This window comes from Equus asinus, chromosome 1 (genome assembly GCF_041296235.1).
Source record: "Equus asinus isolate D_3611 breed Donkey chromosome 1, EquAss-T2T_v2, whole genome shotgun sequence".
NCBI classification, from domain to species: Eukaryota; Metazoa; Chordata; class Mammalia; order Perissodactyla; family Equidae; genus Equus; species Equus asinus.
The window spans coordinates 156,202,834-156,347,012 of record NC_091790.1 but is presented as its reverse complement, the minus strand read 5'-3'; the positions used below and the strand labels follow the sequence as shown (position 1 = coordinate 156,347,012).

At 40.6% G+C, this 144,179-nt stretch overlaps 1 protein-coding gene across 3 annotated transcripts; it reads left to right on the top strand.

The window, feature by feature from the left end:
* The first annotated feature begins 62,051 nt into the window (after positions 1-62,051).
* Positions 62,052-130,921, top strand: NPVF (neuropeptide VF precursor). Of its 3 annotated transcripts, XM_070510563.1 has the most exons (7): positions 62,052-62,469; positions 63,148-63,219; positions 65,398-65,506; positions 68,105-68,162; positions 127,136-127,191; positions 128,711-129,111; positions 130,640-130,921. In XM_070510563.1, exons 4-7 carry the CDS (start codon positions 68,114-68,116, stop codon positions 130,689-130,691), a joined length of 558 nt encoding a protein of 185 aa, XP_070366664.1. In that variant the 5' UTR covers positions 62,052-62,469; positions 63,148-63,219; positions 65,398-65,506; positions 68,105-68,113; the 3' UTR covers positions 130,692-130,921. The 3 variants fall into 3 exon arrangements, with proteins under 3 accessions (XP_070366664.1, XP_070366673.1, XP_014694483.1); XM_070510572.1 differs by lacking the exons at positions 63,148-63,219; positions 68,105-68,162 and having other exon boundaries at positions 130,640-130,919; XM_014838997.3 differs by lacking the exons at positions 62,052-62,469; positions 63,148-63,219; positions 65,398-65,506; positions 68,105-68,162 and having other exon boundaries at positions 123,034-127,191; positions 130,640-130,917.
* The last annotated feature ends 13,258 nt before the right edge of the window (positions 130,922-144,179 follow it).

The following is a 144,179-nucleotide window of genomic DNA, read 5'->3' as shown; positions in this document are numbered from 1 at the left end:
TTTAGTTTTACACAGAGTTGGTTGTTTGGTTGGTTTTTGGTTGTTCCAGAAGAGCTGTGAACACATTGTAGACAGTGGTGTCCAGTGGGACACAATTTGGGAAAAGTTGATCTAGTCCAAATCTTTTATTTTAGAGGTGAGGTCATTGAGACCCAGATTTGTTGTCCTTCTAGTGTCAGAAAACCCAAGTTCCAGATCTTCAGTGCTCTTCCTCCCCTCCCATGATCTCCTTGTGCCTGGATGTGGATCCATCAGAATCTTCTCCCTTGCTTTGTTACTTTTCTGTTGTATTCTTCTCTTTATGTGTGTGCATGCATGCACGCTACAAAACAGAAGAACATCCTCTTGAGAAATGCTGGCGCTCCCATCCTTAAGTGGACAATGATTCATGCATTCATTCCACAGAACTAGAAACAACCACATGTGAAGGGTGTGTAATAGCAGTACAATCCGAGGACAGAAGGCCTGATTCCACTCAGGAGCTGGGTTGTGATCATTCACTCATTCATTATTCATTTATTACACAAAGGTTTCCCGAATGCCTGCTGTGCCAGAAACTGTGCTGGGTGTTGTGGATAAAAAGATTAGTAAGACATGATCCCTGCCTTCAAACTGCTTACATTCTAGTGTGGAAAACAGGCCTGCAGCAGATAAATATAAAGAAGTGGTGAAGCTGCTATGAGAGAAGCTAATTTCTACCTGAGACATAGGAAATCAGCGAAGGGCGTTCCAGGCAATATTTTGAACACCTCCTAAAAGTCCCGTATTGACTTTGTTTCTGAAAGTACTTGGAGATCTTGTCTTAAAAGCTGGAAGTGTCTCAAGTTTCAATTGTTCAGATTAATCAGAACAGCAGCACAGATAACACAAAACAGAGACTACGAAAATGCCAGTTCTCTGCCTTAGCACGTTTCATGTGAATATGCACCACCTCCCCATGCCCCACAAGAGCAGCTTGCCTGGCTAATTGTGTTTTCTTAAAGCAAATGCTAACACTGGTTTATATCCCTTGAGCGCACACACCAGCTGGATAGTAGCAGGAAGCCAGTTCAGCATTAAAAATTGACCGCAGGTAATTTAGAGGGCAGACAAGCCACAGGCAGATAACAGAGTGGAATATATCGTTATTTATAACCAGTGAGGAATAGTGCTGGCCCACCCTGTAGCGCCATCTCCCGACTCTGTTGAGCTTGTAGTCTTGTCGTAGCTCTTAATAGACCCTTTATATGAATATATCAGCAGGAGCATAAACAAGGTCACGTGAAATTTAGAGGACGTTAATGAGACTTATGTAAATTCAGACAGCCAGGAATGCAGTTGTTAGATCATTTTCAAGTGAATAAAACCTGAAATTTGCTTTTCACTTTGCAAATCATCTCACCAGCAACTGCCCACTGTAAGCACTCTCCACAGCCCATAAAGCAATGGGCCTATATAAAGGATGTTTCACGGAATAACTGAATCAAATTAAACGGCTGTTTACTTTTGCTGTAGAAGCTCTGACAAATAAAATGGAAGATGCTGTTGCCATTTTCATCGACTAAAACAAATCTTTACTGGGTAGAAAAAGAGGAGAAAGAAACTAAAATGTCAGTTGCTGACACTGTCATTCCCTGCCACTCAGTAAATAAACGTAACGTCTATTAGTTGTCATGGAAACATTCCGCCTGATTCCGAGCATCAAAGCTCAACAAGAAAGAAACCCTGATATTTGCGGCTGGGCATAAACAACCCTTTCGGCTTTTCTCATGAGCTCACCAGCACAAGAGCTAACATTTTCCCTGTTTGTTTTCTTTCTTAGGCCTGAATGCATTTGCTTTGGAAAAAGAGACATGAATCTTAGAAACCTATCAAGAATATTTGAATACTGCTACCTCGCCAATCTCGGCTTTCCCAACTCCTCCCCCACCTCTCTTTTAACCTTTGCCTGAGAAGAATTTAAATGGCATATTTAGTCGCTACATATTGTGCTTCCTGTACCCGACGCTGCATAAAAGGGATTGATTTAAATCATTTACAGTAACCGTGTGGGGGAGGAGAGTCCAGTTTTCTGCACCAAATGTTCCTGGCTCCATAATAAGCAGCCACAAATACAAACAACAAATGAGGGTGCTTGTATTTGTCTCTTTTGGGTAAAGAATTATTCTTTAGCAAAGACTTATTGCATACTTTTAGCATTCAACAAGAAAGCAGCTCAGATATGTGAGCAGAGATAAAGGATGCTTAACTCTCATCTCCCAGGTAACCAGTCTCAGAAATGTTGGCTAAAACAGAGAATGTTCCTATTATAATTTTTTTTATCATGGAATTTATAACACCTCACAAAGCAGGAATGGACTAAGTGTAAAGGTTGCAGCTGAGAGTCGCTACAGCTTTAGGGGCAAGCATTGTTAATAATAATCAGCCGAAGAGCAGAACACAGCTCACCCTTCAGAGCTTCTCTCAAACATTTAGCATTTCCAAAGCTCAAGAGCCTTTGACAAGCTAGGCATAAATCAGAGGGGATTTAAATTCCTGATTTTCTGGCATTCTTCAAGCTATAAATCCTCCACATTCCTAAAACCACATTGTCCCATAACCAGAGCTGAGAGCCAGAGTGGGATCCAGCTGCAGCTCGTGTCAAAATGGACTAAGGGGCTCCTGCTTCCCTCCAGGCCTTCAAACAGCTCTGTCTGATTTTTTTTAAAGCCTCTGAAGCGAGGCCAAGAGGGGATTACATTTATCCCAACACTCTACCAGGCTTTCTCATCTTTGGATATAGCGATCTCTGGATTTTCTAGAAGAACCTATTAATCCATGTCTACATATGCAAAACGGTTTGGATAGTCAGAGGTAAGGAAACAATTGAAAAGGGGAAACCAAATGGTCTATAAATGGATGAAGTTGATTCATAGTTTCTCAAAGTGGGCTGAAGCACCATTTGCATCAGAAATTCAGGATCACCTGTGATGCTGAGATTCCGATTCTCCAGCCCAACTGAGACACACTGAATCAGAGCTCCCAGGGGAGATGACTTAATCAACTTAGCAAATGTCGCCAGCTGATGCTTTTTGTTTGGAAAACCATGCACTAAACCTTAATCTCAAAAAAAAAAAAAAAAAAAGGAGCCCAGGGATCGGCATTTTTAATCACGGGGCAAGGCACAAGCCTGGACCCATGAATGTTTGCTATATTAAATTGAATGTATCTATCATCTGTTATATTTGTTTCTCCAGAGAAAAAGTCATTGCCCACACTCTCATTTTCCATTTATTTTTTATTGTTTTTCAAATAGACTCTTCCCTCACATTGCCATGTCTTCTCTCCCTTCCAGGGAGCCAGGTTAGAAGGCTCTGTCTCTTCAGACCTTTGCAGAAGGGGCCTCCCCTCATCCTGGAGGCAGTGATATCCCAGCAGAGCAGAGGGGTGGGACTCAGAAGACCTCTGTGACCTTGACTAAGTTCTTCTACCTCTCTCGGCACAAGTTTCCTTATAATTTGAGTTTCTCAAACTTCAATCATACTGCCATGTGGTAAGCTTTCTAGATTCCCTAACATTGGCTAGTGAGGAAGTAGAAGAGGAAAAGAGAAAGGCTGTAAAATATTCTTGGCCAGTTAACATTCTTTCCCAGCAGTTGGGGAAAGCCTTCTAACTCTAGTACTTTTTATTTTATAGAGCCATTTCTCCCAAAAGCTCACAGTTTCCTGCTCTATAAAACATGATAACATCTTTACTATGAATCCTAAAGTGGGCTCGCTGGGGTCAGTGTGATTCCAGAAGAGCCTGTAGTCTGAGCAAGGTGAGAAGGAGAGTCAGTCTGGAGTGTAGGAAGGGTAGCTTAACTGTTGAAGGACTGACTTTTATGTACTTCTTTTCTCTTGAATAACTTGCCCAAACATATGTGTGTAGTTTCTTGCCTTTTTGCCCACTTTGCAGACACTGTAGACAGGAGGGAGTCAAAAGCCTTAATATCCCATTTTCTTTTCACTCTCTAGTTCCAAATCCCATACAGAATAGAAATAGGAGAAGAAATAGAGAGACCTGGGAGAAAGTTTGCACCACTGGAGCAAAGGAAAGGAATAAAACAGTTGGCACAGATAACGTGGGGGTGGGGAGGGATGTCGATATTGAAGCCAACTCATGTGGGATCCATTTCACAGCCCCCCCAACTCCTCTTGCCTGCCTGCCACCATCAGTTGCCTCTACCATGGAGGCCTCCAAGGATTCCTAGGGACTCCTCTCTCGCCTGCCAAGGTATGGGGATACTCCCATTTCCTCTCAGTGCGGGGAAGGCAGTGTTTGATTTTTCTAAAAGAAGTTTTCCTAGAAAACTAAGAACAAAACTAATTTTCCATAAACACATAGCAGCATGAAAGATCCATAATCTGAGGATCCGCTCAGCTACCTTTAACTCATTTCCAACCAAGTTTGATTTCCCTGGCACAGATCCTGGAGAACCAGCCCCAGAATCGTCTCCTCACCCTCTCCTGGCTGAACTGGGTACTAAACAAACATGCTCCATCTCTTAGCCGGAAGTCGAGTTGGGTTTGCCCCCCTTCTAGGCCTGGTAGGAATCCTAACGCTTTCCTGAACATCATTCCCCGTGCCTTCCCGGAGGGAGACGTTGGGGGAAGGGGGCTTTGGAGACAAGGGGTCAGGGTCAGGTTCCCAGCTGTCGTAACAGTCTGTGTGACCTCACACAAGTTACTTACAATCTCTGGGTCTCAATTTCCTCTGTTAAAATGAGGTAACAGTGCTGACTTCATGAACTGCTGACAAGATAAGAAATGCACACACCTAGGACAGGCTTTTCCTCTTAACCACAGGGCACAAGTCAGCAAACCCACCTATCCTCCTGGTTCCTCAGCAGGTACTCCATTCTCTCCCCTCTGGGGGTCCTGCCCTGATCCATGGCTTTAGCATGAAGAATGCATTCAGGATGGATGGAAGAGAGAACAGAGCAGAGTCAGGGTGTTAGCTAAGAGGCAATAAGTCAAAATGAGGAAATGGGGACCCAAACTGGAGGATGGCATTGAAAACGCAGGATGAATGTGGAAAATCCGATGAAGGCAGGATCTAATAGGATGATGAGCAGGAAAAGGGAGGATCAGTCATGGCGGAGGGAAGAGCACCACATTTGGAACAGAAGCCCTGTATTCAACGTTTCTATTCTGCTGCTTACTAATTTTATAAACTCTGGGAAGCCATTTTACCTTTGAGACTCATTTTTGTCCCTTGTAAAACAAGGCTGGAAATACCTACAAACTAAATTAGAAAGCATATAAAATGCCGAAACATGATGGAACGGATCGTTATTCAATAACGGTCACTTTGATACTTATTATGACCTTGAAGTCACCTATTTTTCTTGTGCCTCAGTTTCTTCATTTTTAAAGGGTGGACCTAAGTGGACCCTTCCAGCTCCAACATGTTTTGTATCTATCAGGAAGTGATGAGTTTGATTGGTACACGTTGAGCACAGGCTGGTATTCCTGTGGAAAGTTTCCTGGCCAAGTTGATACCACAGATCAAGACCTCTAGAGAAGTAGTTCTCAAAGGGACATTCTAGCCCCTAGGGGGCATTGTGGAAATTGGCAGGCATTTATGATGCGAAGGCACTACTGACATTAGAGGACAGGAACAGAGTTGTCATGATGTGGGCAATGTATGCAGAACAAACACAACAATGAATTGTCCTGTGTCACTTTCACATGGGCCCCCAGATAGCCAAGTGGAACATCAATTCTCAAAGTTTGGTCCAGGGACCCCTGGAGGTCCCTGAGACCCTTTCAGGGATAATCAAGATCAAAATCATTTTCACAGTAATACCATCATATTTTTTGCCTTTTTTACTGAGTTGTCATTTGCAATGATGAAACAAAAAGAAATGGTGGGTAAAAATGTTGGTGCTTTGCAGGAATCAAGGCAGCAGCACCAAACTGTACTCTACTAGTGGTCATTGTATTCTTCACGACCAAGCTCTCACAGTTAAACAAGCAGAAACAGCAAACCCTCCATTTTCACTTAAGAATGTCCTTGATGAAGCAATAAAATTTACTAACCGTTAAATCTCCACCCTTGATTACACACCTTTTTAATATTCTCTCTGACAAAACGCTACATATCAAAATACAATTTTGTTTGAGCTGCAAGCTGAACTAGCTGCATTTTTCACAGAACACCATTTTTACTCGAAAAAATAACAAGCAAACTATAATTATTCCAATGGGTATCTTGCAGACCATTTTCTCAAAAGTGAACACTTTTTTTCATTTCCAAGAAAACAATTAAAAAGTACATATTGCCAATGATTAAATTTAAGCATTCAAGCAAGAATTAGAATTTTGGAAAATTTGCATCTACTGCCATGAGCTTGACTGCTTCCCAATACGTAAAGACCTTTCTGATGAGATTGGTGGCAATATTAATGAATGTGATTTATTGATTTTGTATGATGAAATAAGTCAACATTTAGAAGATCTGTATAACTCAATGAGCCAATTCTTTACAAATGACCAATGAATGATGTTACAAAATCATGCGTGGTAAAAGATCCATTCAAAGTGCAGGCTAGACCAATGGATTTCAATGTAACAGAATATAAAATATTCATGGATATGATTTCAGACTCCACATTGCAACTAGCCTTTGAAAACCTATCACGTGTTGAGTTTTGTATCTTATCAAAGAACCATATCTACAATTACCTGAAAAGCCTATTATAACGCTCCTGCCTTTTAGAGCTGCGTGTCTGTGTGAGGCTGGATTTTCTTCCAACACCTCAAGCAAAATACCATATTGCAACAGACTGAATACGGAAGCAGATGTGGGAATCTAGCTGTCTTTGACTAAGCCAGACAATACAGAGATTTACAAAACTGTCAAACAATGCCGCTCTTCTTGCCAAATTATCTTTTGTTTTGGAAGATCTAGTTATTTTTAATAAAAAATGTTATTTATGTTAATGTAATGAGATTGTTTTAAATTTTACTTCAAATTTTAATGAGATGATTAATTTAAATAGATAAATATTCCTAAGTTTTCTCAGTTTTAATTTCTAATACAGCAAATATCAACAGATAAAATCCACATGAAGAAGGCTCTTGGGGTTCTCAATAATTTTTAAGAGCATAAAGGGGTTCTGGGAACAAAAAGCTCAATTATGAAAACCTAGGACCTAACTCTATTTTATACACAAATGCAAAGTACTTTTGTATCCCCTAATATATACCGACTTCCTGGATGCAACCACCACATCAGTCAATAGTAGATCGTAGGTGGCTTGGTTTAAAATTTGTCCAAGAACTGTTGATGATTTCATAAAGTCACACCACCAATGGCAACACTAGTCATGATATTGGAGTTGCTGATATAGTCCACCTGTATTTCCTGGCTTTGTAGCTGTGTTATTCCTATGACATTTTGGGTAATGTGCAAACATCCGACACTGCATTTTGTCTTCTGGAGTAATTTTGCCCAAGGATTTGCATACTGAGATACATATCTTATCATTAATTTTCTTTATTTTTTATAATACAGTGAAGGCACTTTCTTTTTAAATTATGTCTACAGTTAATTTATATTATTTATGAATTTCATGATAATAAAAAGGGCATTACAAAACATTTGCTATGAAAGAGTCATTGGGTCTGATATGGTTGAGAATCACTGCTCTAGGAGGTAGAGGTTGATGTGAGAGATTTGAGAGTTATCTACACAGAGGTGATAGCTGAAGCCCAGGGGGAGTCAGCTTATGAGATGTCTAGTTCAGAGTGCACTGCCTTTAAAAGTGATGGGGGATAACCATGGGGTAGAGGACATCCCAAAAGAGTGCTGCCCTTGGAAGTTTCTCCAAAGTTCCCCAGCAAATGCTACCTCCTTGCCAATCTCAGACTCTAATTTCCTAATTGCCCACCAACTCTGGTTCATATGCTTTTCCTCCTTAGACTTGTCTTGTCTACTTGCTTGAATCAGTAGATATCACAGCCCACCTCCAAAACCCATTCTACTAGCCACATGTTCTTGGACACCTGACTTCAGCCCACCCTGGTTTGGAGCTCTGTTACTACCAGACTTAAACTCCAGAAAACCATGTTGATATCTGACCACAGAAGGACAGAGATCAAAGGAGACAAGTATAAAAAGAGTAAATGTGAAAAATGAACTTCCTTGATAAGACAAGAGGTTAAGTTCTTGCTACCCAGGGCCTCCCAGTCTCAGCTAAGTCTTTGTTCTCCCCCTCCTCTGAATTCTGAAATTCACATTTTTATAAAATGGCAAAATGTCTCACTCTCTTAGCTCATGATTAAAATCCAGTTGTTTATTTATAGGGCCATTTGTTGCTGAAATCTCTTTTTTAAAAAAAATAATAATTGCTTCTTCAGATGGTTTTCTTCTATTTGCCAGAAGATGTCATTTTGGGATGAGGCCATTCAAACTTGCTCAAATCTGAACGATAACTCAACTAAAATGAGGTCAATGTAAATGACTATCCACAACGGAGGAAAAACCTGTTAAATTAAATCCAGAGTAAGTACCAACATATCATGTAGTGAGAGTTACATGTGTCAAATGAAGGAGTGTTATGAGGATTAATGAGTCCGTTATTAAAAAACGCTTTGAGATTCTTGGATGAATGGCATTGTTGAAAGTGGGGGCAGGGCTGACATTTACAGATTGTAGTTATATCAAGGGCTTGTAACAGACTCTGGGGAAATATAGAGAAAGCAATGGAAGAACTTAAAACATATTTTTTTTATTGATTGTTGTATTTTATACTACATTTAGCAGCCAAATACTCAATTCAGCAAAACATGTAGGCAGATGCCAGTGTCTACTTTGCAAAGTTCTACAAGGAGTAATGTAAACTTATCTTAGGGTTTCAACATGGTGTTGTAGTCTATGAAAGAAACACAGGGGCAATAGCAAGAACCAATTCAGAACAAATTTATTCTTACTCTCCACAATGGTTTGTGTGATGCAGATGTCAAAGATGGAGAACGTCAAGGAATTTTCTGTTGGGTGAAGTACAGATCTGGCCAGAGGCAGTGATCTGATTCTGGGCTATTTCCCTACAATGCTTGATGTTGTGACAGATAGTGGAAAATGCAGCCAATGGCCTGGTGGTTTCTAAATGCCTGCAGGTCTCAAAGAGGCTTCCAGATGACTGCATTTTTCTTTTCTTTTTCACCTGGAAGTTTGCACATTGTAAGATATGCAACTGAGATCACCCTGTCCTTTGAGATCTGTATGAAATTGTCGTGTCTCCTATCACCTCTCTTGCAGGTGCACCTGTCACCTATCACCCTCCATAGCTCTTTGTGACTTCCTAGAGGCTGTCTTCATGGTCTCTTTTGACCATGAGCTCCTGTTGCAGCTGGGTCCTCCCTCACCGTCTCCTGCTGCTGAATGGCACTCCTGTCTTCAGCGATCCAGCCATGGAGCCCAGGCCTTCTCCTGGACTGCCCCAAAGCCTTCTGACATAAAGCATTTGATGTATAGCAGCAGATTTTACTGAAGTCTTGGGGCAGCAAATAGCATTTAATTCACGGAAACTAAAATACAGTAATAGATATTCCTGGTCTCAAGACTCTCCCAATCACCCCGGCACCAAGAATTGCTCATTGGCCACTTTTCTCTTTAAGTTTCAGTCTCCTGCAATGCCGCTTACTTCAGGATTCCTCTGTTCCCTTTTCTGCCTCCCTTCTCCTCTACTCTTTCCTACTTCCAAATTCCTATTCATTTTCCATGCAGAGCAGTTTAGTTATTTCTTCGCAACCTCCTTCCAATCCATGCCCTCAGAGCATCATCTTCCATCCCTGATGCAGGTTTTCAAGGTATTTTCCTGACTAAAAACATTCATTCAGGAAAGGAAGGAAAATAATTTTTTTCTCAAGGAGGAACTCTGTTGCCTTCCATGTAGAAGCATAGGGCAACTGCTTAGGGCCTGGAGGGAGCCCCAGTGACGCTGAGGAATCATGTCAGCTGCCCTCCCCGCCACTTCCTGGTGAGGACCATCCCCTTCCACCAACCACTGCCTGTTTGTCATCCACGGTATCCAGCAAAAGTGACACTATCCAAGCTGAACTCCACCTACATTATACTGTATGAACCCCTCCTTAATATTGCCAAACACAAATTTTAAATATTTCAACAGTACAAGAGCTATCTCCTGGCAAGAAATTTCAATCCAATACAAAATACCACTATGCCTGCTCTGAGAGGAAGGAAGAGATCCCTAGCAAAGAGGACAAAAGAATTGTTTGTTTGTTCATTTGGGTTTTTTTGAGTCAGAATTTTTTACGATTCAATTGAATTTATTATTTTAAATAGATAACATATGTACAAGGTATAAAACTCAAAAGGTACAAAAGGGTATAGAGGGAAAAGTAACTTTTCTTCCCTCTCTTGTCCCATAGTTGCCAGCCCTCGTTCCCAGAGGCAACCACAGGTAATGGTTTCTTCTGGATCCTTCCAGAGATTTTTCTATGCATTTACAAACATAGGTATTTGTTTATTTTTTCCTTAGACAGCTTGTACCCATCTATATTTATTCTTCTGCACTTTGGTTTTGTTTTTTTCATTTGACACTTGAAGATCATTTCTCATCAGTAGACACAGAGATTCCTCATTATTTATATTGGTTCCATCATTCTACATTGTAAATATAAGCCATAATGTATTCAACCATTGATGGACATTTAGATCGTTTTCAGTATCTTCCTTGTATGAATCCTTCAGTGAATTCCCTTATGAAGATGCTATTTTAAGTATGTATAGTATATCTATAGGATAAATATTTTGGAATAAGACTCTTAGGCTAAATGGTATGTGCATTTTAATTTGATTAGATATTGCCCTCCACAGAGATTCACTAATTTACCCTCCCAGCAATGCACTTTAGAGACAGATAAGAGTTAAAATGGCATATGAAAGGACAAGCAGAATTCTAGTAAGGAGAAATGGCTTATTCCTAGTCAGTAAGCACCTTGAGGATAGCAACTGTGTTGTTCATTATCCCATCATCCAGGCCCTAGCACAAAGCCTCGCATGTGTGAACATGTAGATACTTGTTTATAAGTGAATTTAGAGGTTGGGAGGTAGAAACTAAACCTAAGCTGTCCGAGGGATAGTGATTAGATCAAACGACCTAGGCTGTTATGTACAACAGTAGAGAAGTGGCCAAAAAAACCTGAAAATGTAAATTGCTTCTCTTCTATCATCACCTAAGAAATAATTTGTGCTCTAGCTACTGTTACAGTCAGAATGAATAAAGAAAATGTGGTGAAATCTACCTTGGATATGATAGTCTTCCTTGGGAAAATATTGATCACATCATCCTAGAAAGAACATTAACTTGCACTATTTTTTGAAGCACTGGTCATTAGTTTTGTCAAAATGTAACCATTGGATCAGGATGTTGTAAGTCCAGACTAATGGTCTTGGCTGCCCTGACAGTCAGGCCAATTGCTGGAGTGGCCTTATTGGCCATCCATCCATCTCGATCATCTTATTGGGAGAAATGATCAGATGAGCTTTTCTGTGGCCAGCTCATCTTCAATGTGCAGAGCCAACCCAAGACCATGAAGTGAATGGAATTCATGAATTCAGATATTGACTTAACAATCCAGAAAAACAGGTAAATTGATGATATAAATATTGTACACACACACACACAGAGGAGGGTATAGATGTGCTTCATTAAATGCTACCCAGGCACTGTCCCTATATTATTGCTAGACTTCACAACTCTAAGTTTAAGTGTTATTGTCCCATTTTACAGACAAGTAAACTGAAGTCTAGGTAGGTGAGTTGACTCTCCTGTTATTATCCAGCTAATAAAGTAAAGAAGTAGGAATTCCAACCTGAGCGAATGAGGCTCTAAACTCACATTTCGACTGTACCGTGAGATTCAAATTGCAAGCATGAACTAATGTCATGGGTCATTCACCATTCATGCCATTATCACACACTTCTTTTTTCCGGCTCTTTCACTAAGTCAGTGAGATGTCCAGGTTCATGACGTGCAGTTAAATCTCAGTCTCATTCACAAGCAAGCCAACTCCTCTAAGTAACCAGTGTTCCATCCTTTCCACAAACAATGGATTAGGCTTCAGCTCTAGTAATGGCACATTTGTAGTGCATGACTTGCTTTCCAGAACACCTGATCATCCTGGGCATTGGAGATCCTTCAGCATTTAGACTCTACATTTATCACAGTGTGTTGACTGCAACACTTTTTTTTTTTTGGTACCTGGCTCATTAGAGAGACCACTAGTCATTTTAAAACCAAATTGAGTTTAAATACATTTCCTTGATGCATCTGTTTTGTTAAATGTATCCCATGAAACCGACATTAAAAGCCAATGCCATTAAGAGGGCATAAGGTAAGCTCATTTAGTTCACCAAATTGTATAACACAATGAATTAATATGGTAATACGCCTTTGGAGACGAGCAGCAGATAATAGAGGTGAACAGAAGAGCTCGAGCCTGGTTTTGGAAAAGCAAAAGCAATTCATCATTATGCTGTAACAATACAGGAGAACATTTCTCATTCCTCACTCGCCTGCCCCCATTCTGCAAACATTTTGGTTGTACTTTTTCAGCACCAACTTTGACCAGTATGACTTTGCTCACTCAGCCTGCTGCATTTTGGCTACCCAAAGAATTCCCTTATTTGTGTTTTGAAGCAGTGGTAAGTAAGTGGAGATTTCAGTTAGAAGTGAGAGTTGGTGCTCTCCCTGTGAGAAGCTGTGTAAGCCATGCCCTTGACACCCTGCAGAACAACTGGCAAAACACTCTTCACATAGACAGAAGGCAAAGGCAGGGAGCAGAGAAGAGCAGATAGAACAGAAATACCATCAACGATTCCAGTTGTCCTTCCCTTGGAATTAAGCATTAGAAATAAGGCCCCACGTAAATCGACAGTCATTTCCTGAACTCATTCCTTCTCTCAGTGGCTTGGATTTCTGTTTCTATCCTGCCAGAAAGAACCCAATTATAGCTTATTGTGCCTGGTCAGCAAGAATGTATCCCCTCACTGCTTAAAAAATAAATTATCCAAAGAATGTTTTCCTTCAACTATAAAATTAGATATGCTCATTATAGAAAATTTCAGAAAATACAGAAAAGCATAAAGGAGAAAATGCAAAATCATTTATAATCTCAACACTCAGACATACTATTAATATTGTAGTGTATTTATATCTATTTCACATACCATTAAACAGTCTTCAAAAGCAGGATTGTAGTTACTATATAAAATGACTTTAAAACTTCCAAGGTTGAGGGGGCCAGCCCCGTGGCCGAGCAGTTAAATTCGTGCTCTCCACTTTGGTGGCCCAGGGTTTCGCTGGTTTGGATCCCGGGCGTGGACATGGCACCGCTCATCAGGGTTTGTTGAGGTGGCGTCCCACATACCACAACTAGAAGGACCCACAACTAAAATATACAACTACGTACTGGGGGGATTTGGGGAGAAAAAGCAGGAAAAAAAACTTCCAAGGTTGAACATTTAGGTTTCCAATTTTTTTATCAATTACAAACAAAGCAATTACACTTTTACATAAACCTTTCACCCCAGCTTCACTGTCTGTTAGGAGGACATCTTCACAGAGTAGAATTCCTGGGCCTGAGGTGTGAATAATTTCAGATCTCTTACGTCAAATCCACCAAGCACTTGTCAATCCTCACCTTTCTTGACCTCTCGGCCACTTTCAGCACTGTTGACCACCACTCCTTTCCTGAAATCCTTTCTCCTTTGCTCTGTCACACCAAGTCTTCCCAACTCCCTCCTACCTCTCTGTTTCCATAGTTCCTGTCTGGGTCCCCTCCTCTGTCTAACCGTCAGTATTGAATTTCCTTAGGTTTCCATCCTGTGCCCTCTTCTCTGCATCTACACTCTTCCTCTAAGTGATCTCATCTACTTTCAGGGTTTCACCTACAGTTTCCATCTCTAAAATCCCCAATTTTTAAATCTATCCCAGCCCCCTTTTCAAGTTCTAGGATGTATGTCCTAGACTCTTTGACTTCTTCCACTTCATTGGCTCACAGGCATTTCAAACCCGTGATCTTACTACACCAATCCTACACTCCTTGTTCCCTGTCTTAGAAGAAGGATGAATAACAGGACAGTGTGCATCATTTTCCTGGTCCTGATTTTAATGGAATGCCTCCTGGGTAGCACATTTAGCAGGATATTTCCTGTTGGTCTGAGAAAGAAATTGTGATCATGTGAGACTATACAAACAAAGACCTTTCCCACCTGGTATCTGGACCCACCATGTGTCTGCAATGCGTTAATCCTGCCATGCAGCCTGACTCTGTGCCTTTGTCTTACCAACGATCTTTGCTTTGGGTGCTAAAATTACCCAACTCATAATGAACACTATAAAGTTGACAAAGATCAAAACTGCACAGTAAAATAGACCCAAAATTTTCAATAAATGTTTGCATCTTGTTAAAGACACAAAGAACTAATAAATTGAAGACAAAACGAGTCTATAGAAATATTAAAATCAAAATCAACAAATGGTTAAAGTGCACAAGGCAAGAATAGTGTGGATTTAAATTGATGGAAGATAAATCTCCTCCTCCGAATTAGAATCTGCAAGATTTGATCCATAAAATTAGAATTGAAAAAAGTAATGGCCACAAAAGAAAACTCAAAGAGGCAGCAATTATTATCTAAGATTTGATATGGGCCAAAGGAGGGGAAAAATTCCAACTAAACAATGAATCAAAGCTTTGTTTGAGCTTAATGAAAATAATTCCAGGAAAATTAAAATGGAAATGGGAAAAAATGGGGTCAGTTTAACTGTGCTATACAAAATTAAGGAATTAGATGTTATCAGTGGAGTCTTCATGAGAACAAGGATAAATGATTTCCTCTGAAGAGGTTTCGTGTATTGAGTATGACAGCCTCTCTTCCTCTTCCTCTCCATACTTTACACAAAATAAGGCAACGAGAGCTCACTCCACATCCTCAGACTCACAGCAAAGTCAGGTAGCATGGTGTCCCCATATACGAGATTCCATTTAGAGCTCCGGGGACCGAGGGCAGAGCTGACCTGAACATCATTCATGCCCTTTACAGGGCTCTCTCACACTCTTTCCCTAGTATCACGCCTAAGCCTACTGTGAAGAAGATCTCAAAATCAAAGACTTTAAAGCATCAAGGGAACTTGGAAAACATCTGCTTCAGTTGTTCCCAACCTGGGGCCACAACATACTTGAAACTAAATGCAGACTGAGTAAATAATAGACATTCTCCCCTCATTTTAAAATGCTACTAAATTAATTCTAGGTTCTAAAATCCCAAAAGTTATCATGTGGGAGTGTGTGACATCCTCTTAAGATTAAATGAGATCCTTAAATCCAGAACTGATCCAATCTAATCCCTTGATTTTGCAGATGAAGAACAGATAAGTGACTGTTTTCAGGGTCACTTACTGAATTAAGAACAGTGCTGGATCTAAACAGTTGTACTCTTGCTAGCACACCAACAGCTCTTTCTATTAGATTCCTTTCTAAGGAAGGTCAAACTCAAACACGGCTTTATGCCTTCAAATTTGCTTCTTTCAAAGGTATTGTTTTGTGTGTGTGTGGTAGCTAACTCTGAATTTCCTAGAAAAGCTGGAAAAATAGATCATGCTGATCTTCAGAGAATACTTATAAGACAATCACTCCTAATTTAAATTTTATCATTGACACGGGAAAAACATCTTTTTTTTTCCTACGCCACCTTAGGACAATGACAACAAAGTCTTGATGATTATGACCTACTGTTCTCTCTTCCTGGGATATAGTCCCCCTAGTAGAGACTGGATTTCCCAGCCTCCTTTGCAGCCAGGTGTGTCTATGGGAGTAATGTAACTAAATAACCACCAGTAGAATGTGAACAGAAGTGATGCGTGCAATATCTGCCTCACTTGCTTAGAAGAAAATATCTTGCCTTGGATTTTTTTTCTGTCTTCTCTCCTACCATTATCTGGAATGTGAACATGTCTATGACCCAGCTTTGATTTAGTAGACAATGTTAATGCCTCCATTTGGCAAAATATGGTGGAGCAAAAATAGGGCAGGCACTGAGGTCTCTGAGCATCTGCATGGAGCACGACTGCCCATCAGCCCAGATCAGGAAAGCTTTGGCCCACGTCACCTACTGTACTCTGGGGACTCTTGGTTATTGTCATTCTGTCTTTACTATAACTCACACAGTGAGGCAGCATTTTTTGCCCCTTGGGGGAACTGAGAGAGAAAACTAAGGTCATCAGCTTGCCACATTGGCCAAGATATATTTAACTCTAGGTTAGTCTGTACAATGTCTGACTGAGGGGGAAAAATGCCAACTCTGTGTTTTGGGATCAAAAGGGTGGGTCTGGTTCATGTCGTAAAAGTAAGCCATAGATGTCTGACCCATATTTTAGAGCTCTCTATCACCTAACAAATATTTTTTTAAAAATCTCCTCCTGTTTTCATAATTCTTAGTGAAAGAATTATGTGAACAGGCAGTGAAAAAAACATGAGAACTATGCTGTGCATTTCATTGAAAAAATATTTATACTTCTGGAATTTTGATAGCAGGACAATAATTTAAATCATATTTGACATTATTAAAATATTTCACGTGATCTTTTTAACCACTCTTGCCATTCTCCCCTTTAACTAAGGGAGCTTTGTAATGGTCCCTCTAGCTAAAAAGGGGAGAAAGGGAATAAAGTCCTTTCCCCTTTTGCCACATCCTTGAGCTCCCAACCTGACACTGTATCTGAATTCACATCCAGATGCATATTGGGTGTCTGGGTCCTCCTGAGAAATAGAATGTTCCCTGGGGACACCCTCTTCTTAGGGACACAAGAGCCCGAAAACAATGCTATCGATGCTCCTGCCAGCCACCTAATTGATGTGAGCCTGGGAAGTTCTATGGAGCCCACATGCAGAGAGAAGAGACGTTCACTTCTCCGTTCCTCTCCTTCCCATCCTGCAAAGCAAGACCTGGCCACTTCTGTCCTGGAAAGTACCACTCCCTTCCTCCTGGGTGATGCGGGGTCGGTGAGCCGAGGAGTCGAAAGAAAGATTTCTTAGACTCTCAAGATCTGGCAGTAATGCTCTTTTATTTAGAGAATAGTGTGGAATAGCATGGGGACAGGACCCATGGGCAGTCAGAGCTCCTGCTGCTGCTGCATGGGGACAGGACCCATGGGCAGTCAGAGCTCCTGCTGCTGCCGCTTCTGCTGCCCCCGCTGGCATGGGGACAGGGCCCATGGGCAGGCAGAGCAGCTGCTGCTGCCCCCGCTGGCATGGGGACAGGACCCATGGGCAGGCAGAGCTGGTGCGTGGGGACAGGACCCACGGGCGGTCAGAGCTCCTGCTGCTGCCCTGAGTTGAGGGTTAGGGCTAATTTTATAAGGCATGGGTACGTGACTTATTTTTACTGGAGAAAAGAAAAGATGATGTAAAAAGTCATTAAATGATTTCAGTGCAGATGGGGTCTGGTTATTGTGCGGTCATATAACTTTAGATACGAATCTGGCCATATAGATCGGCATGTAGGTGAGGATGCCCTGGGCTTCTCTCCCTGGGGCAGCCCTAATTCATACCATAAAAAAAGTCCACTGGGTCGTATAGTTTGGCATGTAGGCCAGGTCACCTTGGGCTTCTCTAGCTGGGGCAGCCTTAATCCACATCACTGGGCATCTCCAGGGACAATGGATTAAATGAAGCCTCCTATTTTTTTATGGTTTAAAAATCTCATATTTCCATTATTTCTAATTGGAAATGTTTTCTCTCTGATGGGAAAACAAAGTTCTTTTTCTCCAGTCAGCTCTGGTTCTCTGTCTAGGGTAGTAATCTCTCCTTCTCAGTCTATTCATAACTCCCATTGTTCCCCAAAGAACTGAAGGTGGTTGACTACTCTCTTTAACCTAGAATGCATTTTTGTCCTTGCCTCACCATTCAATTCAGGTAATGTTTTGTTTTCAAATTAGTGATTTTAGATCTAAAACTACAGTTTGTCAGTTTCAAAAAAAAAAAAAAAAAACTTTGTGACAATGAATGTAACCCCATTCCCCCCTCCACTCCACACCCCCCTCCCTCCCCAGCAACATGTGAAGAAGAGACTGAATCAGATTTGGCCCACTGGATCTATCCAAGTTCAGAAAATATTAAGAGATTGCCCTCCCAAATCACAGGGAAAGGATTTCTTAGCTCTTTCTCAGCTTTTCTACTCTGATCCAGGGATGCTCAGAGACTTTCCAATCACTGTCCAAAGGAACTAAAAGTTCTGCACAGAATATAACCTTCTCCTGCCACTACTCTAGCTCAGTACCCACCAATAATCCCCATTTCAGTATTTTGAAGATTAGACAATATCGAAAAAAATGTTTTAAATTGCTGTGGTATGCTAAGTACTAAATACTTAATAACTTAAAATATATTTCTTGTTAACAATCTGTTCATATTAATTTAAAGGTTGACTTAACCTAGCATATCTTCCAAGAAACAGCAATTAAGGATACCATTATTTTATCGCTTTGAAATAATAAGGAGGGTTGTGGAAAAACTTGTTCCTCATTCAATTCTGTCTTAAAACCATTCCTTATCTAGAGACAACATCTTTGACTGACTCTAACCAGTACAATTATTCTCCAAAAATTTAATTTTTGGCTTTTACATAATACAGGCAGCTAACACAATCTAAATCTCTTACCATATTATAGACTGACACAATAGGTCTTGGATAGATGAGTAGAATTAGAACTTTTGGAGGGACAGTGGGCTGATGGTGTCAAAAGTCATGTAAATACAGAGTTCCAGTTAATTTATTTTTAAGCTCATCCTCTCCATCTAATCCAGACTCCAACTTAGATCATAGAAATCTCTTCCTTCCTTTTCTGGCAGAAGCAAAAGTCAACACAGCTTCTCTCCCAGTTATAAAATACACAGAGAGACCAATATATTTTTGAAGACCATATTCAGTGATAGTCAAGTTTAGAGCTAATGCTTTATTGCAACCATTGATTATAAATAGTGCAATAATTCAAGCATTCACCTTCCTCCCATTGTTTGACCCCAAAATGTTAAGTATAAATATGTGATGCTCCTCCTGGACAAATGAGATTTCAGGAAGCAGAATTGCTTTACGATCAAACTAAAGCCTATTTAATAAGAAGCCTTTAATAAAGCTGTGGTTTAAAGCCAGTCAAAAGCAATGACATATGATAAATGTTCTACTTCAAACATGCACGTTATAATCAAATCATAAGGATAATTCAACCCAATGCTCACTTTGTTCCTGTGTTCACCATTTATATGTTGAAACTCCATATTGTGACTCAGAGCTGAGAAAGAATAGACACGTTAAAAAAAGAAAAACTGCAGACAGGAAAGAAACTCTGAAAAGTAGAATTTACTTACCCTTTGTTAAGAGACATTTACATTTGTAAAGGAAATCTCCATCTGTAAATGTGTCTCCCTCTCTGCACCAGGAAGAGGAGGGGATGACATTATCTCTAGAAACTCTTAATGGGGAAGGCAAGGACTTAAATCTGCATAATAATCTTACTCTTGTTTACTGTACTTGTATGGGAACCTCTTGTAACTGACTCCTGCCACCACCAACATCCTGCTTTGTCTTTAGTTGAAGATGATATTTCAGGTGGTGGCTTCAGCCATTTTGGCAAGTTGCCCAGGTTGCCTGAGCCTCTCCCATGTATATGTGTTATAAAGCTTTGTTTAATTTTCTCCTGTTATTCTGTCTTATGTGAATTTAATTCATTCTGCGGCCAGAAGAACCCAGAGCGGGTAGAGGAAATGTGTTTCTCCCCTACAGTTTGGCAACTTGGACGGGATAAAATTTCACAGGCTGTCATGAGGATCACTGCTGCCCCAGGGAGAGAAGCCCAAGGTGACCTGCTCTACATACCGATCTATATCATCCTCCTGGAAGCATAGGACATCCTGACTTAATCCAATCTGATTCTTATCTAAAGTTATAGGACCACCCAATAACCAGACCCCACCTGCACTGATACCACTTTAATGACATTTTTTTACATAATCTTTCCTTTGTCTTGTAAAGAGATAACTCAAATACATATGCCTTAAATTTAGCCCTACCATTGACCCATGTTTGCAGCCCTTCACTGCCCATGGGTCCTGTCCCCATGCTATTCCATACTATTCTCTGAATAAAAGAGCACTACTGCCAGACCTTGAGAGTCCAAGAAATCTTTCTTTCAACTCCTCAACTCACTGAGCCCGCATCATTTCGGCCCTGAGATAACATCTGTTGTCAATCTTCCTCTATTTGCTTGAGGAATATTGTCACTGAGCTAACATCTGTGCCAACTTTCCTCTATTTCAGGTGGGATGTTGCCACAGCGTGGCTTGACCAGCAGCACTAGGTCCACGCCTGGGATCTGAACCTGCAAACCCCAGGCCAGCAAAGCAGAGTGAGCAAACCTAACCACTATGTCACTGGGCCAGCCCCTGAACCTTCCATTTTAAATGGTTAAAAGATCTTTATTTCTAAAGCCAACCGTGAGTACTTGTCAAGCTTTAAGTTGGTCTTAAAGAGAAATATTTGCTAAGTCACTGTCGTAGCACAAATGAAGTTGGGACCCATCTCAATGATTTGAGATCATTTAAATGATCACTTAAACAATTAAACCTCAAGGCCAGAGGTTGGACTAGGTAGTATTTCCAAATTCCTGACAGACATTAATCAGAATTCAGGATACAAAATTCTAATCTCTGGAAATTCTCTGAAATTCCCCAAACCATACAATTTTTTTAAAATGCTTTTGATATTCCTCATACTCTTTACTCATTATCACGGATATCTAGAAAACTGTTTAATGAACAATAAATATTAACTTTAGCAGTATTTACAGAGAACTGTAGCCTATAGAAAATATTCAAACATTGGAAAACACCAGGAAACAGCATTTGGTATAATTTAAATAACATCTGGATCTCCTAGCAAAGTTATTAGCACTACACAGAATCAAAGTCTAAATTGCCAATTTAGGATCTTATTTTGCTTCCAAAACTCATTATTTCTTGGACCACTACTCATAGGGTTTGTATAAAGTAAACTACGAGTATAAATTTATTAATGTTTATTTTATTGGCAAGAATGAGTCACCATCAGCAGCAGACTGGCCCATGAACACATCCTAACAATGGCCTCAGCTGCAAGCAAGGCTAGTGATTAGACTGTGACACTTTTCTCCTCTGTGCTCCTTAGCAGGTTCCTGGAAATGTCAACCTTACCCTCAGAATCCACATGTTAATGTTCCCTGCTTTTGCTTTCAATTTGATGTCCGTGGATTCCTTCTGATCAGTAGTTGCTTTATGTTGATCAGTAAGCTTCAATTCTCACAGCAGAATTAGACTTTTTTCCTCTTGCCCAATTTCTCAACAGGTTTCTCTGGGGATATAGAAAAACATAATTTTCTTGAAAAACATTAGGATGCAGTTCCCACATGGGCACACTAGGTTTGACAGGAGAAACAGATCAGTGAAATAACACAATTTCATAGTAGCATTTTGCTGTATTTTCAAAGTACCCTACAAAAATACTAGGAGCATGGAAAATAGCTCTTCAGCCTCCTTTTCTCTTAAAATCTCACCCCCCAATCTCTTCCCCTCAGCCCCCTCAGCACCATATAGTCACCATCTCCCATCTCTAAAAACAAATCCCTTAGGAACTTAGTTTGGATTTACCTCATCTCTGGTCACAAAACTGATTTTGGCAAGACTGGGCCTAGAACAGGGTGTTCAAACCACATTCCATGGACCCCTCCGGGCTCAGAGAACACCTGAGCAGTGCCTGGTGGTGGGGCTCATGCAACCCCTTATCTCTGCTTCCAACCACAGCGGTTCCACATCTATCAGTTTAACTAGCTATTCTAAGAAGAATTTTTTGTTTGTTTAAAGTAACTGTCCTGCTACCAAAAAAGAAACAGAAAAGGGTTGACGACTGCTCACTCAGAAAGCCCTGCAAGGCCTTGGTGAGCCTTAGTGGTGCAGAGGGGACTGAGGTCAGTTTGCGGCCAGGGCCTAAAAGTCCAGTGCTGGATGGGAGCACAGGAAAGGAATGTCTGGGGCACCGGAAGCCAGCTGGGGCAATCTTCCCTCTGCTAAGAGCTGGGTGATAAACAGGGAATGACTCAGTCTTCAGAAGCCCAACCACCGACTGAACCAGAACTTCTGGGTCTTTCTAGCCATGCATAACCCATCTGAATCAGTCCAGCAGACCAAGAACAAAGCCAAAGACAGAAAGGCCTGCAAACTCTCAATGGTTTTGTATTTCTAAGTCTTCTCCCCCAAAAGTGAGTTTCATGTGATGTTGCAAACACTTCCATGGAGACTGCAAACTGGGTAGGACTCCTCTTCTTCTTCATCCTCCTCCTCCTCTCTCCTCTTTCTTCTCCTTCTTCTTCCTTCTGCTGTTGCTGAAAGTTATTCTGCTTCTGCTTTTTTTCCCCAAAGGCCCGAATCATTTCACTTTCTGTTCACAACTTTTGATTTCTCCCCGTTTTATTATAGGGCAAACTTCCTTAACTGTCATCCAGGATGTAGTCTACTTGGCCAAACAGCTTAGACCCTCTCCCTTGCTCCTCGGTCCCATGCCCTCAAAGCTCCAGGCCTCCTACCCTAGTCACTGAACACACATTGCACTTTCTCTCCCCATGCCTTTGCTCACACTGAGCCCTCAGCATGGGCATCCATCCACGCAACATCTCTACCTGTTGAGATCCAACTTGCTGTCAAGACTTTGCTCATATCCTCAAAGTCATTGTCAGTTCCCCTGAAAGTGGAACGAACCATCACAACACTTAACACTCTGCCTTATGTATAATACATCCTCAGTATAAGGAAGGAATTAAACTGAACCCCCCATACCAAAACACACATAATGCTCTTTACGTAGCAGGTTTGGAAAATAGGTTATTGACTAGCTAACCAAATAGGAGAATATGAGGGAGACATCCCAGACTATTATGTTGTCTTCAGTCTTAATTTCATGGCATGCATTTTCTCATACAAAATGAAAAGAAACTAAAAGATCCTTGATTTTTATTCAAGTGGAAAATTTTCCAGATTTTTTCCGTAATTTTACACATGCTCATTTTATAAATTTTTAAAATATTATGCTCAGCATTATCAGAACAAATCTCAGCAAAAACCTCATAGATCCCCAGGATAGGAAATACACAGGGTGTGTTAGCAATAAGAACGCATGGTGGGGAACACTAAGTGTATCACTCAGAACTCCATACTCTCATTATTTATCTTAGCATCCTGCCTCGGTGACTTAGAGCGCTGGATCTTCATGGCAGCAAATGAATGGACGATTGACTCACAGGGAATAGATCAGACAGTGGAAACATATGCACTGAATAGTTTCAAAACAAAACTGTCTTGTTATGGGGCCAGCCCAGTGGCGTAGTGGTTAAGTTCGCACACTCCACTCTGGCAGCCGGGGGTTCACATGTTCAGATCCTGGTCACGGACCTACACACCACTCATCAAGCCATGCTGCAGCAGCATCCCATATACAAAGTAGAGGAATATTGGCATAGATATTAGCTCAGGGATCATCTTCCTCAAGCAAAAAGAGGAAGATTGGCAAGAGATTTTAGCTCAGGGCCAATCTTCCTCACACACGAAAAACAAAAACAAAAAACCTGTCTTGTTAAGTAAACTGCAACTTTGATGGTAAAGAGGGATACAATGGACCAGTGTCCATAGCTACCTCAATTTCCTCTTCTGTAAAATGAGAATAATAACTCCTTGTAGAGCTGTCATGAAAATTAGATGACATATTTTGTAAATTCTGTGAGAACAGGGATTATGTCTTGTTTACAATCCTTGCCCCAGTGCCTAGGAAAGTGCCTGAGTCGTTGTAGGCACTCACCTTATTTCTGGGGATTCAGAAAAAGGTATCAGTGTTTGAGAAGGAATTCCCACCTGGATACAACAGGTTTGACAGGACAGGTCAGTGAAAGAATGCAGAATTTCATAACAGCTTTTGGCTGTATATTCTTTTCTTTTCTTTTTTTTTTAAAGATTGGCACCTGGGCTAACAACTATTGTCAATCTTTTTTTTTTTTTTTCCTGCGTTTTATCTCCCCAAACCCCCCTGTACATAGTTGTATATCTTAGTTGCACGTCCTTCTAGTTGTGGGATGTGGGACGCTGCCTCAACATGGCCTGACGAGTGGTGCCTTGTCCGTCCGTGCCCAGGATCCGAACCCTGGGCCGCCGCAGTGGAGCACGCGAACTTAACCACTCAGCCACAGAGCTGGCCCTTGGCTGCATTTTCAAACGGGACCCAGCAAAAGTCCTAGGAACACTGGAAATGGATGAATAAGTGAATAAATAAATAAACTTATTAATTAATAAAACCTTCAGCATAATGCTTGGTATCTATTAGGAGTTAAATAAATCGGAGCTTCAAAAGCAGACTTTATAAAGAGACTAACTCAGTCCGTCAGCAGAGCGCGTGCTGTGAAGCACGGGCTTCGCTTTCAGGCCAGGTCAGACTGATGTATTTATCGTCTTGTGTGAGGGAGGGGAAAGGATTTGACCCTTAAAGTTCCGTGGTCTTGTCTGCAGCATACCTCATGATGAGCTTTCACCAAACTTAGCCGCTGTATTTGAAGAGTTCCAAGGACTTTTCCTTGAACCCGTCGAGAACTGGCACATTCTGAAGAGTTTGGGGGCTGTTTACACTTAATTCAAAGTCCTGTATTCTGACTCTTTGTTGCCCTGCGATAACCTCCTCTAGGGCTGCTCACTCTGCCCCATAGGACCTTCCCCCTTCTGAGGGTTAACAAGAAGACAAGGGGTGAAGTGGGAATCAGGAACTGCCCTTTCTTCTGGACAATCATGGGTTCTCTGTTCTGTTACCAATATTTACTGAGCACCTACTAAGTGACAGCCCTGAGAATTCAATGGTAAACAAGACATACTTGCTGCCTCGGGCAAGGAAGTGATACTGGTGCTGCGGTAGGACTTGGAGGCAGCTAAGGCCCGGCAAGGAGAGGGCAGCTCTGTGTGCTGCTCCCAGACTAGTCCCGGGGCATGGATTCTGTGGTCAATCCTTGGCACTGGCTGAGGAGTACGGGGCGCTCATCTGCCCCCACCTACCTCCTTGTGGGACTGACATCTGAACTATCACCCTTTCACCAGAAAAGAGTACCAAGAAACTCTGAGGCCAGCAAGTCTGCTCTCCCTCTAACACATGTGACACTAAAGTCCACAGAGACAAAGTGACTTATTCAACATGATGGAGCTGAGTCAAGGCAAGTCCAAACCCAGACTTAAGGCCTCGTGTCTTCCGTTCAGTGTTAACTAAACTGCGTGGGGGTCTCCCCTTTGAATTAAAACAGTCTCCAGAAGGGAAGGGACTTGGGGAGGAACCACAGCCCTTCATCCCAGCAGTGCTGGCACACCAGTTCCAGTGATTCCACGCAACAAGCCAGTTATCAGGAACATCTTTCTGTTCTCACGTGCTATGGTCCCTACAAGCTGCTCCCAACAGCCTTCTGTCGCAGCCATCTGACTAGGCTGATCTAACTGGGAGCCTGGCTTTGGAAACATGGCAGCTAACACGTGGACAGTGCTGGCTGTGTGCCAGGTACTGATCCAAGTGCCTTTACATGTATGAACCCATTTAATGCTCACAGCAACCTATGAAGCGGTTAGCTACTATTATTATTCCCATTTTGCAGCTAAGGAAACTGAGGCATAGAGTGATTCGGTAACATGCTCAAGGCCACAGAGCGTGTGTGTGACAGAGCTAGGATGCAGACTCAGGCAATGAGGCTCCAGAGTTCATGCCCTGAACTACTACACTGTACTTTGTTGGTGTTGTTAGTGTTGTTGAGTTGATTTCAACTCCTAGTGACCCTGTGTATAGCAGAGCAGAACCCTGCCCAGTCTTTTGGCACCATCCTCTCACCTTCTGGTGCTGTATCAGACAATGCTCCACTGCCATTCATAGGGTTTTCATGGCCAATTTCTTTGGAAGCGGATGGCCAGGTCCTTCTTCCTAGTCCGTCTTAGTCTGGAAGCTCCACTGAAACTTGTCCACCATGGGTGACTCTGCTGGTATTTGAAACACCCGTGGCATAGCTTTCAACATCACAGCAACACTCAGCCTGCCACAGTATGACAACTGAAAGATGGGTGGGACAGATGGGTAGCGTGATTCTCTGACAGGAAACAAACCCAGGCTGCTGTGGCAAGGGCGTCGAATCTTCACCAGTAGACCGCCAGAGTTGGCTACACTATATTTACTCCTGTCTATTATCTACTGCTGCGTAAAAACCACTCCAAACTTAGTGGCTTAAACCAATACAGATTGATTTTGCTTACCATTGTGTGGGTGAGAAATTTGAGCAGGAAACAGTAGAGACAGCTCATCTCTGTGCCAGTATCTGGGGCTTCATCTGGGATGGCTCAAATGACATCACAGCGGTTATATGCTTGAGGCCTCCATTCTCCTTCACATGGTCTCTCCATGAGGCGTGGGTTTCCCCACGGCATGGTGGTCTCACAGTTCCAAGGGGGGGCATTCCAGTGCATGAGTGCTCATCAAGCTTCTACTTGCATCAGACTTGCTAATTGGCAAAAGTCAGTGACAGGGGCCAACCCCAGAGTCAGTGTGGAAGAGGAGTACATAAAGGGGTGGACACTAGGAGGCACAGTTCATCTGGGGCCACCAGTGGGACATCTTACTACGGTAGACAAGTAGGACATAAAAGTCGGGTGAGAGCAGCAGATCTTGGGGCAGAGTTTCTGCTTCCTCATTTTCCTGTACTTCCTTTTACAAGCAGCAGCATGCTCCCTCCAGGAAGAAGGAGCTTAAAGCCAGTGCATATTACATTACAGAGTGTGGGAACAAGGCTTTCTAGCCTTAGAGACAGTTGTCATTTTTGTACACAAAGGAGAGCATCAATTGATTCACAGCTGAATTTATTTTCACCTCATTTAAGGAGGCTTGAGTTTGATAAACCACAGGATGCTAAATCGGTTAGTGGAAGGTTTTCTTGAAAATAATAAATTTCCAGGGGACTTCAAGATATACTACATCACTTGTAACTGTTACAGTTAATAAGATAAAGTAGGAAAAAAAATCCCTGTACTCACTCAATAAAGCCTAAATGGAGAACTTATGTGTAAAGAGAAAATGGCAGATGCCAAGAAGTGTAACCATAAATAGATAAATTAATACCGAGTTGTTAAGACATCATTTTTAAAAAATGAGCAGGTTAATAAATTTATGAAATACTAATAGAGGATCTTGAAAAAACTACCGAAATCTCCTTTCTTTGCTCAGAAAACAATAGAACCACCTAGAAATTTCAGTCCTGTGAATCCTACTTCTAGTCCCACATGATACAGATGAATTATTTGTTTCTCTACTGCTTTATTTCCTCAGTTTTAAGTTTCATTGATTGAGGAGAAAAAATCCCAATTTTTTATTTTAAAAGCAGTTTTTGGCCCAATTTCTCACCTAAAACCAATCAAAGTCAATCATACCATAGCAGACAATTTAATTATATGTTCAGTTCTTCTCACACAGGTACATTTTTATCACTGCTAGAAGCATGATTTTGGCGTATGAACTACTAATATGTATATCTGTCTATATGTGTATTTTGACTGTGGACTTGCATTTATTCTATTCTGAAGTGTAACTAAGGGTGCATGAGGTAATGTGAGGTGAAGATGTTAACCAGCACACAGAATGCTCTGTTCGGTTTAGGATTCACTTGCCCCAGAACAATAACACAGAGATTAAAGGACACACCCTTTAAAATATGGAGCAGTTGAGTTCAATTATGTTTACTCTCAGCCAGTTAATTAAAAAGAATTCGCTTGGTGATGTCATTATGTCACACTTGGGACTAAATACATAAGAGAGATCAGACAAAACGTGGCAGCCAGCATTTCCAGGGCTGAAGAGTGATGTGATGGTATTTTCCAGAAAGCTTTCCCAGATCAGTGTGGAGAAACTCTTGAGTCATTTTCAACCACTAAGTCTTCTGATATGAGAGCCCATTGCCAGCAAGTTCACAGAAGATCATAATTTACCGAGAGTTCTCTTCAAAGGCTGAGTGATTTGTTGTGACTTAAAGACTCTCAAAATACAATTTTTGTAAGATCCTTGGACTCTGTACTTCCAGAAACGGAGACGCGTCTAAGTTCACACTGCCAACTTTGTAAAGTTCAAAGAACAGAGACCAAATCTACACGCAGAATTCTTACGGATTAGAGAACCCATGTGTTCCCACATGAACCTAGGCACAGCATTTAGAGAAGACCCGAATCCACTGGAGGGAGAATTTTAATGCATACCTACTAGGAAATGTGATAAGCCTTACTCTACCAGACTAATCCGCACTTTACAAAGTTCTTCCGGGTACATGATCTCATCTAATCCACACATCTGTGCTTGGAAGTGGGTATTAGAGTCTCCATTTTGAGGTGAAGAACACAGGATGGGAGAATTTCAAGTGACTTACCCAAGGTCACACCCTCATGAGTGGCAGCGCTGCCACTTGATCCCAAGTCGCCCCATGCTAGAGGGCGCTCTTTACACCAGATAGAACCTCTCCCTACCACCTCCTCTGTCTCCCTTTGGTTCCTAAAAATATTCTCAAAAGATTATCCCCATTGCTGAAAAACTCAACTCACATATTTTTCGGATAAGTATTTGTGAAATCTCCTGAATTGAGAATTTTGTAATGCAGTACCTCCCTGAGGGTGTTCTACAGAAATGCTGAGACAAGTTGAATTACAGTGACTACTCCAGCCTCTTAGAGCGACACGTTTCAGAGTCCCTGACCTCTCAGGGTCAAGGTTTTCTCCTCAATACAGAAGATCTCAACCAGAAGATCTCTCGGTCCACTCTGAGCCTAAGATTCTATGTGATAGCTGTAATCCCTAAATCTTCTTTGAGTTATGGTAACTAGAACCCACCTCCTCTATCTCAGCCAGAAATAACTGCCATCAAGATGTTTTCCTTCTTGGGAGAAGCTATTCAGAGGAGGGCTTCACAAAAGGGAAGAGAGCCAACATTTATAACTGCCCACTCTTCTAGTTGCCTGATATGTGACATCTCATTCAGTCCAACCCTCACAACCATCCCATTATACTCACACTAGAGAGGAGGAAAAGCAGGTGCAGAGAAACTGACAACTCTGCACACGTCACAAAAGCTATTATTGGCAGGGATAGAATTCAAATTATTTGCTTTCAAAGCCATTGTTCTCTTTCCATAGAGCTATTTTGGCAATGAAAAAGCTAAATTTCAGGAATACAGACGAAATGAAACATTAGGCCCTAAATAATAGGAAAAGGTAGCATGGAAAGGTGAACTTCTCAGGTAATGGGTAATCACAGAACTGAAAAGTAGAAATTTTATGGTGCCATGTTCCCAAAGTCTGTCTAATGGAGATACTGTGGGGGATGGGGGGAAGCTTTGATCTTGGAGGCAAGAGACCAGGACTTTGGTCCTGGTTCTTTTGATGTTCAGGGAAATACATTTTTAAATACCTTGCTTTAAATAAGTAGTAGTTCTGCCCACAGGCAGGAAAATAACAGCAATAATAGCAGCTAACGTTCTTGGGGTGCTTACATTGTGCCAGGCACTGTTTGGAGTACTATACCTGGGGTTGCCTCATTTTCATCCTTACGATAACCCTAAAAGATGAATATACATGGATGAGAAAACCAAAGCACATAAAAATGATGTGGTCTCCCCAAGGCTGCATGGGAAGTGGTAGAGCTGGGATATAAAATCAAGGAAGCTGACTCCAGTTCCCAAGTGCCTAGCCGTCATGTGTAGAGTACAACTCATGTATATATGTGGCTGGACAAGCTCTTAGAAATGCAAATCCAAAAAGCAAATTAGAGGAGAAAGACAACAACAGACATGCCACTAAGGGAAAGGCCTACACAGTGTCATAACTGTATTATCCAACTTTCTTCAAGATTGGCTCTGCCAGAGGTTACACTTGAGTATCTGAACATTTTGTTGAGAACATTTGGTATGATCACATAAAACTGCATTTAACAGAAACCCAACAACAGTGGCTTAACTGAATCAAGGTCTATTTTTCTCACGTAACAAGCAGTCCATGGCTGCATGGTTGTCACATTGACTTGGGACCTGTCCAATAGGCTCCTCTTGCCTTGCCAGGCTGCTACCCTTAAGAATATTGCTTTCATCCTCTTTCTTGAAAGATGGATGCTTCAGTTCCCTGTGCCATCTGACATGTAGCAACTAGCCACATTTGACTATTTAAATTAAGTCAAAAATTCAGGCCTTCAGTCACACTAGCTACATTTCAGGTGCTCAATAGTCACATAGGGTGAGTGGTCACTATATTGACTGGTGGAGATACAGCACATTTCCATCATCACAGGAAGTTTTATTACATACCACTGCTCGAGAAACAGGAGGAAGATGGGGAAGGAGAGAAAAAAGCTGAATGCCAACTGAGACTGTTCCCTTTCGACGAGAAAAAAATAGCTTTCATGGAATCCTTACCAGGTAGAATTTTGCTTGCACTTCACTGGAAAGAATTTGGAATTACATCACTTGATCACTGATAGATGCAAAGGAGTTTTGTTAAGTGGGCCCATGGCTGCCCTGAACTAAAATGGGAGCCACGGGTAAGGAAGAGGAAAGAATAAATAACTAGCTACGTAAGTAGCTGTCTTTGCCAGCCTCAACATCACATGTGAGTTGTGCTTTAAAATAGGCCAGGTTTACCAAAACAGAATGGAAAAACTGGGCAATAAACATCTGTCATTGCACAGATGTGGGGCCCTGGGCATGCGAAGGCAGTAAGTCAGCGATTACTGCCACTTGGTAGTTCCTTTCAGGAATGAGCAGACATTGAAGCAGGAAAAAGATGGAGAAAGAAGGTACTAGTGCCTAGGCTCATCCAAAAAGAGCCCTGGCTCTTGAACCATTAGGCCTTCACCAGCTGGAGCTCCAGAAAGACAGACTTCAGTGGGCAAAGGGTGTGGTCACACTGTAGGGGACAGGTGGCCTGCAGTCTGCCTCACAGACTTAACTAATGGCCAAGTGGGCAATGACCAACTTCTCTGAAGTTGCCACATGGCCTGATACTGCCTCCAAAGTGCACCTCCTTATGGACTTTCTTGAGGAAATGGGCATTTCAGCTGGGCTCTGGCTGTACGTGGCATGGGAGGTTTTGCCTAATGGATCCAACAGTAGGCAGAAGGCAGCAGATAGCTTTCGGGCCCCCAGCTGGCTAAGTCCTAAACTTCTACAGTAACAAATTCAAGTTTTAGTGGCATGAAAACAGGAGGTAACAACATGTGGCAGCCTCTACAGGCACAAGGGAGTATCTTGAGATGATAGTGAACAAGAGACAGGGTCTGTGGTTGGGAGACTGTAGATAAACTTTGCTTCAAAATTTTGTTTCTGGCCAGTCCTACAGGAAAATGAAAAATAAGTGTATATGAATATGTAAAGACAAAGACAATAAGCTTACATCTTTCCCCTACTGTCACCACCCTTTTGCCTGACTCTAGTTTTTGACAAATGCTTGTTTTTGCTGTTGATAGAACAAAGGATGACTTAGTTTAGATGCATCAGGAGACAAGCAGAATGATTTGTTTGCCCCTAAATAATTTTTCATGAGGAAAAGCAATGATGACACTTAGTTATTCATCCCTAACAGATGCAAACCCATCCCCAAAAAGACATCTGGAGGCTGAAACACCAAATTGATATTTGGCATCAATGATCATGTTGATGGCTATTTCTAAATGAAGAGATGGCAAAGAAAAGTATGGAAAAGCATTTGTAAAACAAAATCTATTGCTATCTAGGGCTTTTAGTAAATAAATAGCCAGCCATAAAAGCATGATTCAGAGTGGGATAAAAATGGGATGAAGGGTTTCTGTCTCATATGCGCTGCAAACCGCTGAAACTTGGAGAACGTGAAACCCTTAGCTATCCCTGAAGGGACAGAAGCGCCATTGCTAATGCTTAGACCCATGGCCAAGACTATATTTGCTAATAATAAGCAAATATACAGATTGATTCATTTATCCAGATGTATTAGTTTCCTGGGGCTGCCATAACAAATACCACATACTGAGTTGCTTAAACAACAGAAATGTATTGTCTCACAGTAGTGGAGGCTAGAAGTCCAAAATCAAAGTGTTGGCAGAGTTGGTTCCTTCTGAAGGCTGTGAGGGAGAATCTGTTCCATGCATCTCTCCTGGCGTCCAGTGGTTTGCCAGAAATCTGTGGTGTTCCTTGGCTTGTGGTAGCATAACTCCAATCTTCACATGACATCGTGCCTGTGTCTCAGTCTCTGTGTCCAAATTTCCTCTTTCCATAAAGACACAATCATATTGGATAAAGGGCCACCCTCATGACCTCATCTTGATCAACCGCAAAGACCTATTTCCAAATAAGGTCACATTCACAGGTGCTGGTGGTTAGGACTTCAACCTCTTTTGGTGGAGGGGGGGTGTGTTCGGGGGGGGGGAATACAATTCAATCCATAACACCAGGTAGCCCTGGCCAAAGAATTACCTCCCTTTTCCACTTTGTAGGTGGGGCAATGTAAAAGTAAACTTGATGGTATCACTTTTGTTCCTTGGGGAATTACTGACATAGAAAAATCAGCCCCTCTCATTTCCTGGATGTTTGTAAGCTACAATCATTTTCTTGATAAATTCAAAACATATTGTTCCAATCTAGGACCCCGTGTTAGAAATTTCCAACAGTTTTCCCTACCTCCTCACCTTCAACCCACGCCGGACAGTCAAGGCCTTGAATGTGGAACCCACTCCTGAAAGTGCACTGTTTCAAAAGTTTAATGTCCTCCTTAATCTCATTCAAAATTGGAAAGTTTGGATATTCAACTCAATTCAATCAAGCTTTACCAAGAAATTCTCTGTGTCAGGCGTTGTGCTGGCGATTTAAATACAAACTCCACGATTTTGCTTGCCCTCTGAGAACTGCTGAAAGGAGGGTCTCGAATGGCTGGTCCTTCCTGACATCATTCTCAGCTCTCATGAGGGGAAAGAGTGGAGGGCAAGGTGGGGGGCTCTGCTTTTAAGCAAGTTGTTGCCTTTTTAGGAACACAATAAAAGAAATTAGGTGATTTTATTTTGAGGGCCCAGAAATTCCATAAGCCCAACACCAACTCTATGCTAATATTCTTTTCCTCTCCTGTGACTTAAGGTCTGTTCCCAAGGGTTCTGGAACACAGAATGGAACTGCCTTCCCTTTACCTCATCCCCTTCATTTCCCACCCTCCCTTTCCTTCCCCCAAAATAAGTGAATAAATGAAAGAAAAATACTCAACATCACTTCCTATAAAAAAGCCAAGAGATCATGAGTCAAGTGAGTATGTTAGGGGCGGTTTTGATTTTTTTTCATTATAACCTCCCAGGAAACAGCACTTACAGACTCTACTGAACACTGTTAAGTCACCCATCATTATTCTCTTTTCAAAGCTAAATAATCTCAATGTCTTTAACCTTTTCTCCTATTTTATAATCTTCTGATTATTTGTGTTGCTCTCCTGGACCCTGTCTGTGTTCTTTTAAATTTTAGAGTCAAAAACCGGATGCCGTAATCCAATAAGCACTGAACCTATGGGAAGGACACTGCAAAGAGCAAACACATTGTTGTAGCCTAAGACATGTGTGGGCGGGGGCATGGAGGGGGGAGTGACCCGTGGAATAAACACAGCACAGGACTGCAAAATGCTTGAAAAATGAAACATGCGCTATAAATGCCAAATCGCACTGGCGTTAATTGGACAGACATCCCCCCAGAAACGGTGGCATGTGATATAAGGTGCAGGAAATGTTGAGGCTGACAATTTCTCTGTTAGGAACGGCCTTGTGTCAGCAGGGTTTGGGCAGCTTACCAGGAGGATGTCGGCAGCATGACAGGTTAGCTCACAGGCCTCTACTTACAACATAATCGCATTTACTCTGTGACAGCGATTTGGCCATGTGGTTCACGGGGAGATTTGTCGGTCTCATTCGAGAGTTCTCCAACAAGCCACTTGGAAATGAGTGGCAGTGAGGACGTGTCAGCACGGATGCGGTCCTGCTGCAAACTCCTTTGGCCCTGAGATACTATCACAGCCTTAAATTATGTTCACTTTGGCAAAAGTTCTGTACAGCTTTCTATGAGCTCCTGACTAGGAAGCTCACTGCTTCCAGGCTCACCTTGCCTTGCACACCCGGAGCCTCGAGGAGCCCTTTCTCCCTTTACAGCCAAGGGGATAAGGCAGGTGTGCCCCTCACTACTTATTGTCTTCACTGATCCAGGCTTATTTCCTTCCTCATCTATTTCCCAAGGTAGCTAGTCTTACTCTAATTTCCTCCCATCCTCAATACAAAAGACTTCATGGTAAGAAGGTCATCTTCCAGTCTACCTTTCATTTATGTCAGTCTTAATTTATTCTTCATATTTATCCCCCTCCCCACTCTTTATCCCCTACATTTTCCATCCATTTTACACACACGCACACACACAGACCTCTCCTCCTCATATAACCATTTAGTTCCCAATTTCGGTCCAAGATAAACAAAATCTACCTTGTTTCTACCTCTTATCGCAATACGTTCAAATCTCATCCCTTGAGCACCCAGGATTTTTTTCTCATTGTAACCTAAACCAGGGAATAGATCATCCAAGCGCATGCACACTCCTCTCTTCAGGCTTCAAATTCACAGGCTTCCAGGAATGGAGGGGAGATGGAATTTTGGATAATAATAGAAAATTTCATGGAAATCCTCAAGCATTACAGGGAGGATGTACTAAAACGAATCAAGTAGAGCAACAAGCACAGGATTTACTGGGAGAACAAAGGTTATGGGAGAGCCTGCACTTATTTTTCATGATACAAACAATTCTATTGACTCTGTAAGTTTTCATTCCAAGACCTTCCTGTATCATTCGGTATTTGATGAAGATGAAATGTAACAGGGTCACATGTCATGTCATTTATGATAAGTTAGCATTATGGTTGGTTGGGAAATAAGACCAGGCATATGAGACACACAGACTTGCTTGCTGTAAATTCCCAGCACCTGTTTATAATGCACCTTTACTGAGAAAACAGCTCCAATAACATTATATAGCATGGTTCATGAATGCTATTAACCATCTCTATTGCATGTTACAAATTTAAAAGGTTTTTAACTTTACAGACAATCCATAGGTTTATGAATTGAAAGCCAGTGAAATAAATCATCCTTGGTAATGAAAAGGGGAAAAAAGAGCATGATATAATTTCTATTTGTCAAGGTATAATGATGTCACCATCCATTTATCCACTGCACTTAAAGGTTGAAGCTATTCAACAAATCTCTCCTCAGCCAAATACATCTGGTGCCTTAATGGAGGCCACGGCACAGGCTTCTGATTAGTTCACATATCACTCACCAATTAGAATAGAAGGTAAAACTTGTTTTTTCCTGTCCTAAGCAATCCATTAGAACAATAACCTTTAATGTAATGAATAATAGTGGGGCCTTAAAACAAAAAAATAACCATGTTATCACTTGCAGATTATCTCTCTGTATAGTTTGGAGATTAAACAGATTTGCTTCTGGAGGTGATTTTTTTTATCCCAATCACTGTTTTGATTTATTGGGTTTTTGAAGCCAACAATTCAGTTAGTCATTAAAAAGGCAACATATGGGGTAAGGGGCTGCTGGTCAAATTTTACCTTAAAGACAACTGTCCTTACTTACAGAGCTGCCATGAATAGCTGGGGAGGTTGTTCACTGCTCAAGGGGGCCAAGCTTAGGGCCAGTATGGGTTGAAGCACAACCTTCAATCCAGTCAACAATCCTCATGCCCTGGCATTGGCTGCATTTGCCAGGAGAATGGAGCATCCGGCATCATACAGACCAGCAGCAGCCTTTGCACTTTCAGGGTAACAGATATAGGGTAATCTTAGGAAAAGATGACTTAATTATGCCTTTATGGCTGCGTGCATTCTGGAGAGCACCAGGCAGCACCAATTCCTCACCCAGAACTCAATGCTGTGAACTGAACATGCCAAAGAGCTCAGTGATCAGGTGCTCCCTCCTTTGAATTCTGTTAGATGGAAGAGAACATCACCTCTCAGCACTCTCCTAGGAGAGCCATCTGTTCCAGTCAGAAAAATCTTCTGAGAAGTCGTTGGAGTAAAAGTGGAGTCTAAGAACATGAAGCTTCAGAGAAAGACGACATTACTCCAGACATTAGAAGGGAAAAGTAGTGGGCAGGGCTGTAAGAGGGAGAAGGAGAGGTTCTAAAAGGAAGAGGGGAAAGTTTAGAAAAGAGAGAAAGAAGCAGCTCGGCCAGTGGTTCCTATTGTGCAAGGTCACCCCCTCCTGTAGGCACCTCCCAATCTTTAGTGAAGTCTAGAAAAATCTCAAGATACTTGGTACAATCACATTTCTTGTAAAAAATAAAATAAAAAGCGTCAAGTGATTCAATTCTGTGTCTAGGGTAAAATAGACACCTCAAGTGAGGCTGCAGGTGCCAGTGGTGCACCTTTGAAATCTTCCAGCTCTGAAGACAATCTTTCTCAGAACAGGTGGAGTTCCTCCATCCCAACATTCACATTACACTCTTTCACTGGGTAATAAAGAAAGACATTCATAACATAAAAATAAGTGCCAAGTGTTTATACGTACACCATCTCATTTAATCTTCAGAGCAATTCTAGGTGGCAGAGGGCATTATCCATCCCATTCTGCAGCTGAAGAAACTAAGGCTTAGCCACAATTACGTAATCTGCCTGGAGTGGCACAGCCCAGGAGGAGTGAAGCTGGAATTGGTATGCAGCACTTCTGAATCCAGAGGCTCAATCCTCTTTTTTTTAATAGTGGTAAAAATCCACATAACATAAAACTCACCATTTCAACCATTTTAAAGTGAACAGTTCAGTAGCATTTAGTACCTTCATAATATTGTGACGCCATTACCACTATCTAGATCCGGAAAATTTTTATCTCCCCAAAAAGAAACCCTGTTTCCTCAAGCAGCCACTCCCCACTCTCTCTTCCCTGCCAGCCCCTGACAACCACTCATCTGCTTCTGTCTCTCTGGCTTTGCAGAGGCCCTATTCTCATCCATCGGGATCTGTTGTACCCAGCCTCTGGTGAAATGTGGAAGAGGCCTTAGAGTGTTCACAGCAGCCCTGAACCAAATCACAAGGATTAAGAGCCAAAGCTAGACCACAAAGGCAATGTGATAGGTTGAAATAGTAAGAGGCATTCCAGGTAACTTTGCTTGTAAAGCTACATTTTTAGTGCCTGGGTCTCCAAGCAAGATGCAGGTTAATTTAAAGAGAGGAGGGAAGTAGAACCTTGAAAGCTTAAGTTATAGGAAAGGATGAAAAGATTCCAGTGGATCCAGCTTGGCAAACTATGGTAAATTAAGCGAATGTAAACACATATAGAAAAACTTTTGAGGAGAGAGTCCCTCTAGGTCATGGGAAATTATTCATGAAAGTGAGTGCTTTTAACAAACATGATTTTTTAAAAAAATTTTCAAAACAGTTATTTTGTTCTCCATACTGTTTGGCTGTTTTAAAAACCAGAATTTACTGCACTTCTGGCTGCGGGAGGTACAGACTATGTGCTCATACCGGGGGAGCAGGGAGTAAAGGTACCAGGCACTCAGTGGTCAACCAGCTAAACAGAACAAGATGAGAAGGAGCTAGAGCGGGGGTTTTGACACTTCATAATTTGCAAACCTCTTAGAATTTTCAAAACAAACAAACAAATTTTCTTTCTTTATTCCCCAGGTCCACGGATGACGTTTGGGGTGGTCAGGCCCACTTGGACCACTGTTCAAGGTCCTCTAAGAGTGACTGTATGCGAGTTTGCGTGCAGTTGAAACATAAACAGCCATCTTATCCCTGGCCTCAGTAAAAACTCTCCCAAGTTTTTTTGACTCCCGAAGAAGTTGGTCCCCCATTTATTTCCCCAGGTTCCACCCTCCATTCAAGTCAAACTACGGTGTTAGAACACAGGTTTTCAACTTCTCTAGGAGAATACAAGTCTCTCATTCCCACATCACAGACAAATTCCTGGGTCTAACTTTTCTTTGATACTTTTGTCTGTGGCTACCTGCACCCACCTGCTGGAAATCAGCCTAAGCAAGCTGCTTTCATGGAGGGGTCAGAGAAAGGATTACTGTGCCTGGAGGTGTGTGGGAAGTTGCAGGGGAAGAAGCGAAGAGGCAGCTCTTCCCTGTGGTGCTTCAGGACTCAGTTCCTGCCTCTGCATGGGCAGGAGAGTAGACTGGATGTCCTTCCTCTGGTCCACTCCTAGCACATAAGCCGCTTGCTGGCCCTTAGTCGGCTTCCTAGCAGGGAAGACCTGAACCCCCATTGGCAAGCCCTCCTTCCCCGTCATTCTGTGAAGCGCACTTAGTGACCTGAGCCTTTCTCCTGGTGAGCTTGGTTTGGCTTTTCCCCTTTGCTCCACCAGCTCTCATACCTACTTGCTTCAAGGTGCAGCTCATATCCCTCTCTTCCATGAGTCCACCTGCAGCTTAATCTAGGCCCCAGGAATTTTTCCCTTTTCTGTATTTTTATAGCACATTTACAGCCTGTGCCACAAAATCTAGTATTTGAATCTTATTGGGAGCTGTGGTTCTCAACCCTTAATTTTTGTTCGTATTCCTGTGGGTTACTGTGGCTCATCATGGGGAACTGCTTTTGCGATCAGAAGATCCAGGTTCAGATCCTGCCTCTGACCATTACTGTATGACCTCGGGTGAATGCTATAACCTCTCTTAGAAAAATGGGGATAACAACATTTGCCACATTCATTTACAGTTATAAGCATCCAATAAGATCATGCATGTGAAAGTATATTATACAGTCCACGTGAACAATGTATTGTTTAAACTCTAGTTATTTCAAGCGTCCAGGTCTTGTGTCTTCCAATTGAGTTGTAACTTCCTTACCAATCATCATTGTCATCAATTAATTAAACTTTAAAAATAAAACAATGATATCTCCTTCTAACTACTTTTTAAGCCAAATGATTTCCTTTCTCCTCTTACTGTAAAAATTTAAATACTAATTTGAGCATGCCAGATAATTAAATGTAGACAATTCTTTTTACATTTGTGCATCCTGTTAACCTTGCGCTAAGAACCAACTTCTGTCTTATCTACAATACTATATGCAGAATAAAAAGTACCCAAGATGGAATTCATGAATTTAGACAGGCATTGAGATGAGTATATCCATTATGGGGTTAAAGCGGGCTCAAACCTGCAAAACAACTAAGAGTGAAAAGAATATTACAAAAAAGATATTCATACTGCTGAAGAGAATAAACCTTCTGAGCTTTCTGGATGTGCCTTTTTACATACAATTTATATGCTAATTATAAATTATTTGAAATTTATATTATTATTAGATAATTATTTATAGAATTATTAGATAAAGCAGGTTCCCTAAGGACTTAGTGTTTGGTACAATTTGTCCTTGAAAAAAACAGAGTGAAATATCCTAAAAGCCCAAGTCTTTGCAATGGCCTGGGGAGCCTGTCCAGTCTGCCCCGCAACGTGACCTACAATTTTCTTCTTTGTTCTATCAGCTCCAGCCACCTTAGCTTCCTTGCTGTTCCTTGACTAGACCCACCTGGGACCTTGGCACCGCTGTTCCCTCTGCTTGGAGTGCTCTGTTCCAGGACACTCACACGGCTGACTGCTTCCCTTCTTCATGTCTTTGTCCAGACATTCCCTTTTCAAACTGGCTACTCTGGACCACGCCAGTCAAATTTGCAGCCCTCCATTTTATCTGCGGTTACTCTGCTCTATTTTTTTTCCATAGCACTTAACTTTTAACATCACAGATAACAGACTTCCTTATTGAATGTACTGCTTCCCTCTCTCCCTGGTAGAATGTAAGCTCCATGAGGCAGGGATATTTGTCTGTCCCATTTACTACTGTACCCCCAGCACCTAAAACAGTGCCTAGTAGATAGACACTCATTAAATTGTTTTAAATGAAAGAATGCCAGAGTTACTTGGTGTGTGTAATGTGGGACTTGACTTCAGAGATCTATCTGGAAAGAGACTTTTCAGGGAGACTGCAGAGATCTCCTGGCAAGAAAATGGAAAATAGTAGGACAGAAAAACAGTGGAACTGAGAAAATGAAGAACAGGAATGAGGAAGAGGAAACAGAAGCAGACGAGGCAAGAGGGAAGAACTGTAAGTCTGCTTTCGCTCATGGAACCAAAAAAGACTGTTTCCACACAATATACAGTTTGGTTTTACAGGAATTTGTTTGTTTGTTTGTTTTTGTTTTGCTCTCTTTTAGGTCCATCAGCAAAGAAGTGAGAGTAGATCTGAAAAGATGTAGAGACTTCTGAGTGGCCTGTGGATTCCTGGAGGTCAGGGTAATGTGAGCACAAGCCAAAAAGTGTCCTGGGGAAAGCAACGAGAGAGCCGGGGAGGAAGAAATTCCCTCGTCACCCCCATGCCAGAGGAGGTTACCCCCACCCCAAACAGAGACGGATGGGAGGGAGGAGGAATCGGCCAGCTCTTTAGCTGAGCCACAGCATTCACAGTAAATGTCTTTCAGCTGATTAAGTTTTTCACCATGAACTGGATCCCACAGGGCTTGCAAAGGGGATATGTGTCTGGTAGAAGGAGAAAAGCTGGAGAAAGGGGATACTGGGTTTAATCTAACTGACATTGCCTTTTATAATTCATTCTAAACAGAATTGGATATTCATCAAAGTCTTTATCTGGACACTCCTGGCCTTTATGAGTAGGCCCAGAAGTGATGCTTTTTAACAATCTATAATTCAGAGACCCCATGCCCCGGTGAGTCCAACTTAGTGATATTTGACCTTTAATTTGATACTTTGATCTAAAATGTAAGCATGACTTTGGAGAAAAATGAAGAAATTATGTTCCCTCACTCCAGTTTGTACAGGATTCCTTCTTGGTCACTAAGACATATGTTAACGTCTTATTTTTCTCCAGAACCCTAACCTATTTCTCAAAGTGTCCTAATAAATTTCCCAGATTCAGGAAGGAAGGAAGAAAAAGGAGGAAATATCACTTATTTTCTTCCCCTGAAATACCATCTTCCCTTTGTCAGTTTCCCTCGTGGGTATGAATCCACCTCTAGCTACCTGGCCTCAGCCACAACTCAGAGGAGATGCTTCATAAAGAATAACACACCTAATGGAATCGGGAAGGAAGAGTATCTATCAGCTGTATTTCTCAAATGAGAATTTAGCAAGATTCACAGACTCAGTTTCTACTAGTTACTCAACAACTGCCCTCAGGTCAAGAACAATCCCAAATTTTGGGGATGTGAGGGTGATATTTTCTTTTATAAAACACATCAAGAGACATGTTGACTTCTCATTTCTTGCTATTCCCCACTCTCATCCACTCGCAACAAGGTAAGCTTAATCCTGTTACACATTCTGGAAGCAGGTTTTCAAAAAGGAATTGGGTTACTATTGATTGCCAGCTGATGAAATTCTCATTGTACACAATGGGTCTGTAAACTGCTTCTTATACCACTGCTCTGGATGACATCCTGGGTACCTATGTTCTTTGAAGAGATGGCCACACATCATAATATAGTGGTTGAGGTTTTTATCTTTTCCTATTAGACAGGAGTTATTTCAACAAGCTCTCCTTTGAAAAAGAACATGACAAACTAAATGACAGTCTGTCCTATAGTGTTGTGAGCCCCTAGTCACAATGACTATAGTTTCCTTAAGCACAGACCTCCCTATAGATTAGAACATATATCTTAAGCGCCAATGTTAAAGTTAATGCAAAAGTTCAGAGGTGCAAAATAATTTAAATGTGCCCAAGTAGTAGCAATAACATCTCTAAAATCTCAGCAGTGAATTATGGATATGTGGAATATTAAAAATGCAAAGCTAACTCAATTTGCATTTGCAATGCCCCCTAGCTGTTACCAGGGAGGAGGAAATTGCTTTCTGCTGAATTCAAGGGCACACTACTTAGTGCTGTATTTAAGTCAAGGAGGAAAATCACTCATTTTTATTCTACCACTTAACTTGTGCTTATGTAATCTGTCTGGCACTGGAGTCAGTTGTCTGATATTATTTTCAATCACAGAAAGAGAATATATAATTCAATCATTACACCTTTATTTTCACTTGCTTGGCGATCTCCCGGAACCTTATTACCACCAGTAAATGCCAGCCTGTCATCAATCAGTGCTCAGCTCGGGGACTGTCTCTGACAGACAGTACCAGCCACAAGAATTATTATTTTTATTTTTGAGAAGGGGTATGAGGTGAGGACAAGGTTACCTTTTCCCTATCCGGTGGGCAGAGAATGCATTTCTTCGCTAGGAGCTCCCCCACCTCACTCTATCATTTGCCGTCCACCCCTGGGCCATCTCTCTCCCCAGTAGGTAAATCCTCAAAGGTAGGGTAGACATGCAGATGGGTAGCTAATATATCACAGAGCAAGAACCTGCTTTCAACTTTGTGTCTTCTCCTACCTTGTTCATCCTCCTTTCCAACTAGTCCTTCCTCCCACCGCTCCTTTTCATTTTCCCTGCACACTCAGCTTAGTCTGGTCCATTCTTCTTTGCGATGCCACTGGCTAAACACAACAGGCATTCCCTACACTGCCCATTTGGCCAAGCTTCCAGCAAAAGGACTCACATAGAGCAGCTGTCCAGGCAGAAGAGGCAACAGTTGATGTTTCTTGAGATGGAAGCCCAATAAGAAAAACTGTGTGAAGGGCTGGGGTTTGTTAAAGGGGGATCACATTCCTGTGATTCACAAATAAGATGGGGGTCCTTGGTCACAGTGAAAATGAGAGACAAAATAGTTTCGTGGCCATGAATCCCAGCTTAGAGAATACTACTCCCTGTTGGTCCATTTCTCACTGATCTTTGTGATTGTGTTTGCTGGTCATGTTGGTTATAAGTTGCTTGCTTTCCTTCTCTCCATGTTTTCTCATATTTATCATCTCATCAGGAGTCATTGCTTTCTTTTTGACTTATCCTGGGCAGATGTGATATGATAGACTGCAATGTATCTTAAACCCCAGTTTTATAAGAACTGTGTAAGCCACCCACCTAGGAATACTGGTTCATTAGGTCTTGGGAGGGGGGTCTAAGGATCTGCATTTTTAATAAGAACCCACTCCCCATCAAGTGGTTCTGTGGGTAGTTCTAGACTACTCTTCCTAAAATGGCCTTTTGAAAGCCACACAAAGAGGAAATACTATGGTATAGTCTAGTCTGAATGGTCTCCCCAATCCCTTTCCTCTTCTCTCTCCCTCTCCCTCTCTCTCACTCGCACGCGCGCACACACACACACACACACACGTTTTGGTCCGTGTCATGGAAGGGTCAAGGTTGTCTCTTTGTTTCTGCCTTATGAAATCAAGAATCTTTTTGGCAGATTGACATAATAGGCTAAAAACATTACCTTTACTTCCACAAAGAGGCAGAAATTACTCCCCAACATCAATGATGAAGCACAGGGGATCCCTAGAGAGTGACATATGAGAAAAAGAATTGGAGATTGAGACCGGCTTTCTAAAACCAATTCCCCTATTTTTCTAGCAAATGAAGCATCTTTGGATTTGGTGGTTTGGGATTTGGTAATTCTATAGAGGGCACTCAGAAAAGTGAATAATTGTAATTTGGGGGGTATTCAAAAGCCATGGAATTTCCTTATGTATTTATAATGCATGTGAGCTGAAAACAGGTGAGACAGACTAATTAGGAGCATCTTAGACAACAGAAAGCCCATTCGATCCTTGGAATTTCAAGCCCAGTCTCTGGTCAGACAATATTTTAAAAATTCAGGCTATTGTTTTGAAAAATACATCAGATATAAATGAGAGCAGACAAATGAGAGATTTATAATCCCCACAGTACACAGTTCATAAATTGGCTGCCCTTTTATCTCTGCAGCAGGAGAAATGGGGAAATTGTGAAAACCCCAGAAGAAATAGGCAGGATGTCTAAGTTAAAAATGCAAGGGGAAAAGGACTCCCTATTAAAACAAAATACTGCCCCCTTTGCCCCACACATATCATAACTTACCTATTTTATTCCATGCTAGCTGGAATGATTTATTATTTAGTCTGAATTTAGAACTGGAAGGAAGGACAACTAGAAAGCAGCTCCCCACAGTGTATTTCATGAATTTCACTTTCCTCTTGAAATTCACACATTGTAATTCCTACTTTATCACCGTTCTGTCCCAGATATAAGCAGTTTCCATTATAATTATGTGAAACAAGTATGGACAAGACTCCTTATCATTGATTTTAGCACAATTGAAACCAAATAACACATGTCCCTCTCTTGCCACAAATTTATGAAATAATTAGGAACTGAGTGAGTTCAAAACTACAGACCCCTCTGAGCACACTTTCTCAGTTTCTTCTAGGTCTAACGTGCTATTGGCCAGGTATGATGAACAATCTGATTCTTCAGGTGAGGATTTATCCTCTCCTTACAGGAAGGACTTTGTCCCCATGGGTCTAACAACATACAAACACTGTAACAATACAATGTCATAGCATCCATACAACAGGAATTATATACACATAGTAACAGGATGGTCATTTCATCTTGAAGGAAAAGAAAAGGTTTAGATCCATAATATATGATTGAGATGATAAATCAGAATATTGCTAAAGATAGGGCAGCATAACATGGGAGCTGGCCCAAGGGGAAATTGTTACAACATAGATAACACTGGGTTAAAGCCACAGAAAAATGAAAAGGAAAAAACCAAACTGTTCAAACATTAAACATTTGTTTAAATATTAAAGTAAAGTTAGCCTGACAGCAAAATCGATATTAAATCAGGCCTGGAAACTGTTTTACGACCTCAAACCCTGGGCTTCTTAACTGCCAGTGTCATAAATGATGTCACTTTTCAGCATGATCGTGGCTGCCAGCAGACAGGTCAGAAATGCCAGCTTTAATTTTAAAATGTTCGTTTGTGATGTAATTTAGAGTTTACTCCCAGGGACAAATGTCGCTCTCTGGGCACGAGCCCCTCAAAGTGCTGTTCTGAGCAAAATGTGTTCCCTCTTGATTTCCTTCCGCTGTTAACAGCATGGTTTCCAGAGGAGCCTGCAAGTTCTCTTGGGTTTGTACAAAGTATTTGAGGACAATAATAAATGCGTTGAGATTCTTTTCCAGTCAGTGAAGGCAGAGATTTTGAGGAAACTCTTCTGGGGTGAAAGGAGAGGAAGCTGTGGAAAGCTGTACCTGATGCAGAACATTCTACGAGCAGGCTGGGATTTGAGGCCAGCAATGTGGACAAAGTGGGGTTTCAGCAGAGGGACAGCCTCAAGCTACCAACTGCACAATTTGACTTGCTAGATGTGTGGGAAAAAGATTTCCTTTATTCCCAGACTCAGCCCTATATTCTCAGCCCCCCCCCAGAAACTGTCCTTCCTCACCAAAGACCTCCTCCACTGGCCTGTCACAAAACCAGAAATGTCTACATTGACTTCTTTAGTTTGAAACCCTAAAGGACCTGCTAAAATGCAAAGATGCTCTGGGAAGAGAAAGACTAGGCTTTACCACATCCACCTTGTAGAATTTGTTGGCTTCCCTCGAGGCAGGATTGTCCGCAGTGGGGGTAGCTGCGTCTCCAGTAAGTGGGGTGCACCTGGTTTACACTCGTCAGAGATGGATTTCAGCAGAACATTGCACAGAATTCTTTACTTATGGTAGTCCAGTCACACCTGAGAGATGTGTATTTTAATTAAGCAGTCACCGTTAAGGTCAGGATAGAAGGAAATAAAGGAAAGCTAAAGTTGAGAGAGAGAAAGAGAGAGAGAGTGTGTGTGTTTAGAGGAGTGGTGATGATGAGAGACTCTGTTAGTTTGCTAGGGCTACCATAACAAAGTAACCAAACACCGGTGGCTTAAACAACAAAAATGTGTTGTCTCACAGTTCTGGAGGATGGAAGCCCAAGATCAAGGTGTCGGCAGGGCCGTGCTCCCTCTGAAGGGTCTGGGGAAGAATCTGTTCCGGGCCTCTCTCCTCGTTTCTTGGAGTTCCTTGGCTTGAGGCAGCATATTTCCAATCTTCACGTGGTGTTCTCTCTGTATCTCTGTGTCCAAATTTCCCCTTTTCATAAGGATGCGAGTCAAATTAGATTAGGGGCCCACACTATTCCTGTATGACCTCATCTTAACCAATTACATCTGTAACAATCCTATCTCCAAAAAAGGTTACATTTTGAGGTAGTAGGGGTTAGGACTTCCACATGTGAACTGGGGGAATGGGGGGCAGGTTACAATTCAACTCATAACAGAGAACAAAGAACCACACAAAATACGGCCAATCACAGCACTCATCCAGCACCTGCCCAGAATGGGAATTGAGTCAGTATGGGAGTCCAGGACTTCAGAACAAGCACAAAGAAGAATGCACACTAAAGCTGTCCTTATCTACAACAGTTGCAATTACGGAAGTTCAAAGTTGTTATACTCATGGAAATGTTCCAGATTTCCACAAAAACATAGAGCTGCTGCCATATAATTTTTCTTTAGTCACAAAAGCCACTGGAGTCCAAAAATTCTAGAACTGAAATTTCATTTTGCAGTTTTCATCTGTTTGATTTTCTACATGGCTCAGAATAGGACCCTCCCTCTGCTCCCCGCCCCTCCTCCCAGTAGATTTCTCTACACCTTCGGTCCTCTATAAACATATGGACACAATCCTTCCTGTAAAAGAGATGTGCTCCTATAAATGTTGGTTGTAATAAACTCCTCTGTTTTTTGTCTGCCCCAGTTCTGTCAAATTTGTGTTCACAAAGGGGGATAGACACGGAAATTATCCAAGAAAGACACAGTTTCTAATTAGAACAGCACTAACAAAACACAGCCTTGGTTTTGCAGGTGGAAAGCAATGTCTTCAATTCATGTTCTATCTAGCCATTCCCCTGGAGAGGATGTGCTATTTTGATTCTCTTATCTCTAATATGAAGGTCTGATGTTTTGCTTTGGAGATAGGGGTGGGGGAAGTAGGGGTAGCCTCCAAAGGCTTGTAAAATGACCAAAACTTGGGGTTTGTTTTTAAGTACATGCTCCCCAACAGCTTCTAATACAACAAAGGCTGTTACGTAAACAAAGGGTGATTTTTGCTTTCAGGCTCACAAAAGCAAGAATGCTTATAGCCAGTTCCAAGAGTAGCTAGTAATGGTGACTTTTTATGTCACATCACAAGCAAACTCTTCCATGTGACTCCTACAAAGGATGTAGTGTCTGCTTTGTGGAAATGTTTCCTCAAGTGGTTGAGCATGTGACTGAACTGCTTTTGTCAACACTTAATAGATGCTACTTTTATTTACAAGGAGGTTGAAGCAAATAAGAAAATTTATTTAATCCGGAGTTCTAATATATCAGGCTTTGCCTTTGAGGAGATCCACAGTGTTCTTTCCAGCCTCCCAATGCAGGTGTATAAATTTACCTTGCTACCTTACCTGACTTTGGTATAATAACAGAAAACGTCCATTTATTCATTGGGTTGTTTTTAGTTGTAAGTAACTGAAAACCCAACCAAACTTGTTTAAAGAACAAAGAAAGTACATTGCCCTGGGTAACTGACAAGTCCAGAGAGGTAGGGTGGCTTCGGGTGTGTTTTCCTTAGGTGTGGCCCTAATAAATTAAAGCACTCCAGGTGTGCCTGAGGCACCCTTAAGACAGAAACATCACCCTAGAGTGTGTGAGCACGGGAGCAGTTTGGAGATGCAACTATTGCCTAGACACTTGTTAAAGATCCTCCTCTTCCTTTTTAGCTGGAGCAGCAGCAGATTTCCTTAAAGTAGCAGCTGGTTCCAATGAACCAACAGAGAGCAACTGCAGCAAGTTTCTGTTGCCTTTCCAAAACCGTGGTGAATCATTGCATCATTCAAGAACATTGATCTTTAGCAATGTAGATTTCCAGTTTTCAAAAAACTTTAAAGATAAAATTTGACATAAAAGAGTAGCACTCATCATGATAACAGTGAACTTGCTTAAATTGTGTTGCACTTCAGCTTACCCTTGGACCCTCCGAAGGATTTCACCCAATCCCCATTCATCCAGAAGAGACTTGAGCCCTTCACAAGGTCCCAGATCACTGCTGTGCCCCATCTTACCTGCCCAGCAGACTGAACACAGCCCTGCTGACAACAGTGAATAATCAGATTCATCTCAGCTGTGAAAGAGAAGAGTCCATGTTCACCTAAGAAGCCATGGTGGTCTCGTCTGTCATCCCATCCATGAGGATGCTAGTTTCCAATTTCACACATCAAAGGTATCAGGTGGTTGAGGCTGGAGGCTAAGTGGAAAAGGCTTCCAGGTAAGAAGACAGAACCTACAGTAGATGGCTCTACTTTGGAAGGGCTTTGAGGAAAATGGCCAGTGTCTCAAGAAGTCTGACCTCTCGATCTCCTTGACCCCCTAAGAAGGAGAGAAGACATGGAACACTCTTCCTCCTTTTGGCTGAGGGATGGAGCCTGGAGTCTTTGCTGGACAGAAGGGATATCTCCCTGCAGGCCACCTTATGGCCCAGGTCCCCCTGGCTGAACCCGAAGAATTCCAAGTGGGTATAAAATTCCCCTTTGCCCAGAAGTACCAGGTTTGCAGTGCACCCTCATTAAAGTGTGCTCCTGCAGCCAGACTGTCAGTTTCAAAAGAAAACTCCTTTTAATTTTAACTAGAGCCCTGGGCATCAGAAACAGTAGAGAAAGGGGATTCATTTATGGGTTTCTATGGTGGATTGTGGGTTTTATTTGCTCCTTTACACCACTTTCCAGTCTGTCATTTTGGTAAGGTTAACCCCAGTGTAAAATGTTCCCGTAATTATGCTCGGAAACACTCCCAGCCTGCCGCATGCCAATAAATGCCTGGAATAACTGTCAGGCTAAATGAATCCCATTTGGACAAAATGATTATTGAAAGTTATTTTAGTTCCCTATTAAGCAGTTGCAGAACAGAGCTGTAATCAAAATGTTTATTTCAATTAGAATTATTATAGTCAATAAAAGGCTCAAGTAGAAAGTAAACTACACTTTATCAAATAAAGTAAAGGCCACAGTTAGTTAAACTTCTTATTTCACATGGCATCTATCCTAGAGTCTGACAAGAGGTACAATTATCAGCCTTTCCATAGTATATTAACAGCTTTCATAGCCCAGCTTCTATCTAGCTGATCCAGAGTTGCTTGCTCTGAGTGGACAAAAACCCCAATTCTTTCTTTATGGTTACCATGGCCAGCAAGTGGGCATGAGTCGCTCTGTTTCCATAGCTACAGAGTGGGGGTGCACCACCTCACACTGAATTGCTGAGAAAAGGCCATGGGGGTTACAATGCCAACAGCAGTATTTATTCATTGCGCTACTTCCCATGACTAACTGTGCACAAGCATTCCCTTACTATAGTAGCGATTTCTTTTCCTGTGGATCCCAAAAGGCAGCCAGGAAATAAAATATTTTTGCTTATTAGGCCAACATAGTCATCCTCACCAGAAAACAGCTTTTTGGTTGGTGGGTTTTTTTCTTTTTTGTTTTTTTGGCAGAGGGGGGATAGCTAACAAAAAGAGCCTATTTCTATCCACCCGTTTATTGTCTGCCCTTGAGATGAAATCTTGGGTACACACAAGCAAATTACTTTTTTTCCCTTAAATCACAACGGTTCGAGTTGTAACCCTCTGTGCCTAAAAGTATTGTGTTGTTCTTATAAACTCCAATGCCCAGGCCATACCCAAAACCAATTAAGCCAGAATCTCTGGGGTGGGACCCAGGTGTTAGGGGTTTATAAAGTTTCTCAGGTCATTTCAATGTGCAGTTAATGGTGCAAACTCTACTACAGGGCAGTGGTTCTCAAAGTGTGGTCCCTGAAGCAGCAGCATCAGCACCACCTGGGAACTTGTTAGAAATGCAAATTTTTAGGCCCTGTCTGATAGTTGCTTAATCAGAAACTGATGTGGGGCCAGACAATCTGTGTTTTATCAAACCTCCAGGTGAGTCTGATGCGAGCTCAAGTTTGAGAACCACGACTAGAGCAGATCTTCTCTAAAGAGAAACACAGAGCAGAGATGTTTATCACTAACTCATATGTTAACAGAAGCCAGCATTAACTCCTAATAGAACAGGAGCAAGATTAATAAACCAACAATGTCCACTGATTGTCCAACCAAATGTTAAGACAAAGGATGTCAGAGAAGAGGTGCTAACAGAAACTTTGAATTTCTATCTAGACAAGGGAGAAGGGTCTCTAAGAACCATCATCATAAAAGCCAGGGCTGGTTGAAAACTGAGGAAATAATGAATTCATAATCTACATTCAGAAAGCTAAAGAAAGCTAAAATGATGAGAATAATAGGTAGAACTGGCTCAAATGCAAAACCTTGAGTTGGGCAAACATCTGCCTCACCTCTCCTCTCCTATCCACTGCAGTTCTTCTGACTCCTGTTATTTCTAGCTTCCCAACGTCTCCATGATTCCCAGAGCCCCTCAGAACAAAGGAATTACTTTATGCTAAAATCTAAATGACTGACAATAATTTTGTGTTCTTATATTTCCTTGGGTTATTTGGATTTCAAACAAAGTTCCTAAGACATCGTTGCTTAACTTGGAGACTTACACAGCACTCCTTGCATGCCAGTTCCTATTTTAAGCCTTTCACATATATGAATTCATTCAATGCTCATAACAATACTATCTCAGAGGTGAGGAAACTGAGACACAGAGATGTTAAGTAGTTCTCCCAAGGTCATGACTTTGCACCCAGGCAGTCTGGATCTAAAGTGTGTGCTCTTAACTATAATGCTAAACATCCTCTCAGAAAGAGTGGGCTCTCCCAGAAATAAACCCACACATCTATGGACAGCTAATTTTTGACAAAGGAGCCAAGAACATACAATGGAGACAGGAAAGTCTCTTCAATAAATGGTGTTGGGAAAACTTGACAGCCACATGCAAAAGAATGAAAGTAGACCACTATCTTACACCATACACAAAAATCAACTCAAAATAGATTAACGACTTGAGTGTAAGACCTGAAACCATAAAACTCCTAGAAGAAAACACAGGCGGTACACTCTTTGACATTGGTCTTAGCAGTATCTTTTTGGATATGTCTCAGGCAAGGGAAAAAAAAGAAAAAGTAAACACATGGGACTACATCAAATTAAAAAGCTTCTGCAGGGGCTGCCTGGTGGCGCAGCGGTTAAGTTCGCACGTTCAGCGTCAGCCGCCAGGGGTTTGCCGGTTTGGATCCCGGATGCAGACATGGCACTGCTTGGTACACCATGCTGTGGTAGGCGCCCCACATATAAAGTAGAGGAAGATGGGCATGGATGTTAGCTCAGGGCCAGCCTTCCTCAGCAAAAAGAGGAGGATTGGCAGCAGTTAGCTCAGAGCTAATCTTCCTCTAAAAAAAAAAAGAAAAGCTGCACAGGAAAGGAAACCATCAACAAAATGAAAAGATAACCTACCAACTGGGAGAAGATATTTGCAAATCATATATCTGATAAGGGGTTAATATCCAAAATATATAAAGAACTCATACATCTCAATAACAACAAAAAACCAATTAAAAAATGGGCAGAGGATGTGAACAGACATTATTCCAAAAAAAGATATAAAGATAGCCAACAGGCACGTGAAAAGATGTTCAACATAACTAATTATTAAGCAAATGCAAATCAAAATTACAATGAGATATCACCTCACACTGGTCAGAATGGCTATTATTAAAAAAACAAGAAATAACAAGCATTGGAGAGGATGTAGAGAAAAAGCAACCCTCATACACCACTGGTGGGAATATAAACTGGTGCAGCCACTATGGAAAACAGTATGGAGATTCCTCAAAAAATTAAAAACAGAACTACCATATGATCCAGCTATTCCACTTCTGGATGTTTATCCAAAGAGCATGAAAACACTAATTTGAAAAGATATGTGCACCCCTATGTTCATTGCAGTATTATTCACACTAGTGAAGACTTGAAAACAACCTAAGTGCCCACTGACAGATGAATGGATAAAGAAGATATGGTGTGTGTCTATGTATATGTATATACACACACATAGTGGAATACTGCTCAGCCATAAATACATATGAAATCTTGCCATTTGTGACAACAAGGGTGGACCTTGAGGGTATTATGCTAAGTGAAATAAGACAGATGGAGAAAGACAAATACTGTATGATTTCACTCACATGTGGAAGATAAAACAGCAACAACAACAAACATGTAGATACAGAGAATAGGTTGGTGGTTACCAAAGGGGAAGGGGGCTGTGGGGATGGAGAGAGAAAGGTTATGAATGGCAACTAAACTTTGGGTGGTGAACATGATCTAGTGTATACAGAAGTCGAAGTATAACTATGTACACCTGAAAAAGAAAAAGGAAAAAGTGACCTCTCAGACATGGAGCTCCTAGGCTAGAAAGATTTGGGGAAGGAGCTCTCTGAGAGCTATTCACTCCACATCTTGTAGATAACTGTCAATTTCATCTACATATTGGGTCAGTTTTGGTCGTGCATTTTCCACTTTGGTGTATTATTCCCTCTTGGAAAATGTGTAGTGTCAACCTTGTCTTCATAAACTCATCCTGTTCCTGCTACTGCCCTGATTATTTGACCAATCTAGACGAAAATCCAGAATTAATTATTTTGGAAGGATTTGCTTTTCTTATAAAAATTATGATCCACGACTAAAGTTTCTAAGACTTATTTCTGCAAACTTAGAAGCGTCCCAGAAGGAGCAGATTGCATCAGTTTCTCCGAGAGGTCCAACCCCAGGACCAAACTCCTTTTGAAGAGAGCTGCCTCGGCCCGAGGGGAGGAGGGATCAGAATAAGGTTTACATTTTTTTTTTCTCCTACATTTTATTCCCCTTAAGTCTTTGTCAGAGGCTTTTTCTATATGAAATAAAGTCTTGAATTTGACGGAGGCATCACTGGCTTAGGGCAGTCTGTTAAAAAGAGACTACGCATTTCAGTTTCCTCCCCCGTCTACCATGGAGTACAGTGGCTCAGTGTTAACCTATAAAGTGCTTAATAAGTATTGCACATCTGAATCTTCTTGGCAAAAGCCTTCTGGAGCTGGCTGGGGAAAGGTTGGGGTGGCAGCTCTGAGTAATCTTCAATTTTTATCCCTTGACACTTTAATTAAGATAATTTAACAGACTGTTAAGCACAATATGCAGAATTTCCCACTAGGAGCCAATGAGGAAAGAGTCTCGAGGAACAGGGAAATATGTGTGAGGATGGAGACCCAGGCACCATAGAGTGGGAAGAAGTCGTGGTTATTATTCAGCCCAATGACTGTGACTTTCCCAAGGTCACACAGTTAATTAGTGGACTCCCTGGATAACACACTGCATGAGAAGCTGTGAGATGTTAAATGGGACTACCCAGGCATAACAGATTGTGAGCACTTTTCTAGAAAAGCTCAGTGTCTGGGCTTCTCAAAAATTCAGTCAGCTTAAGAGAAGCCTGGTGTCAGGAAAGGCTGAAGCAAATACCAGTGATGTGACTCAAGATCCTGTGGGTTTCAGAGGGTGGAAGGGTTGCCAAATGCAGTCTAGGATCCTCCTCCTCATCTTATCTCCTAGTGATATTCTGTGGTCCATGCAGTGACGGCCTGCGTCACGGGTACCCTGGAGACGTGTTAGGGCTCCCCATGCCTCTACTTCAGGCAGTTCAGAAAAGTGCCTCTGACTCAAGCCTGTGCAATCAGAAGTAACACTCATGCCATTAATCATTTTAATCAAGAGTCCCTGTCAGCTCTGACAGTCAAAGGTTCTATTCTTTGACTAGACTTTTTTCCAAAACCCTAAAGAACTTATTTTTTAATTTCACCTTTTGAAAATAAGAGTTTTCAGTCTGATAGATAATATGCTTTTCACCCTACAAGTGGGTGGCATTTACCCTGTTCTCCAGAAATTATACCCATTGGTACTTCACATATGCTTAGCATTTATCAGGATTCATTCTGATTATTTATTTCCAGCTTGACTGGCTAAATGCATACATATACAAAAATCACAAAATATGATGGATTGAAACCCACTTGTACTAGACTGAGAACTTCATTATGCAAACTCGCAAATTCCAGGTACCACTAACCCCTCCTCTCATTAAAAAGTCAAGAAAAAAGAGATGGGGCAGTTTTTGGGTGAGACTAAGGTAGGTACAGGCCAGGAATGAGGTGAGCCAGGGGAGGATGTTGGAGGAGGGCATGCTGGGGAAGTAAGGGTCATGTGCTCTGGCTTATTTTAGGGGCAAATGATCCACTGTTTAAAAAACTTTGTGATTCTATGATGCCTGGGAAGAAATTAAATGCGGGGAAGGAAGAAATGCATGTGTGTGCAAAGGCATGGAATTGCAAAAGGGCCTGCGGGTCACTGAGAAGTTCAATTAAATGCAGTCGATGGTTGGAGGTGGATTGGGAAGAAGCGATTAGAATGTGAGGGGAAAAGGAGTAAAGTCAGTTGAGATGAAGCTTTTCCTGACTTCACAGGCACAGAAACTCATCTTCTTGTGAGCTCTCCAGGCTATATTCTCTGAACCTTAAAGATGAAAGACACATAAGAAGTCACTGATACTTAATTGTACGACAGATTCCCTACTGTTGCTAAACTTTGTATTTTGTTTATGTTTCTCTGTGTCTGTATTTCAACTATCTAAGAACATCATCAACAATTTCAAGGGAGGAACTTTCCTTAGATAGTTGTTACTGCAATAGGAACAGGAGCAGTGACTTAATTATTAACAACAACAGTTTTTAAAGGATTTCTACTTTCCAAGAGCATCCTATGTATTATATCTAATCCTCAAAAAAATCCCATGAGGCACATATTATTATTTCCATTTTAAAGATGGGTAAACTAAGGCAGGAGAGGTTAAGCAACTTGCCCAAAGTCCAGAGCTCTAAATAGAGGAACCAGGATTTGAAACCAGGTTGTCTGATTCTGGAGTTTGTGTTTTTAAACCACAATACTCTACCTAGCAGGTGCTTAAGAAACCTTTATTTTATTTTATTTTTATTGTGGTAACATCGATTTATAACATTATATAAATTTCAGGTGTACATCATTATATTTCGATTTCTGTGTAGATTACATCATGTTCACCACTCAAAGACTAATTATAATCGATCACCACACACATGTGCCTAACCACCCCTTTTGCCTCCCCCTCCCTCCTTGCCCTCAGGTAACCACCAATCCAATAACTCTTTCTATGTGTTTGTTTTTGTTTTTATCTTCTACTTATAAGAGAGATCATACAGTATTCAACTTTCTCCCTCTGAGTTATTTCACTTAGCATAATACCCTCAAGGTCCATCCAGGTTGTCACAAATGGATGGATTTCATCATTTCTTATGTCTGAGTAGTATTCCATTATGTATATATATACATCTTCTTTATCCATTTATCCCTTGCTGGGCACCTAGGTTGCTTCCAAGTCTTGGCTATTGTGAATAATGCTGCAATGAACATAGGGGTGCATGTATCTTTATGCATTTGTGTTTTCATGGAAGAAGTCTTTATTGAATGAATAGGATGAGTGGATATCAGATGAGTTGTTTTAAAAAATGTAAGTCTATTAATTGGAATACTATTAATACATTCCTAAGTTCTTCAGCAACTAAGAGATTTCCTTTATCAAGTCACTGACGTGTTCCATGTTCAAAGAAACTTAAAGATCCTACCAGTATTTCTCATCAGAGATCTATGAAGAAGAAACTCGGTTTCATGAGTTCACTAAGTACCAACTCTGTTCAGGCCACTGGGCTCTTTTCTCTAATACTTATGAAAGCTCTCTGAATGTTTAAGTTTTCCTCTTCCAGGGACTGAGGCAATCTGATATTACTCTACATCTCAGAAGCATTTCAATCATGAGAACAAGAAATTAATCCTTGTGAGATCAAGAGGAGAAGGGCTTGGAAATGCTACATGGCTGACAGTTGATGGTAATGAAGGATCAGTCAACTTCAGAGAACAGCCTGGGTGGGGCCTCCATTTCTGGCCGTCACCCAGTAAACCACTAGGAGCCAGGAAACTCTGAGGGTGGGACCCAGATAAGATTTCCATCAAAGCCCTACAGTGATGGGTGGTAGGGAGTCTCTTGAGCTAAAAGATTGTCCACTGCTATTTCACAGCCAAAGGCGGGCACTTGGGAATTTAAACCTATTACTCCTTATTCTTGGCTGGAAAAAAGAATGAACAAAATATGAAGTGCTGACAGTTCTTTTTTTAGACAAGTGCCAGAGCAAAATAGAAGTCAGGAGAAGAATCAAAAGAACGCAAGCAATGTGACATTGCTGCATCATGTAGGCCTGCGAGGAGAGAAGGCGGCTTCTCCCCCAAGGAGGGAAAAGCCCTTGCTCCTAACCATGGTCTGCCCAGATGCGATGCCTTACCATGCAATCCCCTTTCTGCAGAGCAGCTGTGCAGGAAATCACCATCCTTTCCCATGATTCTCATGTGTTTTGACTGATGCTTGTGGAATAGTTTAAACTCAGTAAGTCTTTCAAGGGTTGGCCAAACAAATCTTGGACAGAAATGTCAGGCTTCAATAAACTATCATGTCCAATGTCTCAATTGCAGCTCAGTGTTTAGGCTGGAAGGAAGCAGATGAATAAAGCAAACCCTCCATTTGTACTTACACATATTCATGTTTGATCACCATGAAAATGACCCACTACTGACAGATCACCAATCAGTATAGGTTGCAACACAAACTCATAGAAGGTACAACTACAAAGCAATGAGATTTTAAAAGGCAATAATGGACATGCTATAGTTTTTCACGTGAATGAAAAACATCGTCCTTCAAGATCACCATGGTCACTCACTCTAACAATATTACCAGTCAGCAAAGCACAGGGATAGTTTGTGAAGCACACAAGAAAGTATTTAATGCAATACTGGAAACTCAAACCCTGCTCTGTCACTAACCAGCTGTGTGACCTTGGAAAATTTACTTAACCTCCCTGATCTTCCATGTCTTCATCGGTAAAATGTGGATATTAATTCCTTTGCTGCCTGAGTGAAATATGCTTCTATGCAAAAAAAAATTAATATCTTTGACATCTAATATCTTTGACATCCAGAAAGTACTCAATAAATGGTGGCTATAAAAATTATCATCATCATTAATGATGATAATAATGAAGCAAGATCAGCCATTTAAAAGCCATGGAATCATAAGCAAGTGACTTAACTTCTCTGATTCTCAGTTTGCTCATTTAAAAATTAGGTATATAATACTTTGCGAGGTTATTAGAGAGATAAATATGAACATATGGAAAGCATCTAGTATAGTCCTAGGTACACACCGGGTCCTCAGTAGATACAACTTCTTTTTAGTGACACTATATAGCAATATGTGGTTATTTAATCTGCAAATGAGAGAAAATCCAGAATAAATATCAAATCCAGTTTCACCCAGAAACTACTTATCTCTCTATTTAAAACCCTATTATAATCTACTATATAGGTATATATTACTACATAACCCCATTATAAATTTATTCAAAACATAAAATAAAAATTAAATCCTAGCATAGATTAAATTTGTAATTGGAAACACCACAGATATTAAAAACACATTCTTGCGTGTTATATTTTACGATGCAAGTTAAATAAAATGCCTGCAAGCAGTAAGTTATTAGAACATAGAAGCTGCTGAAATAAGTTATAGTCATGAGAGTCTATAAAACTATATAATCAAATTATATCAATTTCTTCCTCTTTTATTTCTGCAATGAGGCTATAAAAGATGCCCCACTCCACACCTCCAAAAGTAAATGCAGAATCCAGGTTTTCTGCTAGAAAGCAGAGAAGATCAGGAATTCTAGAATAAATAAATGTTTGTCTTGATTAATTAAGAATCTAAATAAAATATAGTCCTTTTGTGGGGTTGTGACAAAGATCAAAAGATATTTGGATGTCTTCTTCAAAAGCTTTTGACACCAAGCTGATGTGAATTTTCAAAAAATCTTTACAGTCCTCCACACTCTGTCATGTTCTAATTCTAAGTTCAGTCTGTTGATACTTCAAAGAAAGCCTAGAGGCAGCTATAGTAGTTATGAGAATGGATAAAGATTGGGAATAAAGTACCCAATTGAACCTATTCATCAGTGATCGTTTAAATTATACTTCTTAAACGTTCTTCTATTTTGTGTATTTAGGTATGCATAAATGCCATAAACTGTTTTAATATAGAATGAAATTTTTTTGTTTTTTTTTTTAGGAAATCTTTGAGAATGCTAGTTTCTCAGTTAACTAAGTTAACTCTTCATCACTAAGCCTGCCTGTTTAGATAATTTGGCAGCTAACCCAAATTATGGAGAGCTCACGGGAGGAAATAGCCACTTGAATGTTGAGCTTGTAAATTCAAACAGAAACTGATCGTCCTTAACATAGGGGATTAAGTATCAGCATCACATGCAGGGTTCTTTCAAACTACACACAAACACACACACACACAACCCCACCCATCAGAGATTCTGGCCACCTATCTATATATTGTGTGGTTTTCTCTTGGAAGGGAAGTGTATAGGTTGGGAGGAAAAAACACACACACAGGTGATCCTGATACATTCCCTCTTCCCACCGCTGAGACCTACTGCTAAAAATTGATGGCACATGTCGAAATTGTTTTTCCAAAGAATCAACGTATTTGCTATTATTGTAACAGACTCATTCCAGGAAAGGCTGTAGAGATGCAATTGAAATGATGATCATTGACTTAGTCAACTGAACACTCTGTCACTCTCTTAGCAGAAAAAGCTCAAAACAAGTATTTCGTGTTTTTAGCCAGAGGCATCTGTAAAACATGTGTTTGACCAAAAGTTGGTCATTTGAAGAAACACATGAGCAAGTTAAAAGTATAATTTATAGCATGCTTCTCACTACGCGTGGATCTGCTCTCTGGTTTTCCTACCCTATCCCCAAGTTTATAGCCCCAAGGATACCAGAGACAGTTTTAAGATGATGTTAAGTCCAAAAGCAACAGAAAAGTTTTGAATTTCTTTTATATCAACTATTTCAATATTTTTTCTAAAGTATCAGGGTCAACTAGTGATTTTCACGCATAAAACTTTTCTTTAAGTCTTGATGTACAATCTGCCAGCAAACTCCTTGATTTTCTTTATTACATTGTCTCACAGCTGTCTGCTCATTTCTGTCTTGATGAATTTTTTCTTGGGTGTCTAGATGCCTGGTTTGGGAAAATGGTGCTGCTCACTTTGAGGTGTTGGCTTTTTGTAATAAAGAATTTTAATGAAATGTAATAAGAAACTACATAGCTTAGAAAAAAATGATGCTGAGAACTAGAAAGGCAGGAAAGAAATACCAGTAGTGTGTAAGTCTTACTGGAAACTTGTTTTATTTCTATTTTTAGAAAATTGATTTGCCCAAAGAATGGCTACGGTCCACTCCAGATGCATCCATGGTTAAGACAGAGGTAAAGTCAGTCCATTGAGTTTCCTACAGGAGTTCCCTCTGGTATACCTTCTTGTGCACTCTCTTTTGAGTTCACGCTTTCTCTCTAGTATATTAGTAAGAGTGAAGACTTTACAAGAAGAAAAATAGATCCCCTTTGGAAGACTACTGCACTGAGGACTATTCTCCTCTTATTAGCCTGGTGTCCTAAAGAAAAGCTGTTGCTCAACATTTCAACAACAGCTTTGGCCACTGGCTTAAGAAGAATTAAAGTAGCAGTATCTAAAAACAGCTGGTTGGAGAGAGATGTTTCTAGCCACGGTTAATGCCCAGCCAGTCACTCCTTTAAGCTCTTAATTTACATGAGTTTTCAGTGTGCTGTCCTACCTATTGTTAGCAAAATTACTTTAACAAGGTTTGTAGGAATAATTTTCATTTACTGGTAAGTCTCAATTGTCTCCTGGCTAAAAACCGTCAGCCAAACTTATAATTTTGTATTCTGAGGTAGAGAGTCAGATAGATAACAAAGGCAACCATTAAGCACAGAATGTCATACTTCAAAGACGTCTCAGGCATTCAAAACAACCTCTTCATGTCCATGAATTTTCAAAACGTTAAAGAGTTTCTCAAACACTCAACAGTAGTTATATGAAGTACAAAATGTGCTTTGCACATGTACTTTGAATTTTTAAACGAACCATTTGCTGTCTGTAGCAAAGGTGTTAACGTTTTGCTGGAACTTTAGGCAAGGAAAATTGATCAGCCTGGAGTTATAAACACAAACATTCTCAGAGCTCAGATGGTCCCATCACCGAAATGTTTCCACTGGAATAGGACAACATCTAAAAACCAGTTTGGGGACAAATAATGAATTGACTTTGAAGATTTTTTTTACAATGCTTTACATTTGCAAAGCCTGTTGCAGAGTTTTCATATTTAGAACATTAACTCATCTTTACAATGAACCTTTTAGCGTGGACAGATACTCAGGGCCATGAGTCCAACATGCAAAGCATTTGACTCAGTTCTGCCCTTCTTGACCACACAACACAGAGGCATGCGCTGCAGACTCCCGAATGGGTGAAAACCTCTCCTTCCACTCCCTCCTGACTCTCTGAGGTGGTCGTACCTGTCACTCCATCCTTCCTGGAGATACAATGGTAAGTGAAAACAGTAAAAAGGCTTCCAAATAAATGAGCCCATTCACAAAGGAAAGTAAAGGAAGGTGTCATGCACAATGTTTTTACTTTTTTTGGTGTTAATTACATTTATTGTAGTCTCTCCTTATTATAAAATAATTATAGGCTCTTTGTGGAAAATGTGAGGAAAGTATTTTTTTCTTAACCTCATGCACTTAAAAAAAAGTACCTTTAGGTGCATTTTTTTACTCCACCCATCATGCAAAGGTTTAGGAACTTGCCAAAAATGAAGTCCCTGGGGACTCCCATGCAAAATGTTGATTGACATAAATATGAAACTTCTTTTGTCCTCGTCCTTATACTTTCTCTGAACTACAAATGCTAGCAGAAATAGGTATCTTAAATCCTTCAAGTAGGATGTCCAGCAAATGCTAGGTAAGAAACAAAAAAAGAAAAGAAAAAGATTCCATGTCCTCCAGCAATAGCTGCCATGACCCCTGCTCATGGAAAGTTCTAATGGCTTATGATTGTCAGGGATGGCTAGAAATCGGTGCCATTGATTCTTATGGGAAGATGGACTTAGTTAGGCATGAGGTTGATATTGGTATTGTCCCTTTGTCCCTCTCCTGCTTTAGCAAATGTCAGCATGAGGGAAGCTAGGAGCAGGAGAGGGAAGCACAGTTATATTATCTGATATCCTAACTGTCAAAGGATAGATCTTTCATCTTAAAACAAAATCTAAAATCTTTGTGACAATTTAAGCATGAAATGAAGACTCCCCTCATAAACCAGCTTCCCTTCTTTGACATTTCTATTATCACTAATTTTCAATAATGTACAGTAGATATTCCTTAGCAATAATAAAACTACCCATGTTACAAGTTTAGTTTTATGTAACACTCCATATGGTAGATTCATAATAAATTTCTACTGGGAATACAATCATAAACCACTATTTTCTGCTATAAAAAACCATTAAAGCACAGACATGCACAAACAAGGTAATCTGCAATAAATTTGAAAATGTTAAAATACTACAAATGTAAATGTATGCAGCCCCATTGCAATGCATGTAATTTCCATAGCTTTATTAGAAATCTTGCCTTTGCGGTGGTTTGGCGATAGGTTATAAATATAGTAGGAATGAGTCAGCATGCAAATTCCTTCTGTGAAAAAACAATTTGAAAGGTTTTATAGCCCAGAGCTGTTTATTATTTTGTAAGAATAGTAATGCAAGTTTGTGTTTGGAACCTGCTGAGAGGAGAATTCTCAAAACATCCTGTTTATAAAATAGCAAGGGGAAAAAAAATCTCAGCAAATTAAAAAAGAAAAAAACAACATTTGATTTATGTAAGGTCATGGAAATAGTATTTCCCAAATAAAGCGTTTAACTGATGGACTTTTCTCTGCACACATTAGGGTCATACAGGAGATGATCAATATATCCCACTGAGAAAAGGAGAGCAGTGTGAGCCTGGCAAATTTCAATCCTAGAGGTAGATAAGTAAATATCTCTGGAGATGAGAGGAGATAAGGTTACAAAGGTGAAGAATGAGAAGAGGACTAAGGACAGAATCTTCAGGAACAGCTACAACAGGAGATGGCACAAGGAAGAAGTGTTGGCAAAACTGGAGACCCCTGGGGTACAAAGAACCTGAGGCCAGAATCTAGGCTGTGAAGGAGAGACAGCTGTAAGAAAGAAAGTCTCAAATACAGAAGAAAACTCAGAAAGGATGAGGATCAAGAACAGATAGCTGGGTCTGGGAGTCAAAACTGCACCGTAACCTTCAGAAGACTAGCTTCAGGACCTGGCGGGAAGCAGACGGAAGCCTGCAAGGACATGAAGAGTGAGTAGATGGTGATGATGTGGAAATTAGAGACAGACAATTTTTTACAAAGTAGGGGAGAGACTTGTTAGCTTGAGCACAGATAGATCAAGGAAAGGTCCCATGGAATAGAAAAGGGCTGGGAAGGTTTAGAGCTAGAGAAGGAGTCAAAACCAAAGATGCAGGAGACAAAAATTATTCCTAGTCGGATGAAGTTCAGGCAGGACATCGAGGCAGTGTGTTCAAGGACATGGGTGGAGGGATTCGATTAGACAAGAAGTGCAGCGTTTTGGCAGAAAGAAAGGGCAGGATTGTTAAAGATAAACAGAAAATCTGCAGACAGTATAAGGAAAGAAGTCAGTGGAGCTGAGGTCCAAAGACCTTCAACGGCTTCAGAAAACCAAGAAGCAAACTCAGCTTCTGACTTTCTTAAATGTATGAGCTCATTTTAAAAATATATCATCGTTTCTTTGCGAGCATATAGAGGGTCTGTGTGTATGCTGTGAGGGAGCCAAAGACTATAAAAGATCCCAAACTATCTGAACACATATGCATGCACTCTGGCATGCACGTGAACATTGATACACACACACACGCAGCAGAAATGCAAGCCCATTCCAAAACTAGGTATCATTTTTATTACATTGCTCCCAATACCAACCTAAGACTTTTGCCCAATTTCTCCTTTCCTCCTCAAAGGCTCTTTCTGTGAAAGTCCTGCCATCTCAAGCAGAATGGAGCTGAGCACCCACCACACTGTCCAGAATGCATGTAAGTGCATAAGTGGGAGTGCCTGTCCGCATAATCAGGGCACATCAGCACAGGCCCAAGAGTGACCTTTTTAGCTAAAATGAATTATGGAAGGGCAGAAATTTGAAAAGACAATGTTAAAAAAGGAGAGGAGGAACAAGTTTATTTCCCAAAATGAAAAAACTGGTGCTCCTGCTTGTCTGACTATGGGAAGAAAGGAGATTGTGAATTTGGCCAGGATATAGGACGATACTATTTCAGGATTCTAACCCAAAAAATTGAGGAAGTCATTCTTTTATATTAAGAGGAAATTGAAGAGGATTGTAAGGGAATATAAGAGAATACCAACAGCTCTTTTAAAAGGAAGAAAAAATTTAATAAGGAGGAAATAAAGTAGTTTCGTGGGTGGGCAAAGAAAATTATGTAGGGAAGGGAAAATCAAAAATGTGAGTGAAAAGGTAACCAGAACTCACAGAGCTATTTTGAGAGTGAAAACCAAGTGAAAAATGTCAAGTTTAAGATTATTCTTATTTGACATTTTTATACAGCAGCAACTTATAAAAACATCAAACACTGACATAATCCTTCCTCTAGCATTTTAACACATCATTATATTGTTAACAACGTCAAATGGCTGTAGCCATTCATGTGACTTTTTAATAGATTACTTTTATCATAAAAATGTCATTTTTAGGATAATCTGCATTCTCACATTTTTATGTTCAGCCGTGGTCTTAAAATGTCAAGTATAGAAGATATCTGTGTCTGCAATTCTTGGAGTCTTACTACAGATCTTGAGAATATCAGTATAAAGTCAGCCTTAATCTGATATGGCTGCTGTGTTCAATTCATTTTTTCTACAATTTTTCTCCTTTTAAAAATAATTGCAATGTACATGTATTAAATAAAGATGAGATTGTGTGTTAAAGCCCTAATAAGCAGGAAATTTGTAATGAAGGCTTCCTTGAGCCTCATGAAAGGCATGTTAGAACATGCTGAATCACCCAGAGTCACGTTCCCAGAGGCATGATTACATACGCCATATTTGGCCTGCCTGCTCAGTTAGCAATGACGGTAACAATGTATCATTTCACTTCTGGGGGGTAACATGTGCCAAATATCCAACTAGGTCTCTTTGACCATTCCTCTTAAATATGAGGAAAACAAAGCAATTAAATAATATATCAAAGATCAGGCAAGTCAGCCACAGAAGGGGAATTAGAACTCAACTGAGTCAATAGTCTAGTACAGGGATTGGCAAAATTTTTCTGTAAAGGGCCAAATACTCAATATGTTAGGCTAGCATGCCACATGGTCTCTGTCTCAATTCTGATACTGTAGTGCAAAAGCCAACAGAGACACCATATAAACAAATGGGTGTAACTGTGTACCAATAAAACTTTATTTACAAAAACAGGAACTGGGCCAGATTTGGCCTGCCAGCCATAGTTTACCAAACCCTGATCTCACCCAATCTGTCAAAGATTGCAGCTCAACCCTCAGCAAACACTAATTTCGTCTAGACTGAACAATAATATCTAACTCTAGTGAGATCTTACTGGATTCCAAGCACCATGCTAGGCATTTTACACAAATTATCTCATTTTTAACCTATTTAGTAAGTGCTGTTATTATCTTCATTTTGCAGATGAGGAAATCCAAGCTCAAAGAGCTATGTGAATTACAGGTCACTCGGCTTAAATTAAAGGAGACAGAACTTGAAAGTAGGCTGCTGAATCAAAGCTTATGATCTTAGCCGCTGCCTAATGTTCAATGCATGTAACTTAGGAGTGCTAAGAAAACATGAAGCTGTGAAAAACATGGACATTTTCCTGAAAGAGGATTGTAGGGTGATCTGTACTCTTTAAACTTACAGAACTAGAGAGGGAACACTCCTAGTGGCTAGACATCCTGAGTTGGTCTCATTCTGATCTATTTAACTTTAAGACCCACTGCAAACCCACTGTCACCACACTGGAAAATGAGAGCTACAAACTGAATTCCCCAGCCAGCCGATGCCCAGGCCATTAGATGCTCTCAGCTGTCCCTGGGAAAAGGCCCTGGTCTAGGGCAGCAAGAGGAGACGTGGTAGATGAGTTTAAACTATAGGCAAAACTAGTAAAGAATCTACCCTATTATGACCCCCTGCAGAAAGCTTTACACACTGGATTTCTCAGGTCATTCTCTGCCATTCCACAGCCCCACTGAGAAGGAAAGAAAAACAACTCTCAAAGGGAACCGAGATATGATTCTTCCAGCATCTGTTGTTGCATGACACATTCCCAACTCACAATATCCTCCAAAGTAGGTAAGTATTATTTTATCCTCATCTCACAGATGAAGTAAGAGGGGCCATTAAGACTCAGTGAATGGTTAATGTCACATAATAAGGAAAGACTCCACCCCAAGTCTTCTGAGTCAGCCTCATGGCCTCTTTCCTCTCAATCAGGCTGTTTTCTAACCTTCCAAAGTGACCCACAGAGTGATAGTTTGAAAAAGAAAGCCACATCAAAAGTTGAACAGCATTATACAAACATGGATTTTTTTCGTTCAACTGAAGACACTGGAAAAGACAATCCGAGTAACCCAAATTTTAAATGATCTCCCCCATTATGGTGAATTTCAGGCAGATTATTTATAATTACAAATAAAGGAGGTGGGATCTTTGCTAAAATTTAGCCACAGAGGCCCAAAACTTACAAGATCTGCTCTCAGTCCCTTCCACCAAGAAGTATCTCCTCAGGGAGCCTTGGCTGCCTGTGGTCACCTCACGTCCTAGCCCATTCTTGATTTGTGGGTCAGAAGAGGGGGGAGGAGCATCTAGGCTCAGGCTCTCCCACATTCTTTCCCATCATCTCACAACGGTTGCTCTTTGCCTACCTGCCCCAGCACCTCCTCTCACTCCCAAACACAAAGGAAGAATGCAAAATATCAAAGCAAGGTCTAAATTTGTCGATTAGATTTGAATATTCTTTCAAACATTGAGACAAACCTCTAGACTAAACAAAAGCTGTGTATGAATGACTGAGAATAAAGATTGACCCCATTTATAAGAGAGAAAGTTAAAACTCTTTATCATTTCTCCTTAAAGCAGATGTGGATGCTGTTTAACAACACACACACACACACACACTACTTTTCTAGTTTCCTTGTTGAAGAAGAAAATGTCTAATTTACATGTAGAGCCCACAAATTATAGCCATACCAGACAAGGAAGCAGATGAAGATTATGATTGATATTCCAAAATTTCCGTCCTGATTTCCCCATCCTCAGAATTAGCCACTCTATAAATCAAACCGACATACGACCATCTGATGTTGAAACCAATAGGTCACATCTGTGAAAAGCATCAGAAACATAAAGAGCTGGATTCTTCTGTTTTCTCTAAGAAGACACCACCCCCTCCACTATCCTCACCACCATTTCCACCATTATACCCTAAAATATCCTGTCTCTTCTAAGAAAATATCATTTTCCATGTGTATTGGTATAAACAATGGCCATTTTTTCTCTTCATTTGCTTGTGTAGAACACTAGGAATTGGCACTATTTTCCACAGTAATGTTGAATGAAACCTTGGCTGTTTCTAGGTAAATAACTGTTGTCAAGACATGCATGTATATATTGTCGACTAGTAATCTAATAGAGATAGAAGTCTCTCATTTCTTAGGAGCTTTTCTGTTTCTGCTGATCCGGGTTAATACATCTCAGAGTTGAAGACACAGACTAATAATTTAGGAGCTGTAAGTTTTGCTTCCTACTCTTACCGACATTACCTGTGACTCCTATGACTCCTGACCTTGGGTCTTCTCTCTCCAAGAAGCTCCAAGCACAAGTACTCATGCTGTATGTACAGGTATGTACTCATACCTGCATGAGGGCAACACTGGTGACCCACCATCCCTGGGACATGTGTTCTGAGCTCTTTTCCAGGTGTGGTGAGGGATTTATAATTATAAAATGTTTAGAGCTGAAAGAACCTCATAGACCATCTCAACCAAATTCCTCGTTTACAGCTAAGGAAGAGTGTAAGAGACCTCTTCAAGGTCATACACCTAGTGGACAAGCCTCCTCGGTCTCCTGATGCCCAGTCCCATTCTTTCCCTCCTCCTTGTTCCATTTTAACCTGAGTCATTTGTACACTCGCAAGTTCTCTTCGGTGACCCTCGCACACCCTTGCCGAGTGGCTGATGAGGTCGGGGGCAGCCCCAGGCTACCGAAACAAATGTTAGTCTTCCTGAAGCTACCCCGTCCCTACAGGGTTGATCTATGGCTTCCTTCAAACTGCACCCAAATCAGGAGGCTGTGAGCCATCACCAACCTCAGGGCCACGGTGGCTGTTACACTGTCATCACATGGCTAGAGTTTCACGTGTTATGGGAGAATTTAATAAGGTACCCGTTAAATGGAATTAGGATTAGGAATCAAAAATATTAGGGAGCCTTTAAGACCATGCTGTTGTTTTATATATTTGGGAATCTCAGACTCATAGAATTGATGGAATTTGCCCAAGTTACCCTTCACCTCAGGTCTGGCTGTCTCCACCAGTACAGGCTGCCTCCTACACACTGGAGGGCTTTTGCCCATGAAGCTCGATCTCTGCAACATGGAACCAGTGCCTAGAGTTCAATGCTGTACACATAGCCCTTCAAACATCGACTGGCTAATTATTTAAGGTCGGAAATTCAGTCACTTTAGTTGGCCCTACATCACTGGTACGTTATTAACCATGAGGTTTCACTCTGCACGCTGTGTGGGTCAGCTAAATCAAACAAAAAATTCCTTCCATCTGACTTGGATAGGCATTCTCACTCAATACCCCTTCAGAGACTAGCTTTTGGTTTCTTTCTCCAGGTGGGCCAAATTTTAACTTCATCTTTTTCTCTGTTCTTACATTTTCTGAAGACTCTGCAAATGGCGCCTACTCTGTGGGCAGTGAGGACACCCAGTCCGCAATCACCAGGTTTGTTATCCTAAGTGAGTCCGTCAGAGAGGGTGTTCTCTCCACAACCTCCGCATCCCAGCCCAACTCTTCACAGATGCCTGTAGGATAGACTGAGCCTTCTGCTCAACAGCCCAGGGGCATGGGGATTCCTGTCCTCTCGGTTAACAGCTGAAAACACAAGAACTGTTTGTGTGGGAAGGTCTGAGGGAAGACATCCTCCGTGCCAGCTTCTCTCTTTATCGTGGGCAAGGAGCAAAGAGTCTGTGCTCATGCTCAAGCCCAAATCCAAGGAACCATACCCGCCCCCCAACACAGCCCGCAAACCAGGCTGGCATGTGTAAATTCTTCCTCCTCTGAAGGGATGAAGGGATTTACCTGTGTGCCCCTTGCACATCCAGGAAAATCTTCTCTCTGCAAGCTCCTCAAATGCCCTATGTTCGTTGGTAATCTTACTGCCTTACCAGAGGTTTCCACTGTTGACTCCACTTGACCTCAGTCCTCTATCTGAAAGAACCATCCTTTTTGAGCTACATATATGAGCTGCCCAGCCAGATCACCCCCATCAAAATGGCGATCCACGGAATAACATGTTGCATCCAGATTGCTCTCATGATCTGTTGGTTCTACTTGTTAGCTGGCTATCTTAACTTAAAAAAAGAAATAGAAAAAAACCCTAAAAATATATGGTGAAGTAGGAAATGGCATCCTCCCGTTTGAGAAAAAGTTGGCAGAGTGGGTCGGCAGTCTGGCCTGCAGTGGCAACGCTATCAGGTTGTAACTAACAAACAGCAATAATAAATAGGATGAGGGTGAGGCTGCATTTAATGGGTGCTTATTACACGCCAGGCTACATTCTTTATGCTTTACACATACAATCTCATTTAATAATGTTTCCAGTGGAAGCAGATTGGTCGCACTTCTTTCTCTTTCTAAGTCTTGATCTTCAGATCTGTTACACCGAGATAATAGTTACATCACAGGGTCACTGTGAAAATTAAATGAGGTAATGGAAACAAATGCAATTATAAACTCTAAAGTGCTTTACAAATGCTCCTTATTATTATGGAGGTTCCATTTCCTCCAAGAGCATTCAAATATAAAGTCCTCAAGCCACAGCTGAGTTCTGACCAAGCATAGATGTCCCCTGGCAGTCAATCTTGCACTTTCAAACACAAAGCAAGAGACCCAAGTACAAACTTCGAGAAACCAGCTTCATCCTTCCAAAAATTTGACAGAAGGTTTGAAACTAAGTGAATGCCAGCATACAAGTTGGAAAGTCCATCTCTCCTTCCCCCTCCCAATAAGGCAGTTAAAAAATCTGCCTGGGTTTTGACACACACACACGCCCCATGTGGCCATGAAAGCAGAAGGGGCTGCCGACATTCAAGTGACCCTTGCTCTCTGGAAACTTTGCTGGACTGAAGAGGCCCCTGGAAGCCCGCTCCCTCAGACAAGGAAGGGCGTCTTAAAGGGGCTTCAGGACCCCTGTGTCTTTCTCTGGGCTGCGTGCTCCAGGATTCTGCTAGGAACATATAGTTTGTTTTTTAAAATGCTTTTAATGGTTTTCCTTTTTGCGAGTTAGAGTTTTAAGGGTTTTCCCAGTATTTATTTTAAAAAATAATGCCCTGTCCCTTCAGGAACTGAATTGCACTTTCACATTTTCCACTTTCTTCTCCCAGCACTCACTTCCCGGAAAAGGGCCAAACGGAAGGGCGAAGTTCTGCCCAAGGATGCCCTCGGAGGCGCTGCGTCGCCTTCTCACAGGGAGGGAGGCTTCTCACGTCTCCTACACTTTTGCAACCTGGGAGACGACAGCCTTCTGATTTAAATTGCCTTTTAGGTAGATTTACTCACTTTAAGACAGCAAGCTGTATGTTCTACTCTGTTGGATTTTCAAGGGGCCCTGTCACCACAGCCTTAAAACAGTGGGCACTGTCAGCTGTGATGGAAAACAAGGTGCCAGTCCTACTGGCCAGTGAAGAAAATACCGCAAGCAGGCTCCATAACCACCATGTTACTGACAGAGAGGAGGCAGACCTTAGAGGTTAAAAAAAAAAATGGTCTCTGGGTTTGAATTCCAGTTTCACTATTTATTAGCTGTGTGACCTCAGGTCAGTTACTTAACCTCTCTGAGCCTGAGTTTCCTAACATGTAAAATGACAGTAATGGTAGTACCTACTTTATAAAATGATCATGCAGAAAAAAATAGTGAATGTAAAACTTATTTAGAACACTCAGTAAATATTAGTGCTGCTATACCCTTGGTATTAGTTTCCTGTGGCTGCTGTAACAAATTACCACAGACTGGGTGGCTTAAAGCAACTGAAACGTATTCTCTCCCAGTTCTGGAGGCCAGAAGTCTGAAATCAAGACGTCAGCAGGGCTGGTTCCTTCTGGAGGCCCTGAGGGAAGATCTGTTCCCTGCCCCTCTTCCAGCTTCTGACGGCTGCTGGCAAGTCTTGGTGTTCCTCATTTGTAGCTGCCTCCCTCCAGGCTCTGCCTGGGTCTTCACACGACCTTCTCCCCTCTGTGTCTTCTTCCCGCCTTTTCTTATAAGGACCGTTGTCAATGGTTCTGGGGTCTAATCCAATATGATCTCATCTCGAGATCCTTAATTACACTTGCCAAGACCCTTCTTCCAAATAAGGTCATATCCACAGGTTCCAGGTGGACGTTCCTTCTGCGCAGACCACCACTCAACCCACTACACCCTCTCTCGAACTAAAAAAGTCAGTTTAGGTCACACAAGCCTCTAACTTTTTCTTCCTGTGTGAAACAGAACACGGGTCTGTTTTTCCCCACAGATTTCTTCACTGCTCCTGTTCCACAGCCCCTCTGATCAAGTTCTTCAAAGTTATAATACCTGTTTTCTCCCCGTCATGTGGGTCACCAGTCTGCAGATAGAACACATGAGTGTAAATGATGGGAGGTGCACAGATGGAAGAAAGGAAAGATGGCCTAGCCCAACCCCTCGTGCCGTTGACGAGGTAACAGAGATCTGAGAAGCGCTCTGCCTTGTCCTGGTAGTGCCGGTAACACGATGGCAGAGGCGTCATAGAGTCAGGCACCGGGCCAAGGGCCTCGCCTTTCTTCCCTGTCACCTCTCACCACGTCACCTCCCACCAGGCCCCACAGTTGTAAGGTCACCTCCAGCATTCTATAAGCCACGTAAGGGAAGCCAACATGCCTCACACCCTACTCTGTGCCCCTGGTTAATTCTGAAGGTCACACCCATTTTAATCCATGGCATTAAGATGTAAATAGCCAAAGTTAGACCTGCCAGGATGCCAATCAACCTTTGAGTTGCTTTTCTACAATTTGGGGTACAGGAGAAACTTTGGAAAATGCTTGCCATCCTACAAAGGGCAATAAAATCTTCTAACTTCACTTGAATCTTTGATCATACAAATAATTTCATATTCTGAAGATTTGCCTGATATATCAATTGTTTGGAACTCAAATACTCCATTCTCCAGGATTGATATTAACCATAATGAATAATCGCCCAGGCTAAAGTCTACAAAATAATACAATGTAATTACAACAAAAAAAGAAATCAATATTAATATTAATAGTATAAGTAATTAAACAAAGAAAACTTAAATTGAATTGGAAAGTTAATTCTTTTATTAATTTGCCCAGAATTTCAGCTCAAGGAAAAATAGGTTTAATAAAAGGAAAATGAGGACATAGAAGAGAGCTTTAGAAAAGCTGATGGGGGCTTCTAGGTATGTTCAAGGGTATTAAAGGGCAATCATATTTAATTCCATTTGAATTTATGGATTTTTTTTCCAAATGGGGAAATATTTTATAGCTCTTTACAATTTTCAAACTGCTTTCAGCCCAAAGTTTCATTAGCAAGAGCAACCAGATGAGTGGAGATTTTATCAGGCACCTACACCAGATGAATTCCAGCAACTGATAAATTAGCAACTGGGAAGAAGTTATTACTGGTCTCTCTCAAACCCTCACTACTCAGAGCATGGTCAGGAGCATCAGCGTCACCTGGAGCTTGTTAGAAATGCAGCATCTCCTCCGACCCCAGACCTATAGGAGTCAGAATCTGCATTTTTAACCAGATCCCAGGGGATTCCTACGCACATCAGCGTCTAAGAAGCAACGCTTCTGCCAGTGAGCAACAGTGTCTTTATGAAGTAAAATAGTGTTAACCAAGGAACAATGCTCATAAAGAATATGCATTTGATTTTTAGTTCCAGAATTGTGAGTCGAGCTAAGATCCTCCTTCCCTTTACAAAACAGGGATGCTGGATAAACTACAATTATTTAAAAAAAAAAAAAAAAAAGCCAGACCCAAAAGACAGAAAGGGAAATTTCCAGTTACAAAAAACCCACAAAGGAACTCATAGCACATGAGCAAATGCAGCAGAATCCTGGGGGATAGCACACTTGGTTGCAGGCCCTAACAGGAGGGACTAGAGTCATAAAATCCCCATGAAAATCCGAGATGAGGCCTTGGACCCATAGGAAGTGTGATGCTAGAACTTAGACTCCTACATAAGCTCTGTCCCCTTTGTGTAAGGGGAATGGGAAAACTTCCCAAAAGGGCCAGGGAAGAAGCAAAGAAGTGTCAGGTCTGGTGGGCCCCCAGGCCCCAGTCTGTGCCACATGTAGATAGGGAGTCCGAATGAATACTATCCACATGGTGCTGGAATCTCAAACTGACAAATTACGGTGAAAATTCATCCTGGACAAGTGAAATCCTTGGGATCCCCCAGCCCTGACAAATATGAAACCTCTCTGTAAATATAGTCCCACAAACCAGGGCACATAGGACTCACACAGACGAAAAATAATCCGAGCTGAGAATGAGTCCACAAGCAAAAATTAAAACCACATGAGAAAAGGATTCATTAGAAGACGGCATTGTCAGGGACCCCAAATGGTGGATTAGCACACCTGAGAACATGAGAAAATAGAACCATTCCAAAGAGACTATAGTTTTATTTAAGCCTCAAAGCAATGTGCTAAATAAGAAATTGAGCCTCAAAGCAGGTAAGAAAATCAAGGCTAACAGGTAATTTACAGACGAGGAAACTGAAGTTCAGAGAGTCTAAGTGCTAATAAGGATTGAGGGCTTAAATCCAGTCCCAGTGCTTTTTCTACCACATCACATTTCTTTTCCTAATAAATGTATGACTAACTCATAATTGCTAGTTGGATCAATTCTTTGATTCATGTAAAACAGAAGAGAGAGAAGTGATTTTCCTAGGTTGGGAAGGGAGAACTCTCATTCAGTTAATTTGATCTTAAGCAATGCTTACACAAAAAAGGAAGGAAGTGGGTAAGGATCTTTATGTACGCAAGACTTCTTATTGGGGAAAAAAGGAGGTGACAATGTAAGAATTCTGAGGCAGATGGACAAATGGGAGGTAATAGGTACATATCCATGTGAATTTCCAGAATGTTCAAAAGACAAGGATTGACACCTTGGCAGTTGTCTTTCTTTTTTCAAGGCAAGATGTCAGGTAATCTCTGGAACATGAGCCAAGATGAGCTTTTGCTTTCACTCCTGGAGCATCATCACAGTGTCCCTGAAAGGCTTCTTGAAGTGGCAGCTCTAACCCCCAAACCCTCACGCAGGGTGCAGAGGGATCGGCGCACAGCTCAGGCTTTGCAGCAAAGCCATAATTTCTCATCTCTTACCCCTTCACTAAATTACAATTAAATTCCATCATTCAAGACGGCCTGATCTTGAGCCAGATGCATATATCACAAGAAGGCATTAAAATCTGACCTTTATATCCCCAATAAGAAATGTCATGAGTCCATCACAGAATCATAACTCCCTCTCGAATTACAGCTAAGAAAAGTCTGAACTTCCAAGAGGATCTCTTTGATTACAGGCAAATCTGAGGCCTTCTCTAGTAACCTCTTAAAATTCTGAATTCTAAAGGAAGAAATAAGATGACTTTTGTGTTTCAGAGCAAAATTAGTAGTGAGTGAGTAAATAGCAGGGTGTGAAAAAATGCTAACATACAAAAAACGAAAGAGGAGCACACTGGTACATCTCTTCAAAGTCAGTTTTATTATTGGAAACTTGAAAATCAGTAACATTTCAGCAGAGGCCCTAAAACCCAAAACAATTATCTATTGGCTCTTTTGCTGGCTGAGATTTACATCTGGCGGTTTCATCAGCATAGTACCACAGAGGCTCTGCAAAGAGTACTGTGGGGCTTGGTGACTTCAGAGCTCGCTCTTGGAATATTTATCATTTTAGTTCAGTAAATAGCTAGTCCTTTGCCAGTGGGGAGATAAGCCAGCAGCCTTATCAGTGTTGGTACTTTCAAAAGGTTTCCATTCCACAGCACACCATGGAGCATCCATCTTTCCTCTGATGACTACCCGTGCCTGTGAGAGTGGAAAGTAGGTATTTAAATAGGAAAGGAAAAACTTAGCTGAATAATAATAAGAGGAGAGACGGGGACAGGGAACAACCAGAGACAGAGATTCAATAGCAATGGCAGCTCAGCTTTGCCATGGTTGGGGACGGTGACAGATGGCTATAAGGAGATTCTAATTGAAAAGCGAAGACTGAAGCCATACATAGGCACCTCCACCTCCTTCCACACAAAAGCATATTTGGTGTTGAAGGGAAAGTGATGACAAATCAGGATGGCTTTCCCAACATCCATTCATGTCTTCATTTAGTAAATATTTATTGAGCTCCCACTGTGTGTGTATATATATGTCAAAGACGTATCATGAGTGTAAGGAGGAGGAAAAGAGATGATAAAGTATACATTAGGTAGAAAACACAGTTAAAAATAAAATACCACTAATTCAAAAGAAGAAGAGGAAAACATGCTAATGTGGGACCAAGTAGCTTCATGAAGAAAATAATATTTGAGCTGGGCCTTAAAGAATAGGTAAGATTTGGACATACAGATACACTACTGGGAAGGACAGTATTCTCTCCACCACAAACAAGAGACCAAGTGAATCACTGGGCTGGATGCGCTTCTCAACCTTCTCTGCGTCTGCGAATCACTGGGGAGAATTTTTAAACTATTGATGCTGGCACCCCACCCCCAGATATTTTGATTTAATTAACCTAGAGTGAGACCCAGGCATGAACAGTTTTGCTTTTTTGAACGCTCCCCAGGTGATTGTAGTGTGCAGCCAGGGTTGAGAATCCTGAGCTAGAACAGAGCACGCATGGAGACTGGTATTTGCCTCTGGAAGTTTGTACCACAACTTCATAAGCATCCCAGCTCCCAGTGTGCATCACTCATGAACTGACACAATTTCCTACAGATAAGATATAGGAAGGGAGACCAAAATAAAGTATTGACTTTGACATAGTCATAGTCCTTTGGGAGCTTCCATTTAGCAGATGAAGAGGTGATAACAGGAAATTCGTGGGCACTATTTGGTGCTCTGGTGGACTCCCTCCAGAACTGCTCTCATCTGGAGGAACCGGAGACATGGAATCATGAGTGTGCATAATGCTACTTTGGGATTTGGATTTGAGAACAAAGCCAGGAACACCTGATGGCCTCATCACTTGTGATGGCCTCCGTGACAATTTAATAAAGAAAGCACAGGCTTTTCTCAATGAGAAGGCACCTTTCAAAGTTTAAACTTTAGAAGGTATGATGTTGCAAGCTTAGGTGGGCCAAGTGTTAGCACTGGGCAACAGGAAGTTCTTTAAATGTAAGGCTTGAGATCATGTCTGAAAGAGGGAAAATGGATTCGCATAGCTTTAGAGAGGACTCCTACTATAAATAAGTAGAGTAACTTGTGTTCTACTTATCTATTGCTGTAAACAAACCACTCAAAAATGCAGTGGCTTAAAACAATTTATTGTTCTCTCTCATCCTTTTGTGAGTTGCCTGGCTCAGCTGGCTGGTTCTCCCTTGGGTCTCTTACACAGATGTGGTCTGATAGTGGCTGGAATCATCTGAAGGCTCAACTGGACTGGGCATCCAAGATGGCACACTGACATGGCTGGTTAACACTAGCCACTAGCTGGCAGCTCAGCTAGGACTGTTTACTGGAATGCCTACATCTAGCCTCTCTATGAGACTTCAGTTTCTCACAGTATGGCGGCTGAGTTCCAAGAGACAGGAAGTCTGGGTCCAGAAAGTGGCAAATATCACTTCCGCCATATTCTGTTGATCAAAGCAGTCACAGAGCCTGCCCAGATTCGAGGAGAGGGCATATAGACCCCAGGTCTCGAGTGAAGAATGTAAAAACTTTATAACCAGCTTTAATCTTCCACAACTTGTGTATAGATTAGCCCTTCTTATTCTCAACACCATATATCTGAGCTTTAAATAGATATTTTTTCACAGTTCTTTGATAGCAACTCCCACAGCAAATAAAAAAGAGCAACACTATATACAATACGAATATAAAAGAGCAATATGTACTCTTCTGCACTGTAAGCTCATCACCTACATGTCTGAGTTGTTTTTTTCCAGCAGTCAGGATGAGTTTGCGCTAAACATCTCTTCTCTCTACCTAGTCCCCTTGATGACCAAAAGCACACGTCTGCAAAGACAGTGAGAAGGACAATCAGTGGACCAGGGCACAGATCAGGGCCACACACAAGGGTCAAATGCATAGCCTGGGCCTTAAAGCCACTCTAAAATTTTTCCACACGTTGTGACTGTTGGAATTCTGCCAATGTCAGCCCCACAGTCCGTAATGATCCAGTGCCCAAGAGCTTCTGCATCGCTAAATGTTTGCGGGGCTCAGAAATCAATATTTAATCACACTTAGCTAGAGCACAATATTCTGTACACTCAGCAGTGTACATTTTTGGTTGCTGGGTATATAAAAGGTAACATGGAAAGCAGAACATTTCGTTGGAATGAGCTACATTAAAAATATTACCACTGTGGTCCAAATCACTGTTAATAACATTTGAGTGCTCATTTTGCGAGGGTCCTGCTCCACCAGGAGTTTTAAGACGATACAAAGGAAATAGAAGACACTTTTTTTGACCTCAGAACAATGTTACTCTTTTTTTTCTCAGCCCTTCTCTAGGAACATAACAGCTAGATTGCTTCCCAAAATCTCTGTCCGTTTTAAAATCCTGTTCAGAGTAATGGGAATATCAGCTACCCCTGCTTTCCCGGTTGCCTGGTAAGCAGTTGCAAGTCTTTTTTCAGTGAGGAGCATGTTGAGAAACTAACCTGGCCTTTTTGTAAGCTGTTACAGGGCCCCAGGGGTGGCCAAGTCCCTACTGTCCTTTCTCTGTCCCTAAGAGACATAATTCACACAAATACAGCAGTGACATCCTTTCCCTTTTTCACAGGCTGACTTTCATATCACCTAAAAGCAGATTTGTGTAACACTTCCTAGATGTGTGCTTCTTAAACATTAATGAGCATTTAAACCTCTCCCTGCGATCTCGTTGCAATGCAGCTTCCAATTCAGCGGGTTTCACACGGGGTCTGAGATTCTGCATTTCTAACAAGCTCCCAGGTGGCGCTGATGCTGCTGGTCCTCAGACAACACTTTGAGTAGCAAGGATAGAGGTGACTACGGAGAGAGCTTTACCTGTTTCAGGCAGTGTTCAAGGGAAGAAGGATGAAACAAATGTCCCCTCTCTTTTCCTCTCTCTCCCCCTCGCTCAAGCACTAGAGAATATATGCCACTCAAGCTTCAAGAGAAGACTTGGGGAGCTCAAAATTCTCCAGGTTGGATATGCAAACCAGCTCCAACTGTGACCTCAGGTTTAAAACGTCAGTCCAGTTTGTAGCCAACAGCAAATAGAAAACACTGAAAACTGAGTTTGAAAACTTTGAATCTGTCCTCATAGTCATGAATATCAGAGAATCACTTCAAATTAGTTGTCTTTTTTGACACCAAAAAAAGGGGGTACATATTCACCTTCCTTATAGGTCCTGCAAAATTGTGTCTTGACTGGGAGTATTAAGAAAGAAAGTTGAGAACTAAACTTTTTTCTAAATTAGCTACTTATTAGGAGCAACAGGGTTTGGATTTTATAATTTAGTTTGGTTTGAATTATCTAGATATTTGCCCTAACTCCTCAAGTCATGGTAACAACTTATGTTGTTGTTGCTTTGGTTTTTTCCCCAAGTCTTTTATATTCCTTACCCACATATCATTTTCAGTCATCCTGTCCCTTGAGGTCTATAAAATTGGCTCAACCTTCTGTCCCTTTCTCTCTGGAACGCCTGCTCAAGACCTCTTTATGTTCCTGGGGAACTTATGTTCTATGGTCATTTCTATTTCAAGTATTCTGCCTCTACTGAATTTTTGTTCTCTGTTTTGCACTTTTTAGCTGTTTTTTCTTCCTCCTAGATTGTCCCCAACCCAGCCTCCTCCCACCTTCATTTCAAGCAAGATGTATACAAAGCTTTTGTGTTTTGAAAAACTTTTACTGAAGGTCATAAGTGGAGGATTATATTGCTGCACTGCAAACAGACAAATTTAAAGTACATATTACACATCACTATTCTTGAAAATTCTATCAGGCACCCTCTTCCAGTATATCTCTGGACCTCTTGCTTTTTTTTTTTTTTTTGGAGGAAGATTAGCCCTGAGCTAACTACTGCCAATCCTCCTATTTTCGCTGAGGATGACTGGCCCTGAGCTAACATCCATGCCCATCTTCCTCTACTTCATACGTGGGACACCTACTACAGCATGGCTTTTGCCAAGCAGTGCCATGTCCGTACCTGGGATCAGAACTGGCGAACCACAGGCCGCCGAGAATCGGAACGTGCGAACTTAACCACTGCACCACCAGGCCGGCCCCACCTTTTGCCTTCTTGCTAATTATTTCCTTTTCCCCTTTCCTGCTATTTCTCCCTCTACACCACTTCTCTTCCTGATTGCCCCTAAACTGTCCAATTTTATGTTCATATCCAGCTTATGCAGAGCAATTTGGCTCTCTACATTCTCTATTCCCAAACTATGCCAAACTCACTTTTGTATTTCCAAAACCCATCAAAGTGCTCTCCAATAGGAAAGAACCATTAGCAGGTTGCCACATTTTCTTTAAGGGGCTCCACTTCTCTAGAAGCACATGGAATTTAAAGCAGCACTTTTTTCTCATTAATAAATATGATCTCTCTTGGCCTAGTGACTCTGAGGAAGGAAAAGCAAGCAGTAGTATGGCCATTTTAGCCAAGGAAACTAAAACCCAGAAAAATCATGTAATGTATGCATAGTCCCCTAGTTAGAGGCAGAACCAGGACTGAGACCCACGCTTCTTGATATCTGATATATTCTCTCTACTGAGTCATTTTTCTGCCGGATGAGACCAAATACATTTTACAGAGTCAAAGAAGCTCTTAATTTTCTGATGCCCAAATTGAATAAATCCAAATTTTGTTACTTAACAGAAGCTATGTGATAATTTCTTAAAAGGCTTTTTGTTTGCAGTGATAATTGGCAACTCCACGTGCAATTGCTTCTACACAGAGGCCACAAATCAACATTTTCTCCCGCAAATTTTTAGGGGTGACTCCAGGAATGTGGAAGACAGTCCATGAGGCAGGGAACAAGAAAAATGACTTTATTTTTGATGCCTACTGCTTTTCATAATCTTAAAGTCACCATTAACAAATGCCTTGAAGAGTACTGCAAATTAATAAATAGAAGCTTTAGGCACCACCACAGCAAATATGAAAGCATGAAATCGTACTTTAGAATTATTTATTCATCTTCTCAAATTCAAACCTTCTGCACCGGTTAAAAACCACAAAGATCTGAGAATCCTGAGATTACAGGACAGTCTGAGACTGGTTAGCAAGGTGATTTAGGCAACATGCTAACGAGGTAAGTCCAGTCTTCAGGTGCTAATTTGTTTATTCTCCTTCTACAGCTGAACTAACCCAAAATTTACAGAGCAGGTCCTACAGTTGAACCAAAAAGGAGGGGAGTCTATGTAAGAAAGTGAGAGTGGTTAGTTCAAAGCCTCCACTGCTCTCAGTAAACCTACCCCAAATACACACCGTTCAGTCACATGTACTGACGTGGAGATAGTGGACACACACATGCACACACTCAATTTTGGAAATTACATCTTGAAACTTTGCCTTTTTTCTCTAACTAAATGCATACTGAGAAAGAGAAGAGCAGCCCCTGACACCCAAGGAGCTGACTTAGTACTATTAGCTGGGCCTTGACATTCTCTAGTTGAAAGTAAACAATTTCACAGAAAATCAATATCAGATAAGGCCTTTCTGTGACCATGATGGAACAAGACAAAAAAACACGGCCATTCGGCAATCACATCTAAACACAAAGCATGAACATCGTCCAAACCACAAAATACCAAAAGCCCAGCTAATATAAGTGACTGCTACTTCTTTCCCAGTTATAGCTTTAGCTTTGCTGCTGTCCCTATAGATAAGATTTCCTAAGATACCCAATCATAGAATTGTCCCAGATATCACCCAATACAGAATGAACCCCTGCCTCCTTGGATCCTCCCCAAATTACCCAACCAAACTCAAGTCCTATAACAAGTCATTTGTAACACCCGCTTACTGCGACATGCCATGGTCCCCATGGTGTGCATTCTCCTTCTCTGGGATGAGTAAGAAACACACTTATTCAAATACAGGTGTGTTCCTGGGGGTCTTTGACTAGAGGGCACTGACAGGAAGTATAATTAGATTTAGAGTGAAAGTTAGAAAAGTAGGACTATGAATGTCTTGCCTTTGGCAGAATGTGGTACAAATAATGGTGTGGCTCAGTTGGAAAAGTGGTCGTGTGGCCATATTCTCCCAGGCCATCATTTTGTGACTACATGGAAACTTGGCTACTACCACTGACACAATCTATATGAGTCCATGTAAATATCAGCTGTGCCATTGGAACTCCCTCCACTCCTTAAAAAGTCAATGTTCTCTCCAGTCCAAATTGGATTTCTTCATATAATCCTCACACCTCGCATGCTATGATGTATCTTTATACTCAAAGACTTCTACATTTTTCATTCTGAATACAAGATAACAACCAGACTCTTGTTTGAAGATTCCAGGCAGACAAGAGCACCACCTGTTCTTGATTTTTTTCCAACCAATTAAGCATCTAAATTGTTTCTCATCTAAATTGAATTTGCCTTTATTATTTTTTTCCTACCCTTTTTGTTTTCCACAGCCATCAACCAGATCTAGTAAGCAATTGTTGAATGTGCTAAGGAAACAAAAGTGTGGTTGTAAGGAAGTGGAGATGAGAGCGGATAGGATGGAGTGGTGAAGAAGGAGAACTGTGACCTGGTAGTGGACCTGGGACTCACCTGTGTAAGGTCATCTTGGACAGGTCACTTCACCTTCCTGGACTTCAGTTTCCTCCTCCATAAAATGAGATTAAGATGAGGCCTCTAAATTTTTACAAGATAAAATTGTCACCATCCCCTCCTTATCTACCTTCACTTCCTCCCAACTCAGAAGAAGAGGAGTGCCTTCTTCACTCTAAGACTCTCCCTTCCTGAGTTGAGTCCTGAGCTCGCCCTTCCTGGCTTCCATCAAGATGCTGTTCTTTCTCTTGACTCTTTAATCCCTTTTTTTTCCCCATTAACTTCTTCCCTTTTTCTACCAAAAGCCTTACCCCCAATCCACTCCCAAAAACCATTAACCATTGACTTCTATGGTTTCTTTCTCCACCGTTCAATTAGTAGATTTCCCACTGATTCCATACTCCTTTCTTTGCAACCATCCCAATTTTCAAGTAATTTGGAAAACAGGTATGAGAGATCTGATGGCTCAATGCAGACTCAAGAAAAAATTTTGTTTTTAAAGGGCTATGTATTGGAAATGAATTCTTACAACAGCATTACAAGTTACAGTAATCAATAGATAGCGATATTTAATAACTTGTTTGAAATAGACTATATTTCTATTTTTCCATGAAATTAATCAGAAGCTTTCATGGAAACCTTTATAGAGCACATGATTGCATGAATATAATTTTTTTATTTAATTGGCATTTAAGCAAATGGGTTGAATTTTTTTCCACAAACAAGCAATTTATTTTCCTTGGCTTATGGTTTTATTAATTTACAGTTGACTTTGTTAGACTAGAAAAATAGATGAGAAGCCAATTTTCCTCTTAAAAAGGCTAGACTGAACTTGAAGACCTGTGCCGGTGAAAGGTAACAGAAAACCAGCTTTTGCAGCTCTCTTTGAGATAGGAAGTGCAGAGTTTTGACTGTCTTTGCCCCAAAATAGCAGGTGGGGAAACTCTAGGTTTGTCTCCTCTGCTCTCTCACTAACCAAGCCCTGAGCCCGCTCTCCTGACAAGCCTCAGGACTTAGGAATAGGCATTAACAGGACTGGCCAAAGGCGTACCAGTTTTCAAGGTGCTTTTAGTAAATTGTCTGACTTTAGCCTCACCATCCTGGGAAATCAGAAGGAGCAGATGAGCAATCCCCATTTTTCTTGCCATAGTCTCCTTGTATCCTATAAAAGATAACTTTCTCACCTTCATTCATGCATTCCGAAAGCATTTATTGTGCACTTACTGTATGCCAGCAACCAAAAGGCTGAGTTAAGGGGCTGTCATAGTTCATTTTCTTTGGGGAAATGTAGGCATCAATCCTCTGAGTGGAAGGGAGATGAGTGCTGGGAATGTCTCTGACTTTGTTCAACACCAGCTCCGTTACAACACCAACTTCCTATGGGGAAAAATGGAACAGTCATCCCCATCTTTCTAACTATGACTAGAGGAAGAGGGGCATGAGGAGTTTTCTTTAGTGTTCTCCATGCAGACCTTTCGACAGGATCCTCCAAGCAAACATAAAAGCATTCTCCCTTAATAATAGCTGTCGTCTGCATTATGCTTCTCCCTTTGCAAAGTGTTTCATTGATGTTATCCTATTTATCCTCCTTTGGTCACATCCTGTAACCAAGTGTCTCTTGCAATTCTTATTAAAAGAAAATTCAAAAAACTCTGAAGGAGCATTGTTGTAGGTTGTTGTGTCCTTCTAAAATTCATATGTTCAAGTCCTGACTGCCAGTGTCTCAGAATATGATCTTGTTTGGAAATAAGGCCATTGCATACGTAATTAGGTAAGATCAGGTCATACTGGAGTAGGGTGGGCCCTGATCCAATATGGCAGGTGTCCTTATGAAAAGGGGGAATTTGGACACAGACACACAAGCAGGGAGAACACCATGTGAACATGAAGGCAGGGATCAGGGTGATGCTTCTATAAGCCAGAGAACACCAAAGATGACCAGCAAACTCCCAGAAGCTAGGAGAGAGGCATAGGACAGATCTCCCCTCACAGCCCTCAGAACAAACCAATCCTGCCAACAACTTGATATCAGATTTCTAGCCTGCAAAGCTGTGAGACAATGAGTTTCTGTTGTTTAAGCCACGAAGTTTGTGGTACTTGTTACATCACCCCTAGCAAACCAACACAAACGGCTTCACCAAAATCTCTGAGGGGCATTGAGCACAAGTGGCATTGGCGCCACTCCAACAGAGAGGACACAAAGAAGAGTCAATGTCCCTCCAACTGTGCCACAAACCATATGAAGCTCTGGCGATTCACAGGCTTCCCTTCATCAGCAGTGGTGCTCAGGGTCGTAACCGAAGGAAACCACAGAACTGGCTGACACAATGGGATGCTTGGGGGACCCAGCAGAACCCTAGAAGGAGGACATCAGAGTAGAAGGAAAGAGGAAAAGCTGAGGCTGCCACTTGTCTGAAAAGGCACGTGAGAACCCTGTACCCCGTGGGAATCTCATGAATATGTTGGGGGCCATAACTCAGCAGGAGGCACGGTCCCCCAACAACAAGAACAGCAAAAGTCACTGAAATAACCAGTTTAATCCGAACAACATTTTCATTAAGTAAATGACCCATGACTTTGAGTTCTGTACTGGGATTGCTCTGTTCATCTTGGGAAAAGCAGCAAGCTCTCACTTCCCCTATCACTACGGTGGAGTTGTTAACCAGAATCATTGTGTTTGGAGAACACAGCAGTTTGGCAGGACTGCAGAGAGGATGGAAGGAAATGGGTGCAGAAAACATTAACAACTTCCGTCAGCTATGCTGAGCACCAGTCAAGTACAGCTTATACAACTATTTCAAGATGAAAAACGAGAAATAAAATAAGTGAAGGAAGAAAGAAAAACATAAAACAAAATTATGTTGCAAAAATGTTGAATCAGTTATTTCCAATTTTCTATGTGCTATAGATAAAATGGATGTTAATTACAAGATAGAGCCTTGCTTAATAATGCAAGATTTTCTTCTTTTTACTGAGTCTGTTAGAGCAGGGCCATGCAAACAGATAACAAGAATGTGCAAAGAGAAGCACTGGGTTGAATAATTAACTTATCAATGAAAATAAACAATAAGTATATAATTTAGGCCCCCCAAAATCAGTTTGAGATCAGAATCTCATGGAGATCTGAAGAATATTAGCTATAACAGACACAAGGAGAATGGAGATCCTGATGGTTTAAAAGAAGATAGTGTCTACAAATAATATTAAAAATATAACATTTCAAGGTGTGTACTAATTATATTGTTTTTAAAGCATATTTAAAATTATACAATTATACTTATATAGTTAATATAATTAACTTAGAAATAAGTATCACAGATGTTTTCACAACTCAGAATTGAAAACTGTTAATAATTGTAAATTCTAGGTGGTAGAAATATCTGAGTTAGTTATGTTATTCTTTGACCTTTTCTGTTTTTAAATTCTTTTAAAAAAAGGAACAACCTATCTGACATTTACTAGCATTATGAATTTGGGCAAATGTTTTACTGTCTCTGAATTGTTTCTTCATCCACAAAGCGAGATTCGTGAGAACACAAGGTTATTTACGAGGATTTGAGGTGATGGGTATAAAGAGGTGATGGTAGACAGTAGGCATCCCCAAAATGGTGACTATTCTTATCCCAGAGTCTCCTCTCTAAGGTTCCCCATATGTGATCATCCAGTCCAGCCATGAGCACTTTGAGCTCTGACAAGGAAGCCCCACCTCCCAGGCCAGGCTGTTATGTTTTGAATTCCTCTTTGTTAGAAAGTCCACTAAATAGTCACCCTGTAACTGTCACCCATGGTCCTAGTTGGGGTTACAAAGTCCTTCTTCTCAGCACTCTTTCAGCATTTTAATTCAGCTAAGAACCTTCACTCCCCTCCATCTCCTCCCATCTTAAAGCTTCTCTTTTCCAGGTTAAAATATCTCAATCTCTCTATCATCCCACATGAGACCAATTCTGAGTTCTTGCACCACGGTAGTGAGTTTCCTACAAGCCTGTTTCCACTGACCTTCATCTCTTTTTAAATTGCAATGCCTGGAGTTGAGATTGGAGCTGGACTCTTCTCCCTATTCCATATCCTCGTTCTAGATCACAGATGGGCAAACATTTTCTGTAAAGGGCCAGATAGTAAATATCTTCAGCTTTACCAGCAGTACAGTCTCCACACAATTACTCAGCTCTGCCATTGTAGCACAAAAGCAGCTATAGACAGTATGTCAAAGAATGGACATGGCTATGCATCAGTAAAACGTGTTTTTACAAAAAGAGACGGCAGCTCATATTTGACAACAGGTCATAGTTTGCTGACCTCTGTTTTAGATGATATTCCCCTATTAAAGAAAGACTCCCATTGGCCTTTTTCAATGGCTTCACCACATTGTTGTATCTTTTGTCAAACTTGCCATTGAGCTATGTCTTGAACAATATGGCATCAATTTGAGTGCCTTCTGGGTGCAAAGAAGGATATAGATACAAGAACAGAGTTTAGCCAACCTCCCTCTTGGTAGATGCAGCAGAGAGGAACATGCTGGAACACTGCAGAACAGACCCTTACTGCCAGTTCCTAGAGATCCAGCAGCTACCAGCCTACCACATATCCATCCAGGTGCCACCATAACAGAGCTTAGCACTGAGAGAAGTTGATGTCCCTCCTGATAGAAGCTTTCTACAGATATGCAGTAGATTTGGCGATCCATAGTGGAGAACTTTGCCTTCATCTATGGTACATGTCATCTTGATAGATTTAGCACCCCTTTCCAACCAGCGGAGTACTTTTTGGATAATCATTTTATTATGTAATGTGTAGAGCACATCTCTTCTTTCCTTTGTTTATAAACTATTTTCTCCTTTATTCATACAGTGTTTACATAATTAAGGTGTTTACATGGTAGCAATTAATTAGCTGCTAATGAGGCACAAAAAGTCATGCTTTTTGTAGAAGTTCATAATTCAATCCAATATTTTTTGTTTACTCAGACTCAGGAATGCCCTTAATTAAGATTTCCTATAATTTCCTGTCTTGATGGTTCAGTACCTAGTGTCACCAACCTATTATTGGCATAGGAGTGAAAAGAACACCGGATTTTTAGTCTAAATGCAAATATTGGTCCTATTTCCATTACTTTTTATTTGAGCGCTTAAACAGGTTCTCTTCACCTCTCCTTCCTCATGCGTAAAATAGAGAAAATAATACTTTCCATGACTACTTCATAAGGTTAGTTTAATTGTCAAACATGAACATGGATTTGAAGGTTATTTTCTCTATATATGTAATGTGTTTATTATATAGAAAGATAGTCACAACAGTTAGTAGAAAAAGTAGGTAACAGACCAGTATTACCTTATCATCTTAATTTTTCTGGAGGAACCACACCAAAATGTTAATGGTGGTCACTTCCCTGTGGTAGAATTATGAGTGATATTTATTTTGCTCTTTTTTGCTTATATGTAGTTTCTACATTTTCTACAATAAGCAAGTACTACTTGTATAATAATAAAAGGTCAAATTTCAAAGTAATTGCTTATTGAACTATAAAATAATACATTAATCCTAGAACATTTGGAAAATACAGAAGAGTATAAAAAAAGATCACACATGCTAACATGCGCTTACTGGCGTGTTACTAGAACTCATAAGAGGAGTTGCAATAAGCTCTCTCTAAGGTTGAGTTTCCACATTTCATGGTTCTTGGTACTCAGAGAGAGATTCTAAAAAGCAGCTGAATAACTGTATGCATCAGGCAACATTTTTGGTATGTAAATCTCCATGGCAATTTCAATAAGGAATTAAAATTGCCATGGCCCCTGTAATTAGAGGTGAATCATAGAGAGCTATTTTGGTTGGCACTGCTAAAACATATGTTGTGATGCTGTTAAAAAGAGCAGCAAAGAAAGAGCTTGTTTGTTTGGGGGACCTCAATTTTAAATAATTGGAGATAATAAATTTTCTCTGACAGAATATATTGAAAAGCCAGAATAAATAAGATTTTTGATTCGTTTAAAGGGAAGTAAGTTAAGGGCGAACTTTGGAAAAGTCAGATCTTACATTCCGCACTGGAATTCTTTCAAATGCCTTTCAAGTCTAAAGCACAAAGTCTAGCTATTCCATTAGAGTGACTCTGAATCAGCTCCTAAACTTTAAATATGGGGAATAACCCTAAGGCTAATGTAGAATAATAGGAGCTTAGATATAGTACAAACAAATTTCTTCTTCCTCTCATATTACCACCAAATGGGAAACAGAATGATATTTGTGACTGGCTTTTTATACAGCAAATGCATTTTACATTCTCCCTAAACCTAAAGCCACATGTAAAAAGCCCCTGGATAGAACTGCCTTGTGACCATAAAGGCAGATAGTATCTCAGCAATTTTTTTTTCATTCTTTTCAGAAGGCTTTCTGCAGTGGCGAAAACTATCAACTAAAAATAAACCCAGATGGAGAAAATATTTACAAATTACATATCCAATGACAAACTTGTATCTAAGATGTGTAAAGAACCCTTACAACTCAATAATAAAAAGACAACCCAATTTTTAAATGGGCAAAGATCTGAATAAACGTTTCTCTGAAGAAGATATACACATGGCTAGTAAGCACATGAAAAGACGCTCAGTATCATTGGCCATCAGGGAAATGCAAAGCAAAACCACAATGAGATACCACTTTACATACCCTAGGATGGCTATAATCAAAAACGTGGAAAGTAACGTGTTGGCAAGAATATGAAGAAATTAGAACCTGCGTACACTACTGGGTGGAATGTAAAATGGTGCAGTCACTTTGGAAAACAGTCTGGCAGTTTCTTAAAAGGTTAAACATAGAGTTACCATATGACCCAGCAATTCCACTCCTAGGTATATATCTAAGAGAAATGCAAAACATAGGTCCACACAAAAATTTGTACACAGTTCATAGCAGCATTACTAATAACAGCCAAAAACTGTAAGGAACCCAAATGTCCATCAAGTGATGAACAGATAAATAAGATGTATAACCATACAATGGAATATTACTCAGCCATAAAAAAGAAATGAAGTACTGATACATGCTACAAAATGGATGAACTTTGGACACGTTACGCTAAGTGAAAGATGCCAGTCACAAAAGACCACATATTGGATGATTCCATTTATATAAAATGTCCAGAATAAGCTAATCTATAGAGACAGAAAGTAGATTAGTGGTTGCCTAGGGCTGGGGGAGAGGGTGACTGAGGGAAAATAGAGGTAACTGCTGAAGTTACAGGTTTCTTCTTGGAGTGAAAATGTTCTAAAAATGATTGTGATAATGGGTGCACAACTCTGTGAAATACTAAAAATCATTGACTTGTACACTTTAGATGGGTGAATTATATGGTATATGATTATATCTCAATATAGCTAGTACAAAATGACAGGTAGATAGATAGACAGACCCAGGGCAGAGCTATTGAAAGACAGCTTCCAGAGCTGGTTAGGTCTCAGAATGGTGCTAGTGATGATGGTTAAGCCACTCCTAGGTAATGGCGTCTTTCTCCTCTTCTAACTTCACAAATCACTCAATCAATGCAAAGTAACTTGTTCAAAACTTCTTCCACAGCTCGACTCCTTGTGCCTTCACTAAAGTTGGTTCTTTTATTTTATATACATATATATAAAATACATATGTATATATGTAACCATTATAACAAACATCTATTGATTCTTTGTTTGAGATACTGTGCAGAAATTGTCTAACTTCTTTTAACTACCTTTATCCCTGCTTTCTATATTCAAAAGTTTCACCCCACTTACCAACTACGGGATCTTTAGGACCCATTTACTGAGGAGTTGTGGGATTTAAGACAACCCCATCCCTGTCCCCATGGGAATACAGACGCCCTTGTAAGAAAGAAAAATGTCATTTGGATCTAAAATTAAGTATTTTGCCTATTCAGACGCGGTGCTGTAAATCCCACGTCTATGTTAATAAGGAAACCACATTTATAATTTAGGAATCTCAACAGAGACTAAGGTTAAGCTCTCAAGTAAGATTAACAAACATTTTCTTCTATCATATATGGCAGATTTTCTCTGTTATATCTCCCTGTAAAGAGATTTGGATTCCACCTCTGACAAATTATTTTACTATAGAACTTACTTTTCCCCATCTGAAACGTGAATCTCTATTTCCACAGCAAGATTTGCGTATACTGCTGCAAACAGTGATGCTTAGGAATTGCTATTTAGTACTCATTTAAGATGTTAAGAACTTAGTGGTTTATTAAATTATTGTTATTTTTCATTTCCCACCTTTTCTTTTCAATACTATAAAAACAACAACGCATCTCCTGGTTTTTGAGATGGTTATTTTAAAACTGTCAACTTCCTGCTGAAGCATTTTGCTACAAGCTTGAATCAAGGGAGCTTCTGACATTTCTAAACCTAAAACAAGACATGGAGCTTTATCTTTTCTCCTACTTAATAGCTTTTAGCTCCTCTTCACTGCAGATTCTCATGCCCACGAACACATCCTATGTTCTTCCCTCTATTGCTAGATGTTGGAGGGAGATGTCTGTGCTGTAAAGAAGATATTTCCTAAGAGTCCCTGGTCTTAGCCACCCTTCCCCAAAGGACTCCCTAACTCTGGAGAGCAAACACACTGGGGTGGCCTGGGGCATAAGGAGCACCCTTTTCCCATAATCTTGTCAGCCTCAGACTAAAGCAGTGTATGAGGCCCAAACTTGCATCTTGGATCTCTCCACACTCCAGGCAGCCACAAGGAAGAAAAGACAATGGTGTGAGCTCACGGTGCTTATTTCTTTAAACTGCATGGACAAAGGAGACAGAGGAAGAAAAGATGGACAGTGGTCTTCAGAATAAACCCTGGTCAACTAGCCACTTTGGCCACTTGGGTGAAAGAGAGAGAAGAGAGTAAGTCATATCCATGAACTGACATCTTTTCTCAAATTGACTTCACCATGAATAAATGTGGGCTAATCAATATTCTGGAATCTGACCAAGGAGATTAGCATATCTTCTACATGGGTAAAGGAAGAAACATGGGGCATAAGGGAGCTTCCCCTCTCCTAGAGTTCTATGACTTAGAATACTTAACTTCTGAAATCTTAAAATCCAACAAATCACCAACCTCCTTTGACCTCTCCATTTTCAATTCAAACTTTCTTTGCCAGCACTCCTGCCCCCTTGTCTCTCATCTGATCTGCTCTGGAACCCCCAACCTTTGTCTTCTTTACTCCCCAAACAGGCAGCAGGGCCATGCTGTGGGAGACCACACTGTACAGACTGGCAACTCAGAGACACGCTGCACCCAATTCTTTTACATCTTACAGATTACACTCTCTTCTATTCCACACAGATGTTTTTCCAAATCTCCAGTACTCTTCTGATGCTTCTTCTTTCCTTTCCACTCCACCCTCCTTCCCCTAGCAGATGTGCTTGACTCCCTCTATACAGAGAAAATATGCTTGTGAAGGCAGGAAGTTGATGAAGTTCTTGTATCTGAACCAATCCTATTTCCTTCCCTCCAGTCTCATAGAAAAAGATGTTTCTTTTCTTCAAACCATTAAGCAATATCCATGTTGTCTCCAAGTAGGATCTACTTGTGTCTCAGTGATATTGCTAGAAATAGAAGTCCTTATCTCAGTGTATCTTTACTTGCATTTCTCTTACTATGAGGGAGATTGAGCATCTTGTAAATATTTGTGTACATTGGATCTTCTTTACCTGTTTTTTATGTCTCTCATTTTTTCTCACTCTTTTAAACATTTTCTTTTTATCCAGTTTTGCCTTCATTTTTATGATTATTTTAGTTTTTTTCTTACATTCCTTTCTTGAGCTCTTCCAGTTTACATTTTATCTTCTCCTACATTTCACCATCTTTTCCCTGGGCTCTTGCATCTCTGTTTGAAGCTCTCGTTTCATGAAAACAATTGTTTCATTGATTATTATTAAAGATTTTATTTTTCCTTTTTCTCCCCAAAGCACCCCCGGTACACAGCTGTATATTTTTAGTTGTGGGTCCTTCTAGTTGTGGCATGTGGAACGCCACCTCAACGTGGCCTGATGAGCGGTGCCATGTCTGCGCCCAGATCCGAACCAGCGAAACCCCGGGCCGCTGAAGCAGAGAGCGCGAACTTAACCACTTGGCCACGGGGCCGGCAGCTCAATGATTATTTTTAATTCATGCAATATATTCAGTCAAATATTCATCTACTCCAAGGCAACATTTTTCTCCTGAGTGTTCTTTGTCCAATATATTTTCCTGTTCCTTCTTCCTTTTCCCTATAGTCCATATTTATATGGATTCTCACTTTCTGATTCTTCATTGTTGAAAAGGATGAGTTTTTCCAGACCAGCAATTTGCAGATATATGTTGGGAAGGGACCAGTGCCATGTTCCAATCTGGCTGGAATTCTCTCATTATCCAGGGTTTTGTGAGTGGTGATGATTGGCAGCACTGGCTCTTTCTCACTATAGCAACTTTCTCTTCTCCCCTGATGCCATGGAGATGGTCCATTTCCTCTAAACAGCCTTTCTGCACGACTTCTCATTTGGCTCTGCTTCCTCTGATTCTTAGAAGCAGACAGAGTCCAGGAACACCCCTGCCCCCTAGATATACATCCTGCTCTGAAGGTTTGAGTGTTGAACCTCAGGGAGCTCCCATTTTCCCTTTGCTGGCTGTTTGAGATCTGCAATCTCTATCCCCTCCCTCCTCATTCTCCTAACTTCTCCCCTTCTCTATTTCCATTGGTTTAGGAATTTACAGTTCTTCAGTTTCGTTAAAATTGGAATTTGGGAGTTTGTGCTTAGTTTTGTTCCTGGATGATTTCTAGAAAGAGCTAGAGGAAATGCCAAATTTATGTTGTAATATTCACAACCGCAATCTATCTTTTTATACTTTCTCTGAAACTTTGCTTCATGTGCATTTTCAAGCTTGTCTATTTTGTCCTCAAATTTAGTGGGACAAAATAAAAAGCCTTCCTCATACTTTATGCCCCTTGTCTACCACTACATCTCTCTCTTCTCATTCACCAAATATTTGCTAAGTGCCTGCTATGAGTAGGGCACTGCATTCAGTACTAGGACTATCATACTGACCAAGATCACTGTTGCCCCTGCTCCCTCTGAGCTTACCATCTAGGAAAGAGAACTGAGAATTAAATCAATACAAATACTCTATATTCGATAACCCTACTTTCCCACTTTCTATTCACTTTTCAGCTCGCTGCGATCAAGCTTCTACCCCTCAATGCTGCTGAGATTTTATTCAGGCAAAGTCATCAGAGAAATTTTCATAGACAAATCCAGTGATGCTCTATCAGTCTTCATCTCACCTTTCTTCTCCTCAGCACAGTTTATCATTCCTTTCTTATTAAAATGTACTCTACCCTGAATTTCTGTGATGTTCCCACTCTCCTCATTTGCCCTTGGCCTCTCTGTCCACTGACAGTTCCTGCTGCTTCTCAGTGAAAGCTGGTGTTCTCCAGGGCTCTGTTCTTGGTCTTCTTCCCTTGTCATTCTGTGTGTCCTCCCTAAATGATCTCATGCCCCATCCCCCCTACCCCCCAACAGTTTAACTCTTTCTGTTACAAGCAACTCTCAAATCTATATCCTTAGCCAAGACTTCTCTCTTGAGCTCCAGGTTCATATATCAGCCACCTACCGAACATCTACACCTGGACACCAACTGGTTAGATCTAAAACTGATTTGATACTTTAGTCTCCGAAACTATATTCCCCAGACCGGTTTAGTGGCTTTACCACATACTACACCACCCAACACTTAAGCCAGGCATTTATCCTAAATCTTTGCCACTTTCTGACACCTTTTAGTGTATTTTAAATCTGCTCCCTTGCCTCAAGCACACCTTTACTGCCCTAGTTGAAACCCTCACCATCCCAGGCCCGAACTACTGCCATAGCCTCTTAGCTGGCCTTCCTACCTCATTCTCCCCCTGTCTGGGCAATACTGCCCCTGATCCCAGAGTGAGCTTCCTAAAATGCAAATCTAATCATGATAGACTCCTACATAGAATACCTTAATTTTTTCCCCATCCCTGGCTAAAATATAAACTCCTTACCACAATTTTAAAAAGCTTTCATGATCTGGCCTCTGCCTACCACCCCAAGCTTCTATCCTGCTGCTTCCCTCTCTTCCCCGCCTCTACCCTATGCTCTGCTATACCTATTACTCTTTCTCAAACCCACCATGCTAGTTCAAGCCCTATGTCATCCAACATGATTCTTCCTAGAACAGTCTTACTCCATATTGCCACCTAATGAATTCTTGCTCATTCTACAAGATTCAACTCAAGGGCTGCCTCCCACTGGAGACTTGCCTACCCTCCAGTCCATTCCACAATGTTATCTCCTCTTATCCCCTGTTTGATGTCCTAGAGTCATCTAAGAACATCTGTCCTGTGTGCTTGAATTCTGTGTTTAGTCATTGGGACTTTGACTTGGCTAGAGCAGAGCTCCTTGAGGGCAGGAGCATGGTCTTATTAATTTTTACACCTCTAGTGCCTTTCCAAGAGCCTGGCAATTAAATGTTTGTGAATTAATGAAGGACTGAGTGAATGAATGAAGTATGGTGAGATCATAATGTATGGAACAATATACACTAGTCAGTGAGGAAAGGCATTTTACCGCCATGGTTGTGTTGAAAGACGGGAAATACAGTCCTTCTCCCTGGCTATAAAGTATTTTACATCAGATCCTTTCTGAAGCATTAAAAGTTAAGTCAATTTCCAGGAAAATATGACTGCCAATATAAAATATGTTCTGAGGGGAATATTTCCCCTCCTAATACTTTCCATGCACATGAAAGGAAAAAGTGCACTTGTGCATGTGTTCCATATTGTCATCCAGAAGCTCATGCCCTTACATTTCTCCAGGCCTTTATTTGCAGGTTAGTCAGTGAGTATGTTGGCCAGGGATCAGTCCATGCATGAAGTTAGCAGGTTCTTTGCAGCATAACGAGTCACCTCCCTGTCAGTACCTGGTCAGGCCCAGCTGTGAAACAGAGAAGGCCAGAAGGGGCCAAGAGGAACCAGGCTAATTTGGCCAGACATGAGCAACAGTGTTCCATCCAGGCAAGCGGTCACCACTGGAGCAAGAACAGAGAACCATGTCCACTCTAGAGGACAGATATTAGATTCTGGGAGTGCCCGTGATGAAGCCAAGGGGGTATTAGGCCACCACTTAAGGAATCTACAAGTGTTAAGAAATATTGATAAGATGAGCATCACGTGCTGTGATGAAAGCCATGTGTGAGGGCAGAGGCAAGAGACCAAAGGCCGTCAACAGAGGTCAAGATACAGGTTCAAACGGGACCCAAGAGAGCAAAGAAGAGAAAGCAGCATCACAGTTTCCTTAGAGACAAAACCCACACTATAAGGCCATGGCAATACAGTATTGGTCCTGGAGCAGTGGCATGCTTGGTGTGTATGGATAAGGACTGTGTCCTGGGCATTTTTTGGTTTGGGGTGCCCAGAATTACTTCCCCATATGCTTCTGGTAATAGAATCCATCTTTCCTGCGGAAAGCTCGTTCTTTCTGGTTTGGGTGAAGCTAACCTCATCCACCCCTGGCTCCAGGGTGGGCATGTGACCCAGACCTGACTTCACGTCCCCTCCTCAGGCTGTTGGGGTCTCTAAGGTGGTTGATTGTAAGTCTCAGGCATCTGGCAGCCATGTTGCTTACTGGACTGAAGAATGAGCAGACAGAAACGAATACAAGTGAGAGACACAGAGAAGGACAGGGACTCAGTAACAACTGATTCCTGGACACTTCTTCAACATTTGATTTTTGAAGCAAAAGCTAACCCTCAAATTCCGTTTTAAAAAAGTCTGAATTGGGTGTCTGTCACCTGCCATTGAAGAAGTCTTCCCTGTTAGAGGCCAATGTGCACCACACCCAGAGCAGACAGGCTTGGCAGATGCTCGCAGCTGGGTTTGCAGTGTGGGCAGAACACCAGATCTTCTGAGAAATTCTCACAATTCTCTATGTGACCACCAAATTTTATCTTGAGAATTTTTTTTCAAAAGAGAAAATAAGCATATATTTTTGGTCACTGCTCTTACCTTTCCTACTCTTTTTTTGTTTCTCATGCTTTTCACGCCCACACTCAACTTTCTGGAAGAGGTGGGGGAAGGAGTTGTTCGTATAACAACCCTAGAGCACTTGAAGCCACCTATCCAGAGGATGTTAGGAGTCATGCCCTGGATACCTGGGTCCTCCTGTGCAGTGGAGCGGAAGGATGCCTAGACCAGAGTTACCTGTCGTCTGAGAAGTCAGCATAGGCCCTTGGGGTTTAGTTTCACCCAAAACTAAAGTGGAGATGGAGCTCTACTTCCTCCTGCTCCCTGCGGGATCCCATAATGATCCTGTATAATTAGCCTGAAGACATTCCCTGCTGTTTGTTTGTCACGAAAACAAGTGGAAAGCACTAGAAAGAAGAGTAGTTATTTAGAGGTAAATAGCTAGGGAAGGTTGGAAATGTTTGATCTCATATATAGATATGGCCTTTGTGTTCCCCAAGTAATTACTTTTGGTTTACTTTTTTCTAAAAGTGCATTGAGATTGAAGGTTAGTAAGAATGAACAATAAAATTAGGTACTAAAAACGAACGAGGCTCTCAGGGGATGGAGCTGAATAAGAGAAAGCCAAAGTCTTAGCACTACATTTAGTGGCAAAAAGACAGACCTCACGAGTTTGTCAGCCCTCTGTATCTATCAGACCTTCTCTAATAACACCAATTAACTGAGAGAGAATCTTCAAAGTTCGAGTCAAAGCCTTTGATTTCCAGATAAGAGACCACATCAGCTTTCAGAGAAAATTCCAGATGTCCCTATATTTCTTCATTATAAAACCTTCTCCCCAGCTTGTATTCCAGAAAATTTTGAATTACGTTGCTGCAAGGTACAAATTAATAGCGCTGACAAAGACTGTGTCAGAGATTTCATTTACAAACACTATTAAACCAAGAAGGTGGTGGCCAAATTGGAGAGGATGTTTGACCCTCTCCCAATTTTCCACTGCTGCAACGACAGAGACCAAGAGTAAATCATTCTTTATAGTCAAGTCTCCTGTTTTTTAAGAACAAGAAATCATTTTAGAAGACGTTTCATTTTTTTTTTCTTGCAAAGTCTTAATAACATCGGCACGCAGGTTGCGAAATAGAGGGAGACCGGAAACCACATTCGGAAATAATCATCTCCCAGTCACTGTAATGGATTATAAATGTTAAAGGGGCCGTCGACTAAATTACTGTGATGGTGTTGCATAAAAAGTTATGTAAATCTTAAATGGAGGTAATGCTCTTCTCATTATACTGGGGAGGAGGAGATGGTGGGACCCAAGACCTTGCTACAAAACAGTAGTTTGGCTTCATTTCTTTTTGTGCCACCAAATCTAATAGACAATTTGAATAAAACCACCGCCTCACATACTCACATAAACTGAGTTTTATTGCTAACTGGGGCATATTGAAAAGCAAGAGACTAACGGAGCCAAACTTCCCACAATTGTTCAACCAATTTGCTATCCCTTTATTTTTTTTATTTTTTTTCCGAGGCGCAAAGTTGCATTTTCCTCAGCCCTTTCTCAACTGGTAGAAAGTGCTTATTATTCCTCTTAAAGTTGCAAATGGAATTCTTTATCTCAGAGGCCCAATCACCATTTCAAAAAGATTTCTATTTTTAAGAGATTCTGTTTTTAATTGGCTACTTAGGAAGTCTATTTTAGAAAACGTACAAACTCACTGGAGTTAACTTGATCTATATGATTCAAAAAAGGGTAAATTCTGCCAGAAGGAAAACAGCATGGACATTGGAACACTGATTTGGGATAATAATACTTAACAACGTGGGGGCACAGGAAGTAGTTCCCCTTTAATATCTCAGCTCAGACTTCCCTCTGCTATCAGTAGGCTGGTTGCATTACATTCAGAAGCAATCAGATGCACATGACAATTGCTTTTTAAGCACCACAGAACTAGCTGCAGTAATTTGGTTGTTTACAACCGTTCTCTAAATAAAACTACTCCTTTAATACAAAAGCTCAGAGTTTATGAATTGTTGTTATTATTATTGGAAACTGACATACACATGCCCATGCACTTGGGAATATCACCTTGCATTGAAAATATAGCAGAAGCAAAGATTGCAGAGGAGCTGGAAGAAATTGAGTGCTTTCCAACCTTTTGAAATGCCTCGAACAATAATGCACATATAACGTATAGGCAGTAACCCTGCAGGAAAGAGATAGACATACAGAAAAGAGGTCCCTGCATGAAAGCTTGGGGGATTGTACACTTGAAATAGTAAGGTGAGATGTCAAAGCATTTTGTTATTTTTAGTATCTGTTTGACTGTAATTCTATGCTCCACATTATGTGAAAATCTAAGTTTGAGCAAAGTCAGCTTTTTTCCTTCTTTAATTCGCCCAGGCATTGTGCCCAGAGATAGGGCTCTAGCTAGTGAAGGACCCGAAGGGCCACAGGAAGTGAATGGTGATGAGGTCGTTGCTGCACCATCCTCTCTGCACCAGGAGGCTGACTTTTACCGTGTGGCCTTCCCAAGCTGTTGCTCTTTCTTGTAAGTAGAGCCTGCCCCCATGTGGTGAAAGTGAGATGCTGCTCTCACTTCCTAGGAAGCCTTCCTCTCCTTCTAGGTCAGCCGGAGGGTATTTGTAACAACAGCCTTTCCACCACAATCCTATCTTGGAGTTGCTTTTGACTGCTTCTCTCCCCTCTGTCCTCCTTCTCCTCTGATTCTTTGTCTCCTGTCTTCTGTCTTCTTTCTTTTTCTTACCCTCTACTTCGTCCTTCTCCCTTGCCTTCCAGAGCCTTCCACAGTATTATTTATCAGCCCAGCCATAAGGGCTGAAACTGATGCAGACCCTCTATCTGGGGAGAGGATCTGGACTCTGACTTAAGGGATTCAGACAATACAGTTTTGATAAATAAACAATAATCACCTTAAAGGGTAATGCTATGACATCAAGGGAGCCTAGCAGATCCTCAACAGGAAATCAGGAAATGTGGGTTTCACTGGCCTTGGCCCTGTCCCTGGAATAAGATACAGATGTAATATGTTTATATGGAAATTAGGGAATCTGGACAGAAGTACAGCTTCATAGAGAACCAGAAGGCAGGAAGACAAAGTGGGTTCCTCTGCCCTCTGCAAAGAATAGCAGAGGAGCATCCACCCATCATGTCCACCAGCTTCTCAGCAAGCTACGCCAAACACACACACTCTAATCAAAAACAATGCTCATTATGCAAATACAGACTCAAGATAAAGCTCCTCATTTCCTTCATAGCCCTTTTCCAACCAGCCTGCTATGCCTAGGGCCATCCTGAGCCACCAAACCATCCTTGATAGCATTTTCATCATATCACCTCCCTATACAGAAATCTTCAAAGGTGTATTTCTTCAAATATACCTTCGAAGGTATGAATCTTCAAAAGTATATTGCCTTCCAAGTCTAAATAGCTGTGCATTCAGGATCTCTCTCTGTCTCTCTCTCTCTCACGCACACGCGCGCGCACACACACACAAATAGTCTCAACCCACTCAAGTTGTCCACTCTAGCCATGTTTCTCTCCTGTATGTCATCCACCATCCATGTTTTTCTTGCCTTCGTGCTTTTGCATTTGCTGCTTCTCCACCCAGAATGGTCTGACTCGAGGCCCACAGCCTTTTGTGGAGCTTACGTCAGTCTGGAAGTTCCTTTTTATTTTGCAAAACTGAAACTGCATTAACACACAGAGCAAGGCATGTCACCCAGGGAGACGTAAGTTGAGGGAACTTTCATATCCATAAGAAAGCCTCATATTGAGATATAATACATATATTTTAATACAACTGTAATTTACGGAGCTATTAATCTTCCAAGGCAGGAGGTAGGGAGGGTGAAGTGTTCATAAACTAACAAGGAAGAATTCAAGTGGCTTATGCTATTGTCAGAATCCTGAGATGGAATTATGGCCCCATAACTCAAAGTTTGCTGGCTCTTTCCATTTTCTAATGGATGTATTGGAGGCTTGCGTTTCTGCTCACTTCCCCTGTTTACTCTCTAGCTTCCACTCCCTTCCAGTCACACCAAGAAGCCCCCTCAGAAGCAGAAAGTGTGTTCTACCTCAGAAGCAGAAAGTGTGACAAGTTATTTAAGCTGTATCTTTGTTGAAGAAATGCAGAAGGCAGTCCCCATAACTCTCCTAATCCAAGGACTCAGCACAGGACTGTGGTGGGAAAACCTCTCTTTCATAGCAGTAGACAAACGCCATAAAGTACCCATCCATTTCCTCCAGATCTGGCCGGCGTTGCTCATTCCCAGGAGCAATAATACATGGTGCACAAAATACCCACCAAGAAGGGAAGACCTAAATACCACTCAAGTCCTGCACCACATGCCCTTGGATGAAAATCTAGAAGACCGTTTCTCTAAGTGTAATCCGTCAGTCACCTGCATCACAATCACCTGGCATGATCATTTGAAAATACAGGTTCTATACATTCAGAATCTTGGCGCTAGAGCCTTGGAATATGGATGTATGCGAAGCAATTGAAACCATTCTTATCCATGCTAACATCTGAGAACCTTTCTTCCAAGTATTCACTCTGTTTTCCTTCATTGTGCTAAATGCAGTATTCCAGACAGGGCCTGCCACAGAATAACTCAATGTGTAAAAACCCTTGCTTTGTGGACCCACCTCTGCCCCTGTACCCACTGCCCCAAATCACAGCCCTCTCCAAGCCTCAGCCCCGAAGACGCATCAGTGCACTCCTACTGTCCCTGGGCCTCCCTTGAAGTTCCAACCTGGACTTATCTTACCCATGTGAGCACTGTGTGAGCATCTAGACCTTTCCCTCCAACCTAGTGTCCAACAAAATGTATCTCACCTGTGCCTGATTTTCACAGGATTTTGCTATTCATTAGATGACAGCTAACCAATTTAATCTGATGACTAATCCATGGTAAAGGGTTAATGGGTAGGTACTTCTTACACTTTGCCAGCATTAAAGGACACATTCTGGGGCAGATGAGGAGAGCCTTGGCCTTCTCAATCACATCTTTAGGTCTAGCCTGTCTCTAACATTTGCTAGCAGGTCTCAAATTCTACGCAACTTTATCTCTACAATGGGTTAAGAATCCCCATTTTCCCCCAAAAGGTAGAGTTTAAAGCACTTCAGAAACTGAAAAGTGGCATATAAACAAAAGAATTTGTTATTATGATTCATCTTAAGACCAGCCTTGATTCAGATACCATGGCAATTATATTCCTGGTCCTGGCAGCAGGCAAAAAATTCTGATTACGGTCCTTCCAGCCAAGTCTGTGTCAAATGCATCCTTTGATTAGTGATGGTGGCTGGGGCTCCCAGGGCTGGCCCTGCCTGCCGCTCATCCTCTTTGTCCTTCTCCATTGTCAGGAAACTTTGGCTTAGACCTTCCACACCATGTGGATGTGGGCTATTGAGGATTATCTAGCGAGTCCTACCACCTCATGTTACTAAAAGGAAACGCTTCCACAGAGGTGACAGCAGGTACTAGCAGAGATGGGACTAGGTCTTCTGAGCTCAACCCAGTACACCACACTGCCTTGAGGTCAGTTTCCAAACAGGCCTTAAGATGTCTTTGGGACATTTTTATGGTCTTTAAGGATATGCCCTCCCTGCCTGGCCCCATACCTTGATTTCACCTATTCTCCTCATCTCTGTGCCTTTGGCCAAATTGCCCTCTAGGTAGTTCTTCCCAGAAGGCTATTCCTTTTGATGTTAAAAATATCCTGTAGGAATGACACAACACATCCAGATGCTGTAAGGACAGAACCCATACCCTATGCTTCGCTGGCCCTTACCCTGGTGGACTAGTCCTTTCTCTGGAGTTTGATGCTATGTTGACATTTGGCTGCCTACTCACTGCCAAAAGACCTTCATGTGGAAGAGGAGGAAGAACTGCAGAGAGGGGGAGATGTATGGGTCGTTAGATAGTTATATAGTCTGCTCTGTACTAACCTAGGTTCTCACGTGGACTATGGGAAGAGATGGGAAGGATGGGAAGAGATCTTAAAAGTCATGACTGACTCCTCCAGATAGGACAAGAATCCCAATAGGGCGTGTTGTAACATGTTCGAGGAACTTTTCTAAACCTATGTTCAAAAAGACTGAGTTCAAGCCTTTGGCCTTTAGACTGCATTGGAGCACTGGGATGCTCCAATGGGATGGCCTTTGTGCATGAATTTCTGGCATATTGATTTTTTTAGCCTCAGAACTCCCTCGAATTTTGAGAAGTGCTCATTGAAATACAATGCACATGTTCTTTAGTCTGAGCCAGTGAGAGAAATGTCAGGGCTGGACAATGCTGTCAAATAAATATGATGCACAATAACAACAGTGGCCATGTATAACTAGCCTAGTGAATTTGAAAACCAAATCTGAGAACATTTGGTGGCTTGATTAATTTGCTTTGCCTATCTGCCATCTGTTGTTGTCTCCAGGAGCCCAAGATGGGCAGCCCTGCTTGGTTCTGCTGACTTAGGCCAGCTGGAAACTCTCCTTTTTGAGGGAGCGGAGGGCGGTGTCTGCAAAAGAACAAAGGTCCCTGGCCCCTGCTCTGATCTCACCATGCAGCTGGGAAATCAGGTTTTATATAAGCACTTCCTCCCATATGCTCCAAAACTACTTTTACGTCCTCTGCCTCTGTTTAAAAGTTGTGTCCATTCACAGGTTCACCTGTTTTATATTCCCCCATTCTGATGACTAAAGAGAAAAGTGAGGTCACCTGGCGACAATCAGGCAATTGTTTCTTTTGAGCTGAGCTGTAGAATGCCACTTTTGAATTTTGTCTTTTTATTTTTTTCAGCTGAATTAGTTCATTCCTTTTACAGCAAAGCTTTTCATCAAATGCCCTATACAAACTTAGTGTGCAGTAGACTAGGTAAGCTCAGCTTTGCTTTCTGAACTATGAAAGTATCACTTATCTTTGCCCTTGTCCTGCTCCCTCAAACTCATACACTTGACTTTCCTCATTCATTCTTCAACAGAAATATAATGAGTGTTTCATATGTGAGCTAAATTCCAGGGATTCAGATGTGAATGCACCATCCTTGGTCCTCAAGCAGCTCACATGCTAGTGGGGGAAGATAAATAAATAAAACTGTGCTACATATATTATGATAGAGATTTACACAGGATACTTGTGGCAAACATTTATAGCTGTCTGCTAAAATCAATTCCTCTCTTTTTCCATAGTAATAGAGTTTTAGCTGAGCATATAGCTAGCTTCCCTCCCTCTGAACTCTCTCCTGGGTAACTAAGCATGGTCACGTGACTAAGTTCTCCCCATCAGGAATACAAGTTGGAAGTGATGTGTGGCACTGCCATGGCTAGGCCTTAAAACATCGCACCTGTGCTCCACCACTCACCTGTTCTTGTGACCTGGAACATGGACGTGCCTGCAAACTAGCTTCAACCATGTAGAAGAGGGCAGTGCCCTAAGGGTTGGGGAAGAATAAGATAGATGGAACCCTGCATGACTACACAGAGCAAACGGGCCCACCTATCCATCCTGGACTGCTTTGGGAATGAGAATAAAGCTCCTTGTTCCTTAAGCCCCTATATTGTTGGGCCTCTTTGTTACAGCAGCTTAGTTTTCACTCTAACCTATACAACACTGTGCTCCACACTTGTAGGACTGAAGTGAGAGTAAACTCTCACTTCAAAGTCTGAAATGGGAGTAAATAATTCACCTGAGATTACATCACGCACTGGGTCACCCCACTTCCCTAGCACCTAGCACAAGCTCATATCTGCTGATGCAGGCTGACTACGGCAGCAGTATTCTGAAAACTACAGAATCATTGCATAATAAGGAGCCAGAAGCAGAAGGGACATGGAGATTACCTAGGAAGCACTATGTAGTAGAAAGGGTGTGGGTAGCGGTGTCTGAAAAATTTAGGTTTGAATCCTGACTCTGTTTCTCACTACCTTTGAAACTTGGACAAGAATCTTAATGCCTTGATTTATTTTTAAAAATTTTCTATATAAAGATAATAATAACATCTGTCTTACAGCATGGTTGAGAGGATTGTAACTGACATAAATGCCAAGCCGAGAGCCTGGAACATAGTAGTCTTTCATAGGTAATTACTATTATTAACATTTTGCAGGCCTGGTGAGAACAGAACTAAGTGCTTTCTCACTGCAAAGACAATCCTGTCCTGCAATCAAGCCTGCTATTGGCTCAGCTAAAAAGTCTGCCCGTGTTGAAGAAATGTAGAATTTGATCTCCTCACCTACAGAAGCAGGTAGAAGCTCATTTTGCTTGGAATCTTCCTGTACACACCTTCAAATCTAGATTAATGGACCCAAACTAGCTTACACCAAGACAGATCTATTAAAAGCAGAAGAGAAGAGATTTGACTCTTGGGTAAGTTGATTTTAATGCCACATTTTGCATCCCTTTTTCTGGATACCTGTTTCACTGGATTATAAACATAGTAAAAGCAAGAACCACGAATTTTTCATGCCATCTTCCTCCAACTTAAAAACATTTGACACCCTGGCAGGCATTCTGTAAACATCCAATAAATATTAAGTGAATCATAAAATTTTAGAGCTATAAGAGATTTTAGAGATAATCCTATCTTGCCCTCATCTTTCAGATTAATTTCTTTAACCACTCATTCAGTCAACATATATTTACCATCACTGTAATGTGCTGACAGATTGGGCTGCACTAGAGATATGAAAAGTAACATCACAATTGGTAAAATGCCTTGCTCAAAGGTGAGCTATTAGAATTAGGAAGAGTATGTAGGTCTTCCAACCTCAGTGGTCTTCCTGCAGAGTGTTGAATATACCAAGATCTTGCCCAGTGGAGCCCTTGGCTCTTTTAGTTTCCCACTGCCCCCAGGTCTGCGCAAGGCTGTCTGTTCATCCTTTGGAGCTCCAATCAAAGAAGCTTGGCTTGATCATCCCACTTAAAGCCTCTAAGCCTCCTTCCCACAGATGATGAGAAAATCAGGCCCTCCATAATCAAAATAACTCTACATCAAATCTTCTGAAAGTTAAAAAGTCAGTGAATACGAATACCCTTAGCGTTTTATTTCCTGAAAGTCCTACTCCCTTGAAGGAAGGCTAGGAATACTGTGACTCCCCCTCAAATTATGTCTAAATCTCCTTTCAGTGAATATTTTACTTTGTCTACTATAATTCCTCATTTCTTTTTAAGTGTTTTATTTTGAAATAATTTCAAACTTTTAGAAAAGTCTCAATAATAGCACAAATAATCCCCATATGCTCTTGGTTCAGATTCACCAAATGTTAATGTTTTAACATATTATTTATCATTGTGTATGTAAACGTGCGTGTACGTGTATGTGTGTGTTTTTCTACCTGAACTGTTTGGCAGAAAGCTACAGACATAAATACTGGAGTGTATTTCTATCAAAAGACAAGGACATGCTCTTACATAACCACAGTACATTTATTAAAATTTAGAAAAGTACTATTATACCCATCTAGTATGTAATCTATGGATCTTATTTAATTTTCATCAGTTGTCCTAATAACATCCTTTATAGCAAAATAGAAAAAAAACAATTTTTTTGTACTACTCAAGGATACAATCCAGGACCATGAATCCCCCTTGATCTTCCTTAATCTGGAGCAATTCCTCAGTATGTCTTTGTCTTTCATAACTTAATGTCTGGAAGAATATAGGCCAGTTATTTTGTAGTATGTCTTTCCATTTACCTTTCTCTTATGTTCCTTCAAGATAGATTCATGTTATATATTTTTGACAGGAATTTCACCAATGTTGTCTTCTTCTCATTGCATCTTTTCAGTTGGCATACAATTTCCATTTGTCCAGTTCCTGGTGACGTTAACTTTGATTACTTGGTTAAGGTGCCATATCTTTCCACCGTAGTTACTATTTTTTTCCCGTGTAACAAAATATATCTTGTGGAGGGAAAACGAAAGGAAGGAAGGAGTCACTGCTCCCAGGCAAGTTTGAGATCTAGCAAGGCAAATTCCATTAGGTTTCAAGGCCTGGGACTAATCCTCTGGACCTGAGACTCGGCCCCTGAAGTTATTCTTTCTTCTTCTTGAAATATATTGCATGGGGGCCAGCCCAGCGGCATAGTGGTTAAGTTCGCATGCTCTGCTTCGGCAGCCTGGGGTTCTCAGGTTCAGATCCCAGGTGAGGACCTAGCACCCCTCCTCAAGCCATGCTGTGGTGGCGTCCTACATAAAATGGAGGAAGACTGGCACAGATGTTAGCTCAGTGACAATCTTCCTCAAGCAAAAAGAAGTGGATTAGCAGCAGATGTTAGCTCAGGGTCAATCTCCTCACACACATACACACAAAAGAAATAAATTGCACGTTTTCAGATAAGTAGTTTTATCATCCTGTTTCCTGCCTGTATAATTTTGGAAGTCTTCTGGCCTTCCTTTATTTCATCCTGTCTCTGTACCTTTTGATTCAAACTGGCATTATTTCTGCTCATATAACATTCTCAAAAATCTTGTGGGTTTCCCAAGCATGTCATAAAAAGTCATACATTAGACAAAGGGGTCCTTCACAAGACCCCTTCCTGGATAACTTCATCTCTATTCTTGGCTTCTGCTGAGATGGCTGAAGGGATCCATGAGTCACACACCTAATCTCTTCAAAGAGCTCCTGTGCGATCCTTTGATACTTCTGAAACACGAGCAAAACGTTATCCAGTCACACCCTTGGCTTTCTCTTCAGAGTGCACTTTCCTGACAGTAAATCTCCTAATTTTAGTGTCTTTTGTAATATGGATTGCTGATAATTTCCCAAATTACCAAGTCCTGGTTCCTTTTTTGCTTAACAGTTCTTCCCTCAATCCATCTGTTTCCTCTCACATTTTACTATCAGACACCATGTCTTCAACTCTTTGCTTTGATTTCAACACTAAGGTTTCTGCCACTATATAACAAGGATTATCTTTCCTCCAGTTTCTAATAAGATGTTCCTCATTTCCTTCTGAGCCCTCACTAGCAGCTCTTTTTACATCCATATTTCTACAAACAGTTTATGGTGATTTAGATATTCTCTAAAATGATATATTTTCTCTACCATGCCCCTCAATCCCTTCTAAGCCTCTCTGACAGAGTCTTTAACATCAATATTTCTACTAACTGTCTGTTCAAGAAAATTCAGGTTTTTTCTCTCATGTTCTTCAAAATACTTCTAGCTTTTACTTATCACCCAATTCCAAAGCCACTTCCACATTTTTAGATATTTGTTTTGGCAGGACCCCACTGTCAGTAAGAAAATCGTTATTAGTTTCCAATTATTGCTGCAATGAATTGCCAAAAACTTAGTGGTTTAAAGCAACACAACTTTATTACTGTATAGTTCTAGTGGTCAGAAATCTAAACGGGTCCATAAGGCTGCATTCTTTTGGGGAGCTCTAGAGGAGAATCTGTTTCCTTGCCTTTCCAGCTCCTAGAGGCCACCTACATTCCTTGGTTTGTGACCAATTCCTCTATCTTCAAGACCAGCAGTATAGCATCTTCTCTCCTTTCTGACTTCTGTTTCCATCTTTACATCTTCTTTATCATTTCTGATCCTCCTGCCTTCCTCTTCTTGACCCTTGTGATTACATTGGTAATCAGGATAATCTGGGATAGCCAATTGGAAATAATCTCCCCATATCGATATCTTTAATTTAATCACAGCTGCAAAAGTTTTTTTCACCATGTAAAGTAACATATTTGAAGGTTCCAGAAATTAGAGTGTGGACATTTTTGGGTGGCCATTGTTCTGCCTACACAGCCAAGATATAGTCTAAGGCCAGTCTATTATCTATCATGATCCCCAAACAAATGAGGTCAGACTAATTGTTGGCCTTTAATGTCACTGCCAATAATTACAGGGGAAAATAGGTGGGTCAAAAGTAGCTCCTATCTCCAATGGTGAGACATTTCATGGCCCATTTTCCTCCACATACAAACATGTAATCTGAAAGCATCCCACTTACTCCAGTTTGAGATTTGTTGTTAAACCTGACTTGGATCATTATAGTGGTTTGGTTAATAAACATTGGCGGTGTCACCAAGTAGTTGCAGCCTCAGTCTCCATACATGACATAACCAAAGACTGCTCAGACATCAGGAGAAGCACATGAATTTGTGTCAGTCAGATTGAAACAAAGTTATGCCAGACTGTGTGTTTGTAACCATTGATGGCATCAGACACTGCAGAATAGTTCAGGACCAATCATGTCCCAGGTCCCTTTTGCCCAGGCTACTATCTAGAAAGTGTACCAAGCTGACCCAGTTTTGCTATTAGGAGAAAGAAAGATATATCACGCCCAGCAATTGTTAGGGTGGAATCCCAAATTTTCAAAATAGGTCTGTATAACTCTCTAGGCCTTTTGTCCTCATCATTAACCAGGAGTGGCCAAAAGGGATGAATTCTTCTTGGAACGGCCACATTAAAGTGACCAAACTACCTTACTAAAGTATGAAGACCAGGAAAAGGCAAGGGACAAAGAGTCAGAAATCTTTTTGAGTTGACTTTTGAGAATGCTATTCCAGCACTCAAGTATACTGCGGATGGTAGGGAACATGTAATGTTCATTAAATTCTTTGACTATTAGCCCATTGTTTGATGGTCTTCGCCAATGATCCAGAAAGCCTAACACATGAAACAGCTTCATTGTAAGGGCCACAATGCTGTGGCTAGAGTCAGCTAGCTGGGCTGGAAGAGGAATACCATACCCTCAAAAAATGTCAAAGCGGTGAGGCAACATCAGTAGTCCCAAAAGGGAGTCAAAGATTCAATGTAGTCAATTTGCCAGGAACAGACAGAGGTAATGTTCCATGCAATGTGGGCTCCTTCACCATGGAATAAGCAGGCTAAATTTTTGCAGGAGTCACAAGTCTGGTATGCAGTGAAAGCTTCTGCATCCATCAGAAACACATAGTCCTTTACAGTGTGCCCTGTCTGTGATAATGGATATGTTGCCACGTCCAATGCGATGATGAAACCAGGGGGCAATGGTGGCAATCTCGGCATTGCAGGCTTGATAGCCTAATTCTAATTGGTCTAATCAGAGAACAGGCCCTTACTGTGTGCATCTACATGAGTGACTCAGACTGTCTGATGGGCAGGTACAATTTGTTTACCCAGTTCATGGCCCCAAAGAGGGATGTCTTTAATCTGCCAGTCTTAGTCTTCAAAGTGGCAGACCAACTGGTTAAGCCATTGGTAACTGCCAAAAAGGCAGTAGGAGTCCTTGAGAGTATTGTCTAAAGCAAAGGTGATTTAGCCTGTGTGCTACAGTTGGTCTTCCAGAACTGTCATTGGAGTTGGATGGCTGCTGCCATCCAGTGGACACCATCAACTTGTAATTTAACTGAGCTGAAGTAAACTAGGCCCAGGATTATAGGTGAATCTCAGTGAATCCAGGGCCCCACTGAGCCAGCAGATTTGTTTCAGGCAGTGGAATGGGGGGGATAAAGTTTCTCCCAAAGAGATGACTGCCACTTTTTCACATAAAACTCTTTTCACGTAAAATTTTCATGAAACTCACTGAGTTTCATGTAAAACTCATATGTCACTAGAGCTGTGCTCTTAAATGCATCATTTCCTTTTGACAAGAGAGACTTATGGGACCCTTCCCACCTTGTTTTGTTGAATCCATGTTGATCTATCCCAAAATGGGTATATCCAGCCTGAGAGTCACAAGGCCTCCATTGGTAAGACTTTCCATTGGTAAGAGCTTAGTAGCAGGTTAACAGCTGCCTTTAGAAAAAAAAAGGGGGGTGGGGGGAGGCAGTATTTAGTGGCTACGTCAGAAAGCTGGCACTGTTGTGCAGAAAAACAGCCTCTTTTAGTACTCTAGCAGTCATTACACCCTTAACTAAAGCTGAGGTTTCCTTTTTTTTGGTCTGGGTTTATGTATTGTTTCTCTTGGACAAGCCAGGAGGGGACAGTACATGTGGTAGTCCCTGAACAGGAAAATTCCCTCTGACATTTATGAGCATTCACAATACAAGCACATAAAACATTGCTACCAATTATGCATTCAGCAGTGGATACCACAACAACAGTATGTTGTATTGGCCCAGAAGCCCCACACAGTAGGCCACTTTAACTTTCCTTCCCTACTTCAAATTGTGTCCAGATCCCATAAGTTGAATTCAGGCACCAAGGAGTCTAACCTGAGCACACGTCAGAGCCTCGAACAAGTCTCCAGGTCATGCTATTTCCCAGCTGGGGGGACCAGGATTAAAGGGTAGCGGGAGAATTTAGGCTATGGTGGGATGGCAGGGGCAGCAGGAAGGAAATTTTATTGTTAGCGGTTTTTTCCCTCTTTCAACCCTTCACCCTAAGATCAGAGCCTAAGCACCAGCACTACTTCATCCTTCATATACTTCCTGGTGTCTAGCAAGCACTAGAAGCCAGGATTCCCTTTTTTTCCTGCCCCTGAACACAGGCTACTACAGTCCACCCTGCTGTTCTGAGGACCATTGGTGACCTCTCTGCCTAGTACCCCATCTTCTCACCAACCAAGTCAAGCTGTGAAAAGGGCCAGGTGGGTGAGTGCAGTGCCTCTGTGCTTTTGGGCAAGGCATTGGGTTCACTTTTCTTTCTGAGTGGCTTCCTGCTTATGGCTTAACCAATGTTTTCAATTCATCCAAACTAAAGTTTTTGGTCCACCCAAAGCTCTATTTAAATAGCAAGGTCCACATTGCGGACATCAGTTGTTTGGTTTGGGGACTCCTGGCTCAATAGCCACAGACAAACTGCCTTTTAGCTGGGGCCGTGGAGCTTGCTTGCCCACTGTCACAATAACATCCTTTCCTTTGCCTACCAAGAGGAAAGAAAAAGCAACAATCAAGCACTATTTGGGTAGCTTGTCTAGTCCTACTTTTCAAAGCTCAGCCTTTAAGGATTAATTCAATTCATGTTCATTAAAAAATTGGACAATGGGAAACCCTTCCTCCACCCCCACTTTCCACACACATACCACTCCTCCCCACCACTTGGGCAAAAACATTTGCTACCAGATTATAGGAAGTTTTCTCATCTCTCTGGACCTGGTTCGTGGAACCCTTGTCCTTCCTCTTCCAAAACGTCATTTCTCCATCAGCAGCCCATCCTTGTCACTAAAACTGTCAAAGCTGCAATTTGACTTTACCCTACTTTTATAAGCTGTTAAGTTAGCCTGTTCCTCTTTCATGGATGCTCACAGAAAACATGAGACTCTTGAATCAGAGACCACAGACTGATTATTCACAGCACAGCAAGCATCATGAACATCAGATGCTTACATCGGTTCCCCTTGCTCCCAAGTCCCATGAGGGCAACATGGAGGACCCAGAAGGATACCTACATATGCAGTGTGTTGCATTATAGGAAACACTTATCTTCATGAATCCACCAATTTTTTAGCAAGCAGTAAGCAAGCCTGCTTTTGTACCAGAGGGAAACATTACCTCATCCTTCAAAGCTGCTCACTGCAGATACAATCCTGAGGAATAGCCTGGGTAAAGAGAGGTCAGGGCCTTACATTTTTGGCATATCCAGCAAAACATGTAGAAGCATGAGAGATCTATGGAGGAGTCTCTGCCAATAAGAACCAGCCCTCTGGGAAAAGAGTAAGAATTTTAAAAGGTCTGCATTGTACCATTTCCCAATTTCCTGGTTTAAATACTCCCACCATGGGTACTTGAAGCTACCACTGTGATATTACTCGAGTCAGAGTTGGGAAGAGATGTGCACGCACTCTAGCTGAGCCCTCCACTGATAATTCTTGCTTGAATCAATTATTATTATGATGGTTGGGCTGCTGGTCCCTCTTCTCCACAATTATCACAATTTGACCAAATGTCACCTCCATGTTTGTTTTTCTTTCTCGTGTATCTTCTTCTTTGTCAAGGAGCTGTTTCAATAGACCATTTTATGCGTACGTGAGTACTTAGATGGTTGCCTGCAAGGGCAGATTCTAAGAAGGTCAGTAACAATTGGGGTGACACTCAGAGAAGGGCACATGCTTCAGAGCAAATCGCCCTCAGCTCACACCATCCAGGTGGCGCTAGATAAGTTAGCCTTGGTGGAAACTGAGTTTTTCAAATGAAAATGAGATTAACAAGAAAAGCCTCCATTTATTGCGCATCTCCTATGTGCCAGGCAATATACTAGCCATTTTAAATTTAGAGTATATCATCTCATTTAAACCAAAACCATGAGTTTTTTTTTTCTTTAAATATATCTTATTTAAATACTTCTAACATTTTCAACATGATTTTGCAACATTCAGGGCCCATAATTTCCTATTTCAATGTTATCAAATGATAGTGAAGATACTTTGTGGGATAACAGGACTTAATAACTAGCTTTTCAGCAACTGTTAGAACGCCTCAATTCCATTAAGTGAGTGACATCAGTTGGAAAAATGAGGCCAATTTTTGCTGCAGGTTTAAAGAAAGTGGAAATAACCTCTAAATAGTGGTGTATTTGTGCTTAGCAGTGGAAGGTTTTTAGTTCATACTTAATTGAAAAGGCAAGTCACTGTTGAATTTTGAAAACCCTGGAAGAGTTTTTTAAAGTAATTTAATGTACCATTTTATGGTTGCTTTTGTAGTTTAGAATTTGTGATGGATATCGAGGGATGTATGTGCCTTCTGATCCCTTAGATTTAATCAGACTTCTCACTTGCTTGCTTGCATAATGGTTTATGGTACCTTTGGTGATTTGCAGCCAACCTAGCACTTTTAATAATTTACTGTAAAAGCATTTAATTTTTAATGGACAAGAATGGGTTAGAGGTAACTTTTGCGTTGGTAAGTGCTCTCTGGAAGAGTAGAAAAAAAGGAACAGTATATTTAAATTCCAAACATTATTGAAAAACATGCATCTTTTATTACCAAAATCAAATGCATAATTGAAGAACATACCTAACCCAAAATTATTGTTCATGCTTTATTTAACCAGAAGATAGCATTGCTTTCACGATGCTATCATAAGGACATTTTTTCAAATTCTCATTTTTTTTTTCTTATCTTCCATGCTGTTTTCAATATTCTGTCTCACAAGATAAAGCATACCTGCTACAGGGTGAGAATACATGTCATTTTATTACATCTTGCTAATCAAGAAAAGCCCAACAAAAGAATGGTTTGTAATGTCTGGTACATAAAAGAAATAGCATCTTATATTAATTTTCCTTAAAAGTTTTTCTAAGATCTCCAAATAATGTGCATACCTAGGAATGATTTCACAACTAGTCTTAAAAATACCAGAGTTTCCATGTGGAAAGAAAAATGGGAAGATGCCAGGATAAATATTTTTTAAGACTTGATGGAGGACAAAACATATCTTGCCTTCAGAGGCACATAAAACAAAAAATGTTGCAATTGCCGAATAATCCCTTTTTCAGATACGCCATATGTAAAAATAAGAATGGCTTCACAGGACTGCTTTCTGGGGAATCAGCTAACAGCCTACAGCCCTGGAAATTTATTCTACTCTTCTAACATTCCACAGCTGACTGTCCCCGAGCTTATGCTGAAATGGGCTGCAGGGAGAACTCTGATGGTCAAGGGTCCAAGTTTGAGCTCTGTTTCTAAAGTGCCTTTGGAATTCAGACATCAGAGCAGCTGCATGAGAATGTGAAACTCATTCTCTTTGTTTTGGCCTTCAAAAAGTCTTGAGTCTAAACCATGCTATAGAAATTGGTTCCCAGGAACCTTTGGTACTTAGCCAAGGAGTTTATGCCCTGTCAAAATTACCCCATCTAAAGCTGAAAGTCTGAGGATCCAGTCACCATTTCCATGCTTGGTTTCCTGGGATGAACCTGCAGGTGCAAGACTTACCTGGTTACCAAGGACCCTATCTACTTCTCACCATCTTTTGGCTTTCTGGCAGGGGTTATATATAAAACAGCTCCTTTCTCTGTTAGCTAGATTCTCATCTCCACCCCAGCTAATGAACAGAAACTTCTAGATATAATCAATTGTCCCCCAGATTTGAGGAAGCAGGAATTGCTCCTGAGTAGACAAGTTCACGGGCACCCGAGTTGGGTGACCTTTACCAATCACATACACACATCTCTCTTTCTCTTCTCCAGCTCTCTCAAATTCTTCACCTCACCTCACCAACGTTTACTTTTAGAGGTAGAGAATCCTTAGAGATCATCCAGCAATCCACAGACTTTTTCACATGAAGAAACTATGAGCTAGATAATTGCCCAAGGTCACACGGAAGCTAGAAACTAGAATTTTCTAAATTGAGTGCTTTCTAAATAGAGCGCTTTTAGAAATCTGCTTTCTAAACTGAGTGCTTTTCCCATTACATCATACGGTCTCGCTCCCCTCTTCCTCTGTCTCTTTCTTCCCCTCCTGCCTCCCTTCTCCCCTCCCCAACTACCGTCATCCCTTTGCTTTTGTTTTAGGCCTTCCAGTGGTGCCAGAAGTACCCATTAGTCTCACTCAGCTGCAGTGGTGGCCTTGAGTGCTAAAAAAATTAAGGGATGGGGAGGGGGGAGATAGTAGGTATTCCTGACCCTAGTCTAACAGTCTTTCTGGCTTAATTCCTTTTTTCTTCCTTCTCTTCCATTCAGGTGTGCTCCCTCTTTTTCACATTCTGACAATACTGAAGAACGAGCTGACTTTACCCTAGCTAATTTGCCAGCCTAGTCTTGATGATAGAAACATAACTAAGTTTCTTGTGCATATTAATTCCTTTTAGTGTCCTTACCAGGTTGGGGCTTTGTGAACCATCTTCCAAAGAGAACAGACAAACGTAGAAAAGAATGTTATAAATGTAGCCTTCTAGCCTCCATCCTGGCCTGGGTCCTTACATTCCCCCCAAATTTATGCCAAATAGATGAAGTGACACACCAAAGTGTCAACACTGGTCACTCCACAGGCATAGAACTGGAGTAGGGTAGAACCAGAGAGGGAGAGTATTATGTTTATTCTAGCAAGTCTTTTAAAAGTTGAAAAGAAATAAAAGAAGGAAGGAAAAAAGGGAGGAAAACATGCCTAAATCACAGTAAAATTTGAAAATCTGAAGCCTAGAGTGTATCAGAAAAAAATATTTTAAGTACAAATAAAAAGCCTGCAAGCATAATACAGTCAAATCCGTAATTCTTTAAATCTGTAATGCTAGGTTTTAATGAAAGGCAAAAAGGTCTATAAATTCTGTTTTTTCCCTTAGCAGTTAAAAAAAGAAAAATTCTGAGTTATGGACTGACTGTGAGTATAGATAAGAAAAATGTCCCCGTTGTGACTGGGTGCTAGAATTTTTCACGTATACCACTCATGTCTATATAAGGGGGGAAACAGACTGAAGAACCGTCAATCTTGTATTTTTGGCAGACTAAATGATTAACCATTTCACATCAGAGTCAATCTTAATCCAATCAACTGTATGGGAATTAGTCACTATAATGGGAAAAGTACTTAACTCAAAAGGGTTCATTCATTAATCACATATCAACACACCAGAAAGATAATTTTTCTGCTTAAGTTCCCAGGCTCCCCTTATTCATTCATTCCTTCAGCAGCTATTTGTGGAACTCTTACCATGAGCCAGGCACTCTGTAGGGCACTGGGAACAAAAACACACTCCTTAATACAAAGGAGATGGTAGATTAGAGAGGGGGAAATAAAAAATAAATTAGCTCATGATGTAAACATTAACATAGATTTGCCACACAACACACACACACACATACTGCCATGGAGGTAGGGGCAAAAGGGAATAATTACATATGTATTCTAGGGCAAGTAGAGAAATCATCACAGAGGAAGTGACACCTGAGCCAGGACTTAAGGGCTGAATCAGAGTTCATCGAAACATTTCCAATGAAAATCAAAGCCTGAAAACAGAAAAGGCCAAGTTTATGAATGAATACTTTTATTAGACCAGCACTTCCCAATGTGTTTATAGATCTTATTTGGAAAAAAAGGATTCCATCTTCAAAAGAATGTTTAGGAAATGCTGGATTCTACAACATTAAACAATTTTCTTTACAGCAGGACTTCTCAGAACCTTTACATCCCCAAAATTTTATGCCAACCAAATACATGAAATGATACACCCAAGTGTTAACACTGGTTACTTTCTGGGAGCCAAGGTGCATTATAAATCTAGAAGAGGGACATAGTATGCAATGATTCTCAAGCTTAAAGAAAGCCCCCTTTTCTTTGTAGAACTTGAGGGTCTACTTACCTGTGTGCACACTTTATGTCTGTATTCATGATCTGTACTCATAGATTTATTTTCATGTGTGTTTTTAAACTAAGATAAGAAAAGGTAATTGTAAAGTCCACTAATGAATGCTGAAGCTTTGTGCAGTGATCATGGCCATTGAGGTTTATCCCAGGCACGATTATTGCTAAATGAATGCTCAAACTCCTGTTGGAAAAAGCAGCAAAGTCTTAACATTTAATATTACTGCACTACAATCATTCTCATTCCAGAAAAGTTGTCATTGTCTTACAGGATTCTACAGGGGCTATGTGACCATTTGGTTTGGTGTCAGTGTTAGAAGAAGATCAGAAAACCCAGAGTAAGGTGACTGAACAATACACATGCATATGGCTGGTAATTAGGTACTAGATAACCAAACCAAATAGCAACCCAGAAAATACCTTTCTTCTTTGCATAATGATCAATAAATAGACTAATAATCAGATCTTCCCTTTACATTCACTGCATGTATATTTTGAAATAGTATGTGTCAAATTATGCTTTTTCTATTTGTAAAAAAAAAAAAAGCACAATTTAAGTATATTTTAAGGAGCACTAAATATTAATAAAAAAAGGGAGGGAAATGCAGATGGTCTAGATAACACAGTGAAAGATGAATGACTCAGTGGGTCACCATTCCTGTGAACAGAATTTGAGAAACTGCAATAAAGAAAGACTTCAGGCCTGTTATATGACACTATTTAAAGCATGTACTATCTGTATAATAGGCTGGAAAAGGACTGATTCAATTGATGAAGGAAGATTTAGATCTATGACTTACATTATCATGATGAATCCTATATTAATATTAAAGTTCTATCCATCATACTGGAAATTTCCCTGGAGAGTTTTTAACATTTCCCTCGTGGCTGCCTTAATATGTAAATTACTGCCATCCTGAGAAACCGGTGCAGAATCTCTGCTTATAACTTTTTCTACATTACATTTTTTTTTCCATTTTATTTCTGTGCAAATTGAGTCCCTTTTAGTTTTAGAAATAAGAAAGTTGCCCCCTCTTCAGATTACCTGAGTTTATATCACTTTCACAGACGCCCTCTTCAGTTGTTCCATATTGTTTCCTATTTCCCCTTTGTTTGCTGACAGTAAAATTAGCAGCAGTAAGAGGTCTGCTCCGTAGGCTTAGGAAACTTGGCGCAAGCTGTTAGTACAAGCAATAAATGCTGGCCAGCTTCTATTTTGTAGCCTGTAAAATGTTGGATACTCTAGCTCAGATTCTTTGGTCGGTGGCCACAGTCTGCAAATGTCACATTTCATCAAAATCACTTCGGCAACTGTTGTTTGCAGGCGCATCCAGAGAGAGGGTGAGGCAATCCAACCACGTGGGGGAGGGGTTAGAATCTCTCAGGACTAATTTACGGTGTATCAAGAACAACACTGCCCCAGGTCTTCACATGTGACAAAAATCTGGGGATCTCCTTGACCCTAATTACAAGATGCCCCAAATTCAACTACTTTTGAGATTTAGGGTGGAGGTGAGGGAAAAGAATAACAGGCCAAGAATCGTTCACTAGGCCCGGTTCTCTCCTCTGTGCCAGAAAGAAAACCTAGAAGATAAAAGTTCATCTTCTACCAGCCTTCCAGTTACGGATGCTCTCCTCCCTCCCAGCCTGCATCCCACTTCCTCTTCCTCCTGACCCGTAATTAACTCTAGGAGACAGGAAGAATAGAAGCAGCAGCGGCAGCAACCAGTAACTGACATTTTGGGGTTTCTGGGCTGATGACTCAGCCAGCCCTGCTGAGCATTTGCTCAACATTTTCTCAAAACGGGCTGTTCAAAACCTTTGACAGGGCCACTGAACAGAGAGCACATGGACACTGAGTGGCTGTCCTTCACCCCACGGCTTTAATTTTTCCCAGAATGTGGCCAATCCGCATCACCCTCCCCCACTCCAACTCTTTTCACAATTTAGCTCTCAGAAGGCTTCCTGGAGTGGGGGCATGTGTCCTCTGCTCGGGCTCTATGCTGAGGGAGAGGGGTCAGCCTGAACTTCCTTCACTAGCGTGTAGCTATAGGAGAGGGGTGTGGAACCAAACGGCCCAGCCTCGTAGGTGGAGAGCACCTACTGCTTGCAATGGAAGGGAGAAATTACCTGGAAGATTTTTCATTCAAAAAAACTTTATAAATTTTTAAATCTTCCTCTTTCAAAATGAGCCATAAATGGGTCAAATGATACAGAATAGTAAAATGGATGTGATATGAATTCTTTATAATTATGGAAATGGCGGCTTCCTTATTGGTTACGTGAGTCACGTACCATGTAATTCCTTGTCTTGGGTTATTGATAATGGATATGCAGTTATCAAGTTGTTTTAGTGAACACTTGTAAAATACTTTCTGTCAATAAAAGCAAATATTTTATTGTAGACAGATATGCTTGTAGGACTGAACCAGGATGTCCCATTATTACTACTTCTAATTTAGTATAAATACTGTCAAAAGATTGACAGAGCACAATGAACCTAACTACCAAAAGAATAGGTACTTATATTTGGAATTATACACAAGAGTCTTATTTGTACCGTCTCCAAAATAAATACTTCCCACTGATCTCTACACAGTTATGTGAGGGAAGGGAATTGTGGAGTGCTTCCAAGGAAGACTACCCAAGTGTCAGGCAGAGAATGGCAAATCTGCCACCTTAATGGAAAAATAAACTTTCTTGCTCAAAAGCAATGAACCACTCTACTCCAGGTCATAGAACTCACTCGACCTTAGTAAACTCAGTGGGAAGAAATGAGGCAAGTCAGTAGGACCACAGCGAAATAAAGGGCGTGAAACATTTAGGAAAGAGGCCCAAGTTAAAAAGAGTTTAGGACCATTTAGGGACCAAACCACCTGGTCTTAAAATTCTCAGGATAGTGCTTCATATCTGGTGCTGAGCATAACGTTGGAAACAGGAGCGCCTCCAAATGCCAAAGAGAAACACCTGAGCCAGGGTTCTCACCTGCCAGGGGAGAAAGGGAATCTTACAGGCTCTCAAGGTTGGCACAGCTTTTGATGGATATATGGAGAAAAGCTGGGAATTGTGCCCTCAGACACCCCTGGGGAAGGAAGATCTAGAATTTGTTTTGTTTTGTTTTTGTTTTTACCATCAAAGCCCCACATGAGCCACGAAAAATATCTCACAAGAACACCTGCTTTCAAAAACAAAGACCCAGATGGCAGAGATGAAAGCACTGTCTACTAGAATCACCAGGGTAGGATTCAGACCTCTCATCTTTAGAGAGAAACAGAGAAATGCCCACACCAACACAGAATGGTTACATCACCCTCTGACTGCAACTCAGAACTTAGTTTTTAACCAGCTTGGAAGTAGTTTTCCTCCACTTGGGGAACTGGAGACAGGGAGAGAACAGTTCAGATTCTCCCTTACACTCTATCTATCCAGCTGTATTGAACACCTTTTATATTGTCTTCCTAGTAGCACCAGCTGCCCCCAACTCTTTCACAGGCTTGCAATAGGATCCTCTATGTTATGCAATGTGACCATCCTTGGCCACAGATCACTGGCTCAGGATGGGGCACCTTATCTGGACTGGGCCCATCAGAATCTTTCCCTAGTATTTTGAAGGTGGAACTGAGATGAGGCATTTTCTCATGGGATGGCTGAAATTGAGGATACTCAAACTCAGGTGTTAATAAATGGATAGAGAAGCAGAAAAATCAAAATGTCAGTAGGAAAGGATAATGAAACTGATGCACTGAGAGAAGCACTGAGGATCCAGGAGAAAGTTCTGAAGGTAATTTGATTCCTAGGCTCCAGACGTTCTATAGGCCCCTATCCCATTTATAAAACATCCCAGTATCCTCATAATAAATTCCTCATTTTGCTTAAACACATTAAAAATTTCACTAATGGCAACCAAGGAGCTCTGAATAATATATCAGGTAAAGGAGAATCAGTTTTGCAGCTGTGCCAATATGAAAGCATCAACTACAAACATTCACAAGAATAGGAAACTGCTCAAGAGGCAGGAAGGTCCAAAGCGAGCCCACGGTGATTTCTCTCCTACTCCATCTTTCACCATGCCCTGCTTAGCCTGTGTATCAGGGACTCCCCAGGATTCTGGAACCCCTTCTCCCTGGATATTTTTATCCAAGTTAGATCAGGTTAAGATATACATTCAGAGAAGTTTTGAAGTGGTAAATTTAAACAAATAAATCAGCCTCAAGAATATGGAAACATAAGAAAGGCTATTTCACCGCTCTTGACCTAGAGGTTGGGGGATGGGGCATGGAATTTACTAAAAGATCCACATCAGTCTCCTAGTTGGATGCTTCTGGATCATGGATCATTGGCTACTCCTATCAGTGAATTAGAATGGGCTCTACCATAGCCCATCAGCCAAAGCCCACCCTTATAAAACTGCTCTGAGTCATCCAAGCTTGTGTTTATAATAGGCTATTGTCCCTAGAGATAGTATGCCTGCTTGTGTGTCTAAATATGTTCTAAAACCTTTACCAGCATTGTCTATTTTCTTTATTATAGGTTCTCAATGGGGAAATATCTGATTTCTTAAACTTAATTGGTACAAGATCCAGTATAAAGTTAAATCCATTATGTATTTAATAGGATTACATTAACATTCATTTAGCTCATTTAACCTCAGTAAGTACAGAATTTTCTGCCTAGATCTCGTCTTTTAGAATCAAGAGATTGCCAGAAAATCTTCTCCTTTAATTAAATTTATTCCTAAAGCCACAGTAGGTTTAGAAGTATGTTTTTAGATGTTCCTCCAAAGACAACTATTTGAGGATTTTTCTGTTTGCTTGCTTGGAATTGGTTGAGTTTTATTTGTCATGGAATTGGTTGAGTTTAGCTAGCAGAACTGCCATGCTGTAATCCCTGGCTATGTCACGGACACATCTCTTTGGGGGTCCAATAAAACCAATGTCAAAGGGAAGTGTAAACTCCTCCTCAGTGATGAAGTCCAGCCACTGTGATCCAAATGATGCAGGAGCCCACTGGTATGAGATACTCAAATGAGCTCAGACCTAGAGCAGAAGGGCAGGTGGTGTGGCCAAAGCCAAAGGACTGGTAACAGAACAGAATAAAGTCAAAGTGCCAGTGCATTAATGCAAGGGTGGTGAGAGCTAGGCCAGCTTCTGCTGAGAACCACGGGAACTGCATGGCTGCTGTGGACCTTTTCAGAAGCTCCTACCAACGGCACTCAGGAGCACAGAAACTACCTGACCTCCAACTAAAAAGAAAAAAACAACAACCCATTCACATACATACTTGAATTAGCCCCCTTATCATCTCTTTTCATCAGAGATGAAAGAGCACCTGGGGTGGATCCATATTTGTAATGATGCTCCTTTTTATTAGTTACCCAGCTGCCCTTATTCCCGATTGAGATGCGAAAACAGTTGTCATTATGCACATCCTCCAAAACCCACATCAGTGTAGGTTTAAGCAACAGAATTCCTCCCCAGCAAAGATGCAGCCAGACTAGTGGAAAAGGCCCAAGGATTAAGCCAGGTCCTTCCTAAGCTACTGAAATTCTCAAACATTCTTTTCATTAAAGCAAATCATTATTTGAAGAGTACCTTCCACATTTTAGAGCAGAATCCTTCAAAACAAAGAAAAAACAAAACAAAAAAACCAAGATATTGAAAAAGCACACACTTTGTAAGAAACTAAATTATTCCATTCAGGTTGGAAGACAAGGTGGCTGCTCACTTATTTTAAAAGCAAGACTGGCCAAAAACAGAGAAAAAAAAAATCCCAGTAAAGGTCTGGGTTTCCATTACCCATATTTGTATAAAAGCTATGGGTTGTTTTAACTAAACATCTGGTCTTTGTCCCTCATGTAGAGAATTCTGAGTTTTCTTGACACTCTGGCAAGAGGTACCACAACCCCCTGCCAGGCCAGTAAAAATCACACATTTTTCCTGCAAGGAAAAAAATGTCAATAAAAATGAAACATTAAAAAGCGTAAAAGCTCGAATTGGAAAGCTGTGCTGCAGAGGCTGCTTCTTAATCAGCCTTGCACAACTGCTTTAAACATTTTTTAAAACATTACCACTCCATATCGTTTGAAAGACCTAATACTGATACTGAAAGTTTGTTCAATATATTGTTCTAAAATATGTCCTTTAGACACAGGGACCTTGCCATTTAATCAACCTTCTGTAATAAATCATATGAATTAACTTTTATAAATATTTAATGTTTATTCTTGCATCGTACAAATTGATTCTTTAAGTTACTTCAACTAGAATTGAATTTCAACCGCTTTTACTACATGGAGAAATAATCTCTGTCCCATGTTCATGTCGGCACCTTCCAAGACCCTGGCATTATAATCCGTCAGAATAAAAAGCAGAGAAATAAATACAATCCTGCTATCAAAATATGACAAGCTCATTATAACAAAACATTCATAAATCTTGAAATAAAGGCACCACCACACATTTTAAAAATAGTAATTTTATGCAATTTGCATAGGATGATTTTATTTGGAACCAAGGCAGGTATTTCCTTCTCTTTGCACACATAATGCTGAAATGAATTACACAGTAATACCACCACCATCCTCCAAAGAGGGCCTAAAATTAGTTAACAAATGGTTGCAAAATACTTTGCAAACATGAAACGCAAAATAAGACTATAATGCCCATAAATTCTTTTGCATCGCACAACATTTGGATTGTCCTTAGAAGGAAAGAAAAACAAACAGTGTAAAATGGCAAATACCCCGGAAGTAAACTGCTGGGTTGAGGGTGAGGAGAAGGGTTCTAGAATGAGGTTCCTCTGGATATTAAAATTCACCGCCTCTTTGGTAGACCTCACCGTGGCGTCAAGGACCTGGATCAATGCATGGCATGAGTTGGCCCTTCTACATAAAGATTTAAATGAAAAGTTGCAGCCCAAGGCCTAAAAACAACCCATTATTTTAAATATTTTATTCGAGGTGTAGATAAACCAGAGCCTTACAGAGTCCTAAACCCAACTCAAGTCAGCTCAGTTCCTGATTGGTGGCAATAATTTGTCCCCTACCCTAACTGCCTGCCAGAAGTTAGGGTGCATCTAGTGGGCATGAAAAAATAATGAGCAATCAGAGAATCCTTTTCTGCCTTCAGCCAGAGGAGCCAGTAGGCCTGTGAAGTCTGCCTCGTGGGAGACCCTGAAGCATCATCAGGGAGCCCTGCTTCGGGCTGTGTAGGCCCTTTTCACACCCTTTTCACACCCATCAACATGGCAAGATCCATCAGAACATGTTGAACTCATCAAGCTGCATGTTGTACTACAACAGAATAAACCAAAACTCACATTCAACCTGTTCTTACCTGACTGTCCATGTATGGGTCTCAGTCTGGGAAAGCCTCAGATGTGAATCCTCAAGAGAATGGTAAGATGTTGTGATTTCAGGATAAGCCACACAATTAAGCTCTAATAAAGTATAAGTCACAGTAAAGAGAAAACTCTGGTCAACAGCCAAAACTGGGAAAAATAATTAATAAGCAACTTCACTTTCAACTCCTATTCCCAATCCTGATGAAAAATTTATTTATTCCTTTAGAAATAAAATTCCCTGAGTTTCTGTGAGACAGACAATGGAAATACCACTATGATCTGCACAAGCAAGGTCCTGCCCTCACATAGTTCACAGAGCAGTGGAGGAGGAGACAGGGAAACAGGACAAATCCTGATTAGGGAAGAACAAAGAGCCATTTACTGGAGCTGGAAGTCAGAAGAGACTTCTCACAACATGCGCTGCCTCAGCCAAGACCCAAACAATGAGTAGATGTAAGAAGAAGAGGGGAGTGGACGAATATCCCAAACACAGGAAAGTCGTGAGCAGAGGACTGGAGGCAAGAGAAGCCTCATCCATTTGGAAGAACAGAAGAAGTTTGTCATAAAGCAGAGTTGGTGGGGAGTGGCGAGAGATAATACTGGAGAAATAAGCAGAGAACAGGTCATGAAGACTGGGCTATCTAAGTGATTCCAAGAGAAAGTGGAAACCACTGAAAGGTATTAAGGAAGAAATCATAAATATATTGTATTTTATAAAAATTTTTCTGTTTGCACTGTGGAGGAAGAATTGGAGAAGACCACAAAAAAGATCTAGGCAAGAGAAGATGGTGAACTGAATAATAGAAATTGGGAAGGAGAGAATTGAACAGATGTAAGAGCTATTTAGAAGTCAGGAAAGACCAGACTGGACTGGGCAGACTAGCTCAGTGAGTAAGTATTCAGATCGTTTGCACTCAAATCCTGGCTCTGCCACCTATAGGGAAAGTTATTAATCTTTCCACACCTTAGTTTGCCTTTCTGTAGAATAGGAACAATAATAGTACCTGCTCACGGGATTATTATGAAAGATAAACAAGTGAATTCACAAAGGACTTAGTTCCTGGCACATCATAAGTGGTCAAAAAAATTGGTTATTATTATTGAGTGTAATAGCTCAAAACTAGAAACAACACAATTGTTCACTAACTGTAGAATGGGATGTGGAAGAAAAGGGGAGGAAAAAGTCAAGGATCTCACAAGGATTTTGAACTGGATAAATGGGTAGATATAGTAACTGCACCAGTTATCTATTTATTGCCTCTCAGCTCCAAATCCACCATTCACTGCATGCTCTGAGATAATGGATATGGACCCAGTAAGCATTTCTCCTTTGTAGCTGGCACAGTTTTAAGCTTTGTTGGTAGAAGGCACTGGAGGGATACTGCAGGAGGAAGGGACTTCTCTTCCTGGTTCAAGTGTGCTTCCATTTGCTTCTTTGTGCTCCTATACATGGCTGCCAGTGGTAGTGTCGGGGACATCTAGTAGTGCTCACCCCCTTCAAATTTCAGCGGCAGATTCCCAGTGAGTCTCAGAGATATCCTAGAAGTTGCCTTCCCAACATTGGGCCCTCTGCACTGCCAAAAGATGTCTCCCCTTGTGATTACAAACAGGCTCTGACCGGGGTTACCCAGAAAACTTCTCTGCCATCCACACCTTCTCCAATACGCACTAAATTCCCATCAATTTATCCTTTCCTTAGATAATCTCCCTTGGCCCTAGTGTATTCTTTGCCCCTTTATTGTTAATCCTGTTATAATTAATAATTCTTTATATTAATCATTTCCTATTCAAATTACTGTGTTTTCTATCTTCTGATTAGACTCTGACTGATAGAGTCCTATTCATCGAAATTAGAAACATAGGAGGAGAGACAGGTATTGAATAAATTCCATTTCAGACATACTGAACTTGAGATGCTTGTGGGACACCTCGACAGTACTGTCTGGTAGGAAGCTGAGTGCCTGGGAGGTCTAAAGCTCAGGAGAAGTGTCCAGGCTGGAGAAAGAAGCTTAGAAAGGAGTAGCCTTAATATCTCTAAAATCTTAGTAAATGAAGCATGTGTGTAAATGTCATGTGTCAGGGAGATAGTTTTTTTTTTTTTTTGGATGCTCGTATGTGCTGTGAATCCCTAAATGTGCTGTGTTTGTGGCAGCACATTTTATCGAACAATTTATGATGATTTCATACCGCATATGTTAGGTAATGTTGTTTTATATCTGCTAACATTTTCAAAGCTAACTGAAGATACAGTTGAAAACAGCCAAGCCGTATATTAATAAGATTAGAACACTAATTACACTCCAAACTTGGAAGTTTAAACTTGGAGGCAAGGGAGTAATCAGTCACATCAGCTACTCTAGATGCTGACTGCAACCAGAAAAACTCTAATCGATGTGCCAAAACCCCAAGTCACAGCACTGAAAACTGGTGAACTGCTGAAGTTTGAAACAACCACATACAAGCATGTTTCAAAAGAGACCCAGGCTAATCCCTTCCACTTTTTCCAGGGTGTGAACTCAGCCAATATAACTTGCTCCTTGCTGCATCCATTGTTCAAAAGTTTGGATCTACTGACCACAAAAAAAGGAAGTTCCATCAGCAGTTTGCAAAGGAACAATTTGGAAGAGAAATGTATTAAATCCTCAGGGAAATTAAACCCAAATAATCCAATAACGCCATTACAAAATTAACACTAGACTATAAATTAAATTAATTGCCTTCTACTTTGGGGATTCTTGGCTACCACAGGCCAAAGCAAATGAGACCAATGATGTCAACTCCCTTAATGGAGGCCACAGGCAAGTGTGATTTTGGAGTACCCAAAAAGTTTTCCCACAATTGTTTTTCAACTTTCTGATTTATTCCGGAGATGTTTAACAGGGAGAAAGGGCTTCACTTCTGCCCATCTCAAACCTCAAATTATGGTAGGTTGGTGAGAGAGGCTAGAGGTGGTACAATTCTTGATATAAAAGGTGCCATTTTATGACTTGCTCTTTTGTGAATTCACCCCTAAGTGTCTGTAGCTAGTGTTGGAAATCAATCAATGTAAGGTCTTTTTCTCCTGAGAGGGTTGAATGGACAGGTGGGAACAAGTAATGATTTCTCTGGAAACTAGGCAGTCTAGCGATAAGGCAGGTCTTTAAGAATAACAGTCAGCTGCTCCAAAAGAGACTTGCTTTGGCATTTCAGTAAATAAGCATTTATTTCTGTAAATTCTTTTCTTATGCCATGATGTCAGTGTGCCTGTAGCAATTCGAGATTAACTAAATAATATGGGCCAGGGGACTAACAAAATTAGCATGTGTGTGACTTACCAATCCTCTGCTAGGGTTCTTAAGTACTTTTAGGAGGAACGTAGGATGCGGCATCATCATAGAAATAAAATCAGGGTGATTTATACAGTTTTGCCAAATAAGGCCCACAGGGCAAATACAAAAGGCCTTGAACTGCCTCCAGCTTGTCCTGAGACAGCCAGTTTGTCAAAATGCCTATCGCATGGTCTTATGCACACCCTTCACATTACAGCTGACATTTACTCCTGAAGCTTTTTAATAACCAAACAGCATTTTACAAAAAGTTAATTAATGGCATTTTATTTGGGTACTATATGATTTAGAATTCTTTTCACACTCTTAATTTTGTTTGACATTTAGAAAATACTATGTCTAACTCTTTTGTGTGGATAAAAAAAGGGTTTTTTTTTTTTAACATAGCTAGCACGTATTGAATACTTTTTTTCCTTCTCCCAAGAACTGACGCAACCACCAACAAAAGACTTCCTGTTTGAGCTCAGAGAAATGAAGCATTCTGTTTGTTTGGAATCTTAATTACGATGGCCTCAAACTTACCTAATTAGAAGCTCCTTCATAATGAGGAAAATTATTTTCAAAGTTAATGAATTTGCGAGCAGAAACACTCCTGTCTTCCTAGAATACGTTACTCACATTCCTTACATACATATTTTAGTTAGCCACTCTAATTAATATTAGTACTTAAACCACACGGGATTGATTTCACCGTTAAAGCAAACTTTCCTTTGTTTTTAGACAGTATAAAAAGACCATAATTTCCCTTCTTGTAGACATCAGGCTGCACACATAAGCTTAATTCTAGATTTTGGACAAAATGGATTTTATTTCAGCAAAACGACTCATTTTGTTGACTTTAGCCACTTCAAGCTTGTTAACATCAAACATCTTTTGTGCAGACGAATTGATGATGTCCAATCTTTACAGCAAAGACAATTATGACAAGTATTCTAAGGTAAGTTTTCTAACTCTAATATGACTAGCATTAACTATGTAATATTTGTCCTGAATTTAACACTTTTGTAAAGAGTAAGGAATAAGTTAACTTGTGCTTTATTTTTTGTCAAACTTCAGCCTTCCCATGACAGTGTATTGATGCAACTTGTATTGTGTAGCACAACAGCAAACAGCTTGGCCTCTGGTGACAATTTTAGTACAAAGCACAAGGTGCATTAATAGTTTTCAATTGACTCAGAAGTGCACAGTTGTAATAAATAGTTGCAGAAATAAGATGTGGACACATTTCAGCTGGACATTTGAATTGTTTTCAACTACAAACCAAAAAAATACGTTTTTTTCTACCTAGCAATTTTCTTTTTTTTTTTTTTTTTAAGATTTTATTTTTCCTTTTTCTCCCCAAAGCTCCCCAGTACATAGTTGTATATTCTTCGTTGTGGGTCCTTCTAGTTGTGGCATGTGGGACGCTGCCTCAGCGTGGTTTGATGAGCAGTGCCATGTCCGCGCCCAGGATTCGAACCAAGGAAACACTGGGCCGCCTGCAGCGGAGCGCGCGAACTTAACCACTCGGCCACGGGGCCAGCCCCTCTACCTAGCAATTTTCTATATTTTCTACCTAGCAATTACAAGCTGGCAAGTTTGTGGTAAATCTATACCTAAGTAAAATGTTTATCCCTAGATGGTGAAATTCCAAGTTATTTTTATTTTCTTCTTCATACTTTTATATATTTTCCAAATTTGCTCAAATGGGTATATACTATTTTTCACAATCAGAAATCAATCATTTAGAAATCTTCATATGGACAAATTTTCATGATAAAACTAAGTGTGATTAAATATTTTCTGTATTTTAAATGGTTCCTTTAAAGTCGGTATATTAGCGGTGCAGTAACCCACAAACTGTTTGGTGCTTTACTAAAAATGTAATTTGTGTACTAATAAAAATACAATCAGTTTCTTGAGGAATGCTTTTAGAGTGAAACTCTGAATATGAGCAGGTAAAAAAGAAATTCAGTGGAGCCTTCTCCAAGTGTATCCCAAAACCTGGCTACCTTCTCTGTTTCCATGTATCCACCACTTTGGTCTTTAAAGGGCGAAACACGAGACATGAAGAGACAGTGACAGATTTCTCTAAAATCAAAATATAAAAATATAAGGAAAATTTAATAAGCAACATGAATCAAAAGCTGCAAGAGACGAACTGCAGTAAAATAACTTTTGCCTCATTTCACTACTTCACTGTGTATTGCTCCTGCTGCTCGAACAGATTGCTGTATTCACTATATATATTTTATTAATATTTTATAGTGGCCTAACAATAGTTCAGGGACAGAGAAGCTAGATTGCTTTAAGAAGCTTAATACAAATTATTTATTTAAAAATTCTGCACATGAAAACACAAACTTTGTCTATATCTTTAACAATTCTACAGATTAATGTCTGGATTTAAGTTAATTTGAGATTCAAATCTATTGTTTAACAGTAATAAATTATTTTAACGGTCATTCTAATTATAGCCTAGAGGGGACCCTAAAGGAGAAAAGGAAAGAAGTCTCAATTTTGAAGAATGGAAAGATTGGAGTCCAAAAAACGTCACTAAGATTACACCTGCAGTCAACAAAATGCCACACTCGGCAGCCAACTTGCCATTGAGATTTGGGAGGACCATGGAAGACGAAAGAGGCCCTGGGGCAATGGCCAACCTGCCTCTGAGATTTGGAAGAAACACAGAGGAAAGCATCTCGAGACGCATTCCTAACCTGCCCCAAAGGTTCGGGAGAACAACAGCCAAAAGTGTCGCCAAGACACTGAGTGATTTGCTCCAACAATCCATGCATTCACCACCTGCCAATGAGTTACTTTACTCCATGACCTGCCAGCCCCAAGAAATCCAGAATTCCCATCAAAAACACCCAAGGTAAATACCTGAAAACCAGTTAAAATGCATGGCAGTTGTACAGAGCTGGTCCAGAAACTTTGAAAAGGATTACATCATTTCAAAAGAAGTTTCTAAGAAAGTTAAGTTTCTTAGAAGGAAAAAGGCAAAGACACAGGGAAATAAATACATGTAAATTAAGGCCAGGTATAAACATGACTACAGGTATAAAGCAATGAAATGGCTTCCCCTAAGTCATCCATCTCATTGCTCTATAGCCACACATTAAGTAGGAACATGTGACGACAGGATTGGGAATTTAAGCCTATGATATATTGTCCAACATTTGACCTCTCTAACGTAAAAGGTCCCATCTGAGGGAGTTGCCTGCAAGTGCAAAGGATACCATCTCAATATCCCAGTTTTCAAATTTAGAAGGTTTTCTTCCTCAATTTTAAATCAAAATATTTCCTTTGTTTCTGGATCTCATTTTATAAATAAGTTCTGTTATAATCATTCTTTGTATTAATTAATACGTATTTATTAAGTATCTACTATATACAAATCAGAGTGCAAGGTACCACAGGAAGTTCAGAAAATTAATAAGCTACCTACCTATCATTTTCTTGTAAAGAGTATATCTAAAAAGAAAAAAAAAATTTATATAAAGTAGAACAGGACACTTTAATTAAGACCTGTAGGAAGTAAGGTGGCAAGCTGTGACACCTTATCCATGAGACCTTTTCAGAATACTCCTGGTTTATTTTTTACCCCAGTACTTATCCCCATCTGACATATTACATATGTCAGGTCCATCCCCTTTACTAGAATTTCAGTTCTATAACTCCCATGTTTTCTGTCCTTTACTATATCCTCAGTACCTAGAACTGTGTCTGGCATGCAGTGAGTCCTCAATATTTGACAGAATGAATGAAATGATATTAGAAGCACTAATAAAGTCCTACAGAGCGTCAAAAAGAAAGACAATGTCTCTACATGTGGAAATCTGGGGATGTTTCATGAGTTGGACTTTGAAAGGTGGTTCTATTTTGAACATTCAGAGACTGGTGGGAGGACAGAGGATGTTTTCAGGCAAAGAGGGAGTATGAGCAAAGATTCTAAAGCCAGGTGAGCCAAGAACAGCTGGAGTTCAGCTTGGCTAGAGCAAAGGGTATGTGAAGAGGAGAGGAGAGAAGGCGAGAAGGATGGGGTCAGAGCAGAGGGAGCCGACCTTCAAGGCCAGGTAAAGGACTTTGGACATTATTCATCAGGAAAAGAATGACTGAGGTTTCTGCTGAGGTCCTGAGATGTTATACAGAGGTAGAATTTTGCAACTAATCAGATGTTGGGAGTGGGGCGGTGATGAGGGAGAGCGATGAGTCAATGGTAAGTTTGTGAGTCTGAGTGCTCATTACAAATTCAGAATCCCATCAATATCTCACTCATTTCAAGGGCAACTCAATTCTACTCAAGTATAATTAGGCAATTAGGATCATGGCTTGTATTTTTATATGCTCTCACATGCTATTGTTCTGATGGATGAGAACATTTTGTACTGCTTGCATTTTAGGAGACTGGGATTCAAGAAAAGAGATGATACAGAATTGAAACAAGAAAAATAAGAAATCTGGAGCCTGTCCCTAAAGATGATATGAAGCTGTGGCCTGTAATCTACAAATAACTCTCTAGTGAAGACAATGAGTGAAGAGTCCCTGCACTCTTTTAATGGGTTATCATTGAGAGCAATTTTTCCTTGTCCGTGCGGCTAGTACCTTGAAAGTTATACAAAACGACTTAAAGAATACTGTAATGTAAAGATGAAATAACTTTTGTCTAAATAAAAAAAGCATTGCAAGTACTTAAGAAGCCTCTGGTAATGGGGAGAGGAAGAGGGAGAGAGAGATGGAGGGAGAGAGAGAAGCCACGTCACCGTCTTATGTAAAAGTCATGAACCCAGTTACACTTAAGTAAAAAATTAAGTAGAAGAGTAAACTGATAAATTTTATGATGAAAATTAAATAATTTAACAGAATAACATCACTGAGAAATAAATGAACGTAACAAATCACTTACAAACATGTTTTATATACCCGTTTTTCCATTGCATCAACTGTTAGTGAATCTACGATAGATTGAAATTTTTTTAAAAAGGAATCAAAGACAAAGGTAATTATTAGATACTTCTCCTCTACCTATATCTGGAAATTTGCCTTCTGTTGTGTCTCTTTTATCTTAATTTAATATTTCAAGTTTTTGATTTAGAGAAAAAGTCTGGTCACTCAAACTAACAATTTATAAACACAATGCACCACAACACAAATGAATAGTGATTCAACTTTAGTCGTAAGAATATGAAGTCCATAGTCAGATATAACTAGTTTATTGAGCAATCTCAACTCCATAGGGTACAAACCAGAAATGGTATTATTTTTCTCCCATCCTGCCCCGACCTGGGCCGTGTTGAATCTCCTTTTCCTGCTGGGTAGAGATCCCTTAATGATACCCTGGACAGACTCTATAACTTCCTCATCACTTCTTGATATTAAAAAACTCAGTCAAGTCCAGTTGAAGATGCCAACCTCATCACCAAAGCAAAGGGAGGGATAGGGGTGGGAGATCAAGAGTAGCTGTCTCATCCTCTCTATAAAATGTTGCTGCTTCTTGAAATCCAGCCATTTGTGACAACATGGATGGACCTTGAGGGTATTATGCTGAGTGAAATGAGTCAGAGGGAGAAAGTCAAATACCATATGATCTCACTCATAAGTAGAAGATAAAAACCACGACAAACAAACACATAGCAATGGAGATTGGATTGGTGGTTTCCATAGGGGAAAGGGGGGGAGGACAAAAGGGGTGTTAGGCTCACATGTGAGGGAATGGACTATAATTAGTTTTTGGGTGGTGAACATGATGTAATCTACACAGAATTTGAAATATATTACGATGTACATCTGAAAGCTATATAATGTTATAATCCAATGTTACTGCATAAAAAGAAAGAGCAGTCAAGAATACAATCCCAATCCCAATTGCAATAAAAAGAATAATATATCTAAATTCAAAAAAGAAAATGTTGCTGCTTCTACAAGTGAGTTCTTCTGGAAGCACTACAGGGACCTTCACACTGCTCAGGTCACTGACCTAAGAGAACTGGATGCTCCTTGATCTCTTCCAACTGCTCTCATCTCATCTGTACTCCCCATAGTCTCTTATTGCCCGAAAGAAAGGTTCAAGCCAGCCACCTTCTCAGCATCTACTTGATCCATAGAAAATGCAGACACCCTTGCCATGCCAAGGGTGGGATTGTAGGCTGCCCCACACTGCCCCTATTTGTCTCCAACCCTCTTTGCCCTGCTTAGGAGGGGCAGGGGAAGATCAGCAAGTCTACTGACTAAGCAAACAATCAGTCAGAAATGAAGTGCCAGTTCCCCCTTCATGACTCCACTCTCCATGAATGATTTTCTAGGAACCTCTCTTGCTTGGCTTTGGAGTGAGAGGCATCTGCTTCAGGTCCCCTCCAGGCCAACTTCTCACACACAGCTGGGAGAGGCACAGACCGAGGCAGGGGCTGGTGTGGCTCTGACACCTCTTCACAAACCCTGAAGCAGTGTCTGGCCCCTGCCAACCATGGTTTTCATTATAATGTCAAGTATCTAGTGCTGCTGTACCTGTAGATTTGGTCCACAGTCGCCCATTCTGAGCAACAGAGAAATTATCATGTAACATCCTGCTACACTAGTAAAGAAAAAGAAAGAGCCACTTTATCCCTTAATACTATAGAACACAAGGAAACTTCCTGTCATAGAACATGGGTTCTTTACCTAAACCTTTGAAATTTATGGAAAAGGTTAAGTGAATAACCAGGTGTCAGCGGTCCCCTTACCTACTTGGCTTACTCTGTTTTAGCACTTTTCACCAGCTGCCACAAGAAATCCATTCACATGGGGAAGTTTGCGACTTCTCTGGGATCTTGAGGAGGAGTCACACTGCACAGCATTTCACTGACAGAGTCTTGATTAGACAAGCCTCTTCTCCCAAGTCTCTCTCTAATTGGACCCGTAGCAGGGTGCCCTTCTCTTCTGACCTCTGTGGCTCAGCCCAGGGTGGCTTTATGGGCATGCAACCCATGCAGTCACACAGGGCCCTCACTTAGTTAAATACTCCACTGTCACTGTCTTGAAATTCTTAATTTTGAACAAGGAGTCCTACAGTTTTATTTTGCACTCAGCCTCACATTACGTAGCCTGTTCTGGTCCTCCTAAACTTCATCCTGCTGGCTCCTCTGCCCATACCCCCAGCATCCAATTCCTCCCCATGTTTATTAATCAGAGTAGCTTCCATTTCCTACATGAAATTCAAGGGCCAGCCTGTCATGCAGGCTTGGGAGGTCCGCTTACATCCTGCAGTGGGTGTAAAATATAACTGCACACCTCATGAAATATGGTCAAAATGCATATTTATTTTTATGTCCCACTACCCCCTTTAAAATGTAAGGGATGGGGAAGGGGTGTGAAGAAATCGTCTCTGGTCCTGGATGGAAATTTGGGCAGATGTCATGAACTTCGTTGCTGCTCTTAAGTGATGTCAGAACTTTGGCCTCTCTAAGTCCAAAACACACATTCTCAATTCCAGTGTGATAAACATTTTAATTTGCATTCAGCCATTCATTCATTCATTCATTCATTCATTCATTCTCCACTGTTCCCATTGGAAGCCAGAGTCGGGGGACAAGAGTGTGGTTGACTTCTGCTTCTCTTCCAGCCTCACCTGCTTCCTCACTCTCTGGCCACTTTGTTGGACTCTGCTGGGAAGGAAGAAAATTTCAGAGGAGAGACAAGAGGGAGGACAGTTGTTACCAGGCTCGATGGATTCAGTCTGGGGACCCAGAGGATGGTACCTCCCACTATTGTTGGACCCTCTCCCTGCAACTGTTCTGTCTCCCAGGATATCTTTCAATCCCCAGGCTGGCCTCCACCCTCCCTCTCACAGGCACTCACTCCATTACGCCCATTTCTTTCCCAGGGGTCCTCTTGAGTAGGATTCAAAATAGCTTCTGTAAATCTCTTTTTCCCACAGCCTATATCTGATCACCCATGGCTCTCCCTCCACACTGGGTGTGGTTCCAAGATGCCTCTTCTCTTCCACTGCCCCCAGAACTCTTTAGCTTTTGGCCTGGAGTTGAGTACCAGTTCTTTCTTTCTCTCAACCACATGGAACATATTTCTTCATCATAGGGAAGCCCCTCCCTGGTGAAGAGTAAGGGATGCAGTAATCTCAGACTCCTGGGTGTGGGTAGGGGGCATTTACAGCAAAGCAACAACACTCTCCCAAGAAATCCCTTCATAAACCCAAATCCTATCCTTTTATAGTCTCCAAGTGGGTAATGGAATTCAGGATGGGTGGAACAACTTGCCAAACACTTCTTTCAAAAAGTCTGCAAATGGTGATATGGCTTTGGAATTTTACATCTATTAGATTTTGGTGTTCTGGTTAAAACTTTACTTTTGACATCATTTGCAACAGAGATGGATCTCTTCTTAAAAGGAATGCTTACAGTTGCTAAAAATGACATTTTCTCTGAATCATCAGACATATATGTGCATTTTCTGGGGAGAGAGTTTACACTTCTTGGGTAAATTCTCAGTGGGGTTTGTGATCCCATAAAGTTTGAGCATCACTGCAATAGAAGATTTTTATTTCCAGATTTATTTTAAATTGATATCTAATTCAATTTATAAATGAACATTGTTATCTGATCAACCATTTCACTGCTGAGAACATAATGCCAAAACAATCAGAATCACTTAAGTGGTTTAGCCCAATATTCCTACAAATACTGTCTTTTTCCAGTAGCATAAAATAGAGGTGAAGAGGTAATTAAGCTCTTCTCCTCAGCGTGCTCTCCCAGGCACATCCCCCAAATACCCCATTATTTATCCCTCCTCTTCTTCTCCAACACTTCCCTTCCCCAAGGAAATTCCATTTGGATTGGTTCTAACTTAAACCTCAGCCAGCCTGTAAAGGTGAGTAGGGTGTGGGGGGTTTGAGAGAAAGCTGGGGATAACACATTACACGTCAACAATTTTCATGGAAGTCGACTTTCATGTGATCTCAGGTTCACATTTCATACATCATACTATGACAATGACCTTGAGAAATATAAAAAGGAAAAAAAAATGTACCGACTCTGAGACAAATTTCTCAGCAAGAAAAATGAAAGGTCAGTGTTCACCTAGGTGTGACCAACAAAATGAAATAGTCAAGAAAAGTGAGAGTATTGGCCTCCACTTACTTCATGTGTGCTTTTTCTTTTTCTTTTCTCCTAAAGATCTTCCTGCAAACATTATGTCACACTCTTCCTTTGGAACTTAACATATTTAATAAACATACCAAACTACATGTTATTCCCTGGAAACAGGCACTGTCACATTTTTGTGCCTTTGTCTAATTCCTTCAGCTCAAAGGCCACTTTTGTACATATCAAAATCCTTCAAGACCTGTGTCAAATTCGGATGCAGCCGCATGTTACACACAACCCAAATTACATTATTTTCACCAAATGAGACATTTTTTTCCTCACACAAAAATGTCTGGAAGAAAGCAGTTCTGGGCTGGTGTGGGAATTCCACAGTCACCAAGGATCCAGATTCCTGCCATCTTTCTGTTCCACTGTTCTAAGCACATGGCACCCACCAGGCCATCATGTCCCTTCCAGGCAGCAAAACAAAGGAGCAAGGCAAAGGGGTGTTCTTTTTCCAAAGGGACCATTTAAACATCACCATCAAGAGTGACATCAGCAACATGGCAGAGTGAGCCGTTCCTTTTGTCTCTCCTCCTCTGAATTACAACTAAACAGACACTCATCAAACAATGGAGGATACCCACACAGCACAACAGGATGCCTGAGAGATCCACACAGCTATACATCCAAAGATGGATGGACTGGATCTCTGGGAAGCAGTAGAGATAAGTGAACACACCTCTCCCCCTCCCTGGCAGCAGCAAGCCAGGTCACAGGTCCCCACACAGTGGCTGGCACTACTCTAGGAGGATGTGGTGGCAGTTAGGTGCATGCGCGAACACTATCCCAGGCTGCAGGAGTGCCCAGTATGACACAGCAGTCCCACCAGTGGGAATGCTCCCTGGCATGACTGTAGGAGGAGGTGGCAGCATCCCTGCACACATGCAAATGCTATCCCAGCCTGCAGGAGCACCCACCATGCTGCCACAGCCCCACCAAGTGACCTTGGCTCAGACTCAGCAAAGTAGCACTGCTCACCAAGCATAGAAGCAGATGCCACTGTAAGCGGAGGTGGTGGCAGCCCAGAGCACATGCAAATGCTATCCTAGCCTGCAGGAGCACCCACCATACCCACACAACTTTCAGCAGACAGCATGGAAGCAGAAACACAGCTCCTGCCTCGCTCTAGCAGTGGCAGGGAGAATCTGGGACCCGATACCATCCCAAATATGCCAGCAAAGGGTCAGTTCATCAAACACCACGAAAAACTATGGTAACACTTTAGAGTGGAAGGAAAATGACAAGTCTCAAGAAACCAACCCTGAAGTCACAGAAATTTACAATCTAAATGACAAAGAATTCAAAATAGTTGTCATAAGGAAACTCAATGAGTTACATGAAAACCCAGAAAGACAGTTCAATGACCTCAGGAATAAAACAAATAAGCAGAAGGAATACTTCACCAAAGAGATTGAAACTATTAAAAAACACACACACACACACAGAAATTCTGGATATGAAGAACACAATTAATGAGCTAAAAAATAATCTAGAATCCTTAAAAAATAGAGCTGACATTATGGAGGACAGAATTAGTGATTTAGAGGATGGAAATATAGAAATGCTTCAAGTGAAGGGGGAGAGAGAACTAAGATTTTTTTTAAAATGAAGGAATTCTTTGAAAAATATCCAACTCATTATTAGGAGAAGCAACATAAGGATTATAGGTATTGCAGAGGGAGCAGAGAGGGAGAAAGAGGCAGAAAGCTTCTTCAAAGAATTGATAGCTGAGAACTTCCCATACCTGGGGAAAGAACTGGACTTACAAGTACATGAAGCCAATAGAACTCTTAATTACATCAATGCAAAAAGACCTTCTCCACGGCATATAATAGTAAAACTGGCAAAAGTCAATGACAAAGAAAAATATTAATGGCAGCAAAGCAGAAGAAAACAATCTATAAAGGAACTCCTATCATACTTTTGTGGATTTCTCAGCAGAAACCTTACAGGTTAGGAGAGAATGGAATGATCTATTCAAAATACTGAAAAATAAAAACTTTCAGCCAAGAATACTCTATCCAGTGAAACTATCCTTCAGATTCAATAAAGAAATAAAAGCTTTCCCAGATAAAATCTGAGGGAGTTCATTACCACTAGACCTCCCTTACATGAAATGATGAAGGAAGCCCTCTTACCTGAAACAAAAAGGTAAAAGTCTACAAAGCTTTGAGCAAGGAGATAAATAGATAGACAAAATTAGAAAACTGCAGCTCTCTATCAAACACGTAATTATAATATAAAAGATAAAAGGAAGGAAAGCATCGGAAATAACTATAAAAACTTCAATTTAGTCACAAACTCACAACACAAAACAGAATAATTAATGACAACAATAGCTCAAAAGGGGAAGAGGCAAGGGATGGAACTCCTTAGGCTAATGGAGATAAGAGGCTATCAGAAAATGGACTATCTCATCTATGAGATCTTTTATACAAACCTCACGATAACAACTAAGGAAAAAATCAGAGCAGCCACAATTCATAAATAAAGAGAAAATGGAGAAATCCATCACAGAAAAACACTAAATTGAAATGGCAGGAAGAAATACAAGGAAAGAAATACAATGGAAATATAGAACAACTGGAAAACAAGAGATAAAATGGCAGGATTAAGCATTCATATATCAATAATCACTCAAATGCATTATTAAATGTAAATGCATTGAATTCTCCAATCAAAAAAATATTAAATGTAAATGCATTGAATTCTCCAATCAAAAGACACAAAGTAGCTGGAGGGATTGAAAAACAAGACCCAACAATATCAACAAGAATAAATAAATAAAACAAGAATCAACAATATGCTGCCTTCAGGAAACACATCTCAACCCTAAAGACAAACATACACTCAGAGTGAAGGGATGGAAGATGATACTCCAAGATAATAGCAAACAAATGAAAGCAGGTGTTGGCATACTTATATCAGACAAAGCAGACTTCAAAATAAAAAAGACAATGAGAGACAGAGAGGGGCAGTATATAATGATAAAAGGGTCACTCCACCAAGAGGACATAACCCTAACACAGGAGCACCAAAGCATACAAAGCAACTATTAACAGACCTAAAAGGAGAAATTAACAGCAACACATTAATTGTAGGGGACCTCAATACCCCACTTACAGCAATGAGTAGATCATCCACTCAGAAAGTCAACAAGAAAATAGTGGATTTAAATGCAAAACTAGATCAGGTGGACTTAATAGATATATAGAGAACATTCCATCCAAAAACAGTAGAACACATCCTTCTCAAGTACACATAGAACATTCTCAAAGATGGACCATATGTTGGGAAACAAGGCAAACCTCAATAAATTTAAGAAGATTGAAATCCTATCAAGCATCTTTTCCAACCACAATGTTATGAAACTAGAAATCAACTACAAGAAAATACTAGGAAAGTCACAAACATGTGGAGACTAAACAACATGCTACTGAACAACCATTGGATCAATGAAGAAATCAAAGGAGAAATTACAAAACACCTGGAGACAAATGAAAATGAAAATACAACATACCAACTCATACGGGATGCAGCAAAAGCAGTGCTAAAGGGGAAATTCCTAGCAATACAGGCCCAGTTCAACAAAAAAGAAAAATCTCAAATAAGTAATCTTAAACTACACCTAAGAGAACTAGAAAAAGAAGAACTAACAAAGCCCAAAGTCAGCAGAAGGAGGGAAATAATAAAAATTAGAGCAGAAACAAATGAAATAGAGACTAAAAAAGCAGTAGAAAGGATCAATGAAGCTAAAAGCTGGTTCTTTGAGTAAACAGAATTGATAAATTTTAGCCAGACTCACCAAAAAAGAAGGCTCAAATAAATAAAATTAGAAATGAAAGGGGAGAAATTACAATGGATACCACAGAAATACAAAGGATTATAAAGGAATACTATGAAAAGCTATATGTCAACCAATTGTATAACCTAGGAGAAATGGATAAATTCTTAGACTCATACAACCTCCCAAAATGGAATCAAGAAATAGAGAATCTGAATAGACCAATCACAAGTAAAGAGATTGGAACAGTAATCAAAAACCTTCAACAAAACAAAAGTCCAGGACCAGATGGCTTCTCTTGGAGAATTCTACCAAACATTCAAAGAAGATTTAATACCTATCCTTCTGAAAGTATTCCAAAAACTTGAAGAAGACGGAACACTTCCTAACTCATTCTATGAGGCCAACATTACCCTGATACCAAAACCAGGCAAGGACAATACAAAGAAGGAAAATCACAGGCCAATATTACTGATGAAAATAGATGCAAAAACCCTCAACAAAATAGTGGCAAACCGAATACAACAATACTTTAAAAGGATCTTACACTATGATCAAAGTAGGATTTATACCAGGGATGCAGGGATGGTTCAACATCTGCAAATCAATAAGTATGAAACACTACATTAATAAAATGAGGAATAAAAATCACATGATCATCTCAATAGATGCAGAGAAAGCATGTGACAAGAATCAACATCCATTTATGATTTTTAAAAACTCTCAATAAAATGGGTATAGAAGGAAAATACCTCAATATAGTAAAGGTCATATATAACAAATCCACAGCCAAAATCACGCTTAAGGGTGAAAAACTGAAAGCCATCCCTCTGAGGACAGGAACAAGACAAGGGTGCCCATTCTCACCGCTCCTTTTCAACATAGTACTGGAGGTTTGGGGCAGAGCAATTAGGCAAGAAAAAGAAATAAAAGGTATCCAAATTGGAAAGAAAGAAGTGAAACTCTTGCTATTTGCAGATGACATGATTTTATATATAGAAAACCCTAAAGAACCCATCAGAAAACTATTGGAAATAATCAACAACTACAGAAAAGTTGCAGGGTATAAAATCAACTTACAAAAATCAGTTGCATTTCTATACACTAATAATCAACTAGTAGAAAGAGAACTCAAGAATACAATCCTATTTATAATCACAACAAAAAGAATAAAATAGGAATAATTTAACTAAGGAGGTGAAAGACCTATACACTGAAAACTATAAAACATTATTGAAAGAAATCAAAGAAGACATAAATAAATTGAAAGATATTCCATGCTTATGGATTGGAAGAACAAAAATGGTTAATATGTCCATATTACCTAAAGCAATCTACAGATTCAATGCAATCCCAATCAGAATCCCAATGACATTCTTCACGGAAATAGAACAAAGAATCCCAAAATTCATATGGAACAACAAAAGACCCCAAACAGCCACAGCAATCCTGAGAAAAAAGAACACAGCTGGAGGCATCACAATCCCTGACTTAAAAATATACTACAAAGCTATAGTAATCAAAACAGCATGGTACTGACACAAAAACAGACACACAGATCAATGAAACAGAAGTAAAAGCCCAGAAATAAAACCACACATCTACGGACAGCTAATCTTTGACAAAGGAGATAAGAACATAAAATGGAGAAAGGAAAGTCTCTTCAATAAACGGTGTTGCGAAAACTGGACAGCCACATGCAAAAGAAGGACAGTAGACCATTATCTTACACCGTACACAAAAATTAACTCAAAATGGATTAAAGACTTGAATCCAAGACCTGAAACCATAAAACTCCTAGAAGAAAATATAGGCAATACACTCTTTGACATCACTCTTAGAAGCATCTTTTTGAATACCATGACTACTCAGGCAAGGGAAACAAAAGAAAAAATAAACAAATGAGACTACTTCAGACTAAAAATCTTCTGCAAGGCAAAGGAAACCATGAACAAAGTGAAAAGACAACCCATCAGCTGGGAGAAAATATTTGCAAATCATATATTCGACAAGGGGTGGGTTAATTTCCAAAATATATAAAGAACTCATACAACTCAACAACAAAAAAACAAACAACCCAATCAAAAAAGTGGGTAGAGGATATGAATAGATATTTTTCCAAAGAAGATATACAGATGGCCAAGAGGCACATGAAAAGATGCTCAACATCACTAATTATTAGGGAAACGGACATCAAAACTACAACGAGATATCACCTTACACCTGTCAGAATGGCTATAATGACCAAGACAAAAAATAACTGTTGGAGAGGATGTAGAGAAAAGGGAACCCTCATACACTGCTGGTGGGAATGCAAACTGGTGCAGCCACTATGGAAAACAGCATGGCAATTTCTCAAAAAATTAAAAATAGAGATACCAGCTATCCCACTACTGGGTATTTATCCAAAGAACTTGAAATCAACAATTCAAAGAGACTTATGCACCCCTATGTTCATTGCAGCATTATTCACAATAGCCAAGACATGGAAGAAACCCAAGTGTCCATCAACTGATGAATGGATAAAGAAGATGTGGTGTATACATATATACAATGGAATACTACTCAGCCATAAAAAAGACAAAATTGTCCCATTTGCAACAACATGGATGATATCGATATTGAGGGTATGATATTAAGCAGAGTAAGCCAGACAGAGAAAGACAAACACCACATGACTTCACTCATATATGGAAGATAAACAAATTCATGGATAAAGAGAACAGATTAGTGGTTACAGAGGGGAAGGGGGCTGGGGAGTGGGCGAAAGAGGTAAAGGGGCATATATGTATGGTGACAGATAAAAATTAGACTATTGGTGGTGAGCATGATGCAGTCTATACAGAAACTGACAAATAATAATGTACACCTGAAACTACAGAATGTTATGAACTGCTATGACCTTAATAAAATAATTGAAAAATATAAAATAAATAGAAAAGATCACCATCCAACAACTTCCTCTTTCATGTCATTGGCTACCCCAATCTGCAATTAAGGCTAGGAAATATAGTTTCTCCATTGGGCACATTGTCCCAACCACTATTACTACGGAAAAAAAGAGTATGGATTTTGGATGGACAACTAGACAGGTCTGCTCAGCCTTGACAAGCCAGCTTCCTTGTTATATAAAATATACAGCATATTTTGACATTTCTCCTTCACTAGACTTGGGGTTTTTTTAATTGAGATATAATTGATATATAACACTGTATCAGTTTTAGGCATACAACATACTGATTTGATATATGTATATACAGTCATGCATCATTTAACAATGGGATATTTCTGAGAAATGCATCATTAGGGGATTTCATTTTTGTGAAAACATGATAGAGCGTACTTACACAAACCTAGACGGTACAGCCTACTACACAGCTAAGCTATATGGTACTAATCTTACAGGAGCCCCATCGTATATGCAGTCCCGTGTGACCAAAATATCATTATGTGGCACATGACTATATTGCAAAAGGATTACCACAATAATTTTAGTTAACATCCATCCCCACCCAAAGTTAAAAATTTTTTTTTGTATGATGAAAACTTTTAAGACTTACTCTCTTGGCATCTTTCAAATATACAATACAGTATTGTTAACTATAGTCATGCTGTATACTACATTCCCAAGACTTATTTATCTTATAACTAGAAGTTTGTAGCTTTTGATCACCTTTATTCATTTCGCCTACCCCTCACCCTCTGCATCTGGCAACCACCAATCTGTTCGCTGTATCTGAGTCAGATTTTTATTTTAGATTCTACATATAAGTGGAAATTAAAAATAGAACTATCATATGATCCATCAGTTCCACTTCTGGGTATTTATCCAAAGAAAATGAAATCACTATCTCAAAACGGTGTCTGCATCCCCATGTTCACTGCCGCATTATTTACAAGAGGCAAGATATGGAAACAACCTAAATGTCCATTGATAGATAAATGGATTTTAAAAATGTGAGATATACATTTTAAAAATTTACCATTTTAACTATCTTTAGGTATGCAATTGAGTGGTATTAAGTGCATTTCACTTGCATTTTCACACAGTTTAGCACTATTCTCTAATTATTCTCACACTATTAATACCTGAATAACCATACTCAAAGCTTTGGTGTCATTTTGCTTACCAAAAAGTTACTATGACAACAGGTTTGATGCTCTTTAGAGATGCCCTGACTCTTACAGACTAATATTACTTAGGAATTTCGCATCTTCATCATAACATTAAATTTTTCCAATATTCCCTTTAAGCTTTTTGAAAGAGGGTGATTGTTGCTAAACTTTTTTTCTCCTAAACCATTTTATCATCTCACCAGGTCCTAATATATTGGATTCACCTGGGGCCAGAGCTAGCGCTTCTTTGGAAATACCTGGGACAACAAAGACTTCTGTTGACAGTTAGAGGTGAGGAGACATTTATTTCAGACAGTAGTGAAAATAAAGAGTTTGGTAGTTTAACTTGCCTGAGAAATGGAGAATGGTCAACAATCACCCATATGTTTCTTTAGAGCACTTTTCTCTGAACTTCAGGATCTATGGCATCTCTCCTAATAGCCCTTTTTTGTTTTTCATGTATTATGAAGTTTTCCTCTCCTCATATAACATTAATGTAATATATCTTATCCTATGTGTAACTCAGGAAATGGGAAGTATTACCATCCATTATTCTCTTCCTAAACATAGGAACTAAAGTCTAAATGAATTCAAATAGGAAAATCAATATTAGAATCAGGAGTAGAATTAAATCATAATGAGATTAATGTCGAATTAATACTCTGTTTGTAGAGGTACAGAAATATTATTTTAATCCTGAAGAAAAATTATCTCAAATTATTTTTACTTCTTGCCAGATTTCCAGGCATTGGCATATTGTGGTTAAAAAAAATAAAACTATTGTTTCCCTTTCTTAAAATATGCAGCAATAATAATTAGCTACAGCAATGCACCTACATAATTTTTAAACCGCTTTTAAAATGTAATTTTCTCTTGTAATTGAAAGCACTAAGTGTAAGCGACATT

Bases quoted from the DNA above. Each gene is read 5' to 3' on its own strand.
- NPVF (XM_014838997.3), top strand. From the start codon at position 127,054: ATGGATTTTATTTCAGCAAAACGACTCATTTTGTTGACTTTAGCCACT. The intron at 127,192-128,710 runs GTAAGTTTTCTA...TTCTAATTATAG, and splicing joins ATTATGACAAGTATTCTAAG to CCTAGAGGGGACCCTAAAGG. The intron at 129,112-130,639 runs GTAAATACCTGA...CTTGCATTTTAG, and splicing joins TCCCATCAAAAACACCCAAG to GAGACTGGGATTCAAGAAAA.